A 121896-nucleotide genomic window follows, 5' to 3' on the forward strand; every position below is an offset into this window, starting at 1 on the left:
GATTTCAAAGACAGTCTCAGCAAAAGCAATTTGCTAAGCAATCCAGTGAGACCCTGTCTCTAAATAAAATGCAAAAAAAGGACTGGGGATGTGGCTCAGTGGTTGAGTGCCCCTAAGTTCAATTCCCAGTAGCCCCTATCCAAAAAAAAAAAAAAATGCCCATCTCAAATGTACCACAGATCCATATGTAGCCACCAGTGTTCAGGGGCATATCTGAGAGTCAGGGTGAGGGTCAAGGCTAAAATAAGTAAGATGAGAGGGAAGCCTTACATGAGTGGACCATGGATACTGCTTAGTTTGCTCTGAACTGAGAACTATGACTAACTCAGTTCTCTACATTTATAAATACAGGAGTCTCAGGGAAAAAGATCTCCCCAAAACCCACAGTTCTGCAGTCTCCTGTTCCAGGCCAGAGGGTTGGATGACTCTGTGTATGCTGGAAAAGTCATCCCAGCTCCTCCTCAAAATTACACCGTGATGACTGATGATCCTCCACTGTTTGGAGCAAGCAAAGCCCCCCAACTCCACAGGATTTTTCTTTAAAATGTGCATTTCTTGGAATGAGGGTTGATCACACAGTCTGATTACAACTTCATATTGACCATCCTGCCTGGAGGTCCCCACAAGCCAGCAACAGCAGACTGCTCCCCCCAGCCCTATGCCTACCAGCGCCACTCAAGCCTTCCCTCATCCCCTTCCAATATCAACCCCAGCGCCCCCCCCCCCCCACCTCACGCCCAAGCCCAAGCCCGCAGGCCTGGCTGCTGACGGAATGTCCCTTGGGAGAACGCAGGGAGAAGGAGGCATTGTTCCCTCCTGGAAAAACATACCAGCAGAGGGAGGGGGCCTGTTGTTCCCTGGGACCTCAGCAGGGGATCAGAGGGTGAGGTGGGGGCACTCAGCCTGAATTCCCAGGGCAAAGAGGGTATGACAGGGGTGATGTGGGGACTTAGGGGAGGGCATCACAGTAGGACCTGGTGGTGGCCAGAAAGAAAATGATCAGATAATGGTTAGAGTAATTTTGTTTAGATACTAGAAAAATATATGGTCATTAGAAAGCAGATCAATGATGGCCTTGGGTGGCAGAGAGGGAGGGTTTCCCTGGAAAAGAACAATAGAGATGGTGGTGGCAATCCCTAGCTTTATAGGGATAGTGGGTACACAGCATAAACATCTGCTAGAACTTACCAACTGTGCTCCTAAAACCTGTGTATTTGACTGTGTATAGCTTATACCTTTAAAGATGTTCATTTTTATAGAAAGAATAATTGGAGTCCTGGAAGAGAGTCAGGACCTAGGATCTCCTCCTGGGGCTGCCCTGACTGACTGTGTGACTGTGGGCAAATTCATTGCCCTCTCTGAGCCTGTTTCCTCTACATTTCCAAAAGCATCATGTACCCTGGTATCTTGAGGTTACAGGTGGAGCACACTTATGGACGCCTAGAACAGTTACATAGGGAGCCTAATCACTAAAGAAGCTTGCCTAACAGGCCAAGGGGGCTTGGGTCACTCAGTAATATCCAAAGCCAGAGTTCCTGAGCACTGTGAATTGTCACTGAGGTCCTGCCCTCAGGGAGCCCTCAGTCTGGAGGGGAGGAGATACAGGTGAATATGATTACATCTAATTATAGATCAATACCATGGGTAGTGAGAGGACAAATGTGTATGGCCTGGAATGTCACTGCCAATCAGGGAAGACTTCCTGGAACAGGAGGCCTCTGCTTGAGCCTGTGTTTGCCCAACAGTGGGAGGAAGAAGATAACCGTCTATGGCCGGGGTTAGGGCTCAGACTGTGGCCAGCATCCCTGAGCTGTGTGTCCTTGGTCTCTCCCCCAAATCCCCACATGTAGTACTGTACAAGCGCCCCTCCCCCACAGCTGTGGCCCCTACAACAAACCCACCCACTCTGGTTTAATAAGAAAAGACAGATGATGTTAAAGCAAATTCCTTTTTAAGGTTTTATTTCGTTTTTTTTTTCATTTTCTTTCTTCTTCTTTTTTAAAAATACAGAGCGTTAGCCCAGGATCCGTGGACAGAGATGGGGGATAGTAAGACTGACGTTCAGAGTTGTTGGTAGATGTCAGGTCTCAGTGTGTGGCCAGAGTTAAGGGCCAGTTGTATCTCCAGGGTCAGGCCTTGGTGTGGGACCAGGGGCAGGGCTCCATGTGTGGCCACAGTCAGGGTTTAGCCTATGACCATGGTCAGGGCTCCATCAGAAACTGATATCAGGCCCCAAGTACCCCTGGTGGCCTCTCACTGTGTCTCTCCCAACATCCTCAGATTGCAGAGCCAGCTTATGAAACGGCCTGGGGAGGAAGGGTCAGGCCAGAAAAGCTTTGCGGAGCCATCTGTGCAGTATTTATTGAAACCGGGCCTGGGGTGGGGGCGGCAGACTGTCTGGTGCTGAACACTGGGTCCCATGAGGCTCCAGCACAAGTTGCCCCACCCCTGTCTATTGCTGAGGCACTGGACAATAGAGAAGGGGACCGTCGCTCTCCCTCTCACCCTTCCTCCAGAAGCTTCCAGGAACCAGAGGGTAAGAACCAGCTCCCAGCTGGTGTGAGAGCCTGAGGAGGATCCCTTGGGAAATGACTGCGAACATTCCAGGGGGCTCGAGTAATGGGACCTAGACTAGCCAAGAGGTCCCCCAATAGCCAGGAGCCACCTCATCCTCACCCACCCTGTACTCCAAGTTTCCTCTCCATTCCAAGTAGGTGAGATCACCCTGGCTGCCTAGCTCGGGCTCCCCCAGGAGGCCCAGGCCCCAGGGAAAGCAGGGCTAGGGTCTGGGAGCCCAGGGTTTGTGTACATGCAGGTAAACACCTCTGTCAAAGGCTTAGAGGACTTCCCTTCCTTGGCCTTAATGTCTGAGCCTAAGAGCTGATGGGAGGGTTTTGACAGCAAGAAGAAGGACTGAGAGCCCCCCACATGCTAAAATCCCCTTTCTTGTCTCTGCTTCCATTTCAAGCCCAAGAGCAGAGAGCTCAAAGAAACCAAGAAGGACTTACAGCCTCTTGTCATCACTAGTCCGACAGAGTCCCTGAGGCCTGAGAAAAGGGACTTGGAAGTACCAGGATCATTCCCTTTTAAGCCAGTGGCCAAACTAGAATAGAGTGCATGGCTCTGGGAGTAACCCACTGACCACCTGCCCCCACTCATCCCTCCCAACATTAAGATCGTTTTATCATCAGGCACGGTGGTGTACGCCTGTAATCCCAGCAGCTCAGGATGCTGAGGCAGGAGGATTGTGAGCTCAAAGCCAGCCTCAGCAACTTAGGGAGGCTCTAAGCAACTTAGCAAGACCCTGTCTCTAAATAAAATATAAGAAGGGCTGAGAATGTGGCTCAATGGTTGAGTGCCCCTGAGTTCAATCCCCAGTACCAAAAACAAATCAAAAGATCATTTTTTCTATCTGGGCACAGTGGTGCCCACCTGTGATCCCAGCAACTCAGGAGACTGAGGCAAGAGAATTTTAAAGCCAGCCTGAACAATTGAGTGAGACCCTGTCTCAAAATAAAAATTTTAAAAGGACTGGGATGTAACTTAGTGGTAGAGCCCTTTCCCAGCATTTGCAGGGCTCTGGATTCAACCCCAGAACAGGAAAAAAAAAAAAGAGAGAGAGAGAGAGAGAGAGAGACCATCCTGTATTCCACTGCAAGATGGGGTCTGGATACCTGAGTTTGGTTTCTACTTGTTCCTAATAATAACTGGATTAACTGGGACTAATCCATGCACGGCAGGGGAGGTGGAGGGGGCCAGGGCAGGAAGCACAGACCCTTGGCTCTGGCACAGCCTGAGGAAGGAGTGGTCACAAGGGCTGGAACAGGGAGGGAGCTGGGGCCTCCTTCAGTTGGAAGCCAGATGTTGCAGACAGGGGAGGGTGTGGGCAGGTCTGGGGGGCTGATGGCCAGGAGTAGTAGCAGGTGAGGGGAGACAGGAACAGGGGCCATGCCAGGAGGGAAGCATCTTGGAGTGGCTCAGAATCCCGCCTGGTCAGCAGCTTGCTCTGGGGAACTGTTTTCCTTCCCACCCGTCCCTTCCTGCCTACCACCTGCTGCCAGCCAACATCCACCTGGCTCTGGCCCTAAGCCTTCTGGGGCTCACTCTGGGCCAGAAGCCCAGGGCTGTTCTGGTGGTTCACAAAGGAAGCTGGCTGCAAAGGTGAGAGAAGCAGAGGGCATTTGGGGGCTGGTGTCTGAGGCCTGGGGAATAAGGACATGGAAGGAGTACTTCTGTCAGGAAATTACTTGGTTGATTCAGTCCTGCCTCCAGGCCTTTGCTCATGCCAGGCCATTGTCCCTGCCAAGAACACCTTTTCCCTTTCTAACGCTCCAAATTCCACCCTGCCTCCCAGTTCTTGTCTGTGTCCCAGTTCTTCCAGGAGATCTCAGTGGCTCTCACAACACAGAGCTCTAGGGGTGACCGCCTGCTGCCCAAATTCTCTGACCCACCTCCTGGACCCAGGATCCTCTGCCCAGGGAGAATGGCAACAGGTGGTTGGGGTGGGGTAGGTCCCTGGGCATTAGCAGTGGACAGCTTGACCTTCTCAATGCCTCCCTCCTCCCTCTCTCCCACTGCCTACTCCAGGTCTCCCTGACTTGGTTCCGGACCCCAACTATGTGCAGGCATCCACTTACGTGCAGAGAGCCCACCTCTACTCCCTGCGCTGTGCTGCAGAAGAGAAGTGTCTGGCCAGGTAAGGAGACAAAGAGGAAGTGTCGAGCCTCAGGACAGTCCCTGGGAATCACCCAGAACCAGTACTCACACGAGGCTGCCTGCAAGACTCATGACCCTGACCAAGTGCCCTAGCCTCTAGTGACCTTGCCATCTTCATTTGTGAGCCTTACCCGCTGCAAAAATTCAGACAGGGAAGGGTATGAGCAGACAGCCAACCTTCCTGTGCATCACTATACAAAGAACTTTGCTTTTGCTGTGTGTGTTGACCCATGTGGAAAATGAGGTACAATGAAAGCAACTAAACCATTCAGATCTGAGCTGCCCAATGGGAAGGCTCCTTAAGGACAGCCAAGTTTCTATGCTCACACAGGATCAGGAAAGTCCTGTAGGGCAGACAGGCCTGCAAGAAGGAATGCAGGATTATGGAGCATGTCCACAGAGGACACTTGTGTCCTATGGTTGGCCCAGGCTGTCTCTGCTTGGTCACAGCAGGGGCAAAGGACAGAGGCCTGTTATGTGTTGTACTGAGAGAAGGAAAGGAATCCAGTTCACACGAGCCCAGGCAGTGAGCTTGGCCCACTCTGCTTTATTCAAGGGTGATTCTGCCTCCTGCAAAACTTGCGTCTACATTAATGGTTCATGTTCTGCTCAACCGTGTGTTTGGGGGCATCTCCTCTGCTAAAAACTAAAGATGGCTTTTGTTGACATCCATGTTGAAAGCACCTGTTTTCCTTGAATTACTCACTTTGACATTTGAACTCTCCCTTTGCTTTTTACTATCTAGGAAATCCTTCGGAATCTCAACATTATCTCATTTCTAGAACTTCTAGTTCACTGACACTCAGAGTGGCTGATCACAAACTGTTACCCGTCTGTGACAGGATAAAGAGCTTGCCCCAGAACATAACTTAATTTGTTGCTTTCTTCATTGAGAAAGACTTGCATAAAAAAGAAAAAAAAAAGTGTCATATGAACTAACCAGAGTGATTAGTGGTGTGGTTGATTTACATTCTGGTGAAAGTTTCTTATCACAGACTCACATCAAATTGGCCCTGGTCCCAGGACCACACAGTCAGCCTGCCCATTCAGGTCTTGTCTTTCTCATTCAGTTGTCCTAGGGAAGAGGGCATAATGTTCCTGCTGTCAGTCCCTTCAGTGATGAGGAATTCATGGCCTCGGTGGCAGCTCCTGCAGTTCAGAAGGGTTTTAGTCAAAGCCAACCTTCAGAGAGCACCCCAGGTGCCCAGACCTGAGCTCCCAGACAGGAAGGAAGAGGTAGCCTGCCTTCTGTCCTGAGGGACCTCCTGGTCTAGCTGGAGAGTGCGTCCCCTTGCCTATGCCCCTGTGGCAGCAGGAGCAGGGCGAGAGCTGGGACACATGGTTCCCAGACTGGGGCTGGCAAGGTCAGAGCAAGGAGGTTTTGCAGTGCTGAGACACGCAGGGAGGCTGGGAGCAGGGTTACAGACCCAGAAAATACTGCAGAGATGGAGCCCTGAAGCAGACAGGCCCTCCAAGATCGTCTGCGGTGTAGGCTGTAGACTTGGGCCAGGTCGTACTGCAGGCCGGACCCAGAGCAGGAGAGGGATGTGCTCCAAGTCTCGCTGTGAGCTTGCAGCCAAGCTGGTCCTAGAACCTAGATCCTGATGGTTTCCCACGATGTGCTGAGCTGAACAGAAGGGCAGGATTTAACCGAACACAGAGAAGGAGGATGTTTTGTTTCAACCCAGACGCAGATGGATTCCAAGCCTCCCCCAGACAAGGCCGAGGGCCTTACGTCCTGGCAGACGGAGTCTGAGCTGCCTGCTGTCCAGACATACTCTCAGAGAGAGCTAATCCCTACAACTGGCCACCTCTCGCCTCTGGCCTTACAACCCAGACCTTAGTGATTGCCAGGGAAGCGCCCCTGAGGCCAGCTAGGACAGCTGTCAGCAGTCAGCTGCAGGGAGGGGAGCTGGCCGCCCACCTTCTTGTTCCTACTGCCCCCATGTGCACGTGTGTGCGCGTGCGTGTGGATGTGTGCATGCATGTGTGCGTCTCCTCTCACTGCTGCCCTCTCTCCTCTTCCTACAAAGCCTACCTCCATTGGGAATTTGGAGTAGCAAGTAAATTGTGAGCAGGCAGTGTGTGCCAGACCCATGATCCCTGAAGGGAAAAGAGCAGGTTGCTGGCTGTGAAGCCATGCCATCAAGGAGAGGTAGCCTGGTTACCCCTAAACCAGCACAGCATGCATGTGGCATGGGGGTGAGCTGCAGGTGGGACCTCAGGGGCGGTCCAGATTCCTCTAAGTGTGGCAATCATGGCAGACTTCTGGGAGCAGGGGACTTGAGGTGGGCCTAGGGGACTGGGTGTGCATTGTAGTTCTAGGCCAAATGACGAGCATGGGCAAAGGGTGAACTGGAGAAAGAGGGAGCTGGGTGTGTGGGAGTAGGACAACACACGGAAGCGGCAAAGTGCAAAGAATTTGATCCGAGGAGCTCAAGCCTGATTTTTAGGCTCATACTGGAGACAGCACATTCTTGGGTCACGGGTTAGGGCTCTGTCCAGAGAATCTCCTGGGTAGGGTTGCTTATTTCTAAATGGCCCCAGGGGCTGTCCCCAGCTGAGTCACCTACAAGCATGAGGAACCCTCAGAGGCTCATTGCCAGGCCAATGTCACTTTAGTAAGACCCCATGGGCAGCTTCCAGCCACACAGCAGAGGCCAGACAGGAGGAGAGAGCCAGGCCTTTGTGGAGTTGGGAGAAAGGAAAAGGCCAGGGCCTCTCTATATTTCAGGATCAGATGCTAGGATCTTCAGAGGCTGGAGGTCGGCCTGGAGGACTAGTGGCCAAGGGCTGGGGGCAGGGCCTGATGCAGCCATTCTGGGTCTTGGTGTCCCTATGCCCCAGGCCCACTCCTGTCTCTCCACTTGTTCCCACAGCACAGCCTATGCCCCTGAGGCCACCGACTATGACCTGCGGGTGCTGCTGCGCTTCCCCCAGCGCGTGAAGAACCAGGGCACAGCAGACTTCCTCCCCAACCGGCCGCGGCATACCTGGGAGTGGCACAGCTGCCACCAGTGAGTGAGCAGGATTTACCAGCCTCTCCCACCTCCTCTGGGCCAGGGGTCTAGGTGCCTGAGCTCCATGCAGGTGCCCACTGGAGGTACACCCCCCTCACCATGGTGTTTCCTGCCAAGAATCCATCACTGGGCGAGTTTCTCAGAGGAGCCTTAGCCAGACTAGGCTGGAAGATGGCCATAGAATGATTGGTCTTAGTAAGGGATGGAAATGTCTAGAATATAGGGCCTTGCCCAGTGGAAGTCAGTACAGGAAGGAAACTAAAAAGGAAGTGAGGAATCTTGAGGCAGCATTATATGAGGGTGACCTGGCTAGATGGAGAGCACCAGAGTGGGATTCAGAGGCACAGAAGAGCCCCGACTGATCAGGAGACTGCATCACAACATGTCATCTGACCCATCTCCCAAGGGGACGGGATGGGAGATCCAGGAAGACTAGACCTCTTTCCTCTCCTCCTTTCCCCTGCCCCCAGACACTACCACAGCATGGACGAATTCAGCCACTATGACCTGCTGGACGCAGCCACGGGAAAGAAGGTGGCTGAGGGCCACAAGGCCAGCTTCTGCCTGGAGGACAGCACCTGCGACTTTGGCAACCTCAAGCGCTATGCGTGCACCTCTCACACACAGGTTGGGCTAGGGCAGCTGGGTGGTGGCATGGAAACACTGGTTACTCAATTAATGGCTGTCTTTCTAACTGTCCATCCAGTGGCCACGGAATGTCTGTCGTGTCTGTCTTTTCATCCATTCCTCCACCCATCCCTGCCAAGCATCCTCCCCACTCCATTTCATTCCTCCCTATGGCTATGTGTCCATCCATCTAGTGACCTCAGGTTAAAGGGCAGACCCACCATGGACCAGGGTCTGGGTAGAAGCCAGAGGAAGGAGGCTCCTGACTGTTGCATGTGGGTATGCGGTGGCTCAGAGGGACGAGCACCACAGCCTCTCCTCTGGTCCCTTTTTCCAGGGCCTGAGCCCAGGCTGCTATGATACCTATAATGCGGACATCGACTGCCAATGGATTGACATAACCGATGTGCAGCCTGGGAACTACATCCTCAAGGTGAGCCTTATGGTCTCCTACATTCCGTCCAACCTGATGGCCATGCCCAGTGCCCAACTTCAACTCCCGGACATGTTCCCTCTTCCCCAGCTGCCAAGCAGTCTCCATCTGGGCCACCACCTGAGGTTTTATACTTTTCATCTGAGGGTTTAGGTCTTAGGCAGACACCTAAAGCATTTCTTTCTCTGAAGACCCCAAGTAACCTTCAGCCCAGCTTCAGTAATGCTAGGAAAGTGATGACACCATCCCCTCAGAGTGACAAAGTGCCAATGATATATCCCCCTGTCTGCTGACCGGGCAAGCTTTATTCAACTTGGGAGAGAGATCAGAGGGCTCCTGTGACCAAGAGGCCCTTCCAGAGGGAAGGATGTCACTCACTCCATCACCCCTTCCCTTAGCTGGGGGGACAAGTAGAAAAGTATGCTCAGGACATACAGCCCAACTTGGTACATCCATAAAGGCTGTGCAGGGCCACTCCGTCAAGGCCTCACCTGGGGAAGCCCCGTCTCAGCCTACTCTGTGAAGATACGTAGCGAGGCTGGGGGTCACTCTGCCAGTTCTCTTGGACCCACTCCATGCAGAAGTTCAGTGCAGGAGGCAGTGGAGTTCGGGCTTGCAGGAGGTGTTTTTTCCTGCAGAAAGACAGACTGGGAGAGAGGCTGCATCCAGAAAGCAAGAGCCAGAAGCAATTCACTGCAGCCCCATCTGAACTCCTCACGGTGGACTCCATACGCGTGACCCTGCCAGGCCTCTCCCTGGGCTGGGAATGTCAGGGGTATTCTTCTCCATCCCTCCCTCAGCTACTCATCAAACATGAGTGAAGATCTGAGTTCATTCTTATCCTGGGCATACAGACCTCATACTCAGTTCCTGCCCATAAGGAGCATGCTAGGGTACTGTATCTGTTCTTCAGTGTTCTGCAAATAATGCAGGTCCCTACCCCAATTAATCCAAACTGTCAGTGTTATGTCCCAGTAGCTCCTTTCCAGACAAAAAATACAAGTCATGCCCAGACCATCATCTCAATGAATATCAGGTTCCTTGGGCTCCAAGGCAAGAGATGCCACCTGGCATCAGACTGCCCCCACCACGGGTTATCTGGATAAGGATGCGCAGTGATTGACTGTGAGCCTTGGAGACACTGACTGTTCAGCCCCTCGTTACTGCATTCTCTGAGGTAGGCCTGGCCTCTCTGACCCCAAAGGCCCTGTGCAGGATACACCTGGTCCAGGTTCTGGCTCTGGGGAAGTTTCCCATCTTCTGATAAGAAAGGAGATTGGATAGTGTTTTCTTGGACTTCCAGCTGCCTCTTTCCTCTCCATGTCATTCTAGGTCTCCTTCTCCCCGTCTCTTGGTCTCTCATGGTCTTTCTTCATCTCCCTGTCTCCCTCTGTCACCTCTGTGTCTATCTGTCAGCCTGCCTCTCCACCATTTTCTCTGGTGACCAGGTGAAGGTCAGCCTCCTTGACTAAGTTTCTTTCTCTCTCTTTCTCCTCTCCAGGTGCACGTAAACCCAAAGTACATTGTTTTGGAGTCTGACTTCACCAACAATGTGGTGAGATGCAACATCCACTACACAGGGCGCTATGTTTCTACAACAAACTGCAAAATTGTTCAGTACGTGCTTACCCAGCACCCTTCCTACCCCAGCCACTTTCCTGCCTGGGAAACAGACAGAGCCACCTGAAATTCCTAAGACACCTGCACTTGGAGGGGGTGGTGGTGGTCACTGAACACAGCTACAGCTGGGCCCAGCAGGAAGAGCCTAGACCATGCCAGTCCCAAGCTGAGTGTTTATGGTGGGGCTCCATCTGTGGAGTGCTGATCTAGGGCCCAGTGATGTGGCTCCCTAAGATTTTTCAAGTGGAAAACAGCAGAAGGAAGAGTGGTTCAGTGCAAGGGCATGACTATGTGATCTCATGCAGAGAATTCTGTGACTTCTCCCCTCTGTGATATTGGATAATTCACCTTTCCCCTCTGAGCTACTTTTCTTAAGGATAAACAGATACCTCTGGCATAAGCTTGGGATGATGACTTACAGGCCTGACATCTGCATGTTCAGGAGCCCAGCACATTGTAGCACTCAATTAATGGCAGCTGTGACCATCACACAGGCCCAGATTAGAAGTAATTCTGGTTAGAATGGACCATTGTCTGTCCCTAAGGCCCATTGTGGAGGAAGTTAATAAAATCTGGGCCTAGGCTTTGTCACCTGACTGCTGAGCAAGGTCCTCAGTGTCTCTCCTCACAGGAAGCACTTGGCAGAGGGACCCCCTGCTTATAAGCTCACAAAGAACCCCACCCCTTCCATGGGAATTTAATTGATCAGATCAAAGCAGTTTGTCCATTGAAAAAAAAAAAGTAGCCCTGGATATTTGAGCTTTAGTCCATCAAATAGGGACAGGTGATGGAGATTCTAAGGCCCAGAGAAACATTTTGCCCCAAAAGTGTATGCTCATTAATGGAAGGTAGGTATGAAAGGTTAAGCCTGTAGGTTGTCTGTGACCAGGGTCAAGGCTCAGTGTGTGACTAGTGTGACTAGGATCAGGGTTTAATCTGTGACCAGGGTCAAGGCTTAGTATGTCACCAGGGTCAGGGTTCAGTCTGTGGCCTAGGTCAGAGTTCATTTAGAAACAGCTCTTTCACCCTTGGCTGCTACCTCTAACCTGTTTACGACCTCCCACCTCCACCCCGTTGCCACACACACACACCACACCATGAATATTAAAAACGGAAACAGCAGCCGCTAATTCAATAAGGAGATTGGGTTCCTCATGAATAGGATCAGGTCACAATTACCCAGGGCACAGAGGGTGTTTGAAATCACTGACACCTGCTTCAGCTCTAGCAGTTGGGGTTTTTGTTTGTTTGTTTGTTTGTTGTAGACCTGAGTTTCCAGCACCTTCCTTCTCCCCAGGCCTACCTCAATCAGCCATTCAGCCTTTGGGGCAACCTGAGGTAGAGGGCTTCTGGGAAGTAACTCCAGGGAACTTGGAAGGAAGGAAGGCTGTTGAGGGCTAAAGCGAACAGGGAGCCTGCCTCTCCCTCTAGGGGCTTTGGGGCAGTGTCCCATGTCCCAGAAGTGCCTTGAGCTCCCAGAAGGCCCACAGAAGGCAGACAGAGAAGCAGCCGGGCCTCCCTTCTATTCCTAGGGGAGCCTGCGGGCTGAAGAGGCCGAGGCCCTTCCTTCCGAAGCCTCTTTACATAAGTGCTTGGAAAGGCCCAGGTCTTATTAGAGCGTCCCCGTGACCCTGACCACAGGCGGCTGCTGGGCCAGCCTGCACAGGAAGCCGGATGGAGCATTCCCAGAAAGGCCAAGGGACTGACGCCTGTGGGTTTCCATCATGTTTCTGAAGAGGAAAAAGAAGTCTTTTTTTTTTTTTTTTTTTTAAGGGCTAAGTTAGAAAAAACAAGCCAAAAAGTATTTCCAGACAGTAGCAGCTCTACTGACACAGCCTAGAAAACAATCTGGACTTGGGGTGAGGGCGGGGGGCATACTGACCCTGGGCCCTGGGTGGGTGGGAATCCACGAAACCTCTTCTTTTGGACCTGGGCTGAGGACTTAGCCCCTTTCCCCTGAACCCAAATTCCTGAGAGAGTCTGCGCCTGCTCTACCTCAAGGGGTCTAGAGCGTGGAAGGAAAGCCCCAGCTGGGGAGGCCTGGGGGCTCCACATTGCAGCCACCATTGACCTGCTCTCTTTCTTCCTCTAGATCCTGATCTCCGAGAGGGACAGACAGACAACCTCTCCCCTTCCAAAGCAGACCCTGCTCCCCAGGCAGCCTCTCACGGAGGAGGAGCCCAGTCCCCCAACCAACAGGCGGGGCAGCTAGACGCCAGGGGCATCCCTCCCTGCCGGCCTCAGGGAGCAAACGTGGACCAAACCACAGGGATTCTGGATGCCAGGCCCCATTTTGTACCTAACTCTTCTCTACAACATTGTTTTGCCAGTTGTTGGTTTTTATTTTTTATATCTTGGCCATACCACAGAGCAAGATTGCCCAGGTCGGGGCTGAATAAAACAAGGTTTTTCTACTCTGGGGCTCTGCATGTGGCTTGCTGGTCAGGATGGCCACCACTGGGTTGGCTCCGGGGCTCTCCTCAGGCTTCATCCTTCATCCTTCCCCTTGCAAAATGTCGAAAGACCAGCCACCAACCTGTCAGGTGCCCAGAGTCTGAGGGTGTCATGGTGGAGACTCTGTGAGTTTAGCCCAAGGCCAACCCCACTTCCCTGGAAAAGGACCCCATCCCACTGGGTGAGGGCCACAGCAGGTTTTGGGTGGCTGCAACCCCTGGGCCCTGCTGTGATGCCCACCCCTTCATCTGCACGCCCCCCGCAGCCTGCCGCCTCCTTCCCATGAGCTCCCTCTTATGGTCACTCTTCCCTCCAACTACTTGCTCCCTTGTATTTGCCCAGCTGCTGAATGTCAGGCACAGTGCTGGGGCACACACAGGAGAATCACAGTTCCTGCCCCCAGGGTACTCACACAACCACATGGGGACTGGGTATATGCCACACCTGAGAGATGGTACCTGAGAGGCCTGGGGGAGCCATCACATGAAAGGGGGCCTCCTTCTAGAAAGGAGGCAGAGGGTGTAGCATTGAGCAAAGGCAATGAGGGGGTCCTAGAGTCAAGGAAGGTGGGATTGGGAGATGGAGAGAGCTCTCTTGCTTTAGCAACATCCCAGAAGTCCTAAACACTGGGCTGGATCTAGAAGCAAAAGGAGGGTTCAGCCCCTCTTCCTTCCTTTCCCACCATCCCTCAGAACTTCTTTGCACCCGCTGCCTTCTGCCAGGTCTCTTTCTTCCCACCAGAGGAATGCTAGTGAGAAAGGGAAAGAGACTTGAGCCAAGAACCAGGTCTCTGGAATCCAGACTAATTGTGGTTATGACTTTGGCCAGGTATGCTATTTACCTCTGGACCTCAGTTTCCCCATCAATAAAATGGAAATGCTCTCCTGCCTGGCTCACATGCTACCATGGAGAGCCAATGGCTGCTGCTGTAGGGAAGCCCTGGGTGAGCTCCAGGTGCTGGCCCTCGACACTCAGACTAGCCTCTTTGGACTCAGATCCCCTAAGGAGATTCTATTCCGGGTTCTGACACTATCCTTGCCTCAGGGGTCCTGGCAGTAGGTCCTCTGATGGGGAGAGAGGCATGGCTACACCCCGCTTTTCCCCCAACCAAGTCTTGCTAGGATTTGACTCTCCTGGCACAGGATGGTTGCCACAGCCTGCCACTTTTCCTCTGAGACTGGCCCAGGAGACCGTGGGAGCTGGGAAACAGCAGTGGTCCATGAGTGCCTCTGAGTGACTGTCCTGTTGCAGCCCTGCCCCCTTGCCTTTCTAAGTGCCCCCAGGAGTAAGCAGGAAGGGGTCAGACAAAGCCACCCAATTCCAGACTTTGAGAAGGCCCCTATGAGGTAGATTCAAATGTCCTCAATTCCTAGGTCAGAAAACAGGCTCAAGATGGGAACCTGTGTAGGGCCACAGGCAAGTTTAGGGCAGTCACGGTGCCAGAACCCATGTCTCTGAGCCTGGGCCAGGGCCAAATGCCAGGCATGTGCGCTTTTCTACGGGAGGTATCAGGAGCAGAAAACAGGGCTGAGTGGAAGGGGAGCAGAGTGGGGGCTTTTCCTTAAAGAAACACATTACATACAAACTATGGGGAAGTGGGGGACACTCAAACATGGAGACTTCCTGACACATTGTCCCCATGTGTATACAAACCTCTACCTGAAGTTCAGACCCTTAGGGGTGGGGACACCTGGGCCAGTCTCCACATGCCAGCAGAACCTCCTGAGACAGATCTCTGGGGTCGGGGCTGAAAAGGAAAGAGGGCTCCCACCCAGAGAAAAGGAATACAGCCATGATGACGAGGACCCTGGGTGGCCCTTGTCCCCCTCACAGCACTGCCTCAGGGCAGGGCTCGAGAGGTATTCTGCCTCCTCACAGGATGGAGTGTCTGTGTCTGGGGGAGGGGAGAGACAGTTGTGAAGATGGCAGTGGGCTTGGCAGATGCCGGGCAGTCAGGAGGCCTTCAACTGAGTGGGAGCCAGGTCTCTCCCTGCCTCTGCCACCACAGGGAGAACAGCGTCCTCTGCTCTGGCCCTGCTGTCACCTGGTTTTGGCTCCTCTCTTATGCTCATCTGGGAAGAAGTAGATCACCTGGACCCCTCCCCAACCCAGGTGCAGGGAGAGATATCCCGTGGGAAGCCAGGCCACAGGAAGCAGGCTCACCTGCCCCCCTTAGTCTCCCATCTGTCCTTCAAGGGCCAGTTAAAACCCCAATTCCTAGAAGCCTTCCTTAGCCTTTCCTTCTCCCCACATAAACTGGGTACCCTATGTAGCTCACCCAGGGCTTTCCCACCCCTTCCCCTGCCATGGACATACATGGAGTGGGAGAAGGTTTCCAGGCTTCCCCAGGCCAGGAAGTGCATGTACGTATGGTCTCCATTCCTGAGGCAGCACCTCCCTCTGGCCTTCACAGACCAAGAAGGTCTCCATCAGCACTTCTGGGCACTGGTGTGCTGGACTCAACCTGGGCTATAAAGGCCCTCGAGGTCACGTGCCCAGAATCCTTCCCTGTCCTTTCCTCATTCTGCCCCAGTGTTGAGGGGCTCACCACCACTCCTGGTACTGCCTGTGGGAACCCCATGAGGTGCAGCGGGCCTCCTATGGCTTTCCCTTGGTGTGAACCACAGAATCCCTTAAGGGATAACCATTAGCATGGACACGCATGGAGACTGGAAAGGACAGAAAGAGCAGAGAAAATGCCAGTGGCCCTAACTCTCCCCTCCAATGGGCCTCAGTGTCCCTACCTGCATCTTGAAGGGGCCAAGCTCCTTGACCCCCAATGCTCATCCTAGTCTGGCAGGGAAGGGGACAGGGAAGAATAAGAGAAGAGAGGGGAGAGAAGGAAAGGGAGGGAGAAAAGGAGAACAAGAGGGAAGGTCCATCCTGGGGCAGGAGGCAGGCTGAGGGGCCACCACTGGACTTGGTAGCCAGCCAGGCTGAGAGTTTGCTAAGGCTGAGGCCTAGTTCTTGCTGGGGCATCACCCAGCTTGTGGGATGCCAATATTGGGGTCTGAAGCAGGGACATTAGACCCCAAACTAGGAGATGAGCCTGGCACCTTCAGAAAAGCTCACTGGAGGAGACAGAGTGCCTGGCTGCCTTGGGCAAAGTAGGTGGTCTGTAAAAACAGCATGATGGGACACCTTAGAACCAGATGTCCATCCAGGCCACTGCTTTACCTTCTTTGCTCTCCCAGCCCCAGACACAGCTCCAGGCCATGTCCCCTCTACTCAGGGCAGAGGCACTCCTCCTCTAGGGCCCATCCTGTCTCTTCTAGAGCCACACATAACCCCCTGTTATGAGAAGCTGTAATTGGGCCAGTGTTACGAAGACATTCCATAATTCAGGTGTGAATGGCAGGGAAGGCCCTATGTGCCATCTGACTGCTAGACCAAGAGTCTGATAGTCCTCAAAGTGACTCTGAGGAGGGACTTCAATAGGCTGCTTGGTTAGGGGCGAGGGATCTACAAAGGATGTTCACAGACTCCATGAAAAAAGAGACTTCAAAGTTTGATTCTGGAGAAAGAGGACCCATCATCTCCTTAGTCTGAGGCCCCCCTCACACTGGAGACCTCTGCATGATTTCATGATGTCCTGTGCTGGCCCACATGTGTGGCTCACTCTGACACCCAGCCCCTGGACCAGCTGGTGTTAGCTGTGATTCCCTTGGCACTTCCTAAGGGATCTTGGGGACACCCCTCCAGCCTTGGGTAGGGGGCTACTTCCCAGCTCTGCCAGTAATCTCCTGCCCTTTGGGATCAAGGCAAGAGAGATCAAGGTCCTCTTAGACTCCCACATGCCACCTCTGAGCTGGTCACTCGCAGGGATGTGCCCTACACAGTGGCTCTCCACCATGGCTGTACCCAGTGTGCCACAGCCACAGAGTGTGTTGGAAAGTGGCCGCACACCTTGCAACTCCCGGGCTGAATCATGCAGGCAGTGCTGTGGGCAGGCCTGGCCAGGGTTGGCACCAGCTGGCAGAGAGAATGGGAGGCACTGACTGAATCCCAGGAGCCTCACCGGAGCCTGCGCATGAGGGGGTGAGCAGCCAGCTCCAGGACACAAGGGTGCACATGACACATGACACTCTGAAAGTTGCAGCTGACTCTGAGAAGAATGAGAAAGTCCTGGAAGAGCAGTAAGGATAAACGCCGCACGTGGAAAGCAGAGAAGCAGAGATGGATTTGGGTTCCCCCCTGACCCTGGTTATATGACATAGCTTTTCTTACAAAATTTTTTTCAAAATCAGATTCAATCTGTTTGGAGCCCCCTGAATATCAAGTGGAACATTTAATGTCCTGAGTCATTTTATTCCTACCCTTGAGGCCATGTTACCAGAGGGTGGCCCTGTGGCCCGGAACATCAGAAGGGGGCCCTGTGGTCCGCAGTTCCCCATCACTGTGCACAGACTAGCTGACTGAACCTCCAAGGGCTGTGTCCTGTGTCTCTGCTTCCTGCAAAGCTTGAGAACAAGGATATAACACAGCCATGTCCCTCGAGGTTCACACCTCCCCAGAGCACTGCCAGGAGCTGGACACTGTCCTTGCTGCTGGCAGAACCATGAGGCCACCGCCCAAGTCTGGGGAAGCTTTCCAGCCTCTTTCCTGGGCCTCCTCCGCCCCTCTCTAACTACTCCCTCTTTTCCCCTTCCCTTCTGGGTCACTGTTCCATGTTCCAGCGTTCCAGCGTCCCACCCTGTGCCTTAGATTACAGAAGCCAGTTTGGATTCTGGCCCTTGGGGTGGGGAAGAACAAGGGGCTCCTGCGGATGGGGAAGAGAAAAAGACGCAACAGAGGAACACCAGGAATAATAACGGCGATGACAGCTAAACTTCTCCTACACTTGGCATGTGCCAGGCTCTGCTCTAAATGTTATAAGCAAAGGTTAAACCGTGTAATCCTCACAGAGACTCCATAAGGGAAGCACTATTTTCCCCCCATCAGATGGGGAACCTAAGGAACAGAGAGGTTATGTGACTTCTGGTTCCTTCAGGATGGGAGTCAGGATTTAAACACAGGCACATTTCTGGAGATAAGAGCATGGTTTCCCCGGATCCTCAAAGGAATCTTGGGGTCAGAAAAAAGGCAGATATCTGTACTTGGGAACAGCCAGACCACGGTCCAAATTCTCATCCCCTTCCTCTCAGAAACAGCTGCTCAAAAAGAGAATGGACAGCTGAGTGCAGTGGTACACGCCTATAATCCCAGCAGCTTGGAAGGCTGAGGCAGGAGAATTGAAAGTTCAATTCAGCAACTCAGCAAGGCCCTAAGCAACTTATCAAGACCCTATCTGAAAAAAAAAAAAAAGACCCTATCTGAAAATAAAAAATAAAGAAGGGCCGGGGATGTGGTTAAGCACCCTGGGTTTAATCCCTGGTAAAAAAATAAAAAAGAGGATGGGTAAGAAGAAGCATAATTCCTTCCGGAAGTAGTATAATTCAGAATTAGACTGTTCTTAGTGAAAGGGGGAAAGGCAAATTAAAGTAAACCATCAGTTGGTCATAAATGTGGTAATAATACAAAAAGTAGGATTCCAGCAGAATGTAGTACAGCCACGAGATGGCTTTTGAAATGCAAGAGAACTCATGCCTGCTTATAAATTGGAGTGTTTCAACATTAAATAATTTTTTCTAGGAATATATAAATTGCCAAGTTTAACTTGAGGAGTAAACAACACTAAAAGACCTATTAAAGAGAAGAAAATTTAAAAGTTGTCATCTCTAAAAAAGACATCAGAACTAGACAGGTTTAGCATGAGTTCTTTCAAACTGGAAGAAGAGGCAATTTCTCTGCTGTTTAAATTCTTCCAGAGTATATAGGGAAAAATATAGAATTGATTTTTACATGTCTCCATTGATTTTATGAAGCTAACATAATCCTGACACCAAATCTGGTGAAGATAAGCCATCTTAGCCCACTCACCTTCACATTGACGACCATAGACCAACCTTACTTCTGGCCATGGATATGAAAGTGCTGGATTAAAGGTTGGCAACCTGAACCCACACCACTCTATTGCCTGGTCCAGCTGGCATTTGGGTCTCCTGTAACTTGGATCTGTGCTAGGACAACTGGGAGCTGAGATCTGGGTCCTGGTAATTTGGACATAACATCTACTTTGTGTGGTCCTAAGTGCCCCTCTTAGGAAGCAGAGAGAGTAAGAAGCCAATCTGCAAGGCTAGCAAAAATACTGTATGCAATGACTACCAGGTGGATGCCTGCTGCTTGCTCGCAACTGTAGCTAGCTGGAATATCCTGTGAGCATGATAATTTGACATTTCTCTTATTTTGGAGAAGTACTTAAGTGGGGGTTTTGCTTATTTGCTTGTTTGTTTTTCTTTTTAATAGTTTGTGCTCTTCCTTGTGCAGGGCTGGATAACATCTGATTTTAAAAATTAAGTTCTTGGGCTGGAGATGTGGCTCAGTTGTAGAGCATGCACAAAGCCCTTGATCCCCCCAAAAAAATAATTTTGAAAAATCAAGTCCATTTAGCCAGACATGGAGGTGCCTGTGGTTCCAGCTACTCAGGAAGGCTGAAGCAGGGAGACCTTGTCCTCACTGCCCCATCGCTGCAAAATAAAATCCTAATAGAAGCCCCTCTTTGCTGTATCAGTAGTCATACTCCCCCAAAACTTGGCGACAGAGCCTGAAGTGCCCTGGGCAACCAAACTCTGAGCCCAGAGGACCTGATCCAGCTGTCAGTGCACCCATGCCAGCAGCCTGGGAGTTTCTCAGCCTGAAGCAAACTGTCACTGCTCCCGGAAGGCCACCAGGGGGAGCAGGTTTCTGGTTCCCCTGGACTATTTCAGGGACACATGATTATTTCCAGGCTATGTAACTTCAGAGGCCGTCTCCTCTCTGATTCACAGCCATTGTCTCTTTCATTTTTTCAATACAATTTAGGTATACGAAGGAAGAATTTCCATATAGCAAAATTCACCCTTGTAGGTATACAGTGTGATGTTTTGAAAAATATATGCAAAGCTAGAAATACACAAATCGCCCCACAATCAAGATGTAGAGAAAAATCCCATCACCCTTAGTAGTCCCCTCATGCTTCTTCATAGTCAAATTCCTACCCACTACCCCTGGCTCTTAGCAACCACAAAGCTGTTTATTATCCCTGTAGTTTTGCCTTTTCCATAATTTCACATAAATGGAATCACAGAGGGTGTAATCTTTTGTATCTCTCTTCTTTCACTGAACACAATGCTTTTTTTTCTAATTTAAACTTTTAATTTTTAAATTGGAAATTGACAAATTATAGTTATATATATTTATGGGGTACAAAGTGACATTATGATATATGGGTATAATGTGAAATAATTAAATCAAGCTAATTAACATAACCTTCACCTCAAATATTTTGTGTGTGTGTGTGTGGTAAGCACTTTTGAAATTTACTATCTTGGAATTTTGAAACATTCCATACATTATTTATTCTATTCGCTATGCTGTGCTACTTCAAAGAAAAAAGCTTAGGAGACAATGTGTTGTAGTTTGGTCCCTCCAAACTCCTGTGTGTTAATGCAAGAATATTCAGAGGTGAAACGACTAGATTTTGAGAGCCGTAACCTAATCAGTCCAACCCAGTTTGAAAGGACTGTTTGGGTGATAACTAAAGGCAGGTAAGGTGTGACTAGAGGAGGTGGGTCATTGATGGCATGCCTTTGGGGTTTATATTTTACCCCTGACACTGCTCTCTGCTTCTCTGCTGCCGTGTGCTGAGCAGCCTTCCTGCACCATGCCCTTACGCCATGATGTTCTGCCTCACCTGGGGCCCAGAGCAATGGAACTTGCCCATCATGGGCTGAATCTCAGATACTGTGATTCAAAATAAGCTTTTCCTCCTCTAAGTTGTTGTCAGGTATTTTGGTCACAGCAACACAAAGCTTTTGTATATATCTCCTGTCTGATATAATGCATTCAAGATTCGTTCATGTTGCCATATCAGTACTTTGTCCCTTTATCCCACTGCCTTGGACATACCACAGTTTGTTTTCCCATTTACCAGTAGATGACTATGTGGGTTGTTCCCAGTTTGAGGCCATCATAGAAAACAACAACAACAACAACACTCTAAACATTCACACTCAGGTCTCTGGGTGGTGGACATATATGTTTTTATTTTTATTTTTTGGCTTAATAACCAGAAATGAGGTCACTGAGTCACACAATATGCATATGTTTAACTGCATAAGAAACTGCCAAACTGTTTTCCAAAATACTATTACTGTGCTCTCCAGCATCACTGTCTCATCTTTTCTAAGTTTCTAATAGGTATGTAGTAGTATTTCATTGTGGTTTTAATTTTCATTTCCTTAGTGAATAATAAAATTGAGCATCTGTTTATGGGCTTATGACTATCACATCTGTTCTCCAACAAGGTTTCTGTTCAAATCCTTTCCCTAGTTTTAATTGGCTTGTTTGTCTTATTATTGAGTTGGAAGAGTTCTTTATCAGTTATGTATTTTGCAAATAGTTTCTCCCAATCTGTGGTTTGTCTTTTCATTTTCTTACTAGACCTTTTTGAGTAGAAGTTTTTAATTTTGGTAAGAGCTGATATATCAGTTTTTTTCTTTTATGGCTTATGCTTTTCAGCTCATCTAAAAAATCCTTACCTAAACAAGATCACAAGATTTTCTGTAAGCACTGCTTTAAATTGTGTCTCACCAATTTTGATGCTCTGTGATTTTATTTTCATTTCATTAAAATATCTCTCATTATCCTCCTGGTTTCTTTTTTGAAAACCATAAATTATTTAAAAGTGTGTTGTTTGGTTTCTAAATACTTGAAGATTTTTTTCAGGTATCTTTCTGTTACTAAGTTATTATTTAATTTCATTAGGATGATAGAATGTATTTTGTATGATTTCAATTATTTTTAATTTGTTAAGATTTGATTTGTGGGGGCTGGGGATGTGGCTCAAGCGGTAGCGTGCTAGCCTGGCATGCATGCGGCCCGGGTTCGATCCTCAGCACCACATACAAAGATGTTGTGTCTGCCGAAAACTAAAATAAATAAATAAATATTTAAAAAAAAAAAAAGATTTGATTTGTGGAGCAGAATGTGGTCTATCTTGGTAAAGTTCCTTGTGTACTTGAAAAGAATGTAAATTTTGCTGTTGTTGGGTGGAGCATCCTATAAATGTCAATAGGATCATGTTGGCTTATGGTATTGTACAAGTGACCCACATAAGGCCTGATTTTTTTTTCTTTTTCTCTTCCCCCTACATCCTGTCCCCGACTCCTGGGTCCTGGGGATAGAACCCCAGGCCAAACGCACGCTAGTAAGCACTCTACTACTGACTTATACCCGCAACCTCCTGATGCATTTTATGTGCTTGTTCTGTGTGATTTTGAGAAGTGGATTTGTCCATTTCTTTCCCTTGTTCTATCAGTCTGAATCCTGAGAGTCTGTTCTCCAGTGCACACCCATTGAGAATTGTTAAATCTCCTTGATGAACTGACCCCTTTTTGTAAAGTCCTTTACTCCTGGGAATATTTTGAGCTCCTAAGATTACTTCGGCTGAAATTAATATAGGCACTTGAGGTTTGTTTTCTTTTCTTTTTTTTTTTTTTTTTTTTTTGGCGGGGGGGTGGGAGAGGGGTACCAGGGATTAAACCCAGGGGCACTAAACCTATGAGCTACATCCCCAGCCCTTTTTAAAAATATTTTATTAGAGACATGGTCTCACTGAGTTGTGTAGGGCCTTGCTAAGTTGCTGAGGCTGGCTTTGAACTGGCAATCTTCCTCCTGCCTCAGCCTCCCAAGTCATTGGGATTACAGGCATGCCCTGCCGTGCCCAGCTTCGAGCTTTCTTTTGATTAGTATTTGCATGACATGTTCCTCCCACCCCCTTTCCTTGTCTTTTAGCCTGCTTAGATCTTTGAATTTAAGGTGAGTTTGTCATAGCCTGGGTTACAGCTCCATCCTGTTTTCAACGCCCCGCCTGCCTCTTCTGTGGCGGGACATTCTCTGCACTTTTGCTCGCCCCCTAGTGGTAAATGATGTTGCTGTTACTCCCTGTTAAGTGGGCGATGGAGGCAGTTTGCATCGCGTGTGGGTCGTGTTTGGGTTGGTGGGGTGTTGCGTGGTTCTCCTAGTCCCAGTTCTGCGGAGTGTATGTTCTGGGTCTCGGAAGTTGGGGTATTCAAAGCTTGCCTACCCCTGTTGCTGGTGCCCTCCACCTCTGATAGATCTGACAAGAATTTTCCTGCCACTTCCACAGGATGGTGTATAGTGTCATCTCCGCCCCAGAAGCCGTGGGTCTTTGTTTCTGCCTCTCTTCCTGCAACCCTAGGGCCAGCCAGTGTGCTGTGGCTTTGCTTGAGAGCACCCTGCTAGGGAAGCTGGTGGGGTGTGGAGCCTGTCCTCCTGCCCTGCAGCACTTCTTACCTCTTCTTCCCACCACCACAGGGGCTTGCCTGTCTCCCAGGCTTTCTCCTTTACATTCAGTGAAAACCTATGCAAGAGAGTCCCCTGGGGAGGCACACTCCTGCCCTCACATGCCCACCATGGCAAAACAGCAGGTCCTGCCAGTCATTCTGGGAGGGGCTTGTCCCTCTGGAATTGAGTTCTCTAGTTGTCTGGATCTCAGCTCTCTGCCAGCTTTAAGAAATTATGGTTTTTGCAAATTATCTTATTGTTAAAATGGGAGTGATATTTTCCTGTGGATTTCTACATCCTTAGAGGAAGCCAATGCGTGCCTTTCACTTTTAACATATGCAAATAATCAAAGGAGTTTCCATACACTAGGTGTCCTTTGAGTGACCCCTAACACCCTCCAGGGCAATGTCCACAGCTTACAGTGTCTTATTGGCTTTTCTCATTCCTCCATGTTGAGTCACAATTGCTTCTTCTGGTGTGGCTGGTGCTCACCAAGTCCTTACCAGGCTCCAGCATCGTACCAAGTATGTTTGCTCATCTACAGTTGGAATCTCCCCCAATACAAACACACACACTTCTTTTTTTTTCACCCACATCAAATCTAGCAGCTGATCATGTTAGACTCTATCTTCAACAGAACCAGTTCATTTCAAAACAAAAATTGAACTTACCATAGGACCCAGAAATTGCACTGTTGCACCGAGAAATGAACACTATTTTCCTGCAACTTATGAAACACTTATTTTCAGAGCAACTTTATGTGTAACAGCCCCAAATCAGAAAACACTTAGATGCCCTTCAAAAAAATGAATGGTTAAACAAACTGTTGTGCATACCATAGACTGCTTCTTAGCAATGAAAACAAATGAACTGTTGATCCAAGTAACGAACATGCTGTATCCACAAAAGCCGATTTCAAAGGGATGCATGCTGTATGATTCCATTTGTGTATCAATTGTGAGATGATGTAATTGTAGACAGAACAGGTAAGTGATTTTCAGGGGTAAAGGATGGGAGGGGAGGGCATGGTTTAAAGGGGTAGTGCCAGGGAATTTTGTGGTCATGGTTCAAATGAACAACTGAATTGTTGTGGAGGCAACTCGAGGCTGCACAAAAGTGACCAAGCTTGTACAGAGCTACTCTGTGCTCTTTGCCTGACACCAAGCAAGTGGTATCATTTCCAACTCCAATTGATTTTCTGCTTTTCAGACACCAACTGAATGTTCGATGATTTATCTCTATTCTGATACTAGCTACCTAGAGTTCATGTATGCCCCCCAAGACTGCCCCCATTTCAGAAGTCAGTCACAAGTAGTACCATGCAACAGATCACCTCTGCTTCTTCCTGGCCAACTACAAATTTGGAGGTTCCCATGATCCCTGTTCCTCAGATTTGATTATTGACCAGAATTGTTCACAGAATTCAAGAAAACATTTAACTTGTTATCACTGGCTTGTTATAACGGGTACCACTCAGATGTAGCCAATGTAAGAGACGTAAAGGGCAAGGAGGGGCTTCCTTGCCTACTCCAGCCATGACCCTTTCCAGCATCTCCATGTGGTCACCAATCCAGAAACACTCCAAAACCCATTGTTAGGGTATTTACAGAAATTCCTTTATGTAGGCTTGATTAATTAAAGCATTGGTCATTGGCTATTGAACTCATTTCCAGCTTCTCTCCTCCGGGAGGCTGTAGAACTGGGCTGAAAGCTCTAGCTCTAACCATTATGACTTAGTCTTCCTGGTGACCTGCCTGGCTCCTGGTGCTATCTAGGGTTCTGCAATACCCACCATTGGCATAAACTCAGAGGGTTTGAGAGGGGCTTGTGAAGAACTAAAGATAATTCTCTATCACTCAGGAAATTTTAGGAGGGGTTTTGGAGCTCTCTGCCAGGAACCAGGATAAAGACAAAATATATCCAGACATTTCTCTACTAACAAAGGGGGTTTCATCCTAATAAACTTACTATAAATAAAAAAGTTATTAAATTGAAAATGTGTGAATTATCCTACCTACTGAATATCCTTGCCTAGCCACAGAGTGCTCCGTAGAGGATCAATCTTCTCCTCTCAGGATCCGGTGGCTGACTGAGCTGTGGTTTGCTGCCATTGTCCAGCATCATAAGACTATCAGGCTGCAGATCAATAGCCCAGGAAAAGATCAAAATTCAAAATCCAAAGTATGGTTTATATTCCATGCTTATCACTTTTGCACTACCAGTTGAAAAATCATAAGTCCAACCTTCTTGGGGACCATCTGTATTTCCCATTATACACACAACTTTAAATTTCCTGCAGCTACACCCAAACAACACACACAAATCAGTGCACACACAACTGATGAATCTGAATAAACCCTGTGGATTATGCCAATGTTGATTCCGTGGTTTTGCTGTTGTACTGTGGTTGTAGGAATGTTGGCATGAGCCAGCGAGTGGGACTTCTCTGTACATTCCTTTGCAAACTTTCATGAAGCTATAATTACTTCAAAGTAAGAAATTTAAAACATGTTTAATGAGGCAGGCACAGTGGCACATAATCCCAGCCAATTTGGAGGCTAAGGCAGAAGGATTGCAAATTCAAGGCCAGCCTCAGCAATTCAATGAGGCCCTAAGCAACTTAGTGAGACTCTCACACATGTAAAAAAAGTGTAACCAGAATACAACGCCTGTCCTGTTACAAGCCTGTCCCTTGCCTCTTGTCTCTTGTCTAAACTATTGCAACAGATTCTCAGTGGGTCTTTCTGTTTTTACAGTCTATTCTCAAGAGAGCAGATTTTAAAAATGTAATATAGAGTTTTTCATTTGCAGAAATAACTAAAAACCAATCAAATGAGAAACACAAAACTTATTTATTCAGAAATTGCCATAACAAGGGACTTGACCACCAGAGCTTGCATTTTGACAGCGACTGGAAGACAGACAGAAGGGTGGGAAATCTTACAGTGGAAAAACAGGAGGGTTTCAGGTGTGAAGGAGGCTATAGGCATCGGGAAGCTGAAGAGGGTAATTATGAGTGGTACTTTATGGGATTGGGGGTGCACATTTGTCTTTCTCTGGTTCGTCCTAACTTGGAATTAGGGACAAACATTAGGGAAGCTGCCAATTATTAATAAAGTCCTTACCATTTGGGGCTATATGCTACAGAAGTTTTTTTTTGCTCCCTAGATTATTGCTAGAGACAGCAACTGGCTTCCTCTGTGAGTCTGACTTACAGCACCCTGGATTCCTGGACTATTTATTGTAGATGAAGGGTTTAGTTTCCTGGGTAGGTGGTGGCAGGTTGTGGGTTCTGTTTTATATATTTTCCCTTCATATGTTCAACCTCTCACATTCCTCTGCTCAGGACCCTCCAGTGACTCCCCATTGGACAGAGTCTTCATAATAGCCTACAAGGCCTCACATGAAGAGGGCCCCATCCCCCCAACCCCAACCCCGGCCTCACCTGCCACTCTCCACCTTTTGCAGCTCTAACCATGCTGGACTCCTGGCTGTTCTGGAACATGCCAGGCCTTCTCCCAAGGCTCTTATGGCCTCCTAACATACTGTGTGAGCTTCCTTATTTTTAATGTTTATTGTTTATGTCTAGTTCTCCCAACTAGAATGTAAAGTCCCCAGAACAGTTGTTTAGATTGAGTATGTTCACTGCTATAGAACTACCACCTAGATCATTGCCTTGTCTGGCACAGAATGAGTACCTAACCCCCAACCCTTCTTTTTTTGTTTTGTTTTGTTTTTCAGCGCTGGGGATTGAACCCAGGGCTTTGCACATGCTAGGCAAGTGCTCTGCTACTGAGTTACAGCCCCAGCCCAATAATTTTTTTGGGTGGACTATTTACTGTAGATGAAGGGTTTGGGTGGTGTATACCAGGGATTAAACTCAGGGCACTTGACCACTGAGCCACATCTCCAGCCCTTTTTTGTGTTTTATTTAGAGAAAGGGTCTCACTGAGTTGCTTAGTGCCTTGCTTTTGCTTAGGCTGGCTTTGAACTCACCATCCTCCTGCCTCAGGCTCCTGAGCTGCTGGGATTACAGGTGTGCACCACCATACCTGGCCCAATAAATTTTTTAAACAAACAAATGAATGAATATATGAGTATATGTGCTAAAATATGTTTAATAACATCACTATATTTTAATTGGATGCTTAGAATATGCCAAGCAATGTGCTAAGTGCTTTTTATCTAGTATCCCACTTTTAATCTTTATAGCTCTCTGGGCTGTGCCATTAGGATCACTTATTTTTTGGAAGCAGTAACTCCCCAAGAGGCTTGAGCTTTTCAGAGGCCTAAATGTTAAAAACCTGAAAAACCTTGGCTCCAAAGTTTAAAAACTACAGGATAATTAAAATTAATAAAAGTTTAATTGAATTTATATAAAGTATAAAACGTCCATAAATTATCTATTGCTAGGTATGTCATTAATTCTATGTCACCTTCTTTAATTATTAAGTGTAGTATTCATAACAATTTCATCATACTTGAAAAGAATTTGTAGATTAGGTAGTTTTTAACTCTTGTCAGCACATCAAGAATGTCAATAAGGGGGGGCTGTGGTTGTGACTCAGTGGTAGAGCACTTGCCTGGCACATGAGGCACTGGGTTCAATCCTAAGCATCACATATAAATAAAATAAAGGTCCATCAACAATATACACACACACACACACACACACACACACACACATATATATATATATATATATATTTTTTTTTTTAAGAATGCAGGGCTGGGGTTGTGGCTCAGTGGTAGAGTGCTCGCCTAGTATGTACAAGGCACTGGGCTTGATCCTCAGCACCACATAAATGTAAAATGAAGATATTGCATCCATCTAAAACTAAGAAATAAATATTTTAAAAAAGAGTGCAAACAAGTGGTCATGGAGGGCTGAGAAATGATGGATAATTGTACTGTAAGTGAATTACACTCGGTCAAATAATTCCCAAGGAAAACTTACAAAATCACTTTGTATTATTTTATAAAACTGAGTTATATTTAATATAGATATGCTATGCATTTTAATGTTTGAGAAGCCGTGGGAAGAAACTTCTAAAAGTAATAGCACCTCATCCTAGGAAAGTCTTAAAGTGCTCTTTGATGTAATTAGTTTCATCGTAATGATTAAGGAAGGATCTGCAGTTTCCAGGTCATGCTAGTTCACTGACCCCCAATTTCTCCTAGTCAAATCCCCAACTTCCTTCCCTATTCTCCCCCCCCAAGCCTACCTGGGCCCAGGTACAACAAGGATGTTTGTGTTTGTGTGGTCAGGCAAGGTGAACATTCCCTAGCTCCCCTCTTCCTTTTCACTCCACTGGCCCTCAGGACCCTTCCTGACCCTTGAAAGCTCCATCCAGAAAGGAAACCGGCTATGCACCATACTACCACAAGATGGCGCCACAACCTCAGGCTGGGCCTTGGTGGGTTCTAACAGGAGAGAGACCCAGGAGCTTAAGGCTGCCCTGGGAGGCTTTTGGGTGCCCCTCCCCAGGCTTCTTCTTTTCAGGGGTGACTCTGGCTGCTCCAGGGTGACTTTCAAGGTTTGTTTTACTGCTGTGGCATCACAGTTTGGATGACCATGGGGTCCAGAAGCCAGCAGGGAGCCTCAGGCCTCCTTTGGGGCAGGTTTCTCTCATCCTAAGCTCTAAGGCCAAAGTTGGGATGGAGTGTGAATGGGACCAGAGTCCTATGGTCCCCAAACAACTCAAGAGCACCTTGCCATCTTTCCCCACTCACCGGCCCAGCCTTCCTCTCCAGCTCCATCTCTATTACAACTTTCTCCTGAGGTTCTGCTTCTCTCTTGCTCTGTGTCTCTCTGCTCTCACTCTGTCTATGCCTCTCTTCTGTCTCCTACTCCCTGGCTCTGCCCTGGCTCCTTGTCATTTTGTCTTTTCTCATTTACCCCCCCATTTACTCTCTCTCTCTCTCCTTTCTCCCTTCTCTCCCTTTTTCCCTTTCTCCTTCCTTCTTTCTGTCCCTCCCTCCTTCTGTCTTTTGCAAATATCCAAGACTTCTTCATCATAATCAGCAAGTTAATTTTAAAAACCAGTTGATAGTGCCCATTAAATTGCAGATGGAAGTCCAGCAAAAGCAGCTGGAGTTCCAGCTCCCTGCAGAGGCATCAGGCACTGGTGGGCAAGCCCTCAGGGCTTGGAAGAGTGTCATCTTCAACCTCCCTCTCTCCTCTCTCTCTTCCACCCACCTCTTTCCTGAGTGGGGTAGGATTTGGGGCTGCATGAGTAGGGCCCCACCCAGCCCCATAGGGTGGAGTCAGACTTGGCAGAGCAATTGGAAGCCCCAGGATCTTGATATCCTTTTTATTCTAAGCCAATCCCGCCTCCCCTTGGCCCTTCCTAGGAGCCATAAGACAGCTCAGGAACCAGCTACAAATCCCTCTGGGAAGAGTGTCTCTGGGCCTGCTGGGCCTCCGTCTTCTGATCTGTGACGTGAGCCAGTAGACTGATACTCTCCTGCTCCTTTCCTGTTCTGTTCCCTCAAGTTCTCCCAGACTATCACCCACCCCTGCCTCATGGCCTCAATTAACACCAACTGCCTCCTCACTAGTCTTGATGATATTGGCCTTTGATCATTACTAAAAGATTTGCTGTCCTGGCTGGGCTTCTCTTGGCACAGGATAAGAATCAAGAGCCACCCAGAAAGAGCCAGACATTGGCTCCTCCCAGCCTCCACCCTCCAATAAATAAATTTCCTCAGTCCCCTCATCCCTCTCACTTCGTGGATTTTGGCTGGGAGGATCTACAGAGGGGCTGACCCAGGTTGGGCCCTGTCAGCAACCCAACAACTAAGATTTTGCCATTAGCATTTTGTCCCCTTGAAACTGTTCCGATTAATAAACATCCCAGAGCCTGGAGAATACAACTGAACTACAAAGATTTTCCATTTGCACTCAGATATTACCCACCCCCATATTTCCTCCCTTCTTTCTCCAAGACAGGGTGTCACTCCTTTGTCCCTTCTCCAGGGCTCAGAACCCAGTTCCTTCTCTTCCTCTAGAAAGTCACTGTCTTCTCTTTTCTTTCCTCCCACTCCTCTCCCAGGGGGCTGGCTCTTTCCTCTCACTCAGTAATGCCCCACTGTGGGGAGCCATTCTGACACGTGACTGGGCGGCTCCCGTTAAGGGTCTGAGGCGTTCTGGCTGTGTCGGAACTTTCCCGGCCCTTTCCTGATGAGAGAACCCATCCGTGTGGGGGTGTGACTGACCACTGACCCCGGGGGCCCAATCACTGACCCTGACCTTGGAGTGCAGTCCCCCCTCAACCTTCATTGGATGGAATTCTCCCCTGAATCTCTTGTTCCCCAATAAAAAGCTACTCCCAGGCGTGTTCTCTCTCTCCTGCTAGCCCTGAGTAATCCTTGCTGCCCTGCTGGGCGGTTAGAGGAGGGAACCAGAGAGGGGAGCCGTCTCGGACCTGGCAATAGAAATAAGGTAACTGAGTCTGTGTGTTTTATTTCCATCTCTTCTAGCTAACTTTTATGCCAAAAACCTCATTAATGAAACCATTGCGCAGGCCGCATGGTGGAATTGGCGCCCAACGTGGTGCGTTCTAGATTAGATAGATTGAGTGGGAGCACGCTATAAAGATAAGGATAAAAATAAAGATAAAGGAAGAGGTGACAATTTGGGTCACAAAAGTACCTGGAGATATTGAAGGAAAGAGACGTTAAATTAATTAAAATGGGAAATTCAACTTCTACGGATAAGGAAAAGTATATGACTATTTTAGACAGTATAATTAATCAGAAAGGAAAACAGATAAAGAAAACTCAGTTATTACAATTCTTAAAGATTGTAGGTGAATATTGTCCTTGGTTTTGTGAACAAGAGTCTCCAGATTTACTTACTTGGGACAAATTAGGAAGGAAGTTACAAAAAGTCTGTCTTTCTAATGAACTACCTGGAGGCATAGAAAGTATTCAGAAAACTTGGACGGCTCTGGAAGTTTGTCTTTTTGAGTATATGGGCCAAAGTTCGTGGCCCCCTGAAGACCTGTTAAAAGGCTTGCAGAGGGCTATTAAGTCTATTCAAATGGAAAATCCACCTGAGGCTAAGTTAATTCCTTTTCCCTTAAGCCATTTAAAAACAAAGACGCTAGGGGCCAAACCAAAAGTTAGGAATGTGACTTTAAACTTACAAGACCAGACTAGCCCGCAGGGAGATTCTAGGGAGGAATATCATAGAGGAGAAACCTCTGAAATGCTAGAAAGCCCTCCGGAAGAGGTAGAGGATCTTCCTGGGGAGGAAAATACGGAAGAGATTCCTAGAGGGGCTCAGAGTTCTTCTCTGCCACGTGGTTTAGAAACCCAAATTCAAAATGGCGATAGTGCAGAGTCTGACCATGGCTCACAGTCTGAGGGAGAAGAATCAGACGTGGAAATTCAGGACTTACAGAGAAATTTTAACAGGCTGCGTTTAACTCTGCCTGCCCAGGCTATTCGAATTCGGCCGGTACCTGCTAAAAGGACAAAATTTAACAGGTGCGCTAAATTAACAATGACTTTTCTTACCCCAGTCCAGCGAGGTATTAAAAAGGCTCAAGAACTGGGGGAGGATACTAGCGGTTTTCACCTTTTTCCAGTTTTTGAGCAAGTTAATGAGCAAGATCAGAGAGTTAGAGTTCATGCTGTAATCCCATTTAAAACCATTAAGGAACTAAAAAATGCATGTGAGACGTATGGTCCAAATTCGCCTTTTGTACAGAGCCTGATAGAAAATATTTGCTCACAACCCCTTCCTCCTAGCGATTGGATTTCTTTAGCCAGATCTTGTCTGAGCGGGGGAGATTTCTTACTTTGGAGGACTTATTGGACTGATTTTTGTACTGAACAGGCAGAAAAGAACAAAAGACAGGATATAGAAACACCAATAGAGATGTTTCTAGGGACTGGTGATTTCGCTGATTTAGAAAGACAGTTAAATTATGATTTTGTAGTATACAATCAAATAACTGATTGTGCAAAACATGCTTGGAGACAGATCGTCTCCAAGGACCAATCCAATTTAGTTCTTACCAAAATCAGACAGGGTGCCAGTGAAACTTATTCAGATTTCGTAGCCCGATTGTATCAGGCTGCAAACAGGTCGATCGGGGGTCGATCGGGGACCCGGGGGAGAGCGAATTCATTGTTAGGCAATTGGCATTTGAAAATGCAAATAAGTATTGTCAGGATATTCTCAGGCCGCACCATAAAAAGGGAACAATCTCTGAGTTTATTAGCCTATGTTCTGACATAGACTCTACTCATTTACAGACAGTAGCCCTAGCCGCGGCACTAAAAGAAACTTTGAGGCCACAGGATTTAAGACGAAAACCCCGCGGAAAATGTTACATTTGCGGGAGAAATAATCATTTTGCGCGGGAGTGTCGCATGCGCAATTTTAAGTTCAGGGCTCCATCTACTGGCGATAATAGATATTGCAGGGATCAGCCCCATGCGGTAGATCAAGATGGCACAGATGAGCCCGCCTTCTTGTCATCACTTCCGCTTGGCCGGAACACAAACTTCCGGTCGGCCCGCCCCAGGGCCGAGAATGAGGAAGTAGGTGATGGTCGCGCAATGTGACGTCATCGCGCCAACCATGGGGGCCGCCATCTTTAATTTTACCGGAGCGAAACAAGCAGTTTCTGTACAAACCCCTAATGATTTTCAAGGCTTTTAAGAGATATTAATTGGCTGAAGCCATCCTTAAAACTAACTACTTCTGAGTTAAATCCTTTATTTCAGATATTACAAGGAAATCCTTCTCCAACCTCTCCACGTCAACTGACCTTAGAAGCTAGAATGGCTTTAAGGAGAGTTGAACATGCAATTAAAAATGCACAGCTTACTAGAGTTGATCCTAAGGAAATAGTGTATTTGTTAATATTTCCAACTGAGCATACCCCAACAGGAGCCATATGGCAAAGATTGGGAGTTATTGAGTGGATTTATTTATCCCACTCTCCTCAAAAAACATTAATTCCTTTTCATGATTCTAATAGCTCAATTAGTAATTAAAGGTAGAACTAGGATTTTACAATTAATTGGATCTGAGCCTGATATCATAATCATTCCATTTTCCGTTCAGCAGACTAATTGGCTTTTTCAAACTTCTAGCTCATGGCAGATAGCTTTTGCTGATTTTCCTGGCCAGATAGATAGCCATTATCCTCGTGATAAAATTATACAATTTACATCATTAACGTCACTTATTTTTCCAAAGATTGTACATGCACATCCTATAGATAAAGCTTTATCAGTGTTCACGGATGGTTCTAACTCAGGTAAAGCAGGTTTTTATAGTCGTGTTCACACAGAGGTAATACAAACTTCTTATACTTCTGCCCAAAGAGCAGAGCTTCAAGCTCTGATTTGTGCCTTAAATTACTTTTCAAATGAGCCTATTAATATTTATTCTGACAGCTTATATACAGTCGGAGTTACCAAAAACATTAAAACTTCAGCTATTGGGTATACTTCATCACAGAAGTTATTTAAATTATTTCATAATTTACAGAAGGCAGTGCTAATGCGAAGGTACCCATGTTTCATAGGGCACATACGGACTCATACTAATCTTCCAGGACCCTTAGTTTCAGGTAATGATAAGATTGATAAATTAGTAAACTTTTGTCAACAGATGTCTTCATATGACTGTGCACTAGCTTCCCATTCCTTACATCATCAAAATGCTTCTAGCTTATGTAAAAAATTTAATATTACTAGAGAACAAGCTCATCAGATTGTAAGCCAGTGCCCTAAGTGTGTTATTCACACTCCATCTCTGCCATCAGGGGTAAATCCCCGTGGATTAAAACCAAATCAAATATGGAAAATGGATGTAACTCATATTCCTCAATTTGGTAGGCAGTGTTATGTGCATGTCATAGTGGACACTTATTCTAGATTTATTTTTGCCACAGCACGTACTAAGGAAAATACTCAATATGTAATTTCTCATTGCCTAGCAGCTTTTTCTGTTTTAGGGTGCCCTATGCAGATTAAAACAGATAATGCTCCAGCTTATGTAAGCTCTTCTTTTCAACAATTTTGCCAAGAGTTTAAAATTAATCATAAAACAGGAATTCCTTATAACCCTCAAGGCCAAGCCATTGTGGAACGAGCTCATTTATCTATTAAGCTTCAATTACAAAAATTAAAGGGGGGGAATAGGGTTGTGACCCCCCAAAATAGCCTTAATCATGCTTTGTTTGTTTTAAATTTTTTAAACTGTGACGCAGAAGGTCACACTGCTGCTGAGAGGCAAATGTCTCCCTCAGTAACAGGCCCTTTAGGCAGAGTTTTGTGGAAAGATTTACAGACTGGTCAGTGGAAAGGCCCAGACCCGGTGATGATGTGGGGCAGAGGTCATGCTTGTATCTTCCCAGAAGGCGCTTTCCATCCTATTTGGGTACCTGAACATGCTATCAGACATGGAAGAGATAGAACCCAGATTCAAGCGACTGAGGATCGACCCAGAGGAGCCCCTATCCAGAAGGAGGAGATATCGAAAAAGGATGAAGAAAGACCAGATTGACCCAGCCGAAAAGCTGATTTCATGGGAAGATGTGAAGAAGCTAACAAACCAGGCTTCCCGAATACTTTGATACCTAGGAGAGAACAGGACCCCAGTGATGATGGTAGCAACAGTAATTGCCCTGTTGGGCTGTCAGGTAAAGGGGGATCAAGTAGACACCTACTGGACATATTTCCCAGATCCACCCCTGGTACACCCAGCTGTGTGGACTGGAGAATCTATTCCAGTATTTACTAATGACTCATTCATGATGGGAGGATTTACAGATACTCATATTACTCCCAATCATGTGACTAGATTTAATTATTCTGGCTACAGTGCCCAATTACCTTTGTGTTGGTCACACGATAAACATGCTGGCTGTCTGAAAGTATCATTCAAAGAAAAGACAGCGATTGGTAGACCTAGACTGACAAATAATTCTATTTATGGGGACTTAAGACCTTATACTAGATCAGTAATTAAGATGGGACTTTCCCATAACAAGCCAGTCATTTCTGCAAAACCTCCACAGATACCCCACTGTCCAAATAGTTCTACAATTGAGATTGGCACCTTTCCTAGATGGATGGATTGTGTAAATACCTTTCCTGTACAACATAAGGTGTCTAAAGATAGTGGGTATATTTTAGACTGGTCTCCAAAAATTGATAAGAGACAATTACGAAGAAATTCTGCTATGACTCCTGCAGGATTTGTTAGTAATATTTTAACTTATAGTGAAGGTGATGTTCAAAAAGATGTTTGGTGTTTAGTTGCTGCCTCAGAATTCTTACATTTTACAGATAAACCTTTACCAAAATTTGTTGGCAAGAACTGTAAAGAAGGATCTTGCTATGGCTTACGAGCCTGTGTCCAATATCCTTATGTTTTAATTATTGGAAATGTAAAAGTTAAATGGATAGATGACAGATATATTGTTACTTGTAATAAATGTAACCTAACCAATTGTATTACTAGGTATAATGGAGGAAAAGGAGTGCTGATACTACATCAGCCCTCTTTCGTTTTATTGCCTGCTAATATTTCAGAGCCATGGTATGCTGATACTGGTTTACAAGTCTTGCAGCAAATTCATGCCCAGTTAGCAAGACCTAAACGTGCTATTGGAGTTATAATTGTTGGTGTTTTGGCGCTAGTCTCCTTTATTGCCTCAACTGTCTCTGCGTCTCTGACATTGTCTCAAAATATTCAGCATGCAAAATTTCTTAATAATTTAGCTCAAAATACTTCCAAGGCTCTGCGTAATCAAGTAAATATTGATGAAAGGATTGAAACTAAATTAAACGCCTTAGAGGCGACTGTTATAGACATAGGTAATGAACTTTCAGCCTTAAAATTTAAGGAAAGGCTTAAATGCCATGCCAATTATAAGTATGTTTGTGTTACAGCTGCCAAGTACAATGCTTGGGAGAAGGTTAAAAACCATTTGTTAGGTATTTGGCAAAATAGTAATAATAGCTTGGATATTCTGGAACTTCATCACCATATCCAAGACATTCAAAATAATAGAGCTGATTTTTCAGATCCTTCTTCTTTGGCAAACCAAATACTGAAGGAGTTGAATGGATTCAACCCTGGAAATATTCTTAAACACTCAGCCTGGTACATTATTGGATTATTCTCTTTGCTGTTAATTCTCTTTTGTGTTGTAATTATAGGATGGCGAGTCTTCAGAACAAGAATACAGAAACTCCAAAGAGTGAACCGCCGCCTCATTTTTAAGAATAGAAAGGGGGAATATGTGGGGAGCCATTCTGACACGTGACTGGGCGGCTCCCGTTAAGGTCTAAGGCGTTCTGGCTGTGTCGGAACTTTCCCGGCCCTTTCCTGATGAGAGAACCCATCCGTGTGGGGGTGTGACTGACCACTGACCCCGGGGGCCCAATCACTGACCCTGACCTTGGAGTGCAGTCCCCCCTCAACCTTCATTGGATGGAATTCTCCCCTGAATCTCTTGTTCCCCAATAAAAAGCTACTCCCAGGCGTGTTCTCTCTCTCTCTCCTGCTAGCCCTGAGTAATCCTTGCTGCCCTGCTGGGCGGTTAGAGGAGGGAACCAGAGAGGGGAGCCGTCTCGGACCTGGCAATAGAAATAAGGTAACTGAGTCTGTGTGTTTTATTTCCATCTCTTCTAGCTAACTTTTATGCCAAAAACCTCATTAATGAAATCATTGCGCAGGCCGCATGGTGGACCCCACACTCCATTCACCTGACAATGCCTTCCCCCACACTCGCCAATGTCATGAGAAAAGACAAGGCATTTTAAAGATCAAAAAGAAGGGCCAGGGATATAGCTTAGTTGGTAGAGTGCTTCCCTCACATATACATGGCCCTGGGTTCAAGCCCCAGCACCACAAAAAGAAAAAAAAAATCAGAAAGAACAGGCAAAGTTTCCGCCATTTATAGATACTATGACTACACACCAAAGATGAAATACTAGAAATAAAATTTTAAAATTGTAAGTTATGGGGCTGGGGCTCTAGCTCAGTGGTAAAGTGCTTGCCTCCCATGTGTGAGGCACTTGGCACCACATAAAAATAAATAAAGATACTGTGTGTTGATCTACAGCTAGTAAATATTTTTAAAATAGTTAAGTTACTAAGATGCAAAATTACTTTGGAGTAGTCAATTGCATTTTGATCAGATAATACACTGGAAGAAAAGACCTAATAGATAGCTGCATCAGAAAAGATAAAGTATCTAGGAATAAACTTAATAAGCAATGTTCAAAACCAATAAAAACAGCATTTTAAAATTTCCGAAGGACACAAAAGAAGAAATAAAACCACATCGTGTTCATGAATAGGAAAACTTAATGTCATAAAGATTGCAATTTTCTGAGTTATTCTACAATTTCACGTGATCCCAATAAACATGTCAACATTTTTTTTTTAAACTAGACTAGGGCACTGGGGTTGTGGCTCGGGTGGTAAAGCGCTTGCCTGGTAAGGCACTGGGTTCGATCCTTGGCACCACATAAAAGTAAATAACTAAAAATAAAGATGTTGTGTCTATCTACAATCAAAAAAAAAAAAAATCTAGCCTGAGCAGTTCTGAATTTCATTTAAAAGGCAGGAAGACCTTAAAAGCATTAAAAATAATTAATCCTACAAAAAGTAGTCCTAAAACATGGATAAACAGGGCTGGGGTTGTGGCTCAGTGGTAGAGCACTCACCTAGCACATGCGGGGCCCTGGGTTCAATCCTCAGCACCACATATAAATAATGGTATTGTGTCCAACTACAACTAAAAAAAAATTTTAAATAAAAAAAGAGAACATGGATAAACATTAGCCTAATGGAACAGGCAGAAACCCATAGTAGTCCCATAAACAGAAATACATGGTGCTAAAAAAAGAAAATGTATTTCCAGCAGGTTTTGGTGGCACACATCTGTAATCCCAGTAGCTTGGGAAGCTGATGCAGAGGATCAAAAGTTCAAAGCCAGCCTCAACAACTTAGCAAGGTTCTAAGCAACTCAGCAAGACCCTGTCGCTTAATAAAATACAAAAAAGGACTAGGGATGTGACTCAGTGGTTAAGTGGCCCGAGTTCAATCCCCAGTACCAAAAAAAAATGTAGACCCATATTTTATACTTTGTGTTCATTTAAGTTCTAAATGGGTCAAAAAAGAGAAAGAATGAAAATACACATAATTTGGGCTGGGATTGTGGCTCCGCGGTCGAGTGCTTGCCTAGCACGGGCAGGACCCGGGTTTGATCCTCAGTACCACATAAAAAAAATAAAGGCATTGTGTTGTGTCCATCTACACCTAAAAATAAATAATTTTTTTAAAAAAAGAAAGTACACATAATTCTTTAATGGTCTCAAAATGGAATGCTGCCGGGTGCAGTGGCACATGCCTATAATCCCAGAGGTTAGGGAGGCTGATGCAGGAGGATCATAAAGCCAGCCTCAGCAAGACACTAAGCATCTCAGTGAGACCATGTCTTTAAATAAAATACAAAATAGGGCTGGGGATGTTGCTCGGTGATTGAGTGCCCTACTCCCCTAATAGAATGACTTTTCTTCCTTCCTTTTTTTTTTTTTTTTTGCAGGGCTTTCAGATTGCTAGGCAAGTGTTCTACCACTGAGCTATATTTTCAGGTGGGTCTTTTTCTTATGTCTTAATCAAGAGCCATTTTAATTTAAATTTAAATTAGCCATTTAATTTCATGGAAATATACCATAAGCAAAGTCAAAATACAAACCAAAAATTGATTTAAAAATTTACAACTTATATCAAAAGCCACTTTTTTCAAGACTGGGGATATAGTTTAGTGAAAAGAGTGCTTGTCCAGCATGTAAGAGGCCCTGGGTTTGTGCTACAAAAAAGAGAAAAGAACCCCAACTGAAAAGTACTCAAATATCTATCAGTACGTGAATGATGATGAAGAATGAACGTGCTTCTATCCATACAAGGGGATATTGCTTAACAATAACAAAGACCCAACTACAGACACACATGGTAACATGTATGATTCTCAAAACCATTACAGTGGCAGAAAGAAGCTAGACACAAAGAGTAGATACTATATGGTTTCATTTATGACATTCTAGAAAGGCAAAGGTAATCAATAGTTACAGAAAGCAGATCAGTGATCACCTGGGGCTGGGACTATCCAGGCCCTCAGGGACAAGGGGGAACTTTAGTGGATGGGAATGTTCTGTCTCACTGTAGTGCATGGCAGTTACCCAGGTGTTCACATTTGTCAAAACACGTCAAATGACACATTTTATTACATGTAAATTTTACCTTCTTTAAAAATAGTAAATATATGCTACATTTTTTCTGGGACTGGAAAGCCAACTCTTTTTTTTTTTTTTTTTGGCACTGAGGATTGAACCCAGAAGCTACTGAGCTATATCCCTATCCCTTTTTATTTTGCAACAGGGACTTACTAAGTTCAAGAGCTAGCCTCAAACTTGGGATCCTCCTGCCTCAGGCTCTGCCAGCCCCCAACTGTTAAAATGTAACAAACAATTGAACAATAAACAAAAAACTAAACCAAGACTCCATTTATTCACTTACCAGACTGCCCCCCCCCCAAAAAAAAATCCCAAAAGTTTATTAACACAGTGTTGACATGGTTATGAGAAAAAAAATACTCTCAATCACTTATGATGGGTATAATTCCTAACGAGGGGATTTTGGCAATATTTATTAAACTACAAATACTTTGACCCAGCAGTTTCATTTCTAGGATTTCATCCTACAGATAAAGTCAACCATAGGTGAAACTACCTGTTAAAGGTTAGGGACTGCAACAATGTTCAAAGTAACACAAAGCAAGAATGAGCCAATTGTCCCCAGATATAGGACAGGTTAAATAAATGACACATCCACACAGTGGAATCCTGTGTAACTACAGAAAAGAATCAGAAAAGTCTGTGTGTGCTAATATGAAAAGATTTTCAAGGGTAATGTTAGATGTACAAACAAGCATTATGTTTGGTATGCTGCAATTTGTGTAAAAACAGCATTAACAAAAGCCCAGAGGGATGTCTGTTTGGATTTTCTTAGGTACTGTATGTATTCTAAAAACAAACTGCAGTGACCCAGCACGTAATCCCAGTCATTCTGGAAGCTGAAGCAGGAGGATCAAAAGTTTAAAGGCAGCCTCAGCAATTTAGTGAGGCCCTAAATAATGTAGTAAGAACTTGTCTCCAAATAAAATACAAAAAAAGGGCTGGGGATGTGTCTCAGTGGTTAAGTACCTCTGGAGTTCAATCTCTAGTGCCAAAAACCAACCAACCAACCAAACCAGGCTCAGGTGGCACACTCCTGTAATCCCAATTATTCCCAAGGCTGAGGCAAGAGAATGGCCGAAAACAATTTAGCAAGACCCTGTCTCAGAATAAAAAATAAGCTGTGTATAATGGTGCACGCCTATAATTCCAGCAGCTCAGGAGGCTGAGGCAGGGGGATCACAAATTCAAAGCCAGCCTCAGAAACTTAGCAAGGCTCTAGGTCATACAGCCAGACCTGTCTCACAATTTAAAAAATATGAAAAGGACTGAGGATATGGCTTAGTGGTTGAGCACCCTTGGGTTCAATTCCTGGTTAAAACAAAACAAAATAATAATAATAATAAAAAAAAAAAACCTGAAAGAACCACCAAGAAACTAATAGCGGGGGAAATCCATATGAAAAAGGTGTGGGGAAGAGTATAGAGTTGTGTGTGAGGGACAATTCTTTTAATTTTTGAATCATGTGAATGTGTTACCTATCCAAAATGAAAATACTTATTTAAAATTAACAACAAAGGCTGGGGTTGTAGCTCAGAGGTAGAGCACTTGCCTGGCACGTGTGAGGCACTGGCTTCAATCCTCAGTTCATGTAAAAACTAACTAAATAAATAAAGATATTGTGTCCATCTACAACTAAAAACTTTTTTTTTAATTTATAAAATAAAATAAACATCAAAGCCAGGCCTGTTTATCCCAGGTACTGGGTAGGCTGAAGTAGGAGGGCTGAAAGTTCAAGGTCAACCAGGGCAAGAGCCTAACTCCAAAAATAAAAAGGGCTGGGGATGCAGCTCAGTGGTAAAGTGCCCCTGGGGTCAATCCCCAGTGGTGCTAAAAATGAAAATAAAATAGCATATTATATGTTGGTACATTAACTAGAATAGTGGATCATCATCCAAGTTATTTGAAGGAAAATGTATCAAGTGCCTAGTCCAGTATAGGGACATATTCAGCACATAAACAGGGTAATTACTGTTTCTATGCGTCCCCTACAAAGTCCCTGCACACAACCTCTCTTACTTTTGGTTTCAGTTCCCCAGAAGTGCCAGCCTGCTTTTTCCATCTGTGCTCTGCCAGGGACTTCCCCTCTGCAGGGTGAATTTCCCATCTCTTCTCAAGGTCCACATGGCAGCAGTCTCAGGCCTGGCCTCCTCAGGGAAGCCATTTAGGTGGCCTTGGCCCTCCCTCACGTGTGGATTGCAAGGTCTGCTTGGTCCTCCTAGCCCAGGGGCCTTTGAACCTCAGGCTCCTGTTCCTATAGTGCTGGCCTTGCCTCCTTTCACAGGGTGGAGCCGTGGCAGGTGGTGGCAGGCCTTGCCCTCCACCTAGACATCTGGAAAAGTTTCGGTTTCCCCTAAAATTTGTTGATCTTTCCACACCCATGGAGAAAACCTGAGGAGTTTCAGTTTCTCTCAAGTCATGATCTCATTTTCCTCAATGCTCCCCTTGGTCCCTGCCAAGAGATAGTGCCAGCTTCCATGGTGAAGATGGTACTCCCAGGGCACTTGCCATTACATGTGTAGCAGCCATGGAGGCATCTGCGGGTGAATTGTGCTTACTTGGAGCTCACGTCCCAGCAAAAAGGTACAGCAGCAGACAGTGGGGAATAGGCAGTGACAGTTGAAAGAGGGGAGACAGGCAGAGGCAGAGGAGCAGCCCTGCTGGGCTTCGGGGGCAGCAGTGTGGCCAGTGGGGACTTTGGAACTGAGTCCTAGAAGGAGAGCCTTGAACAGGCCCACGAGAGGCCTCTAGGTGAGCAGAGAGGGGTAGCCAGGAGCGGCAGGCTGGGGCTGAGGAGGGCCCCGCAGCTGAGATCCAAGTTCCATGACTGCAGCTGTAAGGGACATGCTAGACTTGAAGAAGGCACCCCAGGCCAGGCAGAAGGCCCGCCAAGGAAGTGTCTGGCACCAGCAGGGAGAGGGGCAAACTGGATGGGCCCTGGTGCCAAAGAAAAGGGCCCCAAAGGAAAGGCCTGGTGCCAGAGGACAAGCTGAAGGCTGTTCCTCAAGGAGGCAGCTCTGGTTTTTGCAGTTTGGTTTTGGTTTCCCCCTACAAGTCTGTCCAGGAAGCGAGATTCGTTTCTTAGCACTGGAGAGTCAGAGGCCCCTTCTCTGTGAGCTAGAGCACTGGAGCAGAAAGCTGGCTGGGCCAGGGCCAGGACTGGTTGCCTGTTTCCTTCTCTTCAGCAGAGAAGTTGGGCAGCAGTTGGCAGTGCCCCAACTCCCCTCTTGAATGTGATTAGCCCCTCACCTTGTCCTGTATCAAGTTAATGTTTGTAGAACCACGCCCCTCTTTCCTGATCAACCTGTATCCCCAAATATAAAGAACAGAAAGAAGCCCTGGGCCCCGCATATTGGGGCTTTGAGACTCAGGAGAAAGAACTACAGGTATCCAGACGCTCTAGGTCAGCCTCCAGGGCCTAGGTCCTTCCTGGGCTGGTAGCAGAGGGGCATCACCTTGCAGCCCTCCTAGCCCACCCTATACCCCCATAGCCACACTTCACTTCTTCTCTGCTCCACATTGGAAACACCACATTTATTTGTCAGAGTCTTTTAAACCTCTAGTAAGACGTACAGGAACAGCAGGGCTCTCCTGCATGCTGCCCTGGCCCAGCTCATCAGGCATGCAGGATGGAGCTGGCAGATGAATCAAGGTGTCTTCAGGAGTGGGGCCATAGAAGCTGCAGGCCCTGCAGTCCCATGCCCTCCCCCACCAGCTTGGCCTAGACTGCAATCACGAAGGTGGGCCCAGCCCAGTCCTGTTGCAGGGGCCTCTTACAGGGAGTTGCCTTCCCTCTCCCTCCCCCACCCTCTTAGATCCCCTCAGCTTGTAGCCTGAGCCATGCACTTTGATCCTTCACACAGGTACCACACCAGCTGCCATCAGGCTGGTTCTGTGTGTCCTGCCTCTCCTGTCAGGGAGTCGGCTGGACAGGGCAGTCCTGGCTCTCCTGTCCTTACTCTGTGTAGCCAGCTCAGGGCTGGGCACTTGGTGGGGGCAAAGGCCTGTCAAATAACCACTGCAGGCAGGAACTCCCAGCTGCTGCTGGCCCCCAGCCTCCATCCATGGGCTCCTGGTTGGCCCTGAAACTCTTCAGGGCCTCAACTTTCTACAGTGCAGATCAACACCTCCTCCTTCAAGAAGCCCCCTAGCTTAGTGCCAGACTTGAGGCTGGGCAATGGATGGTCAGCCAGGGCTGCTACTTCAGGGCCCTTAGGACTGCCTCCAGCTTCATGGCCACTGCCAGGTCGCCCTTCACCTTCAGTCGCCCACTCATGTAGGCCCCCAGGGGCCGCAGCTCCCTGCACAACAGAGCCCACAGGTCTGCCTCAGCCATCTCCACCACCACGTCGGGGACACCTTCAGGAACCCCATGTCCCACCCTGCCTCGCCCTGTAGGTGGAAAGAAAACTGAGCATTAGTAGGGATGTGGGACAGACAGCTATGGAGGGAAGAAGAAGTTAGCATGTCCCATTGGAAGGAGCAAAGAATACTGGTTAGGAGTTTAGGTTCTAGGGCTGGAGTGTAGTTCAGTGGTAAGAGCACCTGGTTAGCATGCACGAGGCCCTGGGCTCCATCCCCAGCACATGTGCACACAAACAGTTTGGGTTCTAATACCCTGGATTCTAATCCTATAGTCCACTTGGTGCCTCAGTGTGCAAATCTGTGAAGGGGATGATGAGCCCTAAATCAAAGCTGATGAGAAGTAGGTGACATAATGCACAAAAGTGCTCAGCACAGAGCCTGGCATGTGGCAGGCTTCCTGCCACATGAGGAGTTCACTCAGGGAGGTGACAGAACAGACTTACTTGGTATCAGCAGCCTGGCTGTCTCAATTGTCCTCCCACAGCAGAGAGAGCAAGGCCCAGAAAATTATTGTCTAGAAATGGTGTCAGAGCCCCTGACTGCCATGGGTTCATCCCCAAACTGTGGCAAGAGTAGGAAGCCTTGCTCCTACAGGGTATGTGGGAGCGGCCTAAAAAACAGCCATGGGATCAGGTGTATAAGCAACTGGATATGAGGGGGATGCGGGGAGGGCAGCTGCACCTGTGGTGAGATCCAGGAAGTAGATGCTCTGGGTGCCACTGGGAAGGATGACATTGAACTGGTAGCAGGCCCCAACCTGGCTGACCAGCACTTCAGACAGGAAAGGCTCCAGAGCAGTCAGCAGCCCCTCGGCCACAGGCTGCTTCAGGCCCTGAGATGCAGGTAGCTCCACTTCGCTCACCATCTCCAGGGTATCTGCTGGGGTGGCCAAAAGTGCTGGGGAGGGAGGCAGAGAGGCAGGTCAGTGTGTTCCCAGGGACAGGTGGCCTCTGCCTCTTTTGGCTTCTGATCAACTTGCTTCCCTGCCAGGAGGCTGCCCCCAGGTTTCTACCCTAAACACCCAAATCCTGTTTCTTAGCTGTTCCAGCTGAGATCAGATGTGAAACCCTCTTTCCAGCTACTGCTATCTCCTCTCACGGTGGCTGCCACAGGCCTCTCCATACTCACACAACCTGGACTCTTCTCACTGCCCTAGCTTGGGTTGACCCTAGAATCAGTATGGGTCAAACAGACAGGCAGAGTGTGCACTGTGCTTGGAGCAAGTAGCGAAGTCAGCTCCATGCCAAACTGAACAGCACCTCCCTCCTGCTCCCCAGGTTCCTCACCTGGCCCAGCAGATGGAGTACCTCCTGCCACTGAGTTCATGCCCCCTCCCAGCAAGTGGAGGGCCAGCTGCTGGAGGGTGCTGTCCAGGCTGGACCCGGCTGGGCTGTCCTGGGGCTGCTGTAGCACGGCCTCCACTGCCAGCTCCACGCGGTCCACCTCTAGCCCCCAGGCCCTGGTCACATCGTTGATCTCCAGCTGAAGGACAGTGGGGAAGACATGGAATTCATGCAATAAACCTTTCCTGAGCACCTTCTTTGGGTGGGCCACTATGGCCACATGTGGACCTGGAGGTCCCACACCTGTCCTTAGGGAGCATAGGCAGGGGATGCTGACAGTCCAGCTGTGCAAGTGCTCAAACAAGGAGGAGGGAGGACTGGCAGCAGGGAGAGTGACACTGGCAGTGGGGGACTCTCCAGGTGGGGGACCTTCCAGGCAATAGGAACAGCATGCGCAAAGCCTAGAGAGGAGAACCTGGAAGTCTGGGCACTTCAAGCAGCCAGAGTTCCAATTAGTCAGAACCTAAAGTGTGGGCTGGGGGACCAGAGACAGCTGAAGTCTCAGAGGCAGCCTCCTCCTACTCACTTGGATTTCTTCTGAGGCAACAAGGACATCAGAGAGGAGTTCACTCAGGGAGGTGACAGAACAGACTTACTTTTTGGAAACACCCTCCTGGCTACTGTGTGGACACTGAATTGGATGGGCTGATGATGGAGGCTTGGGGACCAAACTTCACTGTTTCAAATTGCAGGAAGAAAGCAGACAGGTTTGGTGGAGGGAAGGAGGGTGAAGTGAAGCAGAGACTCACTGAGGGAGCACAACTCTGCCAACTGTGCCAAGCTGCAGCAGCCACAGGGCCATTTGGCTTATGGCTGCCTGGATGTGCCAGGGCATAGAGGACAGGGGAGGGGGAAGCAGGCTTCTGGTGTGGTTTTCCTGGGCTCATGAATATGGCATTCACTTAGAGACTCACACAAACAGGATGTGGAGAGGTGTGTGTGATAAGTGCTCTTTTGTTTGTTTTTTAATTCTGAAAGTTTTGGGTGTCTGTGGGAGAGCAAGGGTCCCACAGGAAGCTGGATAAATGGGAGCAAGGTGCAGGAGAGTCAGACTGGACTGTGTGCCGTGAACAATAAGTGTCCAGAGGAAACAAGTCCTGGGTGGCTGAGCTCTCCCAGAGAGGTGACAGATGAGAAGGGGACAGTGCAGGAACCTGGACAATAAAAGGCAGGAGAACCAGCAAGGTCAAGGGGAGCAGAAGAGGAGGAGTCACACACACAAACACTGCCATCAGGTGAAGGAAGGGAAGGCTGAGAAGTGTCTGCTGGGCTGGGAAGAGGGAGGTCACCATGTCACCACAGCTATCTTAGGAGCTTGGGGGAAGCCTGACTAAGGATGGGATGAGAGAAATGGGAGTCTTCCAGAAGGGAAGGGGAGAGAGGTAAGAGCTAGAGGTGAAGCAGGCAAAAGGAGAATGTTTCTGTGCATTAAAGAGGGAAGAAAGAATAAAGAGACAGTGAACCTGAGTGGAGGGAGAGAGGGAAGGAAAGAGAGGGGAAGTCCTAGAGAAGGTAGGGCCCAGAGCACTGTCCTATGAAGAGATGAGCCTCAAGAAGGGCATGCAGGCAGGAAATGAGTAAGGAAAAGCATGCAGAAGGGTGTGGAGGTTGAAGCTGGAGGCCAAAAGATTCCTGTCTGAGAGTTTGTTTTTCTTTTTTTCTTGCATGTAGAGGCAGGATCTGCTGAAGAGTGATGGGGTGGCCAGGCTGCAGGAGGGCAGCAGAGAGGTGGAGCCACCTGAGAACACTAGCAGGTGAGCCACTGAGGAGGAGCCAGCAAGTGAGGGGCAGTCTGCAATCTCTTCAGAGGAAAAGTGGGCAAAAAAGAAATGAGATTGAAAATCCCTGCCTGAACCAGGGCTGGGGAGATTCTGCTTCAACCTCAGGTGCTGCCCTTGCTTTGCCAGGTGCCCACAGAGTATGGGCAATGGCCCTGAGTAACTCTCACATTACAGGATGGACTGCCCCTTTCACACCAGGGCAATTTTTAACAGGGCGCAGATCCACTTTTCTTTTCCTAAAGATAAATATAATGGAATATGGGTTTGATTTTTTTTGCTACTGGAAATTGAACTCAGGGGCACTCGATCACCAAGCCATAACCCCAGCCCTATTTTGTATTTTATTTAGAGACAGGGTCTTAGCGCCTTGCTTTTGCTGAGGCTGGCTTTGAACTCACAATCCTTCTGCCTCAGCTTCCTGAGGGTGTGAGGTTTTATGAATAAAAATATGTTATCAACTTATTGTCTGAATTGTATTAAATCAAACACTCTATTGAGGGTGGGGGATCAAGGGCTCTGGCTCTGGTCCAGCTCTTTGCGTGTAGGCAAGTGGGGAAGTATTGGGAATTGACCTCAGGGGTGCTCTCCTACTGAGCTACATCCCAGTCCTTTTTATTTTTTGAGACAGAGTCTTACTAAGTTGCCCAGGCTGGCCTCAAACTTGCCATTCTCCTTCCTCAGCCTCCTTGGCTGCTGGGATTACAGGTGTGCGCCATCATGCCCAGCCAGTTGTGGCTCTTAAAGGCAAGTTGAATCATTTCTGAGTCTGGGTTTCCACCCTCCAGTAATACTGGCCCTCTTGCTGCAAAAATGTGAAGATGAGATACTCTGGGGCAAGCACTGGGCTCTGTGAACCTTGACAGACAGAGTATGTAAGGGCTATTATTACGATCAGGAGTAACCTTCTGAGGAACTTCACCTAGCTGGCTGCTTGCTGACCTCCTTGATGGAATGAGCTGGGGATCTCCAGAACTGGCATTCATCCCACTCCCTCTCTGTCCTCTAATCCCATACCTCTCCTCTAATCCCATACCCCTCGGTTTAGATCAGAGTGGAGGGGAAAGAGGGAAAAGTTCTCTCATCTTCCTCCATGAGGACAAGCAAAAGGGAGGAAGCACAAGTTGAGTGTGGCTGTGAGGGACGTGCCACTGCTCCTGCACTTATGTTTATCCTATCTTTTAGAACAAAGAATTTAAGGTGAATTCCATGTAGATCATTTTCATATACATGGAGAAAATCCAAGAAAAAGATCAAATGTCTCCATGTTTCTTTGTTCTGTTCCAAGCGAGAAAAATCAGCCCACAAAAATGCATATGCTCCCTTATGAGCACAGAACTCTCATCAGGGGGTTGGGCTGGAAGGGTCCCCCTCCTATCACCCACCACCCACCCTGAGAGTTGGGCCCTGACTCCAACAGGAACTGCAGAGGGCCCTGAGGCCTCATGTTGATGTCAGCAGTCAGAGGCAGGGCCCTAGGAGTTCCCGCAGGGGTGCTTTCCTTTATTAGGACCATGTGTGCCCAGGATTACTATGACTAGGCTACCTTCTATTCCTCAACTCAGATCACTGGATCAGCAGAGGTGATTACACTCTTGGCACAAAAGGTAAACTAAAGTTAGAACAAACTGGTGTTTGCTCAAAGTGACCAGGTGCCAGCTCTGAGCTCTACCTTGTGAGGAGCCGCCTACCAGGAGCTGGTCGCTGATCTTGAGCTTCTCCATCTGAATCTCCCGCAGCGGCCTTCTGAGCAGGGCCTTGGTCATGGCATTCTGGGCTGTCATGCGCGTGGCTGTATTTAGGTCCTTTACAGTCATCACCGACAGCACTGGGTCCCAGATACGGAACTGGACATCAGCCCCCACAGACAGCACAGCCCCATCCTTAGAGGCCAACTGTTGGGAGTGGCCATGAGAGAGAAAGGACACTTAGGAGGCTGGGGCTACAAGGAGGTCATGCCCACTGGGACCACCCAATTTGACCCACCCACCTGGCAGATAACTCCTTAAAGGCAAAATGGTGTCCCCCAAGTACATGGGATCAGGTGTAAAGAGTGAGGATGCCCTCCTAGCTTTTACTTTGACTTTCTGTTCTCTTCTCCCACTCTCCCAGAAGGCTACTTTCAGGCCAATGCCCTAGCACCCATAGAATACTCTCCACAAAGCCCTACTCTGTCTGTCCAGAGCAGCTGGGAAGTCTCTTACCTTGCAAGGAGGGACATTGAAGGCTCGTGTCCTCAGATCCACTCTCTGAAAGGAGTCAATGAAGGGCAGGAGCAGAACCATGCCAGGTCCCTGGGGGGTGCGGATCCGGCCCAGTCGAAACACAATCATCCGCTCATAGGTGGGCACGATCTGTCCACAATGGCAAGGAAAAGAGTTGGAAGTGGGGGCTGACATTGTGGCTCAGTGGTAGAGTGCTTGCCTAGCATGCGTGAAGCACTGGGTTCGATCCTCAGCACCACATAAAAATAAAATAAAGGTACTGTGTTCACCTACAACTAAAAAATATATTTAAAAAAAACAAAAAAAGAGTTGGAAGTGGTCTGCCTAAGCTGGCCAGTGACATTTTCCCAGATCCCTCCTTCTCCCCTCTCCCCTTTGCTCGGTCACAATCAAGTATCCTTAACTGTTTTTAGATAAGAAAACCAAGGCTCAGAGAGGTCAGGCTCAGAGAGGTACTCAGAAATCACATAGCACCTGAGTGAAATAGGCACTATTTGAATGCAGTTCTGAATGACTCCAAAGGTCATATGTCTTAATCACCACACTGTACTAACTTGATTTTTTTAAAGTAGTTTTTAGTTCTATACAGACACAATATCTTTATTTATTTTTATGTGGTGCTGAGGATTGAACTTAGTGCCTCCCGCATGCCAGGCAAACACGCTACCAGCCCCTAATTTTTTAGGGAAACTTCACCTTTGTTGTCTAAAGCTAGGCATGACTCACATCAGGAAACTGTCTGCCCTTGGATTAGCTGGGGGAAAGGCTGAGCTGTTGTAACAGCAAACAAAAGGCTTTGCCAACTTCAGGTCCCTGGAGTCCTAAAGATGTTGAAGAAATTAAGATTTGAAGACCCAGAAATACACAGTAATTTGTCCAAGGTCACACGGTATTTATTTCAGTGGCATTTCAGAACTAGGATCTAGGATCATCAAAGAACTCCCTTTCAGATCACACAAACCTAGAGGCTTTCTAGAAAAGGTGACTATTGTCTTGGGCCACACAAAGAGGAGGGCCTGACAGGGCTTCCACCTTCACCACAGCTTGCAGGTATAGATCTATTACTTATCCTTTTTCCATCTATACCACCACTTGTTGAAAATGAGGCCTGGCTTCCTATTGCAAATTGCCTGCTGGGCCAGGTTGGGTGTTTTATTTCTAATTTGGCCTAACCCAAAGGAAGGATGATCTGCCCAAGATATCTGTCCAGATCCCAGGACTCAGAAGTTTGGGAAGACTTCCTAATGGTTCTATTCCTTACTGATTCCCATGATGACAAGTCTGGGCCTCAGTTTTCTCATATTAAAGATGGAAAGAAAATTCTTGCCTTGCCCCTTTCATAGAGTTGTGATAACAGAATATGGAGAATTCATTCATCAATGCCAAAAACTTCAATATGATCTAACCACTCTAGGACTGACCCAGCCAGTCTTACCTTCAGGGCAAACCAGCCAGAAATGGGGAAGGTGATCATCAGCAGCAAGAACCCCAAGAAACTGATGAGGCCATGGCAGAGGCAGGAGGGCCAGCTTTGGGGTATATCTGGGGGCAAGAGAGAATAGGCAGTCAAGGAACACCAGATGGCCTGGCAGGACAGCTGTAAGTACAATGAGCTTGGTCAGGTGTACCTTTTGCCCACTTTACCCTTCTCACAGTTCTCAATCATATCTTTGGACACATGCTCATTCCCTCCTCCCATATATCAAAACTAATCTATCCCAAGTACAACCCTCACGAGGCCTTATTCTTTGCTAGGCAAGTCTCTGAACCTGAGAATCCAATGCTGTCCTTACTGGACTGAGCAGGAATCAATCCCTTGTCTAATTTATACTGCCTACTCATGCCTGTCATGGAGCCAGGAGTACCTGGGCATCTTTAAATGTGTGCTGGCTTGAGCTGAATGCTGCTGGCATAACACATTCCTCTTCTACCAAATGCCCCAGAAGAACGCTTTCAAGGGATTCTTATGGAAACAATGCCTTAGCCTATAGGGATAGGGGTACAGCATTAATTTCTCATTAATAGGAGCCTGAGATGGGGATAAAATTTTCTTTTCTACTCCTCACTCCATTTTAATGCCCTAAGAACCATCAAAAATGCATATTTCAATTCAAGCAGTTTGATGGTGGTGGTGGTTGGGGTGTGGAGGGGGGAGGTAGGAAGATAAGGCACATCCAAACTAAAGAGAGAACCAGGTGTCCAGGATGACAGAGAAAGCCCTAGAATCTGGGATGAGCTTATTCTCTGCTCCTCTTCTTCCAATCCTGGACAGGAAGCAGAAAGGAACCTCGGTTCCATCTTTCATGAAGCTCATGTCTGCTGGGTTTCCCAAGCCGCAGGACACCAAGGTTCCACTTCCTGCCTGACCCACTCTGACCCACTGTGACCTCTGCAGGAAAGAAATCCTTGGACAGGAGCAGCTGTCAGTAAGAAGGGTCAGGGAGGGACCAAACCTCCAAGGTCAGGCTGAGAAGTATAGGATCTGGCCTGTGGCCAAAGGAACCACAGAGAGCTTTGGAGCAAGACAGGGCGAGGACAGACAATGGATTGCTGAAGGCCTGCCTTTTTGTTCTGTGTATCTTCTCCAGCTACAAAGGAGATGGCAGGTCCCTGGGTTTCCACCCTGGGGTGAATATTCTTCCATTTCTCCACAGGCGCCTGTAGGGTGCTGATGACCTATGCATAATGGGAACTTGAAACCTATGCCCTGATAAAAGCCGAGGAGAAATGTGATGCGGTTAATTTCGGGAAGATGGAAGCTACGCTGGCTCTGAGGCTGCAGTGCCAGGCCCCTAGGGAGGGCAGATCAGCAGAAACACCCCAGCGCCGGGCCCAGCCCCCTCTCCACATTGCAAGTCGTTCCCCTTCTCGGTCCCTCCTCTGAGGGTGCAAGGCCGGCCGACTCCTTAGAGGCAGAGGGTTCTGGCCTGTGGGTACTGGCCAGTCTTCCCCTCTCCCGGGTTCGCCGTGCTGGGCGACCACTCACCGGACCCCGGACCCACGCCGCCCCGCTCTGGGGACAAGCAGCCCTTCTGCGAGCCCAGAAAGCCGAAGCTCGACTGCTGGAAGCGGTCAAAATCCCCCAAGGGCAGCGCCCGGTACCCGGACCTGCCGAGCATGATTCCTGACAGGGACACACCCCCGCGCCTCTGCGCGGCCACAACCTCTGCCGGCCGCCGCTTCCGGCTTCCACGGCGTCGCCACGGGCGGCGGCTGGGCACAGGAGCAGGAGGCCGACCCGGATCCGCGCCCGCTGTAGCATGGCGACCCCCTGCGCTGGGAGGTCCGAACTGCGGCCGCAGGCGTCGGGGCGTGGCCTGATTTCTTGGCAGCCCGCGGGGTCATTGCCACCTCCTCCCAGATCTTACCTGAACTTAGAAATGGAGGAGGGAAGTTGGGTTTCATAAGAGGACATTCAGGAGCCAAATCTCCAGAACAAAGGAAATGCTGTTTTCAGCCTTCTCAACACTCTCTGTCCAAACTCACGCAGGGAGCGAGGTCTTAATAGACTTAGGGTTTCTCTAGAACATACATCACAAAATAATTGCTCTCTGTCCCCACAGCTCAGCAAGCAGGGCCTGTCCCAGAACAGATCTCAGTACATATTGTTGAATGATGGTGTAGCCAGGTCACTATGGACAGAGTGGAGCGGGAAGGGCTGAACTTTGGCACCAAAAGAACAATTTCATGTGCAGACTCAGGGTGCAGAGTAGAAGGAAAGGATGGACTAAAGCTAACGGATCAGAGTCACCAGAGCATCACAGCACAGCCCTTGATCCAGGCACCAAAGGAACTTGCCTCTCCATGTCTGTAGTTAACCCAAATGTAAATAGCAAATTTATTCTGAAAAGTGTTAACTTCCAACAGGATGTTGGGGCAGGCTGGGAGCAGGTTACCTTCCAAAACTACAATGAAACTAATAAAGTTTTCCCAGTTCTGTCTCCTTGGGCTTCTCATCACTCTCCACAGCTCACTACCAAATCCCTTCTGCATATAGCTACCCACGATATTTGGCTTTTCCTAGTTTGGTGGCCTGATTCTAAAGGCCTAGGGGACACTGACCAGGTGTGGAGGATATGGCATTCTCCTGAAGGCTCTCACAGTTCCTGGATGTTGGATCTCCCTCCAGCTCTGGACCCTACACATACACTTCAGATTCTACTATTTACAAGAGCAATGCCTCGACACAATCTCTTCTAGTCTATTCCATGTTGGAACTGAGCACAGGATGTGCATACAGGGGCCAGTGCAGTGGTTGGGATGGTTTGAAGTTTGAAGCCAGACATTGGCTCAGTGAAGCTGCCTGGAGTTGCACCCTTCTACCTTTACTGGCTAGGATCTGGCCTGCTTTTCATCAGCCAAGAGTTAACCTACTGTCTCCTTAACCTCTTCATACCTGCTCCATACACACTTTCTTCCTTTCTCCCATCATCTCAGATGCACAAGCCTCCCCAACTGCCAAACAAGACATCATCCTGATCCCCTCATCTCCAGTAAGTGTCCTCCCAGTCTGCATCCCATAGCCTCTGAAAAACCAGCCTCTACCTCAGAGCAAAGCCTGTCCAAGGAAGGGACATGACCTTTGTCCTTGGAAAGACGCACAGAGCACTCCTAGGCACATTCCCACCCTGCTAAGTTATTTATCTACAAATGAGATCTGCTGTGCCAGGTGTCCCTGACTCAGTCAGGCTAGGTGGAGACCCATAGCAACCCCCTAGCAGCCAGCAATCAGCATGAGACAGGGAAATACCTGGGATGCCAGATGACCCTCCCAGTAGTTTATGGTGTTGGGAAACCATGTAGTTCAGCATGAACACGCCTCTTGGCTTAAACCAGTCAGTTCAAATGAATCCCCCTCTTGTACTAACCAATCACCCCTACCCAACTTGTTCCCGGCCAGTGAATGTGCTAATCATGTTTTAGAGTTGTTGTTTGATTTTCCCACGGTGTGTGATGATTTGCTAAGAGATGCTATGATGTATGTGGGGGTCCCTGCCTTCTCCAAAAAATGTATAAAACTGCTGCAAACCCTGGGCACGGAGGCCTCTCAGCGACACCAGTTGCTGTGTGCACGCGGAGGACCAAGCTAGCTCGCAATAAACACCTCTTTGCTGCTTACATCGATCTTGGGTCTCTGGTGGTCTTTTGGGGGTCCCGAATTCGAGCATAACACCCCTCTCCTAGGATGGTCCAACTAGGTTGTCAGAGAGACTGTCCCAACACACACTGCTGATGGTGAGATTCCTGGGTTCCAAACCCTTCACAAACTTCCTATCACTTACAAAACTGGTCCAGTCTCCTTAGTACACTCCTCATGAGTTCCCTCTTAAATCTGAAAGTGGCCCAAACTACCTCGCCAACAGGCTCTCCTGTTTCAAACCTCCATACCTTTTGCCCAGCTGTTGTTTAGTGTTCCCCACCCCTCTGCAGCCCCACCCCGCCCCGCCCAGTCCCTTCATCCCTGTTGAATTCCCGCTGCTTGCTCAAATCCCAAATGCGTAATCTCCTTTCCAGCCAGTCCCCATACTACGCGACAGTCTCCTTTTGGGAGCTGGTTCTTCTACTAGATCTGGGGTTCTTTGAAGCAAGGGCCGGGTTCATCTCGGGATCCCAGGGCTCCAGGTACCAGCTAGGGTGGGCACAAAGCTAGGTCAAAGATGAGATGTATGAATGACTCAAAGCCTCTCTGGCGGAATGCTCAGCCTCGCTTTCTCTATCAGAGCTCAGCCACGCCTCCCCTGCTGGCCTCGCAGCTCCGCTCCAGTCTTCAAAATCCACAGCCCGCCTCTCCGCGCCTAGGCCCGCCCCAGCCCTGTCTCACTTCCTCTCCGGAGGCGGGCCCTCCGCCGGTACCTCCCCTTTGGAGACAGTTCAGGAGACCGCCTTCTGACTGACGCCACGAGTTGGGTTTCTTCTCCCGCCCTCCAAGATCCAAACGGAGGATCCAAACGGAGAATCGAAACTGCGCTGGGCTGTATGCAGCAGGAACCTGCAGCCGCCGGATCTCCTGGCCTCCAGCAGGACCCTGTCCTGCCTCATACGCCCACCATGCCTCCCCCGGAGTCCCCCTCCGGAGGCCACCAGCCCAGCCACAGCCCAGCAGAGGTATTAATGGGTTTGGGGATGAAGGGTTTTAGGCTTTGTTGGTTTGCTGTGGTGGGAGAGTTGCGAAGAGTAATGAAGATCGAGGCCAGGTATCTTAAAGAGTGACACTAAGAGCGAAGGCCGGACATCAGGATCCTGACCCTCTTGGCTGGGGTAGCCAAAGGGCCTGATAGAGTAGGAAGGGGAACCAAGATGAGCTGGGGGGACCGATTTGGACTGTGGTTCTCCACTGAACAGTTTGGTCAGTGGCAGCTGACTGGCCTTTCCACTTACCCTGGAGCCTTGCCTTTTCCCAGATGATGGACCTCAGGTTAGGGAGAATGCAGGTAGTAGCCCTATTGCACTGACCTGGAGCTAGAGGCATGCCCCAGGCTCGGCAAAACCACAACAGCCAAGTTTCCAGATCAGAAGTGAAGAACTGTAACCCAGAAGGGAGAGGTTACCGTGGCCAAGGCCTAGCTCCAGCTCATGTGGTTTCTTCTTAAGGAAGTCTCCCAGTCCTTCTCTCGGAACACCCTTCCTGGCCACTTCTGACCCACAAGCGGGTTTGTTAAGTCCTTCTCCTGCAAGTTTTGCCTTAGCCTTCTCCTGGGGACCCTCACCTTCACCCCCAAAGGAACTACTTGGCACCTTGTTCTATGTTTTTCTGGGCCCTTTTGCTCCCCTTCATGAGAGCACAAATAACATCATATTGCTGTCACTTTTATTACTAACATTTTAAAACTAAGAATAACATTACTTAACAATACTGGTTAAAATTTATGAGTACTTCTCATGTGCCAAGTACTGTATTGAGAGCACTTTTGTGGGACTTTTGTGTGTGTGTGTGTGTGTGTGTGGTGAAATACACATACCATAAAAGTTACCATATTAACCATTTCTAACTGTATAATTCTGTAACATTAAGTTCATTAATAATGTTGTGTAACCATCACCACCATCTATTTCCAGAACTTTTTCATCACCCTATAAACCTGTACCATTTAAGCAATAGCTCCTTTGTTCGCTGATAACTTCTAATTTACTTTTTGTCTCTATGAACTCGACTATTCTGGATATTTTATGTAAGTGGAATCTCTCAGTATTTCTCCTTTTGTGTCTGGCTTATTTCACTTAGCATAATGCCTTCAAGGTTCAGGTATCAGAATTTAATTCCTTTTTAACACTGACTAATATTCCATTATTGTATGTGTAGACCACATTTAGTTTATTCATTCATCTGTTGATGAACACTTGGGTTGTTTCCTCTTGGATATTGTGACTAATGCTGCTATGTACATTAGTGTACAAATATCTGTTTGAATCTTTGTTTTTAGGTCTTTTTCAAGTATATATCTAGGAGTGGAATTGCTGGGTCATATGATAGTTCTAAGATTAACTTTTTGAGCCTCCTCACAAACTGTGTTAATGAGATTGGTGTTTAGTATATTCACGGTCTCAACTGAGTTCATTGAAGGCAAGGATGTATCCTATGCATTTTTATATCCCTGGGCCTAATACTCTGTCTGATGGGAAAGTAGATTGTATGGTGAGATTAAGAAGGCATGAGTAAGTGGGGGAATTGGGGGCCTGATAGGCCAGGATTTTGCATCATTAAATGACTGCCTGGAATGGAATGTGAGCTCTCACTCTTGACTTCCAATTGAATTGGCTGGTGGCCAATGGGTGGGGACTCCTGGGACTTCTGGCCTCACCTCCCTTTCTTTGGTTCTCCAGCAATCCATGGAAGAGGAGTTCCAGTTCCTGCACTGCCAGGGATGCCAGACACCAGCCAAGTGCCCCAAGCTGCTGCCTTGCTTGCATACGCTGTGCTCAGGATGCCTGGAGGCTCCGGGCCTGCAGTGCCCCATCTGCCAGGCGCCCCAACCCCAGGGCGACGATGACTCCCCGCCTTTGGATAACGTATTCTTCGAGAGCTTACAGCGGCGCCTGTCCGTGTACCGGCAGATCCTGGATGCGCAGGCGGCTTGCACCCGCTGCAGAGAACCGGCTGACTTCTGGTGCTTCGAGTGTGAGCAGCTCCTCTGCTCCAAATGCTTTGAGGCGCACCAGTGGTTCCTCAAGCATGAGGCGCGTCCCCTGGCCGAGCTCCGCAGCCAGTCAGCTCGTGAGTTCCTGGATGGCACACGCAAGTCCAATAACATCTTCTGCTCCAACCCCAACCACCGCACCCCTGCGCTGACTAGGTAAGTGTACAGCCCTGGGTGGATGGCCCCACGGGTAGGGGCTGGGGAGAGCAAAGATGAAAAAAGTCACACAGAGGCAGACAAGGAGCTTTTAGGTCTTCCCAGGTTAAAATGTGGTCCAAGGACCCGCAGCCTCTGTGGCAATGACCTCAGTTTGTGCTATAAGTCCCCACGTGGATGAATAGTGTAATTTTTAGAAGTGCCACTGCTGGGCGAAGAAGCGTGAACATTTTACGTTTTGATATATATTACCAAACTGCCCTTTAGAAAATCTTACAGTGGACTTTTTCCTAAGTGCCAACAGGGAATCTCAGTAAGGCGCAATTCTAGGATCAGACACAAGTATTTGTTTCTATCTGAAAAGTCTAAATCGTAAGGCTAGGCGGTGCTCTCTGGGAATGTATATATGAAAAGAAAACCAAACAAAATCCCCCAAATCCACTTATAATTATTATCATTAAACAGCAGATGTTCATTTCATTTTTAAATAGGTAATACATTTATATGGTTCACAAATAATTTACACAGTCTCCATTCTATTCCTATCTGCCTAATTTCCACCTCTTCTGCCTCCCTCTGATTGTAAGTAGTCCTTGTTACTAGTTTTGAATGTTTCTTTGCAGTTTCTTTGTGAACATATGTATAGATAGGATAGTCTTATAAGGTCTTGTTTCCCTCCCGTTTAGCCAATAAGGTAGCATACAAAACTGAACTTTTGACTATTCAAATAGATTGATATATAAGGCTCTTCCTATACTACTTTATAGATCCATGTGGAAAGGGAAGTTATTCCTTGTTCATTCTGACATATTGAAAACGACTGTACTTTCCTGATAAACTAACTGCCTTACAAGCTGAATTTATGGCAGAGCCCTCCCTGTTCCTCTTTCCTCAACAGCCTATAGTAATAATTTGCATTTCTTTGCTGATTGTTAAGGTCCAGTGGCTGTTTTAGCTACTGGGTTTCTCTGTGAGTTTCCTCAGGTACCTCCCTTTAGTTCTTAAGTAAACAACCTTGTGAGTTGTTTATTTAGATCCTTTGCCTGTCCTTGGAGGAATTATTCCCTTTATTTGTGTAAGAAGTTATTATAATGCAAATATGTTTTCTCAGCATTGACCTTTGTCATTTTCACTTAGCACGTGGCATAGTGTTTCACATAGGTCTTTAGTATTATGTAGTCGAATCTGTCCATTTCTTTCTTCATGATATAGTGGCTTTTATGCATCCCTGGAAAGAGTCGTTCCCCCCCCCCCCCCCCCCCGCCCCATACCAATGTTAAAAATGTTCTCCTATATTCTGTTTCAATAATTTCATATTTTAGGTGCTGGGGGGTGTACCTCAGTGCCCCAACACCCCCCACACAAAAAATAAATAAATAATAATTTCATGGCTTTGTTTTTATAATTTAATTTATATGGAATTTGTTTCTGTGCATGGTATAAGAATTATTGCTTTGTTTTTCTCTCCAAATGGATTTTTTTTTAAATCAGGGATTGAACCCAGGCATGCCTAACCCCAGTCCTTTTTATATTTTATTTTGAGACAGGGTCTTGCTAAGTTGCTTAGGGTCTTGCTGAGTTACTGAGACCAACTGAACTTGCGATCCTCCTGCCTCAGTCTCCTGAGCCACTGGGATTACAGGCCTGTAGTAGCCTAGCTCCAAATGGAAAAACAGTTCTCTCCACTGCATTTATCAGATACTCACTGTGCCCTGATCTGAAATGCCCTTTATTTTTTTTATTTTTTATTTTATTTAATTTTTTTTTTTTTTTTTTACGTGGTGCTGGGGATCGAACCCAGTGCCTCACGCATGCTGGGCAAGTGCTCTACCACTGAGCCACAACCCCATCCCCTGAAATGCCCTTTTAAATCTTTTTTTTTTTTTTTTAGTTGTAGTTGGACACAATGCCTTTGTTTTATTTATTCATTTTTATGTGGTGCTGAGGATTGAACCCAGGGCCTTGCAACACACTAGGCGAGCCCTCTACTGCTGAGCCACAACCCCAGCCCCCTTTTAAATCTTATACTAAATGCTTATGTAGTCATGAGTGTGTTTGTAAATCTCTGTCCTATGCCAATGATCTGACTGTCTCTGTTCTTTTTTTTTTTTTTTTTTTTGCTTTTTCCCATTCTTCAAAACTTATTTTCCTTTTACAGTTTATACAGTTTCAAAACTTACATGTTCATTGGGATTTTGATTGAAATTGCATTAAATCTGGGGATAATTGGCCTTATCCCTGATTATTTCTTTTGGATTTTATAATGTTATTAACATAGGTCTTGAATTTATAATTTGTAATACTCAATAATGAGATCTTTTTACATTATAATTTATAACTGATTATGATTAGTCCTCACTAATCTTAATTTATGTAAATTAATATCATATTAAGCCATCTATCAAGTTCTCTTATTATCTCTGTTAAGTTTTTCAGTTGATTTGTTTGGATTTTCTAGGTTCATAAATCTGAAAGTCGTAGGGCTTTTCATTTTCTGGATACTTGTACATGTTGCCACTTTTTATAGCTTTGTTTCATTGTCTAGAACCACCAGAACAATATTGCATAATAGTGATTAGAAAAGGCAACTTGATCTTGTTCCTATCTTTAAAGAGAAAGTTTCTAATATTTTCTTGTTAAGTATGATGTTTATTGTTGACTTCCTTAGGTAATTTCTTAAAATCACATTAAGAAATTTATTTTTTTGTACTTGGTTTACCAAGAATTTTGTTGTTACTATTCTTTTGTTTTTGTTACTGTTGTTCTGCAGGCTGGGGATCAAACCCAGGGCCTGGCACTCCCTAGGCAAATGTTCTGTCACTGAGACAGGTTCTAAGCCCCAATATTGTTTCATTTTTACCACAGGAATAGATGTCCTTTAGGACTCTGTAAGGGTATCCTTTCACTTTTTACTATGAAAATTAATTTAATATGTGTTTCTTTATGTTGCCCATTGTTTAATTACCAGAAGGAAAAACCCTACTTGGTCATGATGTTCTATTATTTTAATTCACAGCTAGTTTCCATTTAATAATATTTGTTTAGGCTATTTTCTATATCCATAAATGTAATACATTTTGTGTGTGTGTGTGGTACTGGGAATGGAACCTAAGACCTTGCATTTGTTAGGCAAGTACTCTACCAATGAACCACATCCCCAGACCTTCTTAAATTTTTATCTCGAGAGAGGGTCTCTTTTAGTTGCCCAGGCTGGCCTACTAACAATCCTCCTGCCTCGGCCCACCATGTAGCTGGAATTACAAGCATGCACATCTGTGTCTAGCTATAAAGTTAATCAATTTTGTATAAAATATATGTGATTTGTCAGGTTTTCTTATACATTTTATACTAATTTTTTATTGAATTTGTAAGCTTTCATTTTTTTGAATATGATAATAGGTTCTCGGTAGGTCAAGGGAAGTTGGTCACAGGACCGCTCCCCACCTCAAACACACTTCCTGCATGTACTCTAAATCACCTCTAGGTCACTTATAATACCTAGTACAGTGTGAGTGCTATTTAAATAGTTGTTATGCTGTATTAATTAGGGAATAATAAGAAAAAAAAAGTCTGTATATATATGTTCAGTACAGATGCAATTTTTAAGAATACTTTTATCTGTGGTTGGTTGAATCCACAGATATAAAACCTGCGGACACAGAGGGCTGACTGAATGTGTGTACATGAGATATATATATGTAAGTTTTTTTATGTATGTGATACTGGGATTGAATCCAAGAGTGCTTTACCACTGAGCTACATCTCCAGCCCTATTTATTTATTTTAAGACAGGGTCTAGCTAAATTGCTGAGGCTGGTCTTGAACTTGCCATCTTCCTGCCTGAGCCTCCCGAGTTGCTGGGATTGCAGGCATGTGCAACTACACTTGGCTTACAAGTAGTTTCTATATATACACTCGCATATATTTGTACATATACATGTATAGGTACACACATTAGAACCTATTTTGTCTATCGCTATGAAGAATAAAATATGATTTTTGTTCCAGCCAAAATAAAACCTTTTGCATACTTTTCTTTTTCCATCTTTCCCTTCCCACTTTCATACTTGGTTGAAATAATGTGAACTTGTAGTTCCAGATTATTGCCTTTTCTATTCTAAACATCCATTTTAACAATTACTAAGCTTCATAATCACATTACAATTGTTCATAACCTTAGACATTAATTGGTTTCATTGCTCACAAAAATTTTTTTCTGTAGGTTGTCTTTCCTTCTTTCTTTTTTTGTCTTTCCCTTTCTTGAAATATTTAATGTGATTGAATTTCCTTTTGGCTGGAATACCTCAACAACAAGTAATTTAGTTATTTTATTTTTATTTTTGAGACCTTCAGTGTCTTAATTTGCATGTCCTTATTTTGCTGTCACACATAAAGGAACTTTTAGCTTGCTGTCAAATTCTGAGGTTGCAATCACAATTCTTTCATAAATTTCCAGCCTCTAGTGTTTCAGATGAGTAATTCTAATTATTTTTCCTCTGTGAGTAATCTGTTTTTCATTTACTAAGGATCCTTATATATTTTTTTTCTCTTGGAAATCCTTGATAAGTTGTATTGAGTATAGATCTTTCTCTTTTTCCAGGAATCCTCCATAACCATTGTTGATCTGAACACTCAAGTCTTCAGCTCAGTAAATTTGTCTTCTACAGTTTTATATATTGATTCCCTACTTATTTTTATTTTTACTACTATTATATGGATGTTGGAATGCCAAATACATCCTGTATATTATCTTCCTTTTTTTTTTTTTTCCTATAAATTCTGTCACTTTGCCTTTTTCCTCACAGATTCTTAGAGGGCTCCTTGAACTGATTTTCTAATCCATCAACTCCTATACACTTCTTTCAATGTTTTATTACCTGGATTGAGTTGTTTTGATTCCCCAGTACTCATGCTTTTTTTTTTTTTTAATTGCCAGAAGAGCTTAATGTTCTCAGTATGCTTTTCCCTAACAGCCTTTTCTTATTGTCTCAATGTAATATGTTCTTACATCTCTGAAAAAAAAAAAAAAAAAAGTTGGCATGTTTGGAAGTTTTGTTTCCTGTCTCCTCCGTTTTTCATTGGGGGTGGAGAGACTTGCTCAATCAGGTCTTCCATTTTAACTGCTGGTTTCCACATAGGTCCTGTGGTTCTGGGTCATGACCATGTACTAAAGATTGACGTCCAGATTGTTCAGTATTGGCAGCCGATGTGAGCTGGCAGCAGTTGCGTAAGGCACAGTTTACTGTCCCTGCCCCTGCAGTGAGGACAGGTCTGCCCCAAGAACCCCAGATGGACTCAGCTTGTAAGTAATCTACCTTCACTAGAGGAGTAGGAGGTGTATTTGTCCCCAGTTTAAGGGAGGAAAAATCTTTCCTCTACCCATTTTAGGTTCTCCTGCTAGGGCCCTCTAAATTAGATCACCAAAAGACAGATAATCAAGAAAAAGCCAAGTTTATTAGCTTGTACATTGTTCTTATACATGGGAGTCTCCAGGAATAAGAGTTGGTTAGAATTTCGGCTTATATAGCATCTTAACAAATGAAAAACGAAGTTGTAAAGAAGTGATAAGATGAAAGAAAAGGGCCGGGCTCGGTGGTACATGCCTTTAATCGTGGCAGCTTCAGAGGTTGAGGCAGGAGGATCACAGGTTCAAAGCCAGCCTTAGCAATTTAGCAAGGTCTTAAAGCAACTCAGCAAGATCCTTCTCTAAATAAAATATAAAAAAGGGCTGGGGATGTGGTTCAGTGGTTAAGCACCCCTGGGTTCAATCCCTGGTACCAACAAAAAGAAACAAAAGAAAAGGTTTCCAAGGTAGCAGACTTCAGGAAGGTAAATATATGGGGAAACTAAAGGAGTATGGGCTGTGTGTGTGGCCCATCTTGGTGCCAACTTTCTGTCTTCTTCATGACCATAAACCTTCCCTAAGAGAGGAGATTTACAGCAGTCCTCATGTCTCAGAAGTTTCTGCTTTGTTCAAAAAGGAAGCTCTGAGAAGGCTGCTTTCTGTGTCTGTTGATTCTCATTTGCCTGCAGTTCAAAATCATCCTGTGCTAAAGTGGCATGTTTTGACTCACTACACCAGACAAGGCTGGTCCAGCCAGCAAGAGGGCAGGATTCTTGTCCCTTGACCATGGAGGATGGTTATAAAAAAACCTGACCATGTTGTTTACACTCACAGCTCACTGTTTACTATTTACCAGTAGTTATAGGGAAAACTCATGATTTCTTTGCAAATTCTCAGTTCCATGAATAACCCCAACTACCTTCTGATCTCAAGTCAGTAATAAACCACCCCATCATTTGCTACTGAGCTGACTTGGAGCTCATATTGGGGAGCAGCCCAAGAGGTGGCTTTAAACCCAGGACTGGTGGCAGGTATATGGACACCATCTGGCTACTGGCATTGATCAACATGCTTGTGGAGTCTATTCTCTTAGCACATGTTCGTGTCACACCTATCTTGTAGCATGTTCTCTGCTTCGCGCTGGAATATAAATCTGAATAGCTAGAGTGGACCCCAGCCCTCTGTGAGGTTACCATGTGGTAGAAGAACCAAATCATCAATGAATAATCAAGACCACAGAGTGGTAAGAGGAAGCCTGTGTCACTTGCTCTCTGTTGTGCCTGTGTTTTCATAGAGGGATTATGTGGCAGTAACCCCTGTTCAGCACACACTGACATCCAGTGTGTGCTCAGGTGACTATTAGAACACAGAGGAAAAAGGCAAGTGGGCACAACAGCCAATGATCGCAGAAAGACACGTGCCCAGCCTGGATTGGCAGGGGGAGGCTGCTTCCAGGATGGTATCACACTAAGCAGGCTGTGTAAGGAAAGATAGGCCACAGAGAGGAGGGGCTGTGTGCGCAAAGCAGAGGCACTGGTCAGAATGCATCTGAAACTGTGATAATGGGGTTTACGTGAGGACAGGGACAGAAAGGGTGAGCTGGGATCGGATGGGGCTTGGAAGGAGTTAGGACTCTAACCTGCAATTTCCAGAACATTGGATGTGCTCAGCTTACCCCTTTCTCATGCACATGTTCTTGTTACCAGTGGGTATCTGGTAGATTACTGCATGCTCCCACTGAGGGGGTTGAGGAGGAAGTACATGGTTAGATCTTCTCCCTGCACTCAGCTACTTTGACTCAAGGGGGCAACTTTAGGAGCAGAGAGACCAGTATTTATTTATTTGATTGCATACATATTTCACCCCATTCCACGAAGACTTTGATGAGATTTACTACCATATGTTGAATATATTCAGAAACTGAAGCTGAAGAGTCTGGACAGGAAAAAAGGAGCCTCATTAGGAGGCTGAGGCCATGCTTAAGGTAGGAGTGAGGCCTGTAATATGGCAGAGATGGAAGGGTGGAGGGAAGGTCAGGGTCTCACATTGCCAGGGCCTGCAGGACCCTGAAGAGCCCTGGGAAGCACTGGCTGGGAGTGAGGGGGCTTTCACCCAATAGTGGTCTGTGCCGAGGACTGCAGGTAGGGCCTAGGTCCCTCTATGTCTGATTATTAGAACCTAAAACTTGGTCAATTGGGGTGGGGGAATTAATCCAGGGGCATCGAAGCCAAGGGCTTGAATTGTATTTCAGTGGAGAAAACAAAAGATCTGTTAATTGAGTTTAAAACTGTACCAGATCATAAGAGGGAGAAAGTTCCCAAGACCAGGATTTATGGTGATTGGCAACAGGGAGTGTTCAGGGCAGAGGTTAATGACGTGCAGTGGCAAAATTGGTGACAAGGCAGGGAAAGCCTGGGCTGCTGGCTGAAGAGGATTTGGAAGAGACAAATGCTGGCAGCTAGGCTTGTAGATGTGTGCCTGTAATTCCAGTGTCTTGGGAGACTGAGGCAGGAGGATTTCAAGTTCAAGGCCAGTCTGGGCAACTTAAGGAGACCCTGTCCCAAAATGAAAAGGGCAAATGTAAGGGGAAAAAAAGAGAGAGAGACAGAGAAAGATGAAAAGGGCTGGGGATGTAGCTTAGTAGCCCCCGAGTTCAATCCCCAGGATGTCAGAGAAAAAAAGAAAAGAGAGATATAAATGGGGTAAGACTGATGGAGGCCAGCCCACTGTTGAAGGTACAGGCTTTAAGGAGGCCCTCGCCTGCTTGCCCTCTTGAACCTAAAATGAGCATCGCCAAAGTTTGCATCCTGGGCATCTTGCTGTCATTTCTCAGTCCCAGCCCTGCCTGATGCCCCACATGCAATTCTCAGTAAATTTCATCTTATTGGGGATGGTGATATTAGGATTGCTTCTTGGCCCATGAGAAGTACCACATGGTAGAAGAAGGGCTTCTGGCAGAAGTTGGGCAGCAAGACAGAAGAACAATAAATGACTCTTTTCCAAGGTTTTCTGTGAAATTACTTGGGGGACTTGGTTTCAGAGCCAGAGCAACTGTTTTCCTTTTCCTGGAGGAACCAAAAGTTCCATTTGGTAGAATAATATGTGGATAAAAGGGACTCCCTGCCGCAGTCCGGCTGCAGCAAAATAACCGGGGGGTGACGAATAACTTGTGTACGTTGATACAGCAGGAGTGGAAGCCGTTTATTGCAGGACAGGAGCAGTATTTATACATTCCACACAGCTTATCTAATTAGCATAAACTAGATACATCAGTCAACCAATAAGGAATCTCCACACTTAATGGCTTGCTTTTGTTACTTCTCAAACCACTCCCTCTGGCATTTTGCCAGGCACCATCCAGACTTGTTTATGAACTCTAACATTCCCCTGGCTAAATGCCAGGTGTTATTTTTGACTTGTTTACAGACTCTAACATTTCCCCCTTTTGTTTAAATAACAACCATAGTGGTTTTTACAGAAACACCATAAATAACCTGTTACAAACAGAAAGGGAGGATACAAAATGTCACAATACCAAGCCAATTGATGGCTCCATGCAAGAAGCCCTTGGAAAAATTATACCAGCAATGACACTGTTAGCAAAGATACTGAGTTACAATTTGTTATAGATTTGTTGTCTCAGTCCAGGTAAAGCAGTGTCTCAATAGATTAACTCACAGTCCAGGTAAATCACAGTCCAGGTAAGTTCTGCAGGCAGCTAGCTTAAATCACAGTCCAGGTAAGTTCTGCAGGCAGCTAGCTTAAATCACAGTCCAGGTAAGTTCTGCAGGCAACTAGCTTGATCCGAAGTTTCCTCTGTTTCTCAGCTGAAGTCTCATCCGGTTTTCAGCAACACTGAAAATTCTTCCACCTTGGTCTTTACCGGCACTGGGAGGAAGGCAGGAACTCCGGATGGCTAAAGAAAATCCTGTAGCATTCTACTAAGAAAACAATCTTCTGAACAATTTAGTACATTATCTCAAGGTTTTTTTGCATTTGAAATAAGCATTAATAGTGCTCATTACTCATCAGCTTCCAGGTGTGGGAGAACCATTGTAGCTTAGTTATTGGCATTGAAAATGACCAAACATCAGGGACGCTGGTAGCGTCTTCTGCTGGCTGTAGCGCCTGGGCAGCCCCAGATCGCCCTGGGGAGTGTCCCGGACTCAAACTGCTACTGGGCACAGGGAGCAAGAGCCTGCGAGACTGTGCCTCCAGGTCAGGTCTAGATTTGGGCTCGCAGCAGTGGAAGAGCCAGCTCCCCGGCCAGGAGGCCGGGAAGAGCCAGTTGCCGCCGCCTCTTGTAAAATCCTTGCTGCACTGTGACCGGCTTGCACACTCGGCAGTTGCCTCTCCGCTTCACGCACCCTCCGCTAACGAAAAGTATTTAGTAATAGCCTTTTGCTGCAACTTTTTTCCTGATAATCCTTCCTCCTCTGATAATCTTTCTTCTTCTGAACTTTCTGTTTCTTTCTGACTAGAGTTCCTGGGCTTCTATCAACACATGCCCTAACTATTCTTGGTTCCACTGGGGTGCCTTCTTCCCTTAGTAATTTACTTCTCACCCCCTCCATATTTTCATCATAAAGACAATACAATACACTGAGACAAAACAAGACACAAACATACTGTATCAATCTTCTCCATTTTCTTGAAATGACCATTTTTCCTCTCGCCCTATCTGCCTAGGGATGAGCAGATTTGCTCCCGTCCTATCTATGGACGGGCAGCTTTTTTTCGTCACTTACCCCCGAGTGTCCCGGGGCTCCCCGTACGGGCCACCATCTGCCGCAGTCCGGCTGCAGCAAAATAACCGGGGGGTGACGAATAACTTGTGTACGTTGATACAGCAGGAGTGGAAGCCGTTTATTGCAGGACAGGAGCAGTATTTATACATTCCACACAGCTTATCTAATTAGCATAAACTAGATACATCAGTCAACCAATAAGGAATCTCCACACTTAATGGCTTGCTTTTGTTACTTCTCAAACCACTCCCTCTGGCATTTTGCCAGGCACCATCCAGACTTGTTTATGAACTCTAACATTCCCCTGGCTAAATGCCAGGTGTTATTTTTGACTTGTTTACAGACTCTAACAACTCACCACCACCACCACCACCACCACCACCAATCCCTTTGGATATTTTGGAGAAAGAAAGCAATGAATTAAACACAAACCAAGGTCAGGATTAGGATTAGTGTACTGTCTTACTTCTCATGGAGGCTGATCTCTCCTTTTCCAACTGTGGGAGTAGGCTCTGCTGCTTAGGTATAGAGGCCTTGGAGATTTTAGAAGATTGTTGAACACAAGATTGAAATTAGCAGTTGAGGGCTGGGGTTGTGGCTCAGTGGCAGAGTGCTTGCCTAGCACATGTGAGGCACTGGGTTCGATCCTCAGTATCACATAAAAATAAATGAATAAAGATATTTTTTAAAAAAGAAAAGAAATTAGCAGTTGATTCTTTTTTGGGGGGTGGGGCGTGGGGTGGGGGGTAGGTACCAAGAATTGAACTCAGGGGCACTCAACCACTGAGCCACATCCCTAGCCCTATTTTGTATTTTATTTAGAGACAGGGTCTCACTGAGTTGCTTAGCACCTCGCTGTGTTGCTGAGGGTGGCTTTGAATTTGTGATCCCCATGCCTCAGCCTCCCGAGCCACTGGGATTACAGGCGTGTGCCACAGTGCCTGGCTAGCAGTTGATTCTTAAATGATAAAATTAGGCTAACTGGAATCACATGTATCCATCTGCCTAGCCAGCCATTAAGCAGTTATTTATGAGGCAGCTATCCATGCCTGGCATTGGGATGCTGTTGCCGGGCATATGAGAATTGGTGTCTTTGGAGTCTGATTCTACAAAGAGCTTCGTGTGGTACATGCACAGTGCTGTGCTCCATGGCAAGGACCCACTAGTCCAGATAAGGCTGTGGCAATTTTAAGAAGGAAGAACTTGCATTTAATTAGGTGGAGGATTAAGGAAGCCTTGGTAAAAGAGTCAGCATTGAGCTGTACCTTGAAGAGGTTTGTAGGTTCTGTGAGCTTTGATGATAACTGGTATAAATTAGTGAGAAATGTTTAAGGTAGTTGCCGCGTCCGGCCAAAAGAGCCGAGTCCGGCGAGGGACGGCGAGGTTAAAAGACACAGGACACCAAGGTTCTTCATCCAGGAGAGAGAGATTTTATTTTTTCCCCCCCTTTTATATATCCTCCCATACTCTGGGTTAAGCATACACACACATACTTTACTGCAGGAAGCGGTTTCAGGCAGCTTTTAGCAAACTAGGTCTGGTTTTGCAGGGTGCTCATGCAAGGCTCAGCTGTGCCAGCTAATCAGTAGGTACAATCTGTCCCAGGCTCTCTGTGAGGGCAAATAGACAGGAAGCCCATAAGACTGATTCAGACTTCGGTGGAAGCCCACAAGGCTAATTCAGACTTCGGTGGTTTTCTCGCCTTTACATGCGAAACAAGGGACAGGGAACTTATTCTTTTCCCTGTTTAGGGCCAGGGGCTTCACCACAGGTAGTGGCTTAAGCAAAAACATGAATGGATGGATGACATACAAGTGAATAAAGATGAGCTAGTCTCTGACCTAACCCAGTTGGATATTCTGATCATGTCTCAGGATGGATTTCTCTGAATTTCTTGTGACTTGCCTTTCTGTTATACACCCTCAATCTCAAATCCAGGGGAAGACAATGAAAATCTCTCCCTGAATTCCAAGTTTCAGCATCTCTGTGATTGGGTCAGGTTCTCTCCTTAAAAGACTGCTCAGGCTGCTGGGGGATACTCAGGTTGGCTTGTGCCCAAGTCGTATGCTCCCCCAAAGTTCTTGGACCAAGAATAAGGAGTGTGTAGCTCCCTGAAGGGAGGTCCAGAATGATAGAATATAGAATGTGCCTTTAATATGTCTTAGAAAAATGTCTACTGCAAAGGAAAGCCAAGAAGAAAAAGTACTCTAGGTATGTAGATTACAATGGAACTACATACAGGGGACAGATTTGAAGCCAGCATTAAGTGGAGCACCTTGACTCCTGGGGATCTGGGCAGCCGCTTTCCAATGGAGCCAGGTAATTGGCTGTTCAGGTTGGATTCCACCTTCCTTATTCAATCAATAGAGCAAGATCCTGCCTTTTGAGATGTTTGCCGTGTGCTATCTTAATTCCAGCACCCTCCTGTAAAATTGTAGAGGAAGAGAATTATTTCCATTGTCCAAAGGAGCTACCCGACAGAAGAGCTTGCTGAGAACAGGCTGCAGGATCCTGACTGCAGACTGTGTGCCCCTGTTATTAAGAGTGAGCTTGCTACTTAAGCAATGTGAAGCTTAATTTTCTTTAAATTTAACAGAAGAAAAAGAACTAATGTAAAATTAGATTTACTCCTATAATCCTAGTGGCTCTGGAGGCTGAGGCAGGAAGATCACAAGTTCAAAGCCAGCCTCAGCATCTTAGTGAAGTCCTAGGTAACTTAGTGAGACCCTGTCTCAAAATAAAAAATAAAAAGGGTTGGAGATGTGGTTCAGTGGTTATGTGCCCCTGGGTTCAATCCCCAGTAACCCCTCCCCCAAAAAAATAGACTTACCAAGCTTCAAAGACATATTTTCTTAAATATCTTTCTAGGGGTGGGGGTGTGGCTCAGTGGTAGAGCGCCTAGCATGTGTGAGTCCCTGGGGTTCAATCCCCAGCACCTCAAAACAAATCTTCCTAAAAGATCTCTCTAAGATTTAAAAAAAAAAAAAATACTAAGACATTAAGTAGTTGGAGCCTTCATAGTTCATTTTTAATGAAAAGCTTCCATATTAGACAGTAGTAGTAGACATTTGGCACTGGTTCTTTCACCTTAACCTTGTTTTTCCCAAATTTTGTATGTATATATATATATTTTTTTTTAATTTATTTTTCAGTATTGGAAATCAAACCCAGGGCCTCACTCATTCTAGGCAGGTACTCAATAAATGGGCTACATCTCCAGCCCCTGAATTCTGTATTCCAGTTGAGCTCTTCTTGGATGAATGCTGTCAACAAGAAGCAATTTTCTTCAGGAAGGTCTTCTGTGTTCTGAGTTCCTTGAGTCTCTTGGTGTTGAGAATGTCTCTGTGTACTCTATACTTGAATGGCATCTTTTCTGGGTATGATAGTTCTGGGTCACAATCTTTTCTTCAAAACTTTGTAGACACTGCTGTCTGCCATCTAATGTTCATGAACTGAGGGTTGAGGCCAAACTGATTTGCTTTTTCTGTATTGATGCCTAAAGATAGTTTTCGTTCTTGAAATTTATTAATTAACCAAGTTGTCTCGGTATTGAGCATTTTATATTAAATTATTCAGGAATGGCATGCTCCTTCAGTTTAAAAATTCTGGTTTTTTCCATGAAATTGTTTACTCCTCTGACTTCCTTTTCTTCCTTCTCATTGCTTTCTTTTTCTTGGATTATTTCCACTAGAATTACAGTTGTTTTTATTTATTAATTTTAAGTATTTTCAGATTAGTAATCTAAAAATATTTCAGGGAACTTCTTTATTTTATGACTATTGAATGAGTAACCAATATCAGAACCACCAAATATGTTCAAAGCTATATAAAAATAATTTTCGCGGGCTGGGGATGTGGCTCAGGGATAAAGCAGTTGCCTGGCATGTGTGAGGCTCTGGGTTCAATTCTCAGCACTGCATATAAATAAAAAAATAATTAAATAAAGGTCCATTAACAACTAAAAACATATTTTAAAAAATAAAAATAATTTTCTACACATTATTCTAAAAATACTTGAGAATATCAGAATTATTTATGTCACATACGGAGTTAACTGCTTATTTTCTACATCATTGAATTCAATTAACATTTAATGATTAACTTAGCCATTGAATTTTGTAACAAATTCCTGCTGTGGCAGATTTTACAGTAGGTTCAATCCCCTGTATCCAAAAAAAAAAAAAAAAAAGACTTACCAAGCTTCAAAGATATATTTCTTTCAAAGCTTTTAGGGTTAGTGAGGTATTTCAGGATTGGCACAACCAGATGGAACTTTTTGTTTTAACCATATGTTACTTGCCTAATATGATGTTGTGTTATTGTTACCTTAAATATCAAACATCTTTTTTCTTATGCTTACTTTTAATTGACTGATTACTTTAGCTATTCCCATCTCTTTTGACGTTTCACTTACTGAAAGCAAATCAGATTTAAGTAAAAACATCTCAGTAATCACTGTATTTTCTAGGTGATAAACCTTGTCTTATTTCTGGTAACATTTATTGGCAGGTAAATCCATGTTATGTTAATGTGCACCAGCATTCAATACTATATAATTGTAGTATATTGTTATGATTTCCCTAGGTGATCTGACTTTCTCCAAAGCTTGGATCTCCTTTCTTAGCAATATAACAGATATGACACTATTTTGATTGTACTTATGAGGGGTATCATTGCTATCACCTCTGCTTCTGATGCTAATAATCATGCTTTAAAAATTCCATGTTGAAAATACTAAGAAAAGTTGATTGGGGTTGAAGAGACCAAGGTGGGAAGGCCAAGTACAAGATGGTGCCCTGGGAGATGAACAATAATCAAAGCAAGAACAAAGACAGCAACAGTGGGAGCTGATGTGACAGGCTGAGGGGCCAGAATTCTGCCTTTATCATCTTTGCACTCCAGGCTCATGCCTTCACAAAGTTGATACTCATCATTAAATTTTTTTTTTTTTGCTGGGCTGGGGGATTGAACCCAGGGGGGGTCTTATGCATGCAAGATAAGTGCTCTATAACTGTGCTATATTCCCAATCCTATATTTTTTAAAAAGTTTTCTCTCAGGAAAACTTAATGATGAATTATTATTGAAGTGATGCAGCATCCAATGGGATGACCCCATTGGTCCCTGGCTTGAGTGGCTGCCAAATGGTAGTGCCATTCACTGGCCTAATGATGCTAAGGGGAGCAGGAATACACGCAGCAACATACCTGCTACTTATTGAATAAGTGATGTGGTCCAACAGACACTGTCTTCCACCATCTACCTGCCATATGTCTTGGGAGGAGGCACCTGTGTGGAGAAGAGTAGGGAAAGAAAACACAAACTTTCTCTTCCTCATTCTTGTGTAAAGGGCCAGCATAAGATGTAATATGAGATAGAAAGTGCTTCCCTCTTTCACTTATTTCCTTGTTTCTTCTCTAACTTCTGGTGTTTTCTTCTTTGAGTTCTCAGGCTCTCCACTCTACCTTCTCAAAACCAATGAGAAGCTAACTGGGTGCATACCTGTTAATCCCAATGACTCTGGAGGCTGACACAGGAGGATTTCCCGTTCAAGGTTAGCCTTAGCAATTTAGCAAGGCCCTAGGTAATTTAGCAAATAAAAAGGGCTAGGGATGTGGCTCAGTGGTTGAGACCCTGGGTTCAATTCCCAGTACCAAAAAATAAATAAATTTTAAAAAATAAACACCATGGGAAGTTATAATCCATGTACGTGTAACATGTCAAAATACATTCTACTGTCATGTATAACAAAAAAAAAATTTAAAAAATAAACACCAATGAATAGTTGGAGAGAAGATCAATAGGAATAATGTGTTCATTCTTCTAAAATAATCCAGGTTTTAGAATTACTCTTTTCCTCCTGGCTTTAGAAATCTTGTTTCCTCAATCTTGTCACCTGAGAGATAGCATGAAACCATTCTGGTTAAATACATTCACACTACTGTGCAGATGACTGATGGGTCCCTTTATGCCCTATAGTTGTTTGAGTTTCCAGAAGAGCTGCTCCTTTGCTACTTCACCAGAGTGAAAGCTCCAAGTTGCCATGTGGAGGTGGAGGCTTGGGGGGCTGCTTTCTAGTTGCCATTCAGGCAAACCAGGCCCCGCTGTAGTGTCCTGCTCTGGTGCCAGCTCCACCAGTTCTATTTTCATAGTGCTTCTTCTTCCTGTATTCAAGTTACCTGTTTCCTAAAACAGCAGAGATGACCTGTTCCTCTGTCTTCTTCAGGAGATGTGACTGGACTGGAATGACATGTGCATGCTGGAAAGGGGACAGCCCAGGGAACACCCTCAGTGGTGATGTCTCCTTACTATCTGAATTTGAGAGGTTCTCCCTCCAGCAGAAGGCTACCTCTGCCATGTACATGTGTGGCTACTGCCCCCTCTTCCTTGATGGCTCCAGAATGTCCAGTGTGTACCGGCGTTGTGCTGGGCACATTATGTATACCAACCCGTCTTGTCCTCATGATAGTCTATGAGGGAACCATTATGATTCCTGTTTTACAGGTGGAGAAATTAAGATTTGGAGAGAATTTGCTCAAGGGGGTCAGCCATGAACTAGGAGAGCTCAGATTCAGTCCCAACTGTCTCCTCCATTCTGCTATGCTGTGGCCCTGGTGTGATATGGACACTTTAGGATGGGGAAGCTGAGAACCCAGGAAACATGCTGAAGCTACTATTAAAATATTAACAATGTAGGAAATTCACTCAATGGGCATAAGAGATAAGCAAAACAATATATTCCAGGGAAGGAGAGAAAGCTTTGTTGTAATGTCTAAATGGAATACTCTTTGAGGGTTCTTTATTGCTCCTATTTAAAGTCCAAACTCCTTATCTTAGAATTGATTACAGAAACTTTTGGAGGATCTAAATTGGTGAAAAGGAGTGGAGGGAAAGGAAGAGATTACTACCACTGTATTACCATAGACTCTTTCCTTCTTGCTGTCTCTTATCATCTAAAACAAAATGAACAACACTTAATGTCTATAACTTGCCTTTCTTATGTCATTACATAAATCATGAATGTCTTTGCAAAAAAAAATTTTAAAAGTGTCGTTTTGAATTTTGAGGCAGTAGTATCTGTGGATTGTTTGATTCTTCCATTTCTTCAGTGATTTTAAGTTCTACAGCATCAAGAGATAAGTGAAGAGTTGACTAAAGTTTCTCCTTCATGGTGTTGTTTTTCTCATTTTAAATCTGAAATCCATTGGAAATATATCTGCATGTGAAGAAAGGAGCAAGGCTGTCGCTGGACTCCTGTCCCCCCAATGCCAGCCAATTCCCTGGCTCCCATTCTTGGAAACCCCTTTAGTTTGAGATGCTTTCCTTGCTCTATAGTATATTACATTCCTGAGGATGCCAGGGTGTCTATCTGATCTTTCTTTGAGTACCATGATCTTTTTTGTTGTTTTTGTTTGCTTGCTTTTGAGATGAGGTCTTGCCATGTTGCCCAGGCTGGTCTTAAACTCGTGGGCTAAGGTGATCCTCCTGCCTCAGCCTCCCAAGTAGGTGAGACTACAAGCATGTGCCACTACACCTAGCAACATTCTTTTAATAATGACACTTCTATCAAGTGTCTTTAGCCAAGAAAAGTCCATTCCTTATGATGATTTTTCAGAAAAATTTTAGCTGTTTGTTCTGTTTATCCCTTTATTTTGGCTAAGTATCAAAATCTCATTCATAATTGGACAAAAGTTGCTTTAAATCTTTATATTAACTTGAGAGTTAATCTTATACTGTCTGATGTCTCTAACTCTAATTGGGACCTTGTTACATTTTTCTGGGTTTTATTTTTAGACTTTATCTTTCAGTGGGTTTTTGTCATCTTCTTCATATCATGTTAGGATTATGTCTAGGTATTTTATAGCTTTTTGCGGGGGAGGGGAGATTGCTATTGTGAATGCGACCATGCAATTTTTCCCATTCTTTTCTTTTCTTTCTTTTTTTCAGTACTGGGATTGAGCCCAGGGCCTTGCACATTCCAGGCAGGCACTTTACCACTGAGCTGCACTCCCAACCCATATATATATATATATATATATATATATATATATATCCCCATTTGCAGGGATAGACTTAAGGTTTTTTTTTTATCCACCCCCCTCTGTCAATTCTGGTGCAATTTAGCCACTTTGTGGAGCAATTTCTTATTATTAATACAACAGCATTTTGTTTATTTATTTTTTTTAATTCCAGGAGCAAATAAATATTATTTGCCTTTCCAAAGATACCTCCTCCTGTGTGTGCTGAGTTTGGGTTCTTGCTGAGGTGATACCCACCTCACCACTGGTCTCCCCCATTTTGCCAAGCACATAGTATTGACTCAGTGAGTGTCCCTTGAATGAGGGTGGAAGAACCAGTTGACTAAGAAGGTCATTCCTGGTCCTGAGGGGAGCCCCTGAATGGGTCACTCCAGTTCGACATCTACACCTCAGTCTTATCAGAGGGCTGGAGGCTCTGGGGATGAGTGGCCAAGGACATAGAGTCAACATCAGACCCACAACTGCCCAATACTGTCTCTGCTCCAGGTGCTGCTTAACTTCCATCAGAGGCTCTGTCTCTGATAGGTCTCTCCTACTTGGATCAGATTCCCCAAGGCTGGAAAAGCTGAATACCTATGACCCATTGGCGACACCTGTTCCCACATCTGTGTTCTCCAGAAGCCTCTGCTGGCCTGGAATAAGTCTCCAGTGTTTGATCAGGGGGATCAAGCCCTGAGACCTGACCACCTAGGATGGCATGGGAATGTTGAGAGCTGGTGAAGGAGGACATGAGTTAGGAGTCAGGCCAGTCAGCAGGCTGTTGGTAGTTCCAGAAAAATTTGATCTTGGTGACTTAGGCCAAAGTAGCCCCAGCTAAGACCCCTTTCCTGGTCTCAGGTGGGCTGGCTTTTTCTTACCATTGGTGGTGTGAGCAAATTATGGCAATATTTCTGGAGAAATAACTAGCAATATTTTTCTTGATAGTATTTGAAAAAGCAGTGGTGAAAGGCATGAACTTAGCCTTCTTACCTGAGAATTTATACTAGTTTCCTATGGCTGCTATAACAAAATCATTTTACCACAAATTTAGGGACCTAAAAAATACAGATGTATTATCTTGTCCATCTGGAGATCAGAAGTCTCAAATGGGTCTGAGATTAAAGTGCCAGCAGGGCTTTGTTCCTTTTAGGTGGCTCTTGGTGGGACTTTTTTCCTTGCCTTTCCCAGATTCCAAAGGCTGCTTTCATTCCTTGGTACATTGCCCCGTCCATTCTCAAAGCCAGCAGCACAGCATCCCTCCAGCCTCGGCTCTCTTCACATCTCCTCTCATTCTTCTGCCTCCCCCCTCTTTCCTTTATAACAACTACTGGGATAACATTAGATCCACCCAGATAATCCAGGATAATCTCTTTATCTCAAGATTCTTAATTCAGTCATACCTTCAAAGTCCCTTCTGCATGTAAAGTAACATTCACAGGTTTGATAGGGAGATTAATGTGGTAAAAATCTATCAAAATGTCTGCTAGCTAAAAAAGAAAGAAAGAAAGAAAAATACATATTAAATGGATAAAAATTACATAATTTACAGTACACACCATGATGTTTTGAAATATGTATACATCGTGGAATGGCTCAATCCACCTAATTAAAATAGCCATTATCTCACAAACTAATTATTAATTAAATATATCAATTACGTAAGTTATTAAAAATATACACTCTTTGATGTAGCAATCCTCTTATTTGTACTTTATTTCATAGGAAAAAAGTACTTAAAACATTTAATAACATAGATGTTATTACATCATTGTTCATATTGGAAAAAAATAAAAAGTAAGAAAGGAAGGAAGGAAGGAAGGAAGAAGATGTGCCAACAGGAAATCACAGGAATGCCTGTCAAAGAGAGAATGACTGAACCCATTGTCTATTTAGAAAATGATGGATCTATTAAAGAAAATACAAGCTGCTTGTGGTAGCACGTACCTTTTAATCTCAGAGACTTGGGAGACTGAGGTAGGAGGATTGCAAGTTCAGAGGCCACCTTTGCAATTTAGTGACACCTTGTTTCCAAATAAAAAATAAAAAGGACTGGGAATATAACTCAGTGGTCAAACACCCCTGGCTTCAATTCCCAATATCAAAAGAGGGAGGGAGGAAGGGAGGGGGAGAGAGAGAGAGAGAGAGAATGAGAATGTGAATGTGAGAATATTAGATCTACTCCTATAGAACTAGAGAAATGCCCTAAATGGAAATAAGGCTAGAGGAAGAAGTTACAAAGTGATGATGTAGCATAATCTTGTTTTTGTTTTGAGTCAGGGTCTTGCTATATTACCAGGCCTGGCCTCCAACTCCTAGGCCCAAGTAATCCATCCATCTGCCTCAGCCTCTCCAGTGGCTGGGATTACAGGTGTGTGGGGGGAGGTGGACTAGCACGTGACTGTGTCTGTCTTCCCTTCTGATTGGGGCGGCATCCTGGGTCAACCCAGACGATAGCCCCAATCTTTAGGGTGTAAGCTACTGTGTCTTCGTGCATGGGCATGCCTTCCTACATCCCCATGGGTGGAGCTATGCTCACCTGTTCCTTTGTAATATTACCCCTTGCCCTGTTTGGGATAGAATGTTCCATGGAAACACCCTTTATGTGTCCCCTTCTCTTACTGTGCCCTTGGGTGTGGCCTTCCTAGATGTCAGTCAACCTGCTGACAGCAGACATCATGAGTCTAGACTCAGCCCTCTGAAACCTGACCCCTTGCCTCATTTGAATAGCTTCTCCTCAATAAAAGGGGTCACGCTTGCGCTTGCTCTCTCTCTCTCTCTCTCTCTCTCTCTCTCTCTCTCTCTCCCCTAAAGGTCAGAGGAGCCGGCACAGCATCCCCAAAGAAAAAGGTATTTCTGTCTCATGGTTATTTCGTGCAGCCCAGTTAGCCCAGTTCCCCTGGAGTGACCCCTGAGTGTTTTAGTCCTATGCAGCCCAGCAGGTGTGTACCAATGCACTCGACTTGGCTTCATTCTTTTAAAGAACAAACATCAACTATCCAAATTGTTTAGATATCTAGGTCAATTATTTAATGTCAGTATGTCTTGGTTATTTCATCTGTAATAAGGATAATGATAATTCTCACCTAATGGGCTCTTGCAAAGGTTAAGTGGGATGATTTATGTCCAGTCCTTAGAATTCTACAAGCAGCAGCAGCCAGGGCATCTGTGTAAGGTGATTTGAGTGGAGAAAAGTGGGAAGGATGCATCCTACATGCTCACCTGGTGCCTCAGAGGTGGTGGAAGGGAGAGTATTACTTTCTTTTTGTATAATTTTGCATCTCTGCATGGATGGAGAAATTGTTACTGTAGTAACTTTTTTTTGTTTTTGTTTTTTTTTTGGTACCAAGAATTAAACTCAAGGGTACTCCACCACTGAGCCACATCCCAGCCCTATTTTGTATTTTATTTGGAGACTCACTGAATTTCTTAGTACCTCACTTTTGCTGAGGCTGGCTTTGAACTCACAATCCTTCTGTCTCCGCCTCCCAAACTGCTAGGATTATAGGCATGCGCCACAGCGTACAGCTGTAGTAACTTTTTAAACACTGTTGTTTTATTGGTAGTTGTTCTACCAACATAACCATTAACACTGAATTGGGAACAGCACGAACCTAAAAACATGTCATGATTCAAAGTTTGGTAATTTTGGAATAGGAATTTAATAATGAAAATTTAAAGGGAAAAATTGTAGGAGAGCCTTAACTCAGGGATGGTCTTGTGTGTCCGCAGTATTTACTGCCGAGGCTGTTCCAAGCCGCTGTGCTGTTCCTGTGCACTCCTGGACAGGGACCACAGCGACCTCAAGTGCGACATCAGCGCAGAGATCCAGCAGCGGCAAGAGGAGTTGGACACTATGGCACACGCACTGCAAGAGCAGGACAGTACCTTCAGCACTGCGCACGCAGAGATGCGCTCAGCCATTGGCCAGCTGGGCCGTGCGCGCGCGGACACAGAGGAGCTGATTAGCACACATGTACGCCAGGTGGTAGCACATGTGCTGGCACGGGAGCGCGAGCTGCTGGATGCAGTGAATGAGCAGTACCAGCGAGATTACCAAGAGATGGCCAGCCAGCTTCGTCGCCTGGATGCTGTGCTGCAGCGCATCCGCACTGGCGGTGCGCTGGTGCAGAGGATGAAGCGCTATGCCTCCGACCAGGAGGTTCTGGACATGCATGACTTCGTGCACAAAGCGCTCAACCGCTTACGCCAGGAGGAGCCCCAGAGCCTGCAAGCTGCTCTGCACACAGATGGCTTCGAGGAGTTCAAGGTTCGCCTGCAGGACTTCGTCTCTTGCATCACCCAGGGAACAGGTAAGCTGTGGTCATTTGAGGGTTTTTATAGGACCCTGTAGAATAGCTGTGACCCCTGAGGAACATGTGGAAGTTGACACACTGCAGACCTGAGTACCCAACCTGGCATATCATTTTAGCCCACTCTAGGAGGCTCTTAAGCCCCGGTTCTCAGGAATAGAGAAGTTAGCTGGAAGGTGGGGCCTAACAAAATCTCTGGGGAGTGATTGGGTGCTTGCTCAAAACCTTACCCCTGGCAGCTGACAACCTTTCTGGTCTCTGCCTAGTACTGGGCACTTGGGAGCTGGAGAATGACACAGTGCTTGGCTCTGCATCAAACTCCAGGAATTGAAGCAGCTCTGTGTGGGGCTTTCAAAATGATTGGGAGAGGGGAACAGGGCACATGGGGGATGTCAGGGCTTTTTGACTAAATCTCTAAGCTGGAATCTGAGCTCTGAGCAGCTGGTAGAGGGACAATCCAAAGTTACCTGAGCAGGTGTCAGTGGTGGAGAACTTACTTACTTCACCTGGAGCTGATGAACTTGGGCTCATAAAGGCATGCTCCTAGAGTGAGCATGACTTGTGCCTTCTCCACCTAAGCAGTGAGTATTTCTCCATATCTGGGAAATGACCCCAGAGTTTAAACAGTGCTTTGGATATTGTAACTGGTCAGCGGCAGAGAGAGAATTATTTTAGTCTGAAGCATGAGAATTTTATATTAGATTAAATATAAGCCAGGCATTGGATCAGGAAGAGCTCTCACCCCATAGGAGTCAGTGAGCAGAAATGGTCATCTACTTTTTGCCTTGCTGTTGGCTTGGAGATGGAGAAAGGTATACTTGGGGTTTGGAGTCAAACACAGTTGTTCTTTAATGCTGCCCCTTTCTCCCTTCTGGCTGGGTTCAGGCCTACTGCAGACAAGGGAGCTTTTCTTCCAACTGCCACCCTCTCCACAGAGATGTCCTGGAGAATGGGTGTCCAGAGAAAGCAACAGAATTACTCTCTGTCACTGTCCCAGGCCAGGATGCCCCTCACTGGGATGTCTCTGACCTGCCATCCCTTCTCTGTGTTCTCCAGATGCAGCTGTATGCAGGAGAGCCAGCCCAGAGACTGCCGGAACTCCCAGGGAGCCTTTTGATGTTGACTTGGTGAGAGGGGTTTGAGGTGTGAAGGGGAGGTAGTAGGTGGTGTCCCTGTGTCTGAGAAGTACAGCAAGTGGCTAGACTGGAGCATTTATTGGGAGGGAGTTGAAGAAGGCATTAAGGAGGGTTTGGCTAGATGGCTCTGAGCTCCTACATGCCAAAGTAGCTATTGATGGACATGCATGACTTCGTGCACAAAGCGCTCAACCGCCTGCGCCAGGAGGAGCCCCAGAGCCACATTCAGAGGGGTTAGATCCTGAGGTGGAGAAGGCAGTGGTTACTGACAGCAGCCCTGTTGAATGTGGCAGATGACCTCCCTGTTCCCTTTACTCTACTCCAAACATGTAAGTCATTTCCTGGGGTCAACTTAGGTGGACCTTACCCTCGTCCTTCTCCCACACATGGTTCTTGGTTGAGAGAATGAGGCCAGGAGTCAGATCTCCTTCCTAAGTATGATTCCAGGGCCATCATACCTAAGAGCAACAGCCATCTCATATGCCATCTCATGTTGGCTTTACCTCTGCAGAACGCCTGTCCAGCTTTCGTGAGCACCCCTCCAGAGACAGGAAGGTCGTTCATTCTGGAGGCAGCCACTCCCATCTCTGGATGGCTCTGACTTAGAAAGTTCTTCCTGGGTGGTGGCATCCCTTCAGCTTGCCCCCTTCAGTGCTCACAGGCATGGCTCCCCTCTGGCAGGATAAGCCTTCTCAGTTCCTTCCTGGACCTGCCAGGTGGTCTCTTCCCCAGACTAGTCACTCCAGCTCATATGTTCCTGTCAAGGGTCTGGGCTCAGCACTGAGCAGTTCTCCATGGAAAGCAAATCTTCTGGTGAGGCAGAGGTACAGCAAGCTTTACCAGGGTGTGATCCGTAGGACAGAGAGATTGCTGTGGGCTGAGGCAATCAGGAGAGGCTTCCTGGGGGAGGTAGGACTTAAGAGTCTGAAAGTTTTAGAACTAGAAGAGAGTATGAAGTCTAAGCCCCTCTTTTCAGAGGATGAAGCCAAAGAGGCCTTCCCCAAGGCCACACACAGCAAACTAGAGGCAGGATTAAAAGCCAACTCTTACTACCTTGGGTACTGCATCCCCATATACATACTTTCAAAATAAGAAGGCAATTTAATTTATTTTCTAATAGGTCATATAGTCACACAGTCAGAAATTAAAATATAGAAAGTGACAAATAGCTTGTCTCCCTCCTCCCTCATCTGCCAATTCTTATGCCCAGATACTTATCTTTTTTCATTTCTTATAAATCATTCAGAATTTTTTCATGTAATTATAAGAAAATATGATTGTAGATGCTTGCCTTTTCTACTTCATTATTATGCAAAGATAGCATAACACAATGTATACATGGTGTTGTACTCTGGGTTTTTGTGCTCAATGATGTATTTCAAAATTCTTTCCCTGTCAGTAGTAGAAAGCTTCCTAATACTTTGCTGGCACTTTTTTTTTTTTTGGTACCAAGAAGTGAACCCAAGGGCACTTAACCACAGCCATATCTCTAGCCCTTTTTAATATCTTATTTAGACACAGGGTCTCATTAAGTTGTTTAGGCCCTTGCTAAATTGCTGGGGCTGGCTTTGAACTTGCAATCCTCTTGCCTTAGACTTCAGAACCACTGGGATTACAGGTGTACACCACTGTGCCTGTCTCCTGGCACCTTTTGGCGGGGAAGTCAGTAGTAGAAAGCTTCCTGCCACCTATTTGTGGTCTTTTAAATGGATGGAGTGCCTTGTTTAGCCAGTTCCCTATTGTCGGTAGTTTTATTACCACAAACAGTGCTAAAGTGGACGTCTGCAAAGAAATAATATGAAATAAAATTATCTATTTTTTTTCTTTCTTTATTTTATTTTTTATTTTTTTTAGTGGTAGATGGACACAGTGTCTTTATTTATTTATTTATTTTTATGTGGTGCTGAGATTCGAACCCAGTGCCTCACACATGCAAGGCAAGTGATCTACCATTGAGCTACAACCCCTGTCCTATTTATTTATGTGGTGCTGAGGATCAAACCTAGCTTCACACATGCTAGGCAAGTGCTCTACCACTGAGCTACAATCCCAGCCCCTAAATATCTATTTTTATTTTTTTCTTTGCTTAGTTTCTTCAAAAGGCATTAAAATTATGTAATAATTATAACAATTATTATTGAAGAGGTAATGCTTACAGATATAGTCTATATAAGAATACTACCCAGAAATGGAGTATCATAAAATATTTAGAGATATACGGTTTCAGCAATGACTGCTACATCGTTTTGATATAGGTACATGAAGCACTTGGCCCTGAGCCTGGCATTGAGTAGTAATAAAAACAGTATTTATCATCATCGTTATCATCATCATCACCATTAATAGCACTTTTTAAGTGCCAGGTGCTCTCCTAAACATTTTGCTTGAATTTAATACATTTCTTCCATACTGCCATTTGAGGTAAGTATTATTATTCCCATTTTACAGAAGGGACTGAGGCTCAGTGAGTTTTAAGTAATTGGTCCAACTTGTATAGTAGCTGACCAGTAGAGGTAAGGCCCAGGGGGCAGACTCAAGTTCACAGGAGGCCAGGTTCTGCCCAGTGGGAGGATTTCTCACTGATGGAAATGTGTAGTCTTGGCAGCAAGCACCTTGTGCCTGGATACGTACAAGCCGGGCTGGCTCGTGGCCATGTCTTGAGGAGGAGTGGTCCCTGAGGTATCTTCCAGCCTTGTTAAGATACCCAGGAACTTAATTGGTGCCTGGACACCAAGGTCGGGAGCAGGTGAAGTCATGGAGAGGGAAGACTCCTTGTCCCCAGTGAGCTCCAAGCTCGGGACCAGGGAGTCTATCTGAGGCTGCCTGCAGGCCTGGGGTCATGGGCCCAAGACCTGCTGCCTGATCATTTCTGATTCTCTTGTTTCCTGACTTCACAGCCGGACGAGGCACAGAGGGTGCAGGCCCAGGCCCTGGGGCTGGCTGAGGCCCAACCTGTGGCTGTGGTACAGTCGGTGCCCGGAGCACACCCTGTGCCACTGTATGCCTTCTCCATCAAAGGCTCCTCTTACAGTGAGGTAAGCCTCTCCCAGCCCCTGCCTCTTTCAGAAGGCCCCCACATTCTACCAGGACAGTCAGCTGAAGCTAGGGTGAAAATCCCAGCCTTCAGAAGCTCTTCAGGAGGAAGTATTTGCTTGACATCTACTCTGTGCCCTCCCTTGCTCTTGGCTGCACCATCATGAAGTTCTCCTCTAAGCATGAGCCACTCCAGCCCAGCTGGGGTGCTGGGACACCCAGTACTGTCAAAGAGCAGCAGAGGTTGGTGGTCAGCAGCTAGGAGCAGTGCGCATGGCGGTGTGGGAGGTTTCCTGTCTGAAGAGGGACATTCTGTGTGGCAGAGGGAATAGCAGGAGCAAAAACATGGCCCTAGGACTCCAGCAACCAGACAGGATCTCTGCTTCCAACCCTGGAGCCCCTGACCTAGCCTTGTGACTCCCCACTGCACAGGAGGTCTCCAACACAACCACCCCCAAGAAGAGGAAGTCCTGCCATACCCAGTGTTCCAGGAAGGTCATCAAGCTGGAGTCTGAGGAAGACAAGGAGGCGAGATTGGCTCCAAGTTCCCCGGAGCAGCCCAGGCCCAGTACCTCCAAGGCTGTCTCACCTCCCCATTTGGATGGACCCCCCAGCCCTGAAAGCCCCATCATAGGAAAAGAGGTCCTCTTGCCCAACAACAACCACGTGCTTGGCGACGCTGGGGAGGCAGGTAGGGAGGTGGTTAGGGCAGCAAATGCTGCCCTCCAGGGTCTGGGTGGGACCCTTCTGCATTCTGACCCTACCCAGGAATGCAAAGCCAACAGGATGCCCTTGTGTGTCTTTCTCTGAGCTGCCAGTTTATTGTGTGCTTTGCTGTGATGCCTGTTCAGGGAACCGAGGGGCTAGCATGCTCAGTGCTATGAATCCTTTCCCCAGAACATTCTTCCAGTGCCTAGCATCATGCCTGTGCACAGGGTGGGTGTCCCCAGGAAATGTTTGGTGAATGACTAGCACAGTCCCAAAGAGGACTTGGGTAAAGTTCATGTCCATCATTTCCCCCAATTTTTCTACCTAAGTATCTCCTTTGTCCTCATGAGATTTTTTTTTTTTTTTTTTTAGAGACAGGGTCTCACTGAGTTGTTTAGTCATGAGATATCTTAGTCTGAGTCCTTGAGCAGGAATTGAGGTCAATACCAAGGATGCTGGAATAACAGGGTGTTTTTTTGTTTGTTAGTTTGTTTTAATTTTTTTCATGGATCTTCCTGACCTAGAGTTCAGCTTTGTTCATTGTAGGTCCCAGATTGACCCCTGACCCTTGTCATACCCTGAGCCCTGACTGCTATTCCTTATTCACAAATGCTGTTGATCATCAAAGGGTTTCTATTAACTAGATGAAGCATCTTTTAATTCTAGATAGCTAAGCTCATAGGGCTAAGATTGGAACAAGCCAATGTGCTTCTTTAGGACTGTAAAAGGTTTATAGGGTATGGTGGCATACACCTATAACTCTAGAGGCTAAGACAGGAGCATCACTTGCACCCAGGAGTTTAGAGCCAGCCTGGTCAATGGAAAGACCCTGTTTTGGGGGGAAAAGAAAAATCACAAAAAGTTCTAAACCAGGTAGTGGTTGTTAAGGCCTCCTATATAGAGAGCAAATTCTGCATTCAGGACCAGTAGCTGCATTAAATATTCATAGATGAGACACAATAGGGAATGATAAAAATTCATGTGTTAGTAACCCAAACCTGAACAGAAAGCAGATCCACCCTGGCACATGTGATGAATGTTCACATCACCCCGCAATGCTTCATCACCCCCAGTCTACTGACCTGCAAGGACCCCACTCTATCCCAGTGAGCACCCCGCACCCTAGCCAGTGTGCATTCCAGGAAGGACCTAATGTCACCTTCCCTCGCTGTTTCAGAGGAGCGCATCGTTGTGATCAGCAGCTCAGAAGACTCAGATGCCGAGAACTCGGTGAGTGGCCCAGAAGTTCGACCCAGGACTCCAGCCTCCCCTTATTCCAGGTCCCAGGGGCCACAGCCACAGCAGGTGACTCTCAGACTTGCCTTGCGCCTAGGGAATTTTCCAGCAAGGCATTAAGGCCTAAGCTGTCCCAAGGAGAGTCTCTTAAGTGCCAGCTAAATGCCTGGACTACCCCAGCCCTCTCACCACACCAAGGCAGGAGCCTTCGGTGGCCGCATGTATTCTTGCAATGCTTGCTAGAGCACTTCCTTTCGGGGCCCTGGCTCTCCTCTGGAATGTCCAAGGCATTTGTCTGGAGCAACTTCCTCACATATTTTCTGTCCTCTACATCCTCTGTGAGAAGGACTGGACAAGAACCCATTCCCTGGTTAATCTTAGCCAGTGAGCGTCAGTGAAGAGAAGGAAAGGGTGTGAGGCACAGGCAGCACTGTGCAGGGGCCAGACAAGCTAGTTTGACTCCATGTAAGAAAGAACTTCTTTAAAGCCATCCTTCAGTGAAACCAGTGGCCTCATGGGATCTCATGGGTAGTGATCCTTCTGTCCCTAGAGGTGTGTTAGAGGCTGGGCTGTCACCTTTCCAGGGAAAGAGGGATCTGAATCGAGCAAAAGGTTAAACTGGGTGGTCCTGAGGTCCCTTCCGGCCCTCAGTCTGAGGTTCTGTGTTGGAAAGTGCACGGAGCCGCCGGAGACTGCTGAGCCACACTCCTCACCAGCCCACTCCCTGCTGAGCGCGCCAGGAGCTGCCCACCCCCATCCAGCCTCCCACCAGCTCCAAGGCACAGGCCACTTGCCAACCTGGCCTCCCCACCATTCCACGGCCGTCCCCGATGCTGAATCTCCCAGCCAGCCTGCCGATCACCAGGAGCATGCTGCCATCCACCGTGGGATCAGCGACTACCCGTGCAGGGCACAGAGAGCCAACCGCCTTCACCGCATTCTCCGCTTGCCTGCCCAACTATATCGTGCCCCCATGTGGACTTCCTTTCCCCCTGCTGCCCAGGCTACCACCTCTACTACCACAGGGTCTCCTAGCCATCCTACCAATGCCCAGGAGTGTCCTCCCTGTCTTCAGAGAGCCATCAGCCCACCCCGCCAGGTGTGCAGGTCCCTGCGATCCCGCTGCCGCTCCCTCAGGGGTTCCCGCCATTTAGCTCAGTGGCTCCAAAATATCTTTGCCCTCCCTCGCTCCTACGCGGATTCCCAATTTAATGCCTCTTCCATAAGAGGCCCACAGGGAGGCCAAGTACCCCAGACTTTTAGAACAAGAGTTCCCCCCAGGGATTGTGGCAGAGCTCCCATGGAGAATCCCCAAGTCCAAGTCCCAACTGGAAGTTTCTCCAATTGCTTTCCTATTTTCCCACCCTCCCAAGAGGCCCCCCACCAGCCTAGGCCCGGATACCCCTAAGACAGACCTCTGAGAGCCCTGAGTGCCTCCCTCCTCTGTAGCTACTGGCCACCCCCCTCCCAACTTTGCAGCCAGACCCCCTGCCTTCACCAGCCCACATACCTAAAGGCCTGCAGAGTAGACATGGGTTAATTCCCAATCAAGGAAGAGACCAAGGAATGAATGGACCTCTGGGTAAGGAGACGAGGCCCCCATGACTGAAGGGACACTGAAGGCATTGCTGAGATTTGGGCTACCCTTCCTCACAGGCCTCTTTGCCCAAGAGGGGAGTTCTCTTGCCCTTTGTACCTTCCTGTGTCCCAAGCCCCATCTCCATCCCCTACCCAAGCCTGTCCCCTGAGCCTCTGCCAGGATCTGAGCCCCTGTGTGCAGGGACTGTGTCTATCCCAAGACCTGGCAGATGTGGCTGCTTAATAAATTCTTGCTGAATGATCATCCTTGCGAACCCTTATTCCATGACCATCAGATTCCCTGGTGGGTTGAGCTGTTCCCTGCAGATGGTTTTGTCTCCTTCCTGCAGAAAACTTGGTTCTCAGAACTCCAGGGATACCACATTCCTTCTTCCTCCCACACTCCTCAGCATCAGAGGTGGGAGGTGGGGCAAGGCCCTGGACTGTCCCAGTCCCACCACGTGGTAAGACCCCCTGTGCCATTGAGGACCAATTCAGGGGGTGTACCCAACTTTCCCTGCCTCAGACATCCACCCCCCGCCCCTCTAGAGGGAAGACGTGAGCATCTGCCACCTAGATTTCTTCCTCCACTCAGTTCCTACCTTCTTACTGAGTATCTTCAACATCCCTCACCCTGCCCTTTGCTACAACCTCTCAAGGATCTTCACCTCACTTCACTGTAGCTACCAAACCTGTGGCCATATCACGTACCTTACCACGGCCAAGAACCACCGACCTCTAACCTGGTCCACTCAGACTACAGTCTCAGGTTCCTTGAGCCCTTGGTCCTGACTGCCAGCACCATCCTCTTTCAGTCATTCTTCATCAGCATCAGGATCTCAGATCCCAGTTCACAGGACCTGCTTTTAGGCCTGCCCCGATGAAACAGCCCTAGTAGGATTCAGGAGCTTGCTGCCTCTTTGCTGCCCCCTGAAGGCGAGATTTATTGGAGAAAAGACACCCAGAGAGGAAAAATGCAAAGGATGGTATCTAGCCTCTGAGGGCCCCTTGGTGCTCCTGCACATCACCTTCCTGCTTGCCACCACAACTCCCTTACCACCACTTCTCTAGGCTTCATCCTGACCCTCACTTTCAGCTGGTGAGTGTACTCTGCTCCAGAGAGAAGCTCTCTGATGGCCTAGAAATGGTGGACATCTTGCTACCTAATTGCAGATTTATCTGACCCTGTCACATCGCTTCACCTGTCCCTTTTGTTAGGGTGGTGGGGCTGTCTGCCTGCCTCTAAGATTCACCTTGTGTCCTGGCCCAGATCCCTAGAGCCTCACTCCATCTTCTCATCCTCATCTCTCCACCTTTTGATGCTTTCACTTCCTTCTGAACTCAACACCTGGAGACACGTCCTGCCCATCTCCACTCCCCCTCCCCTTGTTTAGGGTTCATGCTTCTTCCTCACCCCACTTCTCTGTGCCTCCCTGCCATGCCAGTGAACCCTACCCACTGGCACCAGGGAATCCCCTGCCTATGAGTGCAGTGGTCCCTTCAATCCTGGGTATCCTTGACCAGCATCAGCGGTTTCCTCCTGCTGCTGTGGGTACTCCATTCTTGTAACATTGGCATTCTTCCAGCTTTGGTTTTAACCCTCTTTATTTAGTCTGCACATTCTCACGATGATCTCAGCTGTACCATGATTCCAATTACCGCTCTGGGGTAGCTAAGGCCCATGTCTGCTCCTGCTGCCACATTAGTGTGTCCAGTGGCCTTGAACAGATCAACTAGGGTGCAGTAGAGGTACCCCAGCCTCATCCTCTCTTCTTTCCTCTCCAAGGATTGTCCTACCCTCTGACCCCAGAGCCACCCAGAACCCCTCCTTTTTTATTATTCCTCACATCTAGCTAATGTTTGAGTCATGTCTTTCCATGGGCCATATTCCTGATACCTGGGAGATTTTTTCCATCCTGTGATCTTGATAAGGTTAAAGCTACCACTGACCTTAGGTAGAAGTAGAAGCCCAAGGAAGGAAAGACGGAGAAGAGGATGGTGATGCCAGTAGCCTCACCACATATCCTGGAGAGTTGAGCTGAGGAACTGAATCCAGTAATATGTGGGGGCAGAGAGGGAAGAAAGGCATCCATCCAACCCCAGCTATCCACAAGGAGTCAGTGGGGTTAATCAGGTTGGAGGGATAAGTATATTTTGAGTTATGAAGTGAAAAACCAGAAGCCTGCTTGCTTTAGAGCTGGACCGGAGATATGGGAGACAGCCAGACGCCCACTGCTTTTGCATGTATAATCTTTAGAAATACATAAAAATAAATTAATCATTATAGGAGTCCCAAACTTTCAAATATATATGTAGTATTTAAAACAACAAGAACAAATTAAGTCCCCTTTGTGTATTTCTCACCCATTTTCATGGTCCCTTCCAGACCCCTAGTGATCCTAGGGCACCTTCAGTATCTCCAATGCAAGTTCCCACTCCCCAGAGCAAGGGGTTAGGGTGCTCTAGAGAGCCCCATCCCTATGTCCTCCCCATCTGCAGCCTTTATCCAGCCTTACAGTGAGTGAGAGTTGTGGAATACTGGCCTGCTGAAGCTGCACATTTTCCAAGTGTCCCTGGGATGAGGAGGGGACTCTGCATGGACTTCGGCTGTGTCTGTTGCTGGACTTTGCCCTTATGGGACTTGGGTGAGAAACTGAGCAAAGAGGAATGTTCCAGAAAGAGTTCATCCCTGCTGGAGGAGGGAGTGGGCATGCAGTCATGGGGTGGAGGGCCAGTCCCAGGCCTGCTGTGGGATGAGGACTGTTTAAAAACTGCAAGAGTGGGTCAGCAAGATCTCTAACAGGGGCCTTCTTTTAGTACATAAAGCAGCACAAGATAGATGTTCTCATCTACTTTTGTGACAGATGACTGGCTCCAGTGCCTCAGTGGCAGCAGCAGAACCAAACGGAAATAGGAGGGGCTTGGCCTAGGGGTGGCCTGTGTCAGCCATGGCAGTGGTGACCAGCAGAGGAAGGGAGGCCTGTGGGAAGCAGCTGGTCCAGAGGAGGGCCATGATGCTGATGAGTGTGCATATCAGAAAAAAAAAGACCTGAGTGCTTGGCTGAGAAGGTGAGAGCCACATTTGCTGTGGGGCAGTGTTGCCTTCACAGGGGCCAGAGCAGCAAGCGGAAGGGCTGCAGAGGCCACAGGCTAGCCAATGGGATGACCCAAGTTCATTGTTACATGTGCTGTGTCTCCAGAGCCTTCACGATTATAAGAGCTGGGGTTTGTGTCTGCAAAAACCAAAAATATGTGTGTCTTACCAAAATGATCCCAGCTGTAGCTGAAGCTTGGGTGCTTAGAAAGTTGGGAGGTCAGGGACTATTGCAGAGCATTAATGTCAGACACTAGATCCTTTTAGGAGGCTGGATGCTGACTGTCAAAGAATTTGGCTCATGTCTGGCTGATGACCAAACATGAAATGAATCTGAAGTTAGGACAGTGGTTCTCAAGCTTGGGAGTTTTAGCAACTACAGATTGCTAGGTCCCACCTCCAGTTGTTCTAGCTTGGAATTTTAGCAACTACAGATTGCTGGGTCCCACCTCCAGATGTTCTAATTCCATTAGTCTAGGGCGCAGCCTGGGCTTCAGAGTTTTTCAATGCTACTAATGCTTGGCCAAAGTCAAGGGACACTGAATTGGGGGATTCAATTGTACATATGTGCCCTGAATGAACTCATACTGGGTATAATACATTAGGCATCTTCTGAGTAAACCTCCTGGACTTTTGGAAGCTCCAGTGTCAACCCATCACTTCCCACGAGCACCCTTGGTATGGCAGACAGACCTGCCATATTGAATTGGAGTGCAGCTGACCCACTCCAGCTTGAGATCTGTGATGAGGAGGAGTGAGGTAGACACAGCTGGTGAGCCACAGTGCAAGTCTACCCTAGTTGCTTTTATATTCTGAAAATGTCCTGGATCCCATGTGGCTCCATCTGAGTGGTTTTGCTTTCAGAGAAACACAGTTCACTAACCAAGTATAATAATAATAATAATAATAATAATAATAATAATAATAATAATAATAATAATAAAAAATGCCTTCCAGTATGTACTTGCCTCTTTCAGAGAATAGTAAATGGAATCAATTTATGACCCCTACCAGCACTTCTGCAATTCCTCCTCCCCTTGCTCCCACTCCAGAGTTTATCATTTTTCCTTCTCTGGTCCTCACCCATGGACAGGCACCTCTTTTCTCTACCCCACTGCCTTCTTTCCCCCTTTTGCTTTCCCCTCCAGGCAAACCTTTACCAAGGACTATCTGCTCTGTGCACCCCTGCCCTCACACCCAGCTTTGTGATTTGTGGAATAAAGAATTTGAGGAGTGGGGCCTGAAAGGTGGGACAGGAGAGTTTCCCTTAGTGAGCAGGGAGGAAAATATGTCTGGTGCCAGGCCTTCTAGGTGCTGATTGCCCTTCTGGTGGCCGAGACTTTAGAAAAGTCTTGCTTAAAGTGCCGGGTTTCAGCACAACCCTGCTGTGCTGCTGGGAATGAAGGGGAGCAGGGGGGATTGAGGGTTTAGAGGTGGATGGATTAAATGCAAGGCATTCCTGTGGGACCAGTCCTTCTTTACTGGTCTCACGCCATACTTTATAGCAACCCCTCAAGAGGAACAGTGGAGGAGGAGGTGTCAGGGCTGAAAGCTCCCGCCTTTCTTCCACTGACAAGCTCAGGGAAGGGAGTGTCCTGTTAGTGAGGAACCAGCCATGCTCCCTTAGGGAAGCAGCTTCATTTTACTCAGGACAAAGCACAGTTCCATGTCTACAACAATGGGAAGCTCTAAATGAGATTCTGGTGGCATCCCTGAATGACCTGCTGTGAAGACAGGGAAGGAGGTCCAAAGGTACTGCTGTGTGGTTCTCTTCTCTGGAGAGCCCTCCTCTTGGAAGACAGCTTTGAAGGTGAGAAGCCTGACTCTGAGGTCTGAAGGAATGAGCCAGGTGGAAGTGCTCAGAGCCATCAAGGAGCATTTGTAGTTATGTTTGGAGCAAAAAGAAGAATGGAGACAAGAAAACCCAATGTGCCATATCAGTGGGTAGCAGAATGGGCTCAGCCAAGGAAACAGCTCTTCAGCCATTGGCAAGAAGGAACTGAGGCTTGGGAAAGACCTGTGAGAGCAGCCCAGCTCCTTCCACCAACCCAAGCAGGACAGCACCACCCCTCAAGGGCCTGGAGATAGAAAACAGTTTGCCCAAGAAAGGCAAGAAGGCGGAGTCTAAAGTCTCCCAGCTAGCAACCTGGAGGACCCCTCAAAGAAGGATCCCTACAAAAGGAGAAAGCAGTATGATGGGATCACTCAGTAAGATGTCAAATCAGCCTTTGACCATGCAGCCGAGCAAGGATGCAGAGATACAGGTATTTGGCAAGTGCTCCTCAGATCCTTAGATGTAAAAAGGCAAAACCAGTTCTAGATGCATCCATAATGATGTCTACTTCTGTCAGTGACTGGAGACAAATTGGAGAGCCTGGTGTGAGGCAATGAAATGCAAACGGAGTAAAAAGCAGTTACTCTGAGGAAAATCCACCCCATTTTTACTTGCTTGTGGGCAGTAATGATTTTTCTCTTGGCTGAAGTTTGTGGAAAACAAATGTTTCACCTAGACAGTGGAGGGGTCCTGGGAATGTGCTAATTGACTCCTAGACCAAGAATTTAGCCAGAGCCCAAAGTAAATAGAGCTCCAGCCCCAAGTGACACCAACTCCATTGACAAGCCAGAGATAGTACATAAGTACATGAGGACTTCTGTGGGCTCTGTCCCAGTAGTGCCCCCAGCTGATTCTGAGACAGTGGCCATGCCACTTCTTCTTGGTCCCTGACTAATATCCACAGGTGGCATTCACAGGACATTCACCAAAGACAAGACATCTGGGTTTGGCAGTTATGCACATGACAAGCAATTAACTCCTTTATTTTTTTAATATTCCTTAGTTGTCAATGGACCTTTATTTCATTGATTTGTATGTGGTGCTGAGAATCGAACCCAGTGCCTCACATGCTAGGCAAGTGCTCTACCACTGAGCCAAACCCCAGCCCCCAATTAACTCCTTTTTATCACCAGAGGCTACACCCCGCTCTGCAGCCCTCTGGAGCACTTTCCACCTCCTCAGGATCCCCACCTTGGGGCCTTTCAGACAGTGTTCCAGCCAGGGCTGACATTGGTGCTGGAGAGCAAAATTTCAAATGCCAAGCCCAAGACACCCAGGCTCCTCTGTGCAGCTGGGGCTTAGATGCTGTAAGATAAGTGGTCTCCAAGCTCCAGGGCTCTGGGCTCCCCCCAGTGCCCTCTCACTGCCTGGGACCTATGTGTCCACCTAGATGTGATGTTTAGAGGCTGAGCAGTCTCTCTCTCCCCTTGCATAGGACTCTGAGATCTCAGCTGGCTTTGGGGACAAGGAAAACCATGTTTCTGGCCCCTTCTGAAAAAATCTCCTTGGGTTCCATATGAGGCTCCTTCCTGTCCCAAGTTTGTGATGTTTCTTCTGAGTCTGTGCAGGGACATGAAATTAGTAGCAGATAGCTCAGGTTCTGCCCACTAGGGAAGGCCATCCTTTCCCTGAGTCTCCACGAGCAGCACAACTTGCCCCCACACACTTAAATCTTCTCATACTTGTACATGCTTATATCCACACAGGTCCACAGATTCATGCCCCTTGTGCACACACACTTATGCTTGACACTCAAGCTCATTTCCACACATCCATAGCTATGCACATGCTTGATTGCCTGCATGAACTCTCCACACCCCCGACACACATACTCTTTCCCTAAGGCAGGTACCCTGATTCACACTTATGGCTCTCACATGTGACACACCCAGTTCTCACCTGTTCTCTCTCTCTCTCTCTCTCTCTCTCTCACACACACACACACACACACACGTAAACACATTGTCCTGAACTTACATTCCCCAAATGTGCCCTCCCTCATGTGCACACAGAGGCCCTGGCAAGTGCCCACACTTGCTCCTGGTCATATGCTCACCTTGCCAGTTCCCTCCTTAAGGCCTCTGAACCCCTGACCTGTTGGTTTTTCTGTGTTGCAGTCCTCCCGAGAGCTGGATGACAGCAGCAGCGAGTCCAGTGACCTCCAGCTGGAGGGCCCCAGCTCCCTCAGGGTCCTGGACGAGAGCCTCGCCGACCCCCGAGCAGAAGACAGGCCCCTGGTTTTCTTTGACCTCAAGATTGACAATGAAAGTGGGTTCTTCTGAAGCCACCTCCACCCCTTTCTAGCTTAGTCTTTGAGTCTCCAAGGAAAGTGTAGGCAGAGCTCTCAATGAGGCCCAGGTCAGCCCGAGCTCAGCCACAGTGATTGCAGCCACAGTGGGCAGAGCTCTTTGGCTCCCCTGTTGTCACACATGCATGGCTTGGCGGTCTGAACAGGTCATCTGCCTGGAACAATACTTGCATTTGGGAGGGAGGCATGTTCCTCCATGAGTTCACCTCTGACCAGACCATCTCTTAGAGCCTGGGGACACACTTCTAAACAGTGTGTTTCATTGATGAGACTAGTAATCCTTCGAGACCTTGGCTATGGCTGTACATTTCTGAGTACCAGGCCCATCCCACAGATGGAGGCACAGGGAGGCAAACAGAGTCAAAGTCACAGATCCTATGACCCCTTTTCTCAGAAGCCCTTTGTTCTCCTTCCCCTTCATGCTTTCCGTGGCTCCGTAATGCCCCTCTTGAAGCCAGAAGCCCTGGGCCCTGCCCTGCAGCATGGACTTGACATTGGGGCTAGAAGCAGCAGGTGTTTTCATGGTAGAGGAAAGTCATTTGCATACTTCTGTAGGAGGCTGTAGCCATGGTCCTAGGGGACTATGCTGGGCAGTTCTGCTGTCTGTGTTCTGGGGAGCCTCAGTTAAGTGACTGATGGGATTGCAGGCAGGAGTGTGGAGTGAGGGGCTGGGAAGAAACAGTCTGGGGTCACAGAAGCCGATAGAAAACAGACAGGAGGAATCTGGGTCCTGAGGATTTGGCCAACTTTGCTATGGGCGGTATGGGGAAGAGCTAGATCCCCAGGTGAACAAGGTGGGCGGCCTACCTGACCTCTGTCCCATCAGAGCCAGGTCCAACCTGCATCTGGAGGCCAGTTTTTGGTTCCTGCCAGCAGGCCCCAAGGTGGGATCTCTAAATGGTGGGTTGATAGCCCCTTGATGTCCCCCTGCACCAGCCTTCCAGTGCTCCTGGGCCCTCACCCTGCCCTTCTCTCTTGCCCAGCCCAGAAGATTAGCCAGCTGGCAGCTGTGAACCGGGAAAGCAAGTTTCGTGTGCTCATCCAGCCCGAGGCCTTCAGCGTCTACTCCAAGGCCGTCTCCCTGGAGGTGGGGCTGCAGCATTTCCTCAGTTTCCTCAGCTCCATGCGCCGCCCCATCTTGGCCTGCTATAAGCTGTGGGGGCCTGGCCTCCCCAATTTCTTCCAGGCCCTGGAGGACATTAACAGGCTGTGGGAATTCCAGGAGGCCATCTCGGGCTTCCTGGCTGCGCTGCCTCTCATCCGGGAGCGCGTGCCAGGAGCCAGAAGCTTTAAACTCAAGAGCCTGGCTAAGACCTACCTAGCAAGAAACATGAGTGAGCGCAGTGCCCTGGCCGCCGTGCTAGCCATGCGTGACCTGTGCCGCCTCCTTGAGGTCTCTCCAGGCCCGCAGCTGGCCCAGCACGTCTACCCCTTCAGTAGCCTGCAGTGCTTCGCCTCCCTGCAGCCTCTGGTTCAGGCGGCCGTCCTGCCCCGGGCTGAAGCCCGCCTCCTGGCCCTGCACAATGTGAGCTTCCTGGAGCTGCTGACCACACATCGCAGTGACCCTCAGCGGGGCCTGAAGAAGTACAGCCACTACCTGAGCCTGCAGACCACCTCATCACCCTCAGCCCAGCCTGCTTTCAAACTGCAGGCCCTGAGCACCTACTTGGAAGGTCTGTTGGAGGGCCCGGCCTTGGCACAGGCAGAAGGCAGCTCCACACCTCTCACTGGCCACAGCTTGGCAGAAAAGGCCAAGCAGAGCTGAGAGGAGGGGATGACTGGTATAGAGTCTCTGGTAGGCAGAGAGGGAGGGGGTCCCTGAGCCAGGCCCCACCTATCACAGCATTCCCAAGTTCTGGTACTTAGTACTCAGTTATCATTTGGTCCAGAATCACTTCCCTTTCTCTGGGACCAAATTCCTCCTCACTAAAAACCTCTCTAAAAAGAGGCAAAGCACTTACCCCTAACCAGCCCCAGACACCCAATCCCCAGGCCTCTCTCTCCAGGAGCCAGAATCAGGAAGGTCCTGAGGGAAGAAGCCATGACCTCTGGGCTCTCTAAGTGGCCCTCCTATTGCCCCAACCATGCCACCTTCCTGACCTAAGGGATCTGCTGATTGTTCCCACAGATAGCCATCTATGATGACACTGGCAGCAACACCAGTAGCCTCATGGGTACCCAAAGTGCCTTTCAAACTAAACCTCTCCTGAATCTGGGTTCTCCCAGCCTCTACACGCCTGGAGGCCAGCTCTCTCTTCACTTCCTTTTTGAAGCATTTCCATCCCAAGAGGGCCTCAGATCAGCAGAGAGAGCTAGAAGCCATTTCTCCACCTTCTTGTAGTCTGACCCTTCAAAACTTGCTTCCTTCCTCCCAGCCTTGAAAATGCCTTCCTTGCATCATAGCTTCACTCTTTGGTCCTCAGGCCATCAGACCCCCACCTCAACATGGCCCTTGACCTTCCCTGTGCTGCCCCACCTTGAGCCCTCCCCAGCAATGTCCCAAGGGATGTCCCTAGCTCCACCTGAGGCATTGCTACCCCCCTGAGAACTTCTTGGAAATGTGGATCTGTGGGCTGTATTTCAGGCTTGCAGACTCAGGATCTCTGGGGGTGGGTCCAGCAATCTGTTTCAACAGGTGATCCTAGTGCATGCTCAAGTCTGAGAACACCCGCTCTGATAGACACTCCTCCAGGGGGAAGCAGCATGGCATGGCTAAGAAAGTCCTGTCTCTGTCTCTGACCATGTGCATTGAATGTGACTAAGAAGAGGCCTCTTTTGGAACTCTAGTGTCCCCATCTGTGAAATGGGCCAACAGGCCTGTATGGCCTCAGAGCTCCCATCCAGCTCTGCCATCCTGGGTTTTTAGGCATGAATAGCAGGTCTCTGGGGTAGTGGATAAGAGGTGTTCTCATCCTTGAACCCTAGCTCCCATCCTAAGCCTTTGGTTGCCCAGCTCATGGTCACACCAGAGATCAGTATCAGAATACAGGGAGGTCAGGACCATCCCCACTGACAAGCAGAACTACTGTGCCTTCCCCAGCCTCCCCCTGTTCCTTTCCTCCTTCCTGGCTCCTGGCTCCTGGCATGCTTCCAGACAGCCCAAGCCTCCGAACTCCATGGCTGTTGGACTTTGGTGAAGTCTTGTGTGTCCTTGCCTCAGGCCCTCCCAGGTACCCTGAAGACCCTCTAAGGCATTCCATAGGAACTTGTTCCCATCATACTGGCTCTAACAGTGAAAACTGCATCTAAAATAAGATCACAATATTAGCCTATTAAATCTTTTTCTGAACAGGCCAATGGATGAAGGTGAAGAAGGGAGCCAGGGAGGCCTGGCTGTTCTGACCCTCTTGGCAGATGGCAAGGCCATCTGGGGCCACTTCTCATTTTTGCCTTCAGCCTAGCCTTGGGCTGAGCAGTGCCCACTGAGGCCCAGTCCCACCATGCTTGCTTACAATAAAGGGACACCCTGCCCTTTTGCCACTGTCACAACCTTTAATAAAGATGTGAATCTGAGGAAAAGCCTGATCACAAATTGCTAAGTCCATCTCAGAGGAGCCATTGAGATACCTTTTCCCTGGGAAGGAGGGGTTCTCCCAGGCATGGGTGAGCAGGCATTAGCCCAGCACAGTTGTGCTTTGAGGGATCTTTCAGGGCTTGAATGTGAGACCCCTAATGCAAGTAGGGAATCCAGGATAAGCTTGCCTCAGGATCATTTCCAAAGGGGAAAGCCATGTGAAGGGATAGAGGCACCAACTTCAAGAATTACCTCCTTGCCCAGTGAGGTGACACAAACCTTTCAATTCCTAGTAACACTCACACACACACACTCTCTCTCTCTCTCTCTCTCTCTCTCTCTCTCTGAATGAGATCTGGGACAGAATGGACAACTGGAGCCATGGGGTCTGAGGGAACCAAGAAGAACAGGGGGCCTACCTTGGGGGATCAGGGCAATAGGTGGCTCTGTGCTCCTGACACACCAAATGGGAGACAGGCCTGAGACAGAGACAAGCCTTCCTATGACAACTCAGCCCAGCCCTGCCTCAGGGCCTCCTCTAAGAACCAAGGGCTCATGCTTCAGTGAAGTTCGCTTAAAAATCTGCTTAAATCCCAGCCCCAACCTTGTTCATCCTTCCACCCGTACAACTCCTAGCTGCTACCCCAACCCTTGGTGCCACTGTTCTCCCATCCTGCACCCTTTCTTACTGAACCTGCCCTGCCCAGACAACTCTACACTTCAAAGTTTGACCTTCACTCCACTCCTCCCAGCAGACCCCTAGATCCTAGCTCTTCCTTTGGCCTCAGTTTGACTCTACCCAACTCCCCCACATGTGTCCTTCTCACCTTGCTTCACTCTACAAAATTAAGGGAACACTATAGCTAGTAAGCGTGGGACCAGAGATGGGTAGGATACTGTGAACCTGTCCAGCAGAGCAAGGCTAGGGCTGCTCGCAGGCTCTGCCAGCAGAGGGCGCTGCAGCCTACCCGTCTGGTAGGAGGCTGCGGCCAGGCAGGGGGCGTGGGTGGAAAACTGGCGCTGACAGGCTAAGCTGAAATAGCTCAGCCTTTCTAAAGTGCCACGCACACTTAGAGGACGGTGGGAGAAAACTTTAGGTAGCGGGTGCATGGGGAGCAGTGTCAAAATGTTAAACATTTTATATTTGTTTTAACATCTTTTTGAAACACTAAAACCAACCTATCAAAACCATGATTTCTGAGAGAGTTGCTCAAGCGCTAATGTGGGATTCTTTCAAGATCCACTTAGGACAGATACCAAATAATTGCAAGCTCAGAAGTGACACAAGGACAGCAACACTGTGACAATGGAAATGAATGACCTAAGTTTGGGAAATTCTGAGTTACCAGTGGAATTAGGATAAGGGCTACAGGAGAGAGAGAGAGAGAGAGAGAGAGAGAGAGAGAGAGAGAGAGAGAGAGAGAGAGAGAGAGAGAGAGAGAGAGAGAGAACTCGCACGAGAGCCCGAGTGCTAAGGTTAGGGCCCAGGTTAGATCAGGGCAAGGATGGGGTGGGTTAGGAACCTGGGTGAGGGGCTGAAGGGCTTATCTTGGGGCGCTAGGGTAGGATGTGGGTTTAGATCAGATTTTGGGTCACTGGTGACTAAGGTTAGGAATAGAGTTAGGAACAGAGAGTCTTCAGGTCTTTATGACTTTGGCAACTGAGAAATCCATGGAACCGTAGACACGTGGGCAGGAGCTCCTGCAGAGGACTGCTAAGGTGGCTCCCCAGTGCAGTCTGCTTCCTTCCCCAGAACTTGTTCTAAAAGCATTGGCAGGGCCTCTGCCTCAGCTCATGAACCCCAGTGGGGCCCAGGCAACCAATGGGATCAGAGGGACTGAGGAGTGGGCAAACCTGGCCCCTGGGACAACCAGGTGAATAAAGTTCACAGACAAGAGAAAAGTAACTAAGTGCCTGACTCTATTAAACCATTTAGCACAAATAATCTCATTCAATCCTCCCAGCAAACCTACAGCTGACATCTTCCTCATCCTGCTATGAACACAGGGACAGAAAGCTGAATATCTTGTTCAAGGTCAGTACATTTGCCTGTGGCATAACTGGGGTTTGCCCACAGGGAGCCTGTGTCTAGACCGGCACCATCTGTAGTACACACTAAAGAGGACCCAGCCTCGGGGTGGGGGAAGGTTTCCTGGTCTCCCCTTCCTATTCCCTCCTGGTCTGCCAATCACAGATGATTAGAAAGGTCTCCAAATGCTACCCACCCAGCATTCTGGTCAACTTATCCTAATTCTTGTTTTTTCTTTTAGGAAAGCGTTTCTCGGTCTCTCTTTTTTCCATTATTGCCCCCCTAAAGAGCGTTCTTAGATTTTTTTCCCCTAATTTCATTTTCTAACCAATGAAACTTTAATGCCAGAGATACACTGTAAATTCCTGAAGATTTTTGAGACACAAGATCATATCATCTGAAGGCTGGGGGTGTAGCTTAGCGGTAGAGCCCTTTCCCAGCATGTGTGAAGTCTGAGTTTAAAAAAACCAAAGGATCATGCATGAAAATGAGACCATTTTCTTTTTTGTGCACAACATACTTATGAAGCGTGATCCTTTGGAGGGTCAGAAACCATTGCAATACCTGAGGTTGTTAGCTACCCACCCAGGGTGAATTTTTGCCCCTTATAGAGTGATACTGTCCCCACTGAGGATGAGTATTGTCTGGGAAATCCCCATCTCTAGCTACAATGCAAGTAAGAGTGATCATGGGAGTGTTAACCCCTCCATGAGGGTGGGCATAGGATGAGGACATCTGGAGGGAGATGAAATAGAATGTAGGCCAGGGACTCGGAGGCAACATGCTTCTCAGGGCCTGGCCTGGGTCCTGGTCTAAGGTACAAGCCCAGGCCTGGGCCTGAGGGAAGGATGGAGACAGTACCACCAGTTGTTTTTGTCTCTGAATCCAAGTTCAACTCCATTGAACCTGAATTCAGCAGCTGTGAGTGGAGACTCTGGTGAAGAATCTCCACTGACTCCTCCCAAGCAAAAATAAATAAATAAGAAAAACAAAATACAACAACAATAGGAAGTTTGGAAGTCTCTATACACCCTTATAAAATATATTTGCTGTTAAATGAGGAGGAAATTCCTTCATTCTTGGCTCTAGGAACTTCCTTATACTCAGCCCAAAGGAATTCTCTAAAATAACCAGCCGCCTAGACTATGCTTAAGTCAGTTTATAAATATTATAAATATCCTAAACTTGATAGCCAAGCAGACTACAAAAGCTAGCTAGCTAACTAACCACAGAAATTTTCCGAAAAGTAAGCCAGTCAGACAAGTGTGATAGGAGACACCGTGGAATCCAGAGTGGCTTGTCTGATGGTCTTAATCTGCCTTCATCACGCAGATGGAGGGCAGAGGACTGACTTCCCCTACAGTTCTACAGCCAGAAAGCCAAAGCTATGGCTCACCCCAGGCTGTGGCTCACCTCAGGCTGGACTATTCTACAGTAAATCAAAAGAGGTAGGGAGGAGGGGTGAGGCCTGCCCCCTGGAGGTACTCTCTGAACGGTGCATGTTATAGTTAGAATTTAGGCTTTGGAGGGATGTGGGTTCAAATACAAGCTCTGCTGTGTGACCTTGGAGAAATTACCTGGCCTCTGGGATCTCATATGCAAATTGGGGGAGATAATACATAGTAAATTGTGAGGATTAAATGGGGGTAACATATATAAAGTACTTAAATTGACACAATAAAAACCACTAGAATCCAACACCATGCGAAAGGCCCTGTGCTGACTTCCAGAACATTCCAGAGAGCACTGCCTACTTCTTCCCCTCTCACCACTCTGCTCCTTTCTCCCTTCCCCATCCCTGCCTCTTCCCTTTTCTACCTTTCTCTTCCTTCCTTCTCTTACTCGCCTCTCTTCTGATTCTAGTCCCTTTAGGATCTAGGTGACCCTATCCCCAGTCACTTCTCCGGGTTCCTGTACCCCCACCTCCTCCAAGCCTCCTGCATTCTCTGCCCCAACTGGGTCACCTCTGGGTTGCAGGCTGGAAGGATTTATAGTAGCCCCCTCCTCCTCACCCCCACCTGGTTACCAGACAGCCATCTGTAGGAAGGTCACTTTCTCACGGCACTGGCAGACTTGCAGGTTGGCTAGAGGCGGCCCTGGGAGGAGCAAATAAATACATCAAGTCTCCAGCTGGGTCTGGAGATAAGAATGCAGGGAGATGAAGCCGAGGCATTCACAGCCCTTGCAGCCTGTTTCCACTGACTTGCCAGCAAAGACTATTTGGTACACTTCAAAGAGGACATCAAAGAGGACCAAGCCATCTGGGTGTGGTGGCACATGCTTCTAATCCCAGTGTCTCAGGGAGGATCACAAGTTCAAAGCCAGCCTTAGCAATTTAGCAAGATCCTATTATTTTGAGATCCTGTCTCAACAAAATGTTAAAAAAAAAAAAAAAAAAAAAAAAAAGGCTGGGTATGTGGCTCAGTGGTTAAGCACCCTGGGTTCAAACCCTGGAAAAAAAAAAAAAAAAGATTATGCCTAGAGGTTGTACCTGGGAGGCACTGAGATGAGGCACCCTCTTGAGTTTAGATTGGCCTAAGGAGTGAGAATGTGATCAACCTGAGCCCAAGATGAGGCAGGCAGGAGGGATGTTTAGCCCAGCAGCACAGGAGGGGAAACTGAGGCCCAGAAGGGAGAGAGATTTTTCCAGTATCTGACAGGAAGTCAATAAAAGACTGAGTTCAGCCTGTCAGCCCCTGTTCTCCTGCTCTGGAGCCCTGTACACTGAATTGTGCCTCCTTATATCCAATTATACCTTACTGGATTCCACCAGGGCATTTCTTTAATTGACTACTTTCACACAAAACATTGCTTCCGTTCTGCTTCTGAGGGACCATTTCCAAAACCAAAAGAAATTAGTTCATGGACAGCCAGAGACAAAAGACAGCTGAGAAGAAATTCAGTTTTATTCCATCCTTCCATGTTCCCTCCCTGGGCTATTTTGATGGGGACAGTAGATGAGAAGGCCTGGAACAGTCCACCAGGAACTTTGAGGCTGGGGGATGGAGAAGAAGGAGATTCCAGGACTTGCCTCAGGGAATCTTCTGGGTGCAGGAATCTCTGAGTATGCATTTCATGTGGCCTCTCTCCCATCCTTGGGTACACCAGACAAAGGAGCAGTGACCTTGGTCTTCCTTGCTCAGTCATTATCTCAGGTGTCTGAACTATTCAGTAATCAGATTTTTCTTTTTCTTTCTTTCTTTTTTTTTTTTTTTTTTTGTGTGTGTGTATGCTGGGGATTGAACCCAGGGGCTTGCACATGCAATGCAAGCACTCTGCCAAGTGAGCTATGTCTCCAGCCCCAGTGATCAGATTTTAATCTCTAGGAATAGTACCCTGCCACCTGAGTCCTCCTGAGTGAAGGGCCTTTGGGAAGTATTCAAAAGCAGAAGGACTCTCCCTGCCCGTTGAGCAGTACATAGCAATTTGTGGGGAGGGGTTAGCTCCTGGTGTCCAAATGTACAGACAACCTCAAGAGATGAAGCAGGCTGCAGTGTGATGGGAGGGAGAACAGACAATGTCAAGAGTATGAGGAGGGAGGAAGCAATGGTCCAGGATTCACAGAGGACATCTTCTTGAAGAAGACCTTTCCAATACAGTCCATCTCTTGAAATCCAACTCAACCAGCAAGCCACAACACCCCAGAACCAAGGTCTCAAGAAGGGCAACACTGGAAGGACCTCAGTGCGCACCTGGTTTATTCTCTAGCATGGCAAAAATGGAAACTAAGAAGGAGAGAGAATGAGAAGTGGCTCAAGATCACACTGCAGGCCTATAGTTAGAGGGAGTTTTCTAAGATCAAAGTAACATTCTTCCTCCTGTTTTCCACCTGGCAGTGCAGGGCCTCTCTTCTGTCGTAGGGCTGGTGCTGTGCTCGGGGTGTGAAGCCATGCGGGAACATCTCTGAGTTCATAAACATCCTGTTCATAAATCTTCAACTAACGACTGAAGCTTCTGCTGCTCCCAAAATAGCTTTCGATTCCAGCACAGGCATTCTAAGAACAGATTTTTATCCTTTCAAGAATTCTGTGAAAGCGAGGATCCTCTGGTTTATATGCCCATCAAAAAGAGTTCCCTGGACCTGGCCACTCATGCTGCCCTGAGTCCTGACCCTGGATACAGAGTGTGGACATAGACTGGCCTCATCTCCACATAAGAACCTAGATCTAATCTGTTTCATTATAATCACAGTCACTCTCATTTCATTTCCTCAAAATATCTTGTTAACTCTGAACATGCAACCCCCAATCCAGCTACTTAGAGGGAAACTTGCTTGTAGAAAATCTTGAGGGGGACTCCTTGCTATTCATTTCAGGACTAGCTGATTACTATAAGCCAGTCAGTTTAAACCCTTTGGCCAACAATTGGTTCAAAGAAGGGGTGTCCTAAGCCAATATGTGTCAACGGGACCCAAAGAGGGGCTATGATTTCAGAAAAGTGAATCCATCCCGTTGGCCTATTAACAGTAAGTATGCTACTCCTGCTGAAGTCAGGGCTCTCCAATGGCATCAATGACACACACCTTGGGTTAGAGTCTTGTTAAGCGTGAGAGAGAAGAGAAAGTGAATCTGGGACTGCTAATGTCATTAAGCCATGGAATCAAGGAATCCAGAAGCCTCCTGCTTTGTGAGATGGTCCACTTACTAGCTTCTACCCTTGGAAGTGGGAACTTTATTATTAGCAGATGGACACATCATGCACAATCCCCACCTCCCCAACACTGTGTCACCCCACTCTACCTCTTTACCATAATAAGACCTCCCCTGCAGGAGCTGGCTGCCTCAGGGCCTCTCCTCCTCCAAGGGAGCCAGTCCTGACCAGGCTGGGCTGCAACAGCTAAACATATTGCCCCTCACATGCAGGAATGTTGCCCCTTCCAGGCAGGAGTTCCCCAACATCAGTGAGACAAGCGCAGACTCACATAATTACATGAGCTGCCACTGGAAGAGCTGTCGTTAATTTTGATGGCAATAAATGGCCTTGCCAGCATGTTAAGCTAATTTCATGAAAGCACTGGGAGTAAGGTCATAGGCTGGATCCTGGATTATTAATAATGTCGAGCTTCATTTGAACCATTCAGGAAATTCCTCCCAGTTGCCTCCAGCAAACTGCCACAGGTTGCTACTTTCCCTTTGAAATCAACAGCCTTCCCATAGGCCAATGTGGATGTTTTTGTTTTTCCCTAGAAAATAATTAAAGTAACAGAGCCCAATAAATACTTAAACAGAATGTGGTTTTAATTAAAAACCTTCCACCAAGTCTGCAGCTGCAGGTTTCTCTCTCTAAGCAGGCATGCTGGTGACAGCCACAGGCATCAGTATCTGCATGTATAAATCTGACATTAGAAACCTTTACAAATAATAGCAATAATTTTGATTGCTGCCTATGCTGATAGCCTGTGTGTCCAGCAGGTGGTGGTGAACAGAGATGTCTAGGGCAGAGCCAAGGTCCTCTCCCTGTGGGGGGAGGCAGGACACAAGCATGTAGGCGTTGTGTGTGGCAGCACATCTCTTCATACCTGTATCTAATTCTGCATAGCAATTACAGTGGCTAATTCTATTCAGCTACTGTTGAAAAAAAATAGCCTCTTTTCTAAGCACTAAGTGCCACGTGCTAAGTGCTTTGCCTACCTTGCCTCATTTAATCCTCACAAGAACCCCCAAAACATAGATACTCTTATTTATGCTCTTTTTTCTTGAGGCACAGAGAGGTTAGGGAACTTGAACATGATTGCACTGCTGGTACACAATAGAATCTGATGCTAGAACCTGTCCTTCTAGCCACTACATAGAGTATATATGAAAAAATACTAAGGGGGAGTGGGGGCAGGAGGTGGTGTAGAAATGGCCCTTTTCCCTGAGCAGTAATCTTTCTGATGGAAATTAGGAAAGGAAATCAGCCTGGGGAGGAGGGCGGCTGGAGGAACACTTGTGTGTGAGTGTGTGTGTGTGTGTGTGTGTGTGTGTGTTTTCAGCTTTAGAAGGAGGCATTGAGTGAGTGTTGCGGAGCTTCTGGCTGGAGGGCAGCTGTGGGGAAGGTCTCCAGAGCAGGCTGCTGTGCTGAGGATGTTTGATGTCCATCTGGGCCCTGGCTTTCTTATTCTCAGCATTCCTTCCTGCATCCCCAGGCAAGCCCATTAAATCACCCAAGTGTCACATTAAAACGCAGGGCATATAAGATTTTGGACCCAGTTGCAGCCAAATCGTTTGCGCGTTACCTGTCTTAAACGTTTAATCAAACATCAATTGCTTCCGATTTGGCAGTTTTCTTTTTCCCTCTTCTAGCCAATAGATTTTCTTTGGTTAGCTTTCTTACATTTTATGGGCCCCTGAAAAAGTCATGAATCTTAGGGTTAGGACAGGAAGAAAAAGTGCTCCGCCACAAGGAGGACGGTGGGGAAGGTATACAGAAACTTTTCTTCGCTGCAGAATTGACCTCATTGTGACTCTGGGAGAATTCGGCGGGCGCCTATTGTGCCCTGGGTGCTGGAAATACTTTGGGGCGCAAAACAGTGCCTCTGTTAAGGAGGGTAGAAGAAGTTTCAGATTCCTGGGGCGTAGCCTGGGTGGGTATCCGGGCAAAGTCCGGTTGAGCGCTCCCCAGTGGAGCACTGCACAGCGGGCAGTGCCGGGCCTGTTGCCGGGTTCTAATCACAGCTCTGGTCGCATAGTCCACCAAATTCTCAGCCCACCATTGCCCCACCTGTGCCCTCCAGAAGGTGTCCAGGAGGGGGCGCGCGAGGACCAGTACTGGGTCCGTGGAGCACAGGCCCCTGGAGCAAGTCCCCGGATCCTGCGGATTTTAGCCCACCACCCTTCCACCCTTGCGAAGATCCCCTGCCCTCAAGGTTGAAATTGGAGGTCAATCCGCAGAAAGGGACTCGGAGCTCCAGATTTCCGCCCCGAAATCTGTCCGTGGTTAGGACCTCATTCTGGTAAAAAGCTCAAGCTCAGTCTTGACAGACACTGAATTTGGGGCCCTCCGCTTCCGCGACTTGGAACTTTGTATCCCTCATTTCCCCTGTCCCTGCTTCCATGCACCTGATTAGGTGCCTGTTTCTTTAACGATCAAAGACGTAGGCGGCGGCGGGGGTGGTATCTTCGCTCGGTTCCCTGGTCTTTCAGTAACTGTATAGTTATTAACATTATAAGCACTAGATCTGCTCCTGCGCGCAGAGCGGCGCAGGGCGAGATGCGCGTAGTCTTCTCGCTGAACTCGGAGGTTGAATCCGGAGTTGTGGCTCCCATCCCAGGCCCAAGTGGACTCTGCCAGGGGCGACTCGGGTTCCAGCCCTGCCGGGACAGGCGCTGGGCTCTCCAGATAAAAGGCAGGGGTAAGGGGTGTCTTTCGCTCAAAGCAGGATTCGGGAACAAAAGCTCTTGCAGGAGAGTTGGCCAAAGCTGCTGGGGCTGCGGGAATTAGCACCTGGGCCGAGGGTAGCCGCTGCGCCCGAAGTAATGCCTCCCCACAGAACGCCCCGGCTTCTGCCTCCCTGGCAAGAGAGCAAGGAAACGGGGGTCTTTCCCGGCTCGCAGACCCCGAGAGGTTTCCCGGACGCTGGCGGGGTGGGTCTCAGCGATCCAGGGATCTTTGGGTAGAGAGCTAAGGAGTTCCCACTCACTCCCTATATTTTTTTCTTCCTGTGTCTCGCTCCATCTAAGTTGTCTCTTGGCCTGCTTGCTTCGCCGAAAGCGAAAAGAACCAGAATAGAGGTGAAAGCTGGCGCGGGGGTGGGGCAGTCTACTAGCGAGAGGCCTCCACCCCAGAGCCTCCCTCTTGCCTCCACGCCTCCCTCCGTCCCAAAAAGTCCCCAGGACCCGCCATCTGGCACCAGATCCTTTTAGTCCCGCTGCTGGGCCCTATTCCCCTTGAATCCCTCTTCTCTGGGCAATACTCCCAGGACCGTTCCCCCAAGGTTTCCAAGACTCTGGCGACGCAACCTGGACGCCCTCCTTGCGCTGCAGACAAAGAAGTCTGCCAGACCTGTCGGCCACGCCACGTGCCACTCTCGGCCCAAACTGCAGGGGCTCATTCCTGCTTTAGGAACCCTCCTGGCTGTCCCACTGCAGGGTCCCCGGTGGGGACGGGTCATAGTGGTCTCACCCTCGGCCCTTCTCGAAGACGCCTTCCCTCGAAGGGCGCCCCAGCTCCCTCCTCCTGTGTCTCCTGTGGGGACCCCACGCCTGGACAGATGTCGTGGTGAAGTTCTGGGTTCCGAACATGACTTGATTGAGCAACTTGCGCTGGTTCCAGCTCGCTGGGCCGCCTCTAGCGACCACAGTAGTAGGAGAGAGGGAGGGGAATCGGAGTGTGCGTGCACCAGTCTGTTCATATTTAATTTACAAAGAAGCCTCATAACCCAGGCCGGGTGGTCTCTTTAGATGCAGCGCTCTTTGCCGGTCTCTCTCCCCCACCTCCTCCCCAGCTCATTAAAATGCTTAACACTCAAATCGGGGTATTGATCTCCGCAGAGGCCCCAAACATGCGCCATCGACCCATCAAGACAGACCGCTACCCTGGGTGAAGACTGGGGGGCCAAATGCGCCCCAAGAGCTCAGTGTCTACATGAAGGGCTGGGGGCGGGGGCTCCGCCGGTCTCCCAGGACCTGTACCCCTTTTCAGACCAGCAGCTCAGTCTCCTAGGCTGCTGTAGGCAACACGGGGTGGAAACGGATTTTAGCCAAATGCCTCGACATCCCTGCGCCTCCGCCTCCTTGTCGCTAAAAGAAATGTCGGGGTTTCGCCAGAGATAGGGAGAGTAGGGAACAGCAAGTCCGCGAGTCTGCTGAGGCCAGCTGTTGTGTGAGGGTGTGAGACGGCTTTGGGGCATAGCTTGTGGAGAGCGGGGGTTGACTGTATGTTTGCTTGAAAAGCTGTGAAGATACCGGGGGTGGGCGGACGTTCGGGTCTTATGTCCCCAGCCCCCAGTGCTCAAGAGGAGCAGACGTTTTGTAACCATCCCTGTTGCTGCCATCGTCGTTACAACGTCAGTGCCTCATTCGCCTGGATCTGGCAATACCTGAGAGCGAGGTACTTGGGTGCGCTCAAGCTAGCCTCCAGGGAGAGAGCGGGCAAATACCTGCGCGCCCCACCCCACCCCGCGGTGAGCACAAGCTGGCGTGCTGGGCGGTGGGCTACTAGCGCTGGCTTTACTACAAAAGACCAGACGTAAAGAGTTCCGGCTTAAGAGGCTGGATAGTGGCGGCAGAGGGTTGGGGAGGTGGGTGTCTCTTCCCCACGCTCCCAGCATCACTGCGCGTTCTCGACTGGCGGGGCAGACTGGCAGGGGGCGGGGGAGACCAGGGCTTGAATCTGCCCAGATCCAGGCAAAAATGGCAGGGAGGGTGAGGCGCTCTGCTAACACTATCAATTATGCATCGTGTTGAACGTGGCTTCGGGGAGGAGGCAGCTAACAGGGGGGTGCGGGAGAGAAGGGTCCGCGCCAGCCAGGCTGAGCGCAGCTCTGTCGGTCCCGCTGGAGGTCTTTCTGCGCCACTGCCTGCATTTGCAAAAGTGTTTAAAGGCAAAGACACGCCCCCACTACAATCGGGAGCGACTCCTTCCCCCAAATTCCTCAAAGATGGTTTGTCTCACGTGTTGCGGGGCGTAAAAACGGCTCGCATTCAATTATCAGCAAAGCTCACGGGCGCTGGCGGGACAGGCGCGCGAGGGTGAGTGCGCGTGAATGTGTGTGTGTGTGAAACAGGGAGAGGCGTGAGTGTCCAGGGTGAAGGTGTTCTTGTGAAAATGTGTGTGAACGTTGTGAGAGCCAACACGCGATTATTACATGATAATGGATAATTCTAACATGTGAAAGTCGATTGTGTGGAGTGAGTGTGTGTGTGTGTGTGTGTGTGTGTGTTAGTGAATATATTTTGCGGGCAGTGAGATAAGGGACAGGGACAATGTCAATGGCTCATAAATGTAGGGGAATAGGGGGAAGGGGGTACAGAGGGCTGGGAAGGGCCAAGCCTAGGGCGGTGGGTGTGTGGTGCCCTTTGTGACCGACGTATCTCTGCCTTGGGGAGGGTCTTTATGGCTTTAACAAAAGTAGAGCATGCAGGAGGTGGGAGAGGCTATGCGCGTTCCCGCCAAGCCGCGGGGCGCGCAAGTACTCTCTCCAACCTGCAGCTAGAGAGAAGAAGGGCAACGAAAGGAAAAACTGAAGTGGGACTTTAAGGCCAAGGGAATCCTCAAACTTACCTGTCCCTTTCTCCGTCCCTCCCTCGTTTTGCCCACAAGCCGCAGCAACAGATGCAGGAAGCTCTCCAGGGCTGTCACCCCAGCTCTGCCAAACCGAGACTGGAAGGCTGCATACCGGGAGTCATCGAGCAGCCGGTAAGTAGTAAGGACCACCCCACAACCTCAACCCAGGTGGGGGCAGGTCCAGTCTAGAGTACTGGACCCCAGCATCACCTTCTGGGAGGATAAGGAAGGGAGGGGTCCTCCCCTAGGAGCACTAAGATGCGGGATTCCGAAGGAAGACACAGTGTGGGAGGGGCTCCGACAAACCTGACAGGTGCCCCAAGGGAGGGGTGGCAGGGAGTCTATGTAAATGTGTTTGTGAGACTGGAGATGAGGTTTTATGGGGGTCCCTAGGGCATCTTGGGGCTATAGAGAGAAAGGCACAGAATTTTAAACCTTCTGCAGCTTTATTTGCCAGTAGAGACTACCTCCCAGACCTATGGGCCGGGGATCTCTCTACCCCTGGAAGCATCTGGAGTCTGTGGGGCCCAAGGGGGAAGCTTTGGCTGTCCCTACTACAAGTATCTGGCCAGACATGGGGGAGGGTTTCCTTTTCCAGACCGAAGGGTGACCAACCACCCTGGATGGGGATGGGGACGGAGATGCTATAGCCCAGGGGAGGAGGACATCTCCTAGGATGGAGAAGGTTATGCAGTGGTTAGGGACTCCCCAGATCCCATGCCTCAAGCCACTCTGCAGCAAGTTCTGGGGTATTGCCTGCTCAGGTTTCGGTCTCAGAGGAGGGCTTAGCGCACATGAAAGTATGGGCCTGTGTCCCTATGGGTCAGTTTGTATGAGGACTAGTGTCCTTGTGGCTGTCAGTTCTCACAACAAACAGGAAGACACTGCACAGTAGTGAAAATACTGTACAAATGATGGTTTCAGTTGACAGAACAATGAGGTCTCCAGGGTACATTGTGTAGGTGTCTGGGTGTCTATGTGTTTGTGTCTATGAAATGCATTGTGAACCTTCTGATAGAACATCAGGTCCTCTAGTTGGTGGCTGGATGGTGATGCCTGAATTTCTGTTTGTATGTTGTGTGCCTGTATGGGCGTGTGTGACATGCTATTCATGGGACAAAGGGTTCCAGAAAGGACTGGCAAAAATAGCCTTTCGGTGTATTCAGTTTACCGGGTTAAATGAAGACTTAGAAACACTCAGAGGGTCAATGCAGAGCTCACTGCAAATGGCAAGCAGCAGAGCCTTTGGAGGGCTAGCTCAAGAATGAGAGTAGGGAAGACAAGAGCATGGTCCACACCCTAGAAAAAGGAAGTCAGGGTCCGGAGGGGGAGCTCTTCTCGTGCCCAAGAGAAGTTCCTGGATGTAGAGGAGGTAATGGAGCAGTGGAGTCTAGGCTAGACAGGTTTGCAGAGACAGAGCTTGTAAGGGGAAAGAACCTGAATTCAATAAGTGACCTTCTCATTTTTCGCCTGGCTTCTATTTGCAGGAACCATGATGGCGCCCCTTCGAGCCCTTTGGTTGGCCTGGGCACTCGTAGGAGTGGCTGGAGCGTGCCCAGAGCCGTGCGCCTGTGTAGACAAGTACGCTCATCAGTTTGCTGACTGTGCCTACAAAGAGCTGCGCGAGGTTCCTGAAGGACTGCCAGCCAATGTGACCACGCTTAGTCTCTCGGCCAACAAGATCACTGTGCTAAGGCGCGGGGCCTTCGCCAACGTCACGCAAGTCACATCGCTGTGGTTGGCGCACAATGAGGTGCGCACTGTGGAGCAGGGTGCACTGGCTGTGCTGAGCCAGCTCAAGAACCTCGACCTGAGCCACAACCTCATATCCAGCTTCCCTTGGAGCGACCTGCGTAACCTGAGCGCACTGCAACTGCTCAAAATGAACCACAATCGCTTGGGTTCTCTACCCCGGGAAGCCCTCGGCGCACTGCCGGACCTGCGGTCTCTGCGCATAAACAACAACCGGCTGCGTACTCTGGAACCTGGCACCTTCGACGCACTAAGCGCTCTGTCACACCTGCAACTGTATCACAATCCCTTTCACTGTGGCTGCGGCCTCGTGTGGCTGCAAGCCTGGGCCGCGAGCACTCGTGTCTCCTTGCCCGAGCCTGACTCCATTGCTTGTGCCTCGCCTCCGGCTCTGCAGGGGGTGCCGGTGCACCGCCTGCCCGCCCTGCCTTGCGCACCACCTAGCGTGCGTCTTAGTGCAGAGCCACAGTCTGAGGAGCCTGGCACCCCGCTGCGCCCTGGCATAGTGTTCCTGTTGCACTGCATAGCTGAAGGCCACCCCACGCCCCGCCTGCAATGGCAACTTCAGATCCCAGGTGGCACAGTTGTCTTAGAGCCGCCCGTTCTGAGCAGGGAGGACGACGGGGACTTGGCAGAGGAAGGGCAAGGGGAAGGAGATGTGGACACGCCGACGCAGACCGAGGCTCCAACCTCAGTACCGGCACCCGCATGGCCAGCGCCCCCAGCCACCCCGCGCTTCCTGGCCCTAGCAAACGGCTCCCTGTTGGTGCCTGTCTTGAGTACCAAGGAGGCAGGCGTCTACACATGCCGTGCACACAATGAGCTGGGTGTCAACTCGACATCAGTACGTGTGGCAGTAGCTGCAGCAGGGCCCCCTAAGCACGCTCCTGGCGTGGGGGGAGAATCTGATGGGCAAGGCCCGACCTCCGAGCGCAAGTCCACAAACAAAGGCCGGGGAAACAGCGTCCTGCCCTCCAAGCCTGAGGGCAAAACCAAAGGCCAAGGCCTGGCTCGGGTCAGCGTCCCGGGTGAGACAGAGGCACAGCTGGAGGAGGAGATTGGTGTAGGAGAGGAAGCGGAAGACCAGATTCCTGTGGACCCGGCCGAGGAGCAGCACTGCGGCCACGGGGACCCCTCTCGGTACGTGTCTAACCACGCGTTCAATCAAAGCTCAGAACTCAAACCGCACGTCTTCGAGCTGGGCGTCATCGCACTGGATGTGTCGGAGCGTGAGGCGCGGGTGCAGCTGACGCCTCTGGCAGCGCGCTGGGGTCCTGGGCCCGGCGGGGCTGCGGGAGCCTGGCGGCCTGGGCGGAGGCCTCTGCGCCTGCTCTATCTGTGTCCAGCTGGGGGCGGCGCGGCAGTGCAGTGGTCCCGCGTGGAGGAAGGCGTTAATGCTTACTGGTTCCGCGGCCTGAGGCCTGGCACCAACTACTCAGTGTGCCTGGCACTGGCAGGGGAGGCCTGCCATGTGCAAGTGGTGTTCGCCACCAAAAAGGAGCTGCCCTCGCTGCTAGTCATCGTGGCGGTGAGTGTATTTCTCCTGGTGCTGGCCACCGTGCCCCTGCTGGGCGCCGCCTGCTGCCATCTGCTGGCCAAACACCCCGGCAAGCCCTACCGTCTAATCTTGAGGCCACAGGTCCCTGACCCTATGGAGAAGCGCATAGCTGCGGACTTCGACCCGCGGGCCTCCTACCTTGAGTCCGAGAAAAGCTACCCAGCAGGCGGCGAGGCGGGTGGTGAGGAGCCTGAGGAGGCGCCGGGGGAGAGCCTTGATGAAGACGCGGAGCAGGGAGACCCAAGTGGGGACCTGCAGAGGGAGGAGAGCCTGGCGGCATGCTCACTGGTGGAGTCCCAGTCCAAGGCCAACCAAGAGGAGTTCGAGGCGGGCTCTGAGTACAGTGATCGGCTGCCGCTGGGTGCGGAGGCAGTCAACATCGCCCAGGAGATTAACGGCAACTACAGGCAGACGGCGGGCTGAGCCCCCTGCCCGCCTGGACCGCCCATTCCCACCCCCGCTTTGGGTGCCCGGGAGCGGAAACCTAGGGCTGGCAGATTATATCATTTATCCCCTCGGTTCCACTGCCTTCGAACTTCACTTACTCCGCCCCCTTGTCCCTCCCAACGTTGATTACTAGGGACTCTAGTAAGAAGTGGGGCGAATTCACTAGCCCCTGGTCACTTATAACCGTATTTATCCCGGGAGGCTCTGTCCACTCCCCCAAATACAATAATCCTCTTATTTCCCCATATAGACACAACCCGCCAACGGCGAGGCAAATCCATACTCCTTCACTCCTATCGTGATTATCTGCGAATTCCGCCCCGCAGCCTGTCCCATCCGTGGGCCCTGAAGCCGGAGAAAATCCGCGAAGACACTGGAAACATCTGGTGGTATAGCCGTTTCTGGCCCCAGACCTCTAGTAAATGACCCCATAGTGGAGCGTTGTGGGTCTCACCTCGACCCCTACACCGCCTTTTCAGGGCTGCCCATCCCAGAAGCCGGATAGTTTCAGTCTCAACGCCCGACAGGGAATCAGATCCTTCTGTCTCCCCACCTCTCCACCTCGACCCTACTTCGGTCCAGCTGGAGATGAGCCGGGTGCCTGGGGCGCCTTTCGGCTCCCTGTTCTGGTTTTCACATTTTCGTTGCTTTCAAAGACAGCGACATTCTGGGTCTGGTGCTAACACCCCCTTCCAATCTCTGGGAAAACTGGGTGTACATGTGTCAGGGGGTGTGGGAGGGAATCGTTTTCTCCCGCCTGTCTTCTAACTTAAAGCGCCGCAGGACCGAGCGCCCCTTTTCCGTAAAGGGGTCGGCTTGGTTCGGGGCCAATTTCGTTGTCCAAGTGTTGCGGTTTCCGGAAAACGGTATGCACTACAGCTTCTTCCGTGGCTCCACGGGGCCCAGACTCCAGCCGGAAAGCGCCAGGGGCGTAGGAAGCCGACTGTGGCTCCCTGGGGCCGAGTTTCTCCGGAGGGCTGGCGCACAAAGCCTGCGCGTGACTGCAGCGGGATCCCGACCGGGAATAGCACTCCCCGGTCTTCGGGTCCCCTCGCCCCGCCCCGCCCCGCCCCTCCTTCCGCGAGAATAGTGTTTGCCAGGCGTGTAGTCCTCGTCCAGCGTGGTCTGTAGGAGAAATCTGTGTTCTGTAAAGTGTGACGGTGTAGAGTAGCGGGGCGGGCGGGCAGGCAGGTGGGTGGGAAGGGAGGGAGGGAGGGAGAGGGTGGGCGTGGCGCGGGGACTCGGGCAGGGGTAGGTTTTCGTTCTTAAAGGAAAGCGTCGGGGTGGGGTTTCAGGCCTAGGGACCAGCCCTCTCCGCGAAGCGCAGCACAAGCGTGGCCCCGGGCGGAGTAGCCCCCGGAAGCCCGCATCCTTTTCTAAACTCGTCTGTATGTAAACAGTCAATAAAACAATCGATTTGAACTGGGCTTGGTGACTTTTTGTGGGGGGTTGAGAAGAGGGTGACCGAGTAGGCCTGCGGCACGGCATGATGGAGAAAATCGCGGAAGGAAGGAGCCCCTAGGAGCCTCTCATCGAGATCTTTTGTGCGATTTCTGTTTGTGATTTTGCCATGTGTTTGCATCTGGCCCTGCTCTTGATGCCTCCAACTCTTTGGGTGGAGGGGTGAAACCACTTGGAATGGGAAGAGGCTAGAACACAGGAATTTCCTCCAGTAGTGTGTACATGTGCACTTGCACTTGAGTGTATAACATCTTTTGGTTGAGACTATGGTGTGATGGTGCGCGCACGTGTGTGTGTGTGTGTGTGTGTGTGTGTGTGTTGCCTACTTTCTAAACACCAGCCTCTGAGTTCTAGAAGCGGGGTGGGGGGGGTACTTATGGGAACAAGACTGCTGTGGCTTGAACAAGAGAAACAACACAAATATCAGAGCAGGCAAATGATGTCAACCAGCAAAGGGGAAACCTGGCAGGCTGATTCCACAGAACAAGCAGGCACCTTAACCAGCTTGTTAAGGTTAAGTACTGTCCCCAAGTGTATTGTGGTTGCAGGTGGGGAGTGAATGGTGCATGGATGGGAAGCATGTATGGAATCAGGCTTGAGATGGCAAGTAGAAGAGGTGGAAGATCAAGGGTGGATGCTGTGCTCCTCACCAGCCTAAAAGGCGGGGGGTGGGCTGCCTGTATGTTTCTGCTGAATCCCCTCAAGGGGTAGGAAGTGGCCAGGAAGGGAAGTGAAAAAAGAAAAGAACAGATATGAGGGGAACAAGTAGATTCCATCCTTTTCCTCTCTATTCCTGCTTCAGATCTCTTCACCCATGCCCTCTTTGTGAGTTTCTTGTCTTCCTAATTGGGCTAGTGAGACACTAAATGGACCCAGGTCAGACATCCAGCATCCTGTCGTGGCCTCAGGCCTGTCTTCCCGTTGAGGTGATAACTCAGGGTCTGGGCCCAGGTTCCCTTCCTAGACCAGCAAAACTGTTTCAGAGGGAAAAATTCCTTCTAAGGGCCACAGGCTCAGCCACGTGGTCTGCCCCAGGTCCTAGACCACATCCTGCCACTGCAGCCCAACCATTGGAATATTTTCTTTTAGAAAGAGGACTGCTTTGTTCCACCTGCCAGTCAATTCCTAGGGCTGGTGGAGGGATCCACCCATAAGATTGCTGCTAGGTACAGGCCTGGCTGGGCCAGAGGGTGCTCAGGGGTTTGAGTCCAACCAAATCCTCTAGCCATAGGTCTCCAGTGAGGAGAAGGGCTCCTTCCTGTCTCTCCCAGTCTTCAGGATTTGGGCCCTCCAGAGCCCTCCAAGGATCCTGGATGCCCACTAGGGAAGGCACAGAGGAGCTGAGAGTCCAGCCTCTTCTCTGCCTAGGACCAAGCTTCTTAAGAGATGAACAAGCCCTACTCAGCTAGACCTTGTGCTCCCTGGGAGAGGGCAGGCCCAAAGACTCTGCTAATGGGACAGGAATGGGTAGTGTTGGAGTCCAAGGACCAGGATGCAATGCCAACCCTCTCAGGAACTCTCCAGTTTCTGACCAAATGTCTGCACAGAATGGTCCCTAGACTCTGGCTTTCCTTCATATTTCCTTTTAAATTTTATTTTTTCTTTTTCCTTCCCATCTTTTTCCTCTGTTCTCTTTTCAGTTGTTCCAATTCAACTACCTTGAGATTTAATTCTTTTTTACAGTCTCCATGTCAGGTGGTTGTGCAACCTTGGCTTGTACTTAGTCAGAGGTGGGGGAACTCACTTTTTATCTCTCCCCTCAAGGTACACTTGTTGAGCAGTTTCAAATGTGTCTCTCCCTGCTGCCACCCCTCAGGCCTGGCTGCCACTGGCATGGGCTGTGAGAACCTGCAGAGGTTTGGAGATGTAATCCCTACCTCCACCCCTAACTCCAGGGCTCCACAGTTTTTCTTTCAATGCACCTTCTTTGAGTGTCAATACTGTATGCTTCAGGTGCTGTCCTAGCTTAGTGTCCCACAATGTCTTTAGTCAGAAAAGGTATTTGGATGCCACATGGGAATGGAATCTAATGGGTAGAGGAGAGTGTGTGTGTGTGTGTGTGTGTGTGTGTGTGTCTCTTAATGTGTTTTGGGGAACCTGGAAAATGGCCAGCAAATGCAATATGACAGCAGTAGCTTTGGAATTCAGAAAAGTTCATTAGGGTCAGTATTTCTTTGAGCTACAGACACCACATGCCCTGGATGTGGACTTGAATCTGATCAGAAACCTGTCTGCACAAATGATTTGAAAGGAGAGCTCCCCCCTCTTCTGCATGCTTCGTAAAGATCAGCTGGAATGAGAACCATCTAGATCATCAGAGAAAGTCCATTAATATAAAGGAACAAAGGCTAGCTGGGCTTCTCTGAGAAAAAGCAGCTGATGTGGATCCTCTATTCCAGATCTTGTCTGGAATGCAGCCCTCCCCGGCACCTGACAGTCCAGTAACATCTACAGCTAATGCTAACATCTCCAAAGATCAGGCATGGCAACAAATGTTTAGATTGTTGCTCCCTGATGGTGATGTGAATCTCAATTTTCTTCCCTGGCTTTCAGGGTAATGCAGGGATCTTGCTTGCTAAGACTGCCCCTTTCTGGATTTTTTAAGCCTAGAACTCAACCTGCTATCTATATAAAAGAGGTGTCACCTGCAGAGAAAGGATCATGACTGCATGAGCACTGAGTGAGGGAAACTGTTCTTTCAGTGCACCTGATGGAAAACCATCTCCAGGTACCGCGACATTAAAAAGCTCTATGTTGAAGCCATAAATTGCCAAGTTTGACCTAACAAATACTTTTATCCTGAATATCTGCAACATACAGGTATTGATGAGAAATTCTGCTAGAAAACCGGGGCTAAAACAAGCAGAGCCATTTCAGTTGTAATGTGTCAACCAATTGATTGCTTTTGAAACACACCCACCTATACCTGTGTGTTCAATGACAAATTTTTCCTTAGGGCTCAACAGGAAATAGCATTATATTGAAAATGAAAAATCTGCTGTAGCTGGCTTATAGAAGAGATTGAATTACAAAATATCTTACAATGTTAGTGTTGCCTTTAAAATATAACCAATGCAGGGCTGGGAATGTAGCTCAGTGGCGGAATGCTTGCCTAGCATGCACAAGGCCCTGGATTCAATCCCCAGTATCAGGAAACGGGTGGTGGTGGAGAGGGGTAGCTAAATATGATCACTGTTCCTGAGGAGATTTGATTTGGATTTTTTTAAAAATAATTTTTCTACCCCAGGCTGGGTAGAAAAAACAAATTGTTGGGTTAAATTATTTGTCAAGACTTTGTATCATCCCTTGGTTAAATAAGTTATTTGAAGATGATTGGATTTCTGAAATTGTGCTAATTGTGTATGCTTTGTTTGGACATGCAGATGTAAGTTTAATAATGAAATTTAAGTCCACATGGAACAAGAAGAATAAGTGTTTATATTTTTATCAACTGCCTACTGCTTAAGTATACCCCCTTGTGTATTAGGAGTTAATTTGGTTTTGGCATATTAGATGCGTTTTCTCTTAGCAACACTCTAGCTAACTGGTCCTTAAATTGAGTCTAAAAGCCATTCAAGGCATCCAACCATTTGAGAGAAAAACTGCCATGATCACAGACATTAGAGAAGAACTTCATAAGAATTGATCAGTGTTGAAATGGGGAAAGAACTGGAATGGGGAATTAACTATCAAATGCTTTTTAATACAAGTGGCTTATTAAACATCTAAACTAACTAAGTATTCTCAAGGTCATCACCTAATATTAATACAAATAACACCAATGTAACCAACATTTATTAACTCTTACCATATTCCAGGCATGTATTAGGGACTTTATAAGCATCATTTTATTAATTCTTATGACAATCCTGTGAAGTGATAATATTACTTTTGCAATTTACAAGCAAATAAATAAAAGAGCAGAGAGGGTTAGTAACTCGCTGAAGGCCCCACAGCTTTGTGATTTGAAGGGTTGATATTTGTCTGGTTCTCTGAATCTAGTGCCAGAACTCTTAGCCATCATTACAACCCTCCTCTTGATACCTTTATAAATCAGATCCTGTGAAGGATATTTTATATATTATTAAATTCCTGCTAACTATGGAGCTTGTCTAGAAAAGGGGTTTCTCTTGCTGTCTCTTGTTTCTCAAAATAGCACCCCCCATTATAAAAGTAACATGTGCTTAAACAATTAAAAATTTAGTCCTTCAAATCACACCAGCCACATTTCAAGTGCTCAATATCCACCTGGGACCAGTGGCTCTGTGTACTAAACAGCAGGGATACAGAACATTCCATCATCAGAGAAAGTTCTTTTGGTGGTGCTGTTACAGAAAATGGAAAAGTACGGAAATTTATGGTAAAAGTAGTTTATTATTTATAATTCCCCTGTCCAACGAAAAATGTGGTTAACAATTTATGTTTTTTCAGTCTCTTTCTAAAATAATTTTATTACATTACATGAGTAGCATATGAATGCATTCTTATCATAAAATAATAAACTGATAAACTGAGCTGTGTGTGGTGCTATACACCTGCAGTCCCAGCCCCTCAGGAATTTGAAGCAGGAGAATCTCAAGTTCAAGGTCTGCCTTAGGGAGACCCTGTCTAAAAGAAAGAAAGAAAGGAAGGAAGGAGGGAGGGAGGGAGGGAAGGAAGGAAGGAAGGAAGGAAGGAAGGGAGGGAAAAGAAAAGAAAAGAAAGGGAAATAAAAAAGGATTTTAGATTGTAGACGTGGCTTAGTGGTAGCAATTTCCAGTACCACAAATAAACAAATAAATAAAAATTTGATAAATGAAACTTCCCTTGACCACCTCCTGCAATTTCAGAGCTCTGCCTGATAGTAACCACTCTTACTAAAGAAGTAGACATCTTTTCAGACCATTTTTGGCATCACTTCTACACATGCATATATCCATATGGAAATATGCAGTGGTGTAATTAATGCCATTCCAACTCAAGGAGCTTCCACCTGATTCAGTTTAGTCTCCCCAAGTGCCATCTACACCACACCAGAAGTCTAGGGCTCTCCTCCCCTTCATCTTGAATTACTGTGGTCCTGGGATATTGTGAGAGGGGATATCACCTAGAGCAGGTCAGATGGGGACCAAACACAGAACTGACAGGTGCTATTCCTGTGGGGTGTTCCTAGAACAAGGTGCTGATGGTCATAAGTCAAGAGGAGTCCTTACTCCACGCTGACGCTGTGAGGAGCTAATCTGTGGCCCAGGGCCAGCCTGAAGGTGGTGCTAGCTAGGGTGGAATGTGTGAGGTCTGCAGGCTCAACTGGCTCCCAGTGGGTCTGCTCAAAGAGGTCCTTTGCTGTTTTCATGTGCTCCACACTGGAGCATGGAACTCTCCTAAGGCTGCCCTGGATCCTCTTGCACTCATTTAATAGTTTTCTTTCTGGTTGGCATTGCAGGGACGTAAAGCACAGACAGTCTAACCCAGACCAATATATCTCTCCATGTTTACCTCTTGAGTTCAGTTCTTAATTCATGAATTTTTAAACTTTCTTTATCTTAATATATACATTTATAGTTATTAATGTTCCCTTAAATCCCACTTTAACAGGTTCCCCCAAGTTTTGATAGGTGATGGTTTGCGTTGTCATTCTGCAAGATTTGTTCTTTGGCTCATGAATAATTTAAACACATGCTTTTAAACTGTCAGTTTTATGTGAGTTTTTTTTCCTTGCCATTTTTGTTATGTGTTTGATACTAATCTCATTGCTTTGTTGTTAGAGAATGTTGTATGATGTTGATTATTTGGTGATTATTAGAACTTGGTTGGAAGAACAGCACGTAGTCTATTTTTATAAATGTTCATATGAGTTTGAAAAGAATGTTTGTTTTTGAATTATTGGGTTCATGATTTTTACAAGTTCATTAGATCTGGTTTACTAATATTGTTGATTCCATAGTCTATTTTCTTACTAATTTTTGGTCTGCTTGCCCTATTAATTTCTGAGAAAAGGTTTCAGAATCTCCTATGATTGTGGATTTGTCCATTTTCCTTGTAATTTCACACTGTTTATTTTTTTTT

At 47.5% G+C, this 121896-nt stretch overlaps 4 protein-coding genes across 13 annotated transcripts in view; 3 read left to right on the forward strand and 1 right to left on the reverse strand.

Annotated features, from left to right (window-relative positions):
* The window catches only part of Loxl1 (lysyl oxidase like 1), a 24263-nt gene extending 11432 nt beyond the window's left edge, over window positions 1-12831 (forward strand). Inside the window, exons 2-7 of the mRNA XM_027926195.2 lie at window positions 4588-4696; window positions 7596-7733; window positions 8207-8363; window positions 8701-8796; window positions 10298-10413; window positions 12509-12831. Of these exons, the coding sequence (XP_027781996.1) occupies window positions 4588-4696; window positions 7596-7733; window positions 8207-8363; window positions 8701-8796; window positions 10298-10413; window positions 12509-12515 (623 nt within the window). The 3' untranslated portion in view covers window positions 12516-12831. The remainder of the gene's footprint in view (window positions 1-4587; window positions 4697-7595; window positions 7734-8206; window positions 8364-8700; window positions 8797-10297; window positions 10414-12508) is intronic.
* Window positions 12832-43052: 30221 nt separating this feature from the next.
* Stoml1 (stomatin like 1) lies at window positions 43053-55723 on the reverse strand. Of its 6 annotated transcripts, none has more exons than XM_071608461.1 (8): window positions 52413-52468; window positions 51811-51955; window positions 50684-50790; window positions 49228-49377; window positions 48715-48918; window positions 45189-45384; window positions 44584-44799; window positions 43053-43929 (listed from the first exon to the last, which is right to left on the reverse strand). In XM_071608461.1, the coding sequence occupies exons 2-8, from the start codon at window positions 51890-51892 to the stop codon at window positions 43736-43738; spliced, it is 1149 nt and encodes a 382-aa protein (XP_071464562.1). In that variant the 5' UTR covers window positions 51893-51955; window positions 52413-52468; the 3' UTR covers window positions 43053-43735. The 6 variants fall into 6 exon arrangements, with proteins under 6 accessions (XP_071464562.1, XP_071464561.1, XP_071464560.1 ...); XM_071608460.1 differs by having other exon boundaries at window positions 52357-52428; XM_071608459.1 differs by lacking the exons at window positions 51811-51955; window positions 52413-52468 and adding an exon at window positions 55627-55723.
* On the forward strand, window positions 55127-98403 carry Pml (PML nuclear body scaffold). 5 transcript variants are annotated; one of them, XM_027923793.2, is made up of 9 exons: window positions 55127-55353; window positions 57070-57539; window positions 79377-79957; window positions 81014-81084; window positions 83991-84128; window positions 84559-84817; window positions 86012-86064; window positions 94694-94844; window positions 95868-98403. In XM_027923793.2, exons 1-9 carry the CDS (start codon window positions 55225-55227, stop codon window positions 96647-96649), a joined length of 2634 nt encoding a protein of 877 aa, XP_027779594.2. In that variant the 5' UTR covers window positions 55127-55224; the 3' UTR covers window positions 96650-98403. The 5 variants fall into 5 exon arrangements, with proteins under 5 accessions (XP_027779594.2, XP_027779610.2, XP_027779595.2 ...); XM_027923809.2 differs by having other exon boundaries at window positions 55133-55353; window positions 95873-95965; XM_027923794.2 differs by lacking the exon at window positions 83991-84128 and having other exon boundaries at window positions 55133-55353.
* A 1287-nt stretch (window positions 98404-99690) lies between these two features.
* Window positions 99691-115547, forward strand: Islr2 (immunoglobulin superfamily containing leucine rich repeat 2). The gene is made up of 3 exons (XM_071608458.1): window positions 99691-101875; window positions 110670-110765; window positions 112121-115547. Exon 3 carries the CDS (start codon window positions 112126-112128, stop codon window positions 114364-114366), a length of 2241 nt encoding a protein of 746 aa, XP_071464559.1. The 5' UTR covers window positions 99691-101875; window positions 110670-110765; window positions 112121-112125; the 3' UTR covers window positions 114367-115547.
* The last annotated feature ends 6349 nt before the right edge of the window (window positions 115548-121896 follow it).

The sequence above is a fragment of the Marmota flaviventris genome, chromosome 2 (assembly GCF_047511675.1).
Source record: "Marmota flaviventris isolate mMarFla1 chromosome 2, mMarFla1.hap1, whole genome shotgun sequence".
Classification (NCBI taxonomy): Eukaryota; Metazoa; Chordata; class Mammalia; order Rodentia; family Sciuridae; genus Marmota; species Marmota flaviventris.

Bases quoted from the DNA above. Each gene is read 5' to 3' on its own strand.
- Stoml1 (XM_027926051.2), bottom strand. From the start codon at position 52,367: ATGCTCGGCAGGTCCGGGTACCGGGCGCTGCCCTTGGGGGATTTTGAC. The intron at 50,791-52,234 runs GTGAGTGGTCGC...TCTTGCCCCCAG, and splicing joins CGGCGTGGGTCCGGGGTCCG to ATATACCCCAAAGCTGGCCC. The intron at 45,385-48,714 runs GTAGGCGGCTCC...ACTGTCCTTCAG, and splicing joins AGATCAGCGACCAGCTCCTG to CTGGAGATCAACGATGTGAC.
- Pml (XM_027923793.2), top strand. From the start codon at position 55,225: ATGCAGCAGGAACCTGCAGCCGCCGGATCTCCTGGCCTCCAGCAGGAC. The intron at 55,354-57,069 runs GTATTAATGGGT...TTGGTTCTCCAG, and splicing joins CCAGCCACAGCCCAGCAGAG to CAATCCATGGAAGAGGAGTT. The intron at 81,085-83,990 runs GTGAGAGGGGTT...CTGACTTCACAG, and splicing joins AGCCTTTTGATGTTGACTTG to CCGGACGAGGCACAGAGGGT.
- Islr2 (XM_071608458.1), top strand. From the start codon at position 112,126: ATGATGGCGCCCCTTCGAGCCCTTTGGTTGGCCTGGGCACTCGTAGGA.